A 114,371-nucleotide genomic window follows, 5' to 3' on the forward strand; every position below is an offset into this window, starting at 1 on the left:
ACTAGAACAGTGTATGAAAAGTGAATTGAAGTCCATTTCTGTCATTGGGATGGTCCACTTCAAAGTATTGGGCAAGAAAACCTGAGTGCATTGATAAGGAAACCATGAGGACACTAGCTGTATTATTAGTTCAACGTCAATCTGATTCCGGTCGCCTAACCAGGCACAGCAAAAAGAACAGAAGGCTCAGAACAAACTAATGAAGGCCGTCCTAAATCATGGCCGAGGAACGCATATTAACCCAAACGGATGAGAGACACAGATGAAACTTGACATGGTTTTGTAAGGTCTATGTCAACATGTTTTGTATTATGTTCAGAACTGTCATGGCCTAAAAACAACAGCTTGCTAACAGTAACCTTGACATTTCTACAAATGTGTAATATTGATATTTGTAGTGTATGAATAGGATGATATCATATTCACGTCCCTCCTCCTCAGCCGGCGACTTTTATCTTCATGACAATGAAACCTCGGGGAGTTCACTAACGCTTTTACGACTTCAAATAAATCACGGAAACCATTATTTGAGGTTGACAGGCCGTCTCCTCACTACAAAGACTTCCAGACTAGGGAGTATTATCAAGTCTGAAAAAAACGGCTTCTATGAAATGTTCCTTTTTTCTCTGAATTTGAACAGTTGAAGCATTTGTATTGTGTACACACACCAGTTATTATAGGTACTTTAACAATTGGTCAAATTGAATGAATATAAATGAATTCATATGAGCTTAATATGTAAATGATATATCTTTATTAGACCAAAGAATAGCTACAGTCGGTGCCTGATGTGCAGGGGGGGGGGGAGGAGAGGTGAGACTGGCAACATTTCAAACTTCTCGTTATATCATCATAAATCCTCTGCATAAAGAGCATGAGCTACCCGCTGAGGTCACTAACAATGTACCAAAGCTGCTTCCCCTTAGTCAGCAGATGCTAATTGATGGGCAAAGGGCAGCCAATGTGACACAGTCAGAATTTAACGCATGGGCCTGCAGCAAATTGCCATCTAAAGTTTGTAAAATATCTATAAAATAAGTTAATGCCCACTCATCACAATTAGGAGACATTTATGTCTGTATTTTAATCTCGTCCCTTGTTTTTTCGTCGACTTGTCCAATATGCAAATGTGAATGTGAATAACCCCTACAGTGTTCCCCTGCAGGTGATAAGCGGGAGCAGTGACTCTTTCAGGTCATCCTGAATGCCACAAAATTGCACACTTAAATATACAGTAGAATGTTGTTTTTAATTTGTGATGTAGCAGGAATGACAACGATGTCTTAACTTTGAGCGGGCATATTCTCCCCGTACGGGTTATGCAATATTTGTTAAAGGTTCAAGGTTTTGAGAAATACGCTTATTCTCTTTCTTGCCAAGCATTAGATGAGAAGATCCATGCGACTCAGTAAGAAGCTGGAGTCACAAGCGGGTTAGCTTTATGTGACGTAATGACTGTAATTGGGGAAAGTTATTTAAATCCACCTACCAGCACCTCTAAAGCTCACCAATTAACATATTATATCTTTGAGAATGGCAGTTTGACATTTGACAGGATTTATCCTCCACTCCTATTGCACTGCACGTTAACCAGCTGCTGTCTCTAGTTAGCCTCATATTTAACCAAGTGGTAAGTGAGTGTTTCAATCTTCTCATCTATTCTTCGCCAGATATTGAATAAGCTTTATTTCCCAAAATGTCAAACCTCCCTTCACGAAATGATTTGTGAAAACTAATTAAATTAATCAATACTGTACATGTTATCAGACAACCTGTCAGAGGTTAAACATCCTGCACCAGCTCAAGATGCACAACCTCCCTCAGGAGCTGTCAGGATCAGTCAGGCGGGACCTCCATAGCACTATTACCACTATCTGCTTTACACCCAAATATATATAGATACATACTTTTTAATATACATTTATATTTATATTGTATAGTTGTTAAATACTTCTATTGATTCGGTGGTTGTTTATTCTTATGCTCTACTTATATTCCTTTTTCTTGATTCATTTTGTATATTCCTTGTTATTGTATGTACTCTTTTTTGTAATAGAAAGTACATTTAACAGGAGTCAAAATCCATGAGTGCATAAGCAGAGGGTGAAAAAAGTAGATTCTGATTCATATTTTCAAACAACCTCAATACAATGCTTGTTATAGCTGACATGACAGTATGCATGTGCCAATATCATATGCTTCACTTTGGTAAATGCATATTATTATGCAATTCCAGCAGGTATTCCATGTATAAGCTAGCAATGAATGAATTTATGTTTTTAAAACGAACGAGTACCCATAACTGTGATTTCACAGGTAATGAGTATTCTTTATCTATATTTCTTCTATATTTCTTCTATATCTGAGTATTTCCAGTTGGTCGGAGCAGAGGATTCAGGAAGCAGGGTTGCAGCAGATCTATCTGCAATCTTCACTGTCTATTTTCCCACATGGGAGAAAAAGACAAAAAAAACTGGAGAGTTAGACTGATCCCTAGAATAATCAGGGCACAGAACGCAGGATTGGTATAATTTAGATTACATGACTCTTTGAAGTCGTAATTAGACACGTAGGGGAGCAGAGGATGGTATGTGGGTACAGAATTAGAGAAATACTCAAATTGAGCATTCCTCAAAGTTGCATTAAATGGAATGAAAGTTACACCGATATTTCCTATTTAATTTGCCCTTTCTTTCCATTCAGGACTTCCACCACAGGCTGGTTTTTGTGACATATAGGGAGCGGTTTCAGGTCCCGAGCCGTGCCGTTGGGCCGTGAGCCATTCTTGACTTTGCAACAGCGTCCATTTACCCGTCTCTCCAGGGAACGCCTCCACAGGGAGGACACATTTTTCTCTACTTGGTGAAAGGCAGCCACTTAATTAACGGTAACAGTAAATACTATTGATTACCATTACCAAAGTTTTATTGAATATTTGGGTTTCATCTGCCAGTTTCTTAAACAATATTGAACCCCGGCTGTTAGAAAGACACTAAGCCTGAAAGTCTGTTTTCTAAAGTCCACCGTGTGACATTTCTCCTTTCGTTCTTCTAACTGTGACGCTGTGCCTAGTTTTGCAGCTAGAGTGTCAAGTTCCCTACAAATGATAACAAAGAGGAATCAGCATTAAAAGCTTATTGCAGAGTGGGCTGCTTTCAGTTGAAATATTGATATAGACATAAACCGCGGCAATTACTTCACAATTAAAAAGATCATGACAACTAGCACACATTTTTAAGAATTCAAACAAAGTTAGACGAAGCTCCCTCCATTGGTTATCAGTGGCTTCCCGCATCTGTTTCAAAACATGCGCACCGTGCAGCCAACAGATCAGGTGCAGTCTCTACCTACACCTGGACTAGGAAGCACTTTATTAGAGCTTATGCTGCCACTTACCTGTAGTGCTTTGTAGTTTGCCTTCATGGAGCAATTACACTGTTGAATGTGGGCTGAATGCACATATTGTAAGTCGCTTTGGACTAAAGCTTCAGCTAAATGAAAAATGTTAAATGAAAAAACAAAAATCAAACAAATCCCAAAATACAGTTGAAACAAATTGAAACAAACAACTTTACCAAACTGCCTTTTGGCTTATTAGATAAGGTATAATTTGTTTGTTCAGCTGTTGGGACTCACTCACTCAGCTCACTGCAGTAAACTAACAAATCATTCATCCTTAGTTCTTTTATTAATTCATTTTGTATTTTTTCATATTCATCACGTATTTCATTTAATTTGGCATTGAGTCATGATAGAGCTGTACTATGCCTGATAATGTCTTTTTGTGATAAATCTGCTCATGTGTGATGATCTTGTTAATTGTGTGGTTTTGAGGGACACACACTGTAGTTTTACACTCAGTTTGGTTGCCTACACAATTAGCCGGACCCCTCAACATCAAAGGCAATTAGTTAAAGCTTTTGACTGTTGCTCTTAGGACACAAGGGGATCAATTAGAGGTAAAGGGAGAAAATTTGCTGAAAAACAAAACTGGTAGAATATCCATTATTCTTTCTTTACTGAAACTCATTGTTTTGCAACACGCAAATTCAGGAAATGCTAAATGACCATTTTGAATCCCTTTGCACTCATTTGATTTTCAGAAATGAATCATTTCAAGACCTTCCGCTTGGTGTACCTTGGCCAACTAAACCCAATTTCCCAGCGCAGTCTGGGAGCAATTAGGCTCACGTTTCATGTGCACTCCCTGCTAAACATCGGAGGCTGAAAATAGCAAACATGACAGGGTAGGTTGATTAACACAGGGGATGCTTCAATCAGAACCAAATCAGCTTTACTCCTGACCCGAGGCGGCCACATCAAAGTCTCCTTTTTCAGCTGCACAGCTCCCCTGAAGCTGTCCATGTAGGATAATAATAATAATAATAATAATAATCCTATGGTTCTAAACGAATACCTTAGAACAGATGTGTTCACCCATGTTAGCTATGCTTCACCTGTTTGGATATTCAACGCTGCACTACACCCATTTTTTGACTGTGAAGTACTGTGTGTGTGGGGGGGGGGGGGGGGGGGGGGGGCGGGGAGGGGGTTTAGTTATTTGCTGACACAACATTCATTCTGTTATCAGCAGTTGTCCTAAAGCTCTACCACAGCAAAGTCACCTTGTGGAACAATAACTCCTCGCCCGTGATGGCCGAACTGTTCCTACTTTAGATTTGTGTTCACCCATTTTGAGTTAATCATTAAATTATGGAGATGCCATTCCCCAGGGCAGAGAGATATCTCATCCAATAGTTATTTATAGAACTTTCAGGGATGATTGTTTCCAATAAAAAAAACATCAGGATCTAAGAAAAATAATTCCCCGAGTGTTTTTGTGTGTGTGCTGTAAAAGTATTTTTTTCCAGTGTACCTTTTAGGGAAGCGAGGTGCTGACATGCCATGTGAACATGCAGGTCTGCTGAATGAGTAGCAGCTACTCGGCAGCATTAAGCTTTTATAAGAGGAGGGCGAGCGGGTCCAGAACCACTTATCTTCCCATCAAGAGGCTATCATTTTTAATTCAGCACCTCTCCGCCCACCCCCCCAACGCTGATGTTTCGGTCCACCGTGCTGCGAAAGTCGTCCCTCTGCTTCATTCACGTGAAGAAGGGCGTGTTAATGCATGTTGTGTTTGCACGTGTACACACAGCTTCGGTTAAAAGGCGAGTAGTGGCTTCGCAAAGAACTAGCCTGCTCAGCTTTTTTCCACCACGGTGTGATAAGATGCTCGTTCCGTCTTAAAAGTGAGCAGAGAGTCGTCCCCCCCCCCCCCCCCCCCCCCCCCCCCCGACAGCCTCTCCTCTGTCACTGCCGCCGATTTAAATGAAAAGACGGGCAGCTCTTTGGGGAGGCCTCTGCTTTGACAAGGCTCGAGCACCAAGGGGACAACTAGCAGCTGCACGTACACACACACACACACACACACACACAAACACAGACACGCACACACACACACACACACACACACACAAAAGCTACATAGGAACACAAAAAGAACGAGCGTGCTGCAGAGCTGTTTGTGCAGTAATCAAAGGTAGCTGAGGGGGGCTGGTTGGTGGGCAGCGGTGATGAAGGCTTAGCAATAAGCTGCAGCTCTCCCTGCCTGTCACCTGCTGTCATAGCATCCGGATGCCGGCAGATAATTGCTTTTTTCTCTCTTTTTTTCTCCAATTCCTCTTTCCCTCTCCCTTATTTTGTTCCATCAATCATCCTCTGTCCTCCATGTTGTCTTTCCTCTCCTGCTCCTGCTCCTCCCTCTTCCACCATCCAATGTTATCTCGTCAGAGCGAAAGCCGTGTAACCGTGCCCGGCTCTTGGTTTTGTTTTTGTATTCCCTCATTCTGCCTCTAGGTACTGTGCATGATGGAAATATCTGCGATAATTGCATCGCTGGAGATGAACATGAGCCACGATTTAAATATGTGTTTTCACTTTGGGGCACGTTCGGTCATTGCAAACAGTCTGGGTTCAATTGGTTGTTGATGTGTGTGAAAGCTAAATAAGCCACACTGTGAGAATGTTACTTCCACTCAGGCTTTGATGTTCCTCAGAAATGAGGTACTTCGGCTGCCAATTAGTAATCACGTCCCCGCTCACTGGCGTTCAAGCTCGGGCAGAGACGGATTAAAAGCTCTGTGATGCGGTCTGCATTGAGCGGGACCACAAGCCTGATGGGATGGCTAATCTTGTGAAAATTCAACACATTTGTTTTTTATTTTTTTATTTTGGAAGATAGATTTCCTAGAAGGAGCCAGTGCTTTGATTGATTCCGCATTTAGTCTTCCCTCTCTTGGTTTGTGTTTGATGGAGTGAAATTTCTAAGGAAGTGTAGTGTTTTTTGTTGGTAAGTAACAAAAGATCCTTCATCGTTTCTTGTCCTTATTGTTAGCATGCCACCAGCAAGACTAAGAGCCTCCTGGAGGGGTTGGATCTCCCTGGTCTTCCTGCCTCTGCCTACCTGCACCAGCCCTGTGACACGAGAAGAAAATAGGCAAAGAAGTTGAGCAACCATAAAAGTATTCAACTAAACACAACTAAAGTCAGGCCATTAGATAAATTGAATTAATGCAAACAAACAAACAAAGCAAACAAAAACAAAAGATCACTAAGAGGAACATATGGCTGCTCAGATTAGACCTTCTGCCATGAACCTGCTATCTTTGCATCTTTGACCCCAGATGTTATGTCCCGGCCCCTATATTTGCTGCCTATCCTCAATAACACCATGTTCTTGTTTATTGAAACGCCTCCAGCGGGAATTTCAGTCCTCAAAAACTTTTGCTCTGTCAAACCAGAGTTAAGATTCTAATTGTCATCATCCTGCATTCCATAGCACTTGGTTATTGTAAATCATTTTTGTTTAGATATGTGATTAATGGCACGGCCTCATGCTTGTGTTGGCCAGAGACGAGTTCCGTAAAGTACAACAATCCCGGTGTAGTATTCATTGGGCCCGTTGAATGGCGCAGTTTGCAAATGAGAAAAGGAATCGCCAAAGCCCCTTTGATTCAATTTTTCATATGGTAGGGGAAATGATGAACCACAGAAATGGAGAAGAGGACCCTGGTGAGTATTCACAATTCACTCCGTTATATTGTATCCAAAAACAATAAAAAGTTCCCCGTGACTTGCTGGAAATGGGCCTTTATTTGAAAATGTGACCGCTGCGAGTACACAAACATAAATGATCTCAGGAAATGCAGTGACTTTCCTGCAGCCCGTGTGATTTGAATGTAAACAAACATTCGCTTAGTTTACATGAGCCCTCGTTCATTGCTGGCTTTATACAAAACTTTGTTTTGCATGTTGTTTTTGCGGCTTCTTGTTGCTCATTGTGCCATTGCTGGAAGCGTGCACACTTTGTGCCTCCTTGTTACCACCACAGAAACTTATTAAGAGTTCTATTTCATTCTTTTGAAGCTTTAAACACTCTTTGATTTCCTATTTACCTTACATCTGCTGCAATGAACGTTTCATATTTATTTAAGCCTGAAAAATTTCAAATTACTGCAACGCTCCTTGGCAGCAAAATATGGTCTGTTGTTGTGGATGCCAGTTTTCCAGAATATTTTGAGAGTCATTTTAATCTCCCTGCAAGGCTCCTTTTTGATTCAGATTCACTCTTTCAAAGCTGGACTTTGCAGCGCGTCCTAGACTCGTCCAGGAGTCTCTCCTCTGTTGCCCGCATTTGGCCCGAGACTCCCGGGGGAGCAGAAGCGTTTTGTGCCATATGTATACTGTATATGTATGTACTGTAGTCGGTGCACGTCCATGCAACAACACCTTTAGGTCATTGGCCTAATTAAATCGTTTAATTAACCTAACCTAGCTATGTTTTATATTTGAGTTTTGTTTTGTCCGTTTCAAAGATGTCTACCATTTAAAACCCATGCAATGTTTTGCGATCAACCGATTCAGCCTTCTTTGACGACTGCTTGATGACGTTGGCGTTGTTCAGTCGAAATAGACATTACTGCTGAGGGCCAAAGACTTTGCCTCTGACTTTCATCCCTCTTGCTAATGAGTTTCTCTGTGTGCAGTTGAGCAATGCACACACTAGCAAATGAAGGATAAGGTGAAGACTGTTTCAATGAGATCTTCATGAAACAATGTCATCGGGAGCTGTTAAGCCGGAGCCTGGCTAGCTTTCTACGCTGCGGTCTTTTCTCACTCAACCATGTCTATATCGCCATTAAACATAGGCGTAACCAGGCATCCATTGAGGGGGTTGTGTCTCCCCCCCCAATATTGAGAAAGTACCAATTTGTCACCCCAAACATACAGCAGAAAATATGTAACTTATATGTTCTTCTTATATGAACCCCGTCAATGGATCGGTCTCTTGGCTCGTTGGTTCTCGCACACCACTGTCGGGCATCTTTCTCCCCAACGCGCGCTCACTGTGCAACAAACTGGACCAACTTCAGCTGCTGGTGAGAAGAGACAGAGACTTTTCTACATCCTCCGTTTGTGCTTCACGGAGACCTGGCTCTGTGGATCGCTACTGGACTCTGCACTCCAGCTGGCGGGCCTCCAGCTGCTCAGAGCGGACCGTGACACAGAGCTCACCGCCAAGACGAAGGGGGGAAGAATCTGCTTCTACTTCAACAACGGCTGGTGCAACAACGTAAAAGTGATCCAACAACACCGTTATCCTGGTGTGGAATCGTTCATCATTCACTGTAAACCCTTTTACTCCCCCGTGAGTTCGCTTCATTCATTCTGGTCGGTGTTTACATGCCACCGGTGGGCAACGTGCAGGAGGCACAGTGGACACTCGCCGACCAGATACGGCGTGTGGAGCGGACCAACCCGGACTGCTTGGTTATTGTCCTCGGGGACTTTAACAAAGAAAAACCTCGGCCATGAATGGCTTAAGTACAAACAGTCTATGTAATGCCCACGCTGGATCACTGTTACACCACACCTGCCCACACTACCCCAAAACCCGCTTTAAAAATAAATGATGGGAAAGGGTATGCCCTTGCCCATTAAAAGTCATTGAATTATGAATTATGATGGTCAAACAAACTCAACATCTTGCCAGTAGTGTTGTCACATTCAATTCTAATGAGCTTTTTTGAAAACATTTGAGAAGGTTGTTTAAAACAGGACCATGATACATTTCAGCATTGCTCTTCAGGCTCTCTGAAGTTCAGAGTTAGTAGCTCCCTGCACACTTCTGTTGCCTAGATACGCAAATTGTAAAGGTTCAAGATGTTCAGTCCAGCACAGTAGTTCTTTTTCCATCATGTCTTCAATCAACCTCACAATGGCTTTGGCTCGGGGGTGGTCATCTCCCAATTGAAAGATAGGCAGTTTGATCCCAGTTGGAGCCGGGCGGCTCCTACAGTCCGGTGTGTGAATGGGTATGGACGGTTGAATGACGAGTTGGCAGACGAGAGAAGGAGCTTTAGAAATGCAGGTCTATTCACCACAACTAATGAGGTTGGAGCCCCTTGGTGGCTGGTGTGGATAAATGAAGGAAACTGCTGATTAAAAATGTAACGAAAATTAAAAATGTAATGAAAATTAAAGCCTATTGATCAGCCCAGTGGATCAGCAAATGGCTGGACGTGTTGGTGAGGAGAGGGCTCTAGACTTACCATGCTTAAAGATCTTCACAGCGGAGAGAAAAATGCAGCAGAATGCTTTAAAGAGGCAGTTTCTTCAAAGAATATCTTGCACATCAAAATTTTGAATGAAATTGTGACTCAGTCACCTTCTATTCATTGCTTGTCCTTAAAGGGGTTGCGAGGGGGGGTGGAGTCAATCCCAGCAACCAGCAACAATTTGAGATGTTGGTTTTCCCAAGGTTTGCTGTTGGGGTTGATCTCTACAAACGAGTCTAGGTAAGATGCAGAGAGAGAGAGAGAGAGAGAGAGAGAGAGAAAGAGGGAGACATGCAGAATCAGAAAGAGTGCAAAAAAGATAAGACACAGGAAAAAAGCAATATGGGGTGTTACAATGTTCCCATATCCCCAAAGGGGCCCCGACAGAAAAGGTTTGGTAACCACTCTGCTATACGGTAATTGATATCAATCTCAAAATAAAAGCGGATTGTTTGCTGCTGTTCTTAGACCTTCCTTGTTTCTCTTTGGGGTGGTTTTCACCTTCAACTCCTTCCCCCATTCCTCCAGGGAGAGCTCGGCACTTACAAGGCCAACCTCAAAGCGATTCGCTGCCTCCCGCTGCTGGCCAGAGCCCTGCAGGAGCGCAGAAGCCAGGCTATGGGGGGACCACCGGCTGGTCCTTTCACACAGCTGCAACCAGTGGTGTGTTCATATGTGTCTGTGTCTCCTGTGTCTCTGCATATCCCTCTTGACTGGTATCTCTTATCCGCTACTGGTGCACACCCTACCTTTGGCTTTTCAGCTTTGTTTCCCTCCTCTAGACACTGCACCGAATAAGGATAATAACTTCAAGTGCCCTGTCTGAACAATCTAAGGTGTTAATTAATGCAAAAAGGGGTTATTGTTCCTCTCTGAGCGAGCAGAATAGTAGCTTGTTCGAGAGTATGATGGGTGTTTTAAAAAACAGGGTGCAAGGACACTAGTCGCTTCATGCTATGCTAGGAGATCAGATTTGAGTTGTGTTTCGGATTTGCTGTTTAAACGTAAATCCAGTCCGACTCACCAGTTGCGGGTCACTGGGCTAGGCTCTTTTTGCCTCTGGAACTTGCCTGACATGTTTCGACACCCCACACGACCTGTTTTATTTTTTTGGCAGTGTCTCCTCCAGTCAAGTCAGCCAGGTTCCCTTGGCAGAGGGGGAGAGGGGAGAGAGTGCAGGGACGGCAGAACAAACTGCATGCCGGTCCCAACACAAACTTTGCGAAGAGATCCGAGGGAAATGCAACAGTCGACTCATGCATAAACCCAACCATATAGGCACACACAGACACAAACACACACAGGTATAAACAGTTGTGTGTTTCTGTGTGTGTGTATTTGTTTTGTGTATAGAATGAAGTCAACTTCCACATTGTTTACCACACGTTTAAGTTGAACTTCCATTAAACTTCCCCTTACACTATGAAGCTCCCACTAACATAGATTATGAATGCTTTCAAAACCAATCAATTTGTCTTTCTCTGTGAGAAAATATGCATGCACAGTGTGTCCATGCCTGCCTGCTTTATACCCTTAACTAGAATCACCCATTATTCTTCTTCTTATCTTTCTGTGGCTCAGGAGGGTGAAATATGGCCCTGCTGCCGAGGACTGCTCCACATCGTCTTCAAGCCAGAGGAGGCCTAAACGCCACTAACAAACCATCTATTATGATAACACAGGTCAGTACCTATGTGTGGAAAACACATACAGCACAGTGTTGCAGGTACCCCTCGGATACAGCTTGTGCGCCAGCTACTGAGCCTTTAGGGAAGTGCAGCCCAGATTGAACTTTGCATTTGTTGTAACCCATTGACATAAAGTGTGACATCACACAGCCCCAGTGAACGTCAGACAATTAAACTGACCATGTACTGAATACATTAATAACATTACCAAACCTGTGAAATCAGAACAGCCCCCCAGTAACTTTGGAGATGCAAGTATAATTAATATCTCTATTGAACTAAATTCAATTTCAACATTGGTTATCGTTCCAATGGTAAAATTAAGATAGATGTAGTGCTGGTTGGTTTGTGTATGAGGGGCGGGGGCATCGTTATTTTGGATCAAATTGAACAATGCCTCACATTACACAAAAGTGTCTTGTTGCCTAAACTAATATCCTCCCTCCTTTGTGGTTCAACTTCTTGTAATTGATGTTTTAACAACTTTATTAAGTCGACTGTACACTCCATCAAAAAATTCTCCTCCCCTTGGTGGGCTGGTTCAGACAAAGGTCAGACAGACAAGGCTGGGTATCAAACCATGTCTGTATACTAAATAGTTTCAGTGAACAACTAGGGTCTCATTTTGTTTCTTTTTTCTTCAGCGTGTGACATTTGCACCACAAATTAACCAATAAATCGCCAAAACGCTTTTCCCAATGAATGATGTGTTGTTACTTCATCTCATTTTTATTTTAGACCACACAGTCATTAGGCCCAAATATATCAAATATGTGCATCTCGACCCAGTGGTAGGAAAAGGTTGTTAGGAAATTTGAATGTGGCCATCACGTGTGCATTCTGAGCCGGAGGACACATTTACATTCATTTCCATGTTTCCTGAGGCAGTTGAGGACCTAATTAGCGTAGGCAAATGACAGCTGAACTGGAGACCACCGCACCCTAATTCCTCAATTTGCAAGGAGCTTCAGAAGCTCAGTTAGCAGAACTTTCCCATTTCTCCTCAATAAAATCCAAACATGTGTCTGTCTTCGACTTTGTTGTAAATGGAAACGTATTAGGCCATATTGCTGTGTAGTAGGAAAGGTCAAGACAAAGCAAACTGTTTCCCTTTCAGTAAATTGTCAGTCATGGACCGCTAATGTAATGAGCTTCAACAAAAAGCATGTACTATAATATTTGGAAAAATCAGAAGAATCTATAATACAGTCTTTTTTAAGTATTGGCCAATAACTATGAATAATCTACCAAAGTTATGTTTGCTGTTGATTACATCCTCATTGGGGGTCTGTTAGGGCAATACAAACACTACACAAAAACAACTCACAAACCCTTCTCCTTTTAGTGCTGTAATAAAGTCTGCAAATATTTCCGGCAAAATGTTTTATTAGGCTCCTAGAGTACTCTTATCTTTCTATTAAAGCTGACTGGAATGGGGTCTCTAATAAACTTGGGATTTGATTATTTCACATAAATGCATGTCTATAACTAAATGATTGACGTGGAGGCTCTTACAAAAGAAGACGTGGCTGGAGTGTTGAATCCTTAAATTCTCCTCTTTGTCCAGTTGCAGGTTGACAACAGTTGGCTGATGGATGCTTCAGTCTGACAAGCTCTGACTCCATGTTCAACCCCTATTTCTCTTTCAGTCCCGAGGAAGGTTTTATTTCCCCTGGGGCCTTCCAGAGTTTTGAATTCACCTTGAGCAGTCCCATCTTGGGCTCTTTCTCTGAGGACTTGCTGCCAACTGTCACAGGGCGGCCGAAACCATTTACCTTGACTTCGAGGAAAACTTGTGCAGCAATGAGCGATAGTGACAGAACAATCATAAGTATGCAAGCTAATATATGAAGTTGAAAGTGATGGCAAAGCGTGGCTCATGTTTAGTCTTCTTTTTTCGCAGATGTGCAGAAAAACATTCTTTCTCTCACATTCTTTGCTGAGTTATTCATTTCTTTATTTCTACATGTATATTAACAATGAGAATTGGAGGATCCCGAGAAAAAGTCCTCCCCTTCAGCCTTCTCTTTATGTTCCCTTTTTTTCCCCATCTTTCTCCGTGGGAAGGTCTCCCACTGACAGTATCATTTAGTAAAAAAGTTGCACTGCGGGTCCTGGGACACGGGTTGGTTTATCCTCGTCTTATCTTTGTATTTTCCTGCCTCTTGTGTCCCTGGATTGACTTCACTTCCTCCCTTGGTGTATTCTTCCCTGCCTTGTGATTGTGTGGCTTGACCCTAATTGTTCCCTCCTGTGTCCAATCACCTGCACGGCCCCAGTATACTTAAACCATATCTTCCTTGTCTTGTTGTTGTTTTGTCTGTGAACCTTAGTGTACCCTGTGATCTTGATTCTTTATGATTCTCTGTGCTCTGTGTTACTGTCATTCTCTAAAATACCTTTTCTTTATTGGGGGGGGGGGGGGGGGGTCATATAAGAGGAAATGAAAAGAAGGAGCATGTGAATACAATTTCAAAATCACAATCATAAATTTATGTTAAAAAAATTCCCTCTTTTCATGGTTTATAAATTGTTTTTTGAATGGGTCCCATGAAAAAAGTTCCTGAAACACTAGCAGTGGTTCTCAAATGGGGGTAGATGTACCGCCGGGGGTTCGTTATGGCACTCCAGGGTGTACGTGAGCTCAAACAAAGGGGTCGTAGTTGAAGCTTGGCAGCAGAAAACACGACAACAAGATGCCACTCACCCAAAGTTTTAGTGTCAACAATTTAAGCAATCAGACTCTGATGGCACAGCGCTGTGTATTACATATTCTTTTCAACGAAAAATAATAATAATATTATGCACTGCTTAGGGGTACTTGGATGAAAGAAATATTTTATAGGGGGTACATTACTGAGAAGAGGTTGATAACCACTTGCATACAGTATCAATAGTGAATGTTAGAGAAGGTTTGGGGTTTGAGTTACATAGCACACATGTAAATTGTTCCATATGGTATCTTAAGGATGTACCTTACGGCTCATTCAGGCCCAAAACAGAGTATTGGGCCACTGGTCTAGTAAATGATAAAAAACGAATGAATGAGAATGAATAACCATCGGTCTGTTCTAGTAAGATGGAATATCATCTCCTCTTTCAAAATCAGTGAGCCATGAAATCAAACAGCAGAGTTTCAAATTGCCTCATCCAAACTCTCCCGGCATCCGTTCTTTTGAAGTAAGGTGCCTTTCCTTGTGGCAGTAACCTCTGCGGTGTTGCTGGTTCTCGCCGATGCCGTGACAAGCTGTGAATGTGGTCCGATGACTCTATCTAGATGTCGACAAGTCAGTGTCAATGGAGAGGTCAGTGGAGAGGATGTGTTAGATTTAAAGAGCCTCATTTGCATAACACTATGTCCCAATGTCCCCTCCACAATCACTCAGGACAATGGTAAAGTGATTTGCTCACAGCAGTCTCTCCATGATTGTAAATGTTTCAACCAGTTCTAATTGATGGGCTGCAGATTGGGCATGATGTAATGCGTCAGATGTGTCTTGAGAGACTTCAGAGATATATTCCTCTGATGGGGACAGGGCTTTCCTTGTAAAGCAGCGGATATCTTTCAACATTTGCTGTTGCGAATTATGGATCCTCTCACTGTGTATATATATATTTGTTTATAAGGGTGTTGTTCCTGATATTTTGGTGAAGAATCCAGTGTTGAATTTTCAAAAGTGTTTCATGGCCTAGCTCCATGAAACTGTGACATGGTGAAGGGAGAATATATGACTTCCAAGATTTATATTTATATTTTTAATTTATATCTACACTAGTATGGAATGCCGTTTTATTAAAAATTAAATGAATGAATAAATACATAAATAAATGAAATATGCATTTGAAATGCATCGTGAAATAAATAAATGAGGCAATAATTTCATAAATATTAAATAAATGTAATAATTTCATGGTACTTTTATTTAATAATGGCACTTATATTTCATAATGCCACTTTATTTGATAATGCCACTTCATTTCATTTCACGTTCTTAGATGCAAATCAGGGGGCGTGGCTATCTCTCACATTCAGAACAGACAACAGAGCCGTGTGCAAAAAAAAGGCTGGCAGTGAAAGGGCTAGAAATAGGCTAGGTTAGTTGTAGCCTTCTTATTTAGCTACTGGCTATGGTTGTAGTAGCAGATAAGGTACTGGTAGTTCACGTTCACAGACAAATGCTTGACTTTTAACGGACATTACCAAAGCCCCACAGCTCTCAATCCCAGTGTTTAGCACTGGCTTTAGCTTTACGTGTCAAGCCTTCTGTCTGTCTTCAGGTTAACAGGTTCAACGGTTAGCTCTTGAAATAATTAGTTACCAAATCCATTTTCGCACTAGCTCAGTAGAATAAGGGATTTAGCTAATAGATGGTGTTAAATAGGGAAGCTGATTTAACAATGATCAAACTGGATGGCCTTGTTATTTCTAATGTTTGCAACTTTCTATGTACGAAATAGTCATTTCTCGGATGTAGTTGAATCTAGCGGTGTAATGGAGCACTGAAACCAAATTAATTTTTTTGCATTATGCAACCTTGCATTTGGGCTACAGCCAAGGAAATGATGCCAAAGTTACTGCTGCATTGACTGTGCAAGAGGAAATGGTCGCACTGCATTCTGGTCCACACATACTCTGCTCCATGAGCCGGAGAAATCAGCCTCTCCGTTAATATAGGTACACAGAATAAACATTCACACACACAAAGGGAATACATTTGCTCTTTCAGATGCAAAGGGTTCTGTTCTGCTTAATTTTCTAGAAAGCGTAAGTGAAAATTTCCAGGGACTCAAGACCTACAGTTCATCTTCTGAAAGCACTTCCTCTCACGATGCATTGCCTTATCACTGGGATTGGAGCAATGACTGCAGTTGTATGACCCTGTCTTCTCCTCTAAAGCTGTGTAGGATGCACCCTCCACCCCCCTCTCCTCCCCTCCTTCTCCCCCTGCCCTCTCAAAAATCAATCGATGCAGATTCTCCTTCAACTACATTACATTTCGCTCCGTGGGCTGGTTGTGATCTACACAAATAGACCGGATGACTGAGGATTGGGGGGATATTACGGAAGGCATTACCGTCCGTGTGAAATTTCCACGGCTCCATCCCTTACTCAACCTAGGCTATTATTGATTATTTTATGCGATGGCTCAAAAGAGCCAACCCTTTACGTCCAATGGTATCCAATTTTCCTCCACTTTCCTCTCTGTTGTTAGAAACAGACATACACAGTTGGAAATGAAAACTGCATGATGCATAAATAAACTACATTGAAAGTGAATACCGTGCGCCATTGTCTGCACTATTTTTTTCAAAAGAGATCAGTTGAAATATTCAGATGAATATCTGTCTGTTTTTTGTCTGGCAACCAGAAACATGAGCCGCACGAAATTATGCTACATTGCTACATATCCAGTGATGTTACATTGATTTTGTTGCGCTGTATAAAGTTTGTCCGGAGAATTGGCTGCAGTAACTCACTCCAGCACCTTGTGCCGCATTCACAAGCAATCAATGCTAATCAAGCTGTGGGATGCAGCAGGTTTTGAAGTGATTATTGAGATTCCAGTCATCTGGCTTTTCTCTCTCCGCGGAGTCAACCCCTTGCTCTTTCTCCTCTTCTGACACTGCCCACCCCTACACTGGGATCGCCCTTGTATCGACCCACACTGTTTGCTTTCACCGACCGAATCATACCAATGCTGAGAAAGTGATCCATGACTCCTAAAGTCACTCTCAGACAGAGGTGGTGTCTGAGTCTGTTCTTTTTTTGATCTCTCGAGTATATTTGAACAGAGACGTCAAACTGAAGATTGATATTCCTTTTGTCTAATGTTATCTTTAGTACAGTCTCTGCATCAGGCAACACACAGTCTAGCAATGCCAATTGCAATATTGGACTGAAGACATTCGTCTCGGACAAGGAACTATCGTGTTGTCGTATCGGCATAGAAAGTGCCCAAGCTTCACTTCAATCTTCAGTAAGCTCATACTCAACATCCCAATTAAAAGTTTATATTCCAGCCATCCATCACCATAGTCGATGTCTAAAACATTGATTTTGATCACAACCACTGTTTGTTCACACAGTACAGTGAGCACAGTGGAGGGTTTATTGAAGGAATGGAGATGAACATTAGATTTACATCTTTTTTTATTTTTATTACGCTAGTCCGTACTCATAAATACAATCGAACAATCCACAGAGCTGGGAAATATGCTTAAGGGGTATTTTGCCAAGGGAGTTGAACTTAGTGAGGGGAAAGTCCCACAGGAGAGCCAGCTGGAGGTGAGCGGCGTGGTACACCTGAAGGACGCGCATCCAGGCCACAAGTGTCCAGTGTCTAATCATTGGGAGCCTCAAGTGTGCAGCCCGATGCACACTGGGCAGCTGTCTGCCAGAGCCACTGGCACCTCAATTGTCAGTGAAGACCAAAATCTATTTCAGCAGGATATTTTTAAAAAATTTTACCTAAAAGTAGTGATGCCAGTGTTCAGCCACGCGTGCAGCACACTCCAGGTGGGTATAAATGCAAGCTCTGAATATATTTATTTGCGCTGTCAATAGATTTTAAAAAATGTATCAAATTATCGCACATTTTGAAATTCATTAATCTTGATAAATGGCAATGTTATGCTGTTGTTGTTGTTGTTACAATGTTGTTTTTTTCTAATAACTAAATCACTTTAGAAAGCATTTTAGATTAGTATTGTATTTTAGACATTTAGACAATTAGACATTTAATTTAATAAACACAAATCAACACACATTTTTCCTTGTGCACTTTGCTCCCAACTCTCCATAATTTAACGGCTGAATCTCCCCACATTTAGCAGGACGTTTTCAAACCACGGTCTTTTAGGGACACAGTGGTGGTTCCCTGCATACTGTGTGCCACGCAGGCTGACGTTAGATGTTGAGGTGGAAGTTAGCTTAGCAGCTAGCTTAGCCTAGCATCGAGCTTAGCATAGCAGTGCTTTAAGTGGTCCGTATGCCACTCACCCCACTTCTATTTGACAGTTGGAGTAATTCCTCGGCACAGTTCTTCGCTGTATGTCGCGCCTCTGTTCTGTTTTACTTCCAATGCAAAAAGCTCTCTCCACCTTGATGTAACTGACTGCAGCTAGCGACCAATTCATTCCCGCTTCACAAACGTATACGGTAACTACGTTAAAATAGTTTGTTGCGTTATTTCGGCCACATTAATCACATAGATTAATGCGTTTATGTTGACAGCAGTAATATTTCAGTCAGTTTTTTTCTTTACCAAGGAGCGCCTGATGGGCCGAGGCATTGTGGGTGGGTATGAGTTCATAGAAACGTGGATGTTACCTGTCATTTTGTGGCTGTCATGCTCAGCATTTTCTCGAGGCAACTGAAATTCCACCAGAAGGTTTGTCAAGAGCTTATCTCTTTAGCATACAGATGAAAAAATATATTATCATGTTAGTAATTAGTTCTACATCTATAACTGTAATGCTGTAAGCAGGTTCTATTTTTAAGCCCATTGAAGGATTTTTGTGCTATTTTGGACTGTAAAACTAAAGGAATCACCATGGTTCAGTGTGCAGAAACTGTAATATCCTAAATAAACAAGTTTCACGTAAAAGGGCACCATCCTTTAGTTTGAAACTTTCCATTGAGATGAGTTAGTAGAGCGGCTGTACATTTAACCCCTGCATTGAAAGCTAAATCCATAAAAAAAATCTCTGGGGGAGAAAAATCGACTGATTGTGTACTCAACGTTACATTGGGCCTTTCCTCTGGCCCCCCTTCCTTGAAATGCACAGTGAATACTATAGCAGTCTTTCTGTCCGTGGCCTCGTACCAACTAACTGCAAAAACTCCACAAGATTTATTACCCGACACCATCTCCCCCCCCCCCCTTTCATCTATTGCTACTCCTCCTTTTAGCTCCCCTCATCTCAGGCTATTACATTGCCAATTTATCTTTCTTTTATTATTATTATTTTTTTCCTACTTCCTCTCCTCCCGCTCCCTTGTCTCTTCTGACTGTGTTTCTGCTCACTACCAAATCCTTATCATCCTTCTCTTTCCTCAACCCCCTTCGAGTTGGATTTTGACCTCCCTTGACAATCCGCCTCATAGGCCGGCGTGCTAATTAAATGGAGACCTCACACTGCGTTCACACACTCGCTCTCTAAAGTCTCATTCGCAAAACCTGCACTATCTCACCATGTTCAACTAATTACATCCCTATCAGTAATTACACCTTTGGAGAAGGGGATTTCAATAGAGCAAACTTGTCATTCATCCCAGTGATGGATAGAGGCAGTACATTAGATTGTAGATATTGTAATGCCTCTTGGTCTTTAGGAATCCCTATTTGCACTGTACCTACTTGTAGGCGTGACGGATTAGATCAGTGAAGCACAGAGTTACAGAGTCATCACTCACAGGCAGGACGCTGAGTTTAAGCCCAGGTGGACTAATGCAATGGTTTCGTTGCCCCATTGCATTAGATCCTGACCATGTCCTCAAGTTAAGTCTGTGAAACCTGAAATAATATATTTCTTCGGTCAAAAACTGTCTTGATTTTCCGGTTTTAGAAATTGTAATGTTACCGTGTGCATCATGGTACAAGAATGAACCTGTGTATATTCTCTCTGCTCCGATCTTCTCTGCACCATCCAATGTTATTAATGTACGCATCTTCTCAGAGAGAAGCAACGAGTTATCGTGGTTACATCTTTTTTTTCCCATCCAATTAGATTAGACGATGTTAGTTACTGTCATGGCACACAGTACAGGGACAACGGAACGCAGTGTCACATCAAACAAGATGGGGCTGCAAACAAAGGTAATGAAAAGCTAATGAACGATATGACTAATAAACCAAAGACGGCATGTAAGTAATGTGTAGAAAATAAACAATAAATGGAGTAAAACACTGAAGGGTGAATACATACTAAAACAAAGAATAGAGGACCCTCATTTTGTAACCAAGGCGCCACCTCTGACCGTGACACTAATGTGAATAGGCAATCGTTCGATCTTAGGATGTATTTAGGTACTCTGAACCATTGGGAATAAGGCCGGAATTCTTCTTGCATAAACTTAATGGCACATCCTTGCTGGAGCTTTTTCTTTGTTAAGAATATGTCCTAAACTGGAGGCGGGAAACCGTTGAAGGGATGAAACTAACGGCTTGTATTTGTGCTGTCAGCTGTGAATACATAAACATTTAATAATAATGTTAACCAGCGTTAGAGAAGCGTTTCATCCTCTTTCTCTCCTTCTCCAACTCTGTGTCTTTGGAGAGAGAGAGTGAGAGAGAGAGAGAGAGAGAGAGAGAGAGAGAGACATGAGAATGTCAAAGTATGCTATTTCTGTCTTGAGCCTCTTGCAGAGTCATCATCTGCTGTCTCACCATCTGTTCGTCTGTCCGCACCAGTGGGTTTTAAAACTCTTTCCCCAAAAAACTTTTATTTCCTTTTTTTCGGCGTTATCTACCCAAATTGCACCCTCTTATTCAAGAATTTGACCTGCAGTGTTCGTTGACTCCGAGGTCTTACATTGCTGGATGTACTCATCTGTGATCCCCCTGCGGCCAGGCGTCAGGCCAGGTCGTCACAGACTGACCATACAACAGCGCCCCCTGCTGGTTGTTCTGCTCCATCCTCATTACAAGTGCACATGTCAAAGCTCAGGTATTCAGCGGAACTTTATCGATGTGTGTGCAGACTTAAATGATGCGCGCTCTAAAGCCCCCCACAAACGTGCACGTACACCGTGGCAATGACGTGTCAGATGTTTGGTGATTTAATAGAGAACTTGTGGAGCTCATCTTTGAGATGGCTTCACTCACTAAATCTCTTTCATTCTCTTCCATGTTTATTCTGCAGTCTATCTTGACCTGTTTCCTTCTATTTGCATATTAAAATTCCTCTTAGAACACTCAACACTCAAAACAACTCGACGGATGCACCCAGTCTGATAAACACATTCTGAAATACATGTGTTGAATGTACATTTATTCTCTTTGCTGCCCCGAGTAAGACCCAAATGAAGGACATGCGCCTGAGTAGAGTTGGTAAGAAAGAGTTTGCACTTGGAGGAGGATCAGGGAGGAGGATGGCAGGGATCCAGCTGCAGGGGCAGTGGTGTTAGTGCTGGAGTATGGCTGGCATGAGATGGAGTAACAAGGGAAGCACGGAGAGGATTTTTCATTTTATTTATATACATTTTATTTGATAAGTACGTCAAAGCGGCATAGAATTGTGACATGCAGAAGAACTAGATGCACTGTGTTTAGTGTTTGTAGCCATTTAAAACACCTGTCTCCTGTCAACACCAGTTTATTTTTAAAGGAAAAATAAAAAACTAGAACAAGAAGACACATTCACAAATACATTGACATATACATACACACAATGTATTTCCAGGTGTGTTAGGTCAGGGAGCAATGTTGCTTCTCTTTTAACCATGATTTCATACATCATTACACACAGCGTTGCATTTTCAATTCTGTTGCTGTTTTCTTCTTGGAAAGAGAAGACTGATTGTTCAGATGAGGCCTTGCGCAGAGCAATACGGCCGTTGCCATTGTGGGTTGTAGAGTTGTTTGTGCCCAGCAGGGGCGTGGTAGTGGGGGGAAAAGAGGACCTGACTACCCAGGGTCCCGTCTGGGGACCGGTACCGTACAATGGCAAGTGTTAGGGGGCCCACTGACATTGAGAGTATACAGGGCCCATAATTTGGTGCTACGCCGCTGGTGCCCAGGTAGTTATGCAGTATGATAGGTGTGAGAATATCATGGCTTGAATGTAGCGCTGAGCTGTGCTGGACAGCATGTACCTTCTGATGAATCTGAAGCAGCTTTTTTGTTGATATTACGCACAAGTTTATCAAGACTTAGATGGGAGTCTAAGATGATTCCACAGTATGTCACATTGTCAACCTCACTGATGACCACATTCTTTATTTTGACCATGAATCTTGGGTTTTTGTGTTGAATAGGTACAGAAAAACAAGTTGAGACATTTACAAGCCAGACTCTGGCCAGTCAGCAAGCTGATCAGTGGCCTTGCTAGAGGTCTTGGCTAATGCAAAATGAACTGATCATGCAATAGGTGTTTGATACCTTGCCGATTTTCGATCAGCTGCAACACGGGGGGCAGCAACACGTAGGAGATCCAACTCAGAGGAGAGGCATCTGTAATCCACTGCACCTGACCTGAGGCATGTTGACTCTGCAGGTACGTAGACGCACTTAAAATCTGCTCAGAGTGTTAACCCAACAAGCCATATCTGTTCAAAAGTAATGTTTCAGTATTTGTTAATATATAACATATACTGTTTAGCTTTCCTTTTTATATCCATTACAAAAACCAAATTTTGAATGTCACTGCATAGTTTTTCCCACTTTGCCCTTTTGCGACATGCCCTGCAGACCAGTTATCATTGATAGTCAAAACAAGGGCGTATTGATCTCTGATTTAGTTGAAATGAGCGATTCAGCAAAACAGTTCTATGACCTTCTTGTCTGTTCAGCACAACTCTTCCACTTATCTTTTCTCTCATGCTGCCTCTCTCTCTCTCACGCTCTCTCGCTTTCTCTCTCGTTGCTTTGACGATTTGGACAACATTTATGAATCAGTCCCAAAATGTTATTACTGCAGTAACAATTACTACAGCAGCATCTTGGTTTCATTAATATGATATTTCAATGATAGTTGTCAAGAGGATCAAACGTAACATAGTTTTCTTTGTAGTGTGTCAGGGTTCCCTTGATCCCAATGCGGAGCTACGTGTTGATGAGCTCTCCCTTCAAGGCATCCCCGAGGTGTTTGAGAAGCAGCTCCAGCTAACTGGAGAGGGAGTGTTCCCAAGGATCGGCACTGAACTTGTCAAAAAACCTGAGTATGCAAAGACATGCTTTCATACACACAGACGTGACCACATCGTCCCTCAACAAGGTAACTAGGATGAACATTTGCATTATGCTTGTGCTTTGAGCCCAAAACTGGAATTCCCACCTTGTGTGCACAACACATGGACCATGTTGAACTAGCCTACTGTCCTCGTGCACTTTGCTCTCAACTCTCCATCATTTGACAGCTGTGTTTGAAGTGTCAACAATCTCCCGACATTAGCCAGGTTAGCTTAGCCTAGCAGAAACCTGAAGATAACCCAAAGTGGAAGGTTTCTTCTGCAGTACAAGTGTTATTTTGCCTGGTCACAAATGATCATTTACATTTCATTTATTCGATTCTGCTTGAAAGCCTTTTAAAATCATAAACTGTGCCGCAGTCTGCTGTTCATTGTTTCAAAATAAAAACTGATATTGACCAATATGGGTTAGCAGTGGCGGCCGGTGGATTTTTTTTTTTGGTAGGACGATCTGTTTCAGTAAACATCCCAGTCTGATTCAATGCAAAACACAGTGATGTCAGTAGCAATTCGTTTTACTTTTGTGTTGATCATTTTATTAATGTGAAACAGAACGGAGTCTGGGAAATAAGAATGCAATTCAACACTGATTTCAGATCTATTCTTAATAAAAATCATTTATTTAACCTTCCCCTGCTGATGACACAGGGATTTACTGGAGCATATCTGATATTAAGCATACAGTTTGTACAAAGACATCCCATTGGACAGGTGGCCTTCAGTGTTGCAGCTGAACTTCAGGGACCAGAACACCAGGCTGACGATGACCACACAGTCCAGTCCAGTCAACTCAAACCTTCATGTGGACCTGCAGTTAAAAGGGATTCAGGTTAAAGGGTCTCTTCAGCCAAATGTGATGTTTAAGTTCTTATGGTCAAAATTCAAAATTCTAATTATACTAAAAATGTACAGGCTTCTCTGTTAGTTACATTATGCTTCTGATATGTGCACTTTGAAATGAACCTTCCCGAACCTTAAAAACTTAGTGTGATGTGAGATATGGTGAGGTTCATGTTGACATTGTCCCATGTAGGAAAGAAAGTAAGGTCATTGTAAAAACAAAATGACTGAATTAATTTACACCTGTACTGGGTCCTGCTGTGCCTCGTGTTCATGGAGACTCCACAGTTGTGGGGTGGACTGGTTTCCCTCGGTACGTAGTCGCAGCAGGTCCATCCTGGATAACCTGAAGGTGTTTTTGTACGTGGGGAACAAAGCACCAGTGCAGCATAGAGATGAGTTTTGTTGTCAGGTTGAGAAGGGCTTCTCCCTCAAGCTAAAGATGGAGTAGAAGAGATCAAGTATGGCGTTATAAACGTCTCTCCAGACCCTTTCTATCCAGATGGGGAAATATTGTAGTCTGCTTACAATCTGTGTTAATCTCTTAAAAAGGATAAAATGACTGGCTGCCACTTACAATCTACTTCACAATAGAAATAGAAGGTATAGAGTTAGCATTGTTGGTATCTCATCTGATCAGAATCTGTGTACAAGTAAATATACCAAACAGATAATGACTACTGTCACTTACCTTGTGTACGTGTGTGTGGTGCATTCAAATACCCAACTACCATCCGGTATCCAGTGTTGGGATGTTGCTGCCTAAATATATTTGGCCATATCCATTTTACATGCAATTTATATTTTAAGTTAAACATACTTCACTTGTTGAGTTTCTGAATGCAGCACTATCATAACTATCAAACTGATGCAAGTGTGCTTGATTAAAAAGGTGCAAAATCGGACCACATTCAACTTTATTTAATCAAGTAATGGGGTTGCAAATTATCTGATGTACTGAAGAGTTTATTCCATGGCAACCATGTAAAAAGTTCATCAAAGTTACCATCAGTAAATATTACGTACATTTGCAAAACATTATACAGCTACTTTTAAAAGCTAGTAAATATAACCAGAAAAAACACAGTGCACACACAGTGCACACACATCAGTGCTTGTGTGGGTTTTGTTTGTGTTCTGATTGGGGAGTTACAGGAGATTAGAAGTGAGAGAAGTGGCTCGTGATGGACAGACCAGAAATGATTTTCCTTGCTTTCAATGTGCAGATTAAAAAGGCGTTTAATCAGCAATCACTTCACAGGAACAGCTCAGTAGTCAACAATAAAAGACCGTGATTACAGTACTAAACAGCATTCCGCTTGTAATCAGGCTTTTTTACTCTTCCATAGTCCGACAGGACACAACTGCAGAAGTGCATAGTGTCCCAAACATTGGGAAATGAAGACTAAAGTAAATCTGCTTTTTGCCCAGAACACAGACTGAGGACCAGAAACAGTTCTATAAGACTCAGAACCAGCTCCACCTTCAGATCAAGCTTCATGAGTCCTGTGTGGTCAAACCGGCTTCCGTGGAAATCACTCCACGGCTGCTCAGGGGGACTGAAAACACAGACTTTGCCCTTTGCCTGATATATTTTCTCTGCTCATCTGTTGTTGTTTTGTGTCATGTGTAATCGACATCCCAACCCGCACACTCCGCTCTGCATCTGCCAAGCTGCTTGTTCCTCCCTCTCTGATAGAAAAGCACTCGACAGGATCACGACTCGTTGCTGTCTTTGCTTTGCTTTTTTTCTCGGGATATGTTTAATTCCACCCTAGCTGGAGCTCAAGGACCCTAAGCAGCAGAGAGTTCAGCTGGGATGTTGTGTCAGATGGTGAATAACATATCGCAGCCCTTTACCCTTCACCAAAACACAGCCGGATCCCAGGGTCTGTAGCACACACACACACACACACACACGCTCATTAAGGGTAGTCCCCACAAACAAAACTCAATGTTGTCCTCTGCCGGCTCGCCTATAGGAGCTGTCAGACAGTCCAGCGGGTAATGTTGAGATATTGTTCTTCCTCTCAGCATAAGCTGCAGGTTGGGACTGTTACACCCCCTGCTGACCATTCGAGGCTCCTGCCCGTTTAGGCTGTGAGGTGAATCTTTGATTTTGAATTACTCTGTACTGTAATTTGCATGAAGCCACGTCAATGACTGACTGTGGAGGTCCTGCTGGTTCAGGACCACCGTTTGGGGCCGTTGTCCAGGGATGAAGCCGGGAAGAGGATTGTCAGGATGAACGCTGGGGAATTCTGTGCTAGATAAGGTTAAATATTTAAATTCTGTTTCAGCAAGATAAAAAACCTCACACACACAAACACATTGTATTAGAGTCTACAATTGTATTTTCACATATTTGGTCAAATTTCTTTTGACTTGCTCTGACAACATGATTATTTTAGAAGTTTGCTTTTGGGACTCAAGTCATATTCTGGTTGGATTTCTATCCTGTTGTTTGTCGTGTGGAACTGATTAATAACGTAAGATATGAGGACCTGTCTGGCTGTGTGGAGGGCTCCACCTCACCCGTTACCCTCTCTCCAACATGCTCCTGCATTGCAGCACTCGCAAAGAGGTTTGATTGATGACACTTTATACACAATGTTTAATAACAAGGTGATTGACATGTTCCCTATTAAGAGCAGACATCTTCAGTCTCAGTCAGATCCCCATGTTGCTATTTTTAGCTTGATCCACATTTGAAGATAATTATTTAAAAGTTACTATGGGGAATTTTGAACTAGATATGAAACCAGTTTAATCTGCTAGAAGATTGGCTAATTGACACAGGGCTGCAAGATGGGAACCAGAACCAGGATTGCAGATTGTCAGACCCCTGCTAACCGATAACCTCCTCCACCGCTCAGGGTTTGGTGCTTGGTCCTCTTCTGTTCATCCTCTACCTGCTCCCTCTTGGTCATATGATACGTCAACATGGTCTCCTCTTTCACTGTTACACCGATGCTGTCCAGCTCTATGTTTCAACAAAGACCATTACCACTGCTACTCACTCCACTCTGACCGACTGCCTCACTAACATTAAATTATGGATGCAAACCAATTTTCTCAAACTCAACTGTAAAAAAATCCAACATGATCATCGGTCCGAATTTACTCACTAAAACCAGTCAAAACCTCTGCCTCACCATCGACAACTCCACTCCGTCCCCCTCCCCACACATCCGCAACCTCGGAGTCATGTTTGACAGCAACCTCTCCTTCGAAAACCATGTCAAATATCCACCTGCTAAACATAGCACGTCTCCGCCGATCACTCTCCACATCTGCTGCTAAGAACCCTGATCCATGCCTTCATCACCTCTAGAATAGATGACTGCAATAAGCATTCTTTGTGGCACAGCATCCAAGATCCTGAATAAACTCCAGTACATCCAGAACCCCGCTGCTTGACTGCTCTCCCACTCCTGCTCCCGTGACTACATCACCCCTGTTCTCCGGAAACTCCACTGGCTCCCCATCCCACGTCGGATGCAATCCAAAATCCTTCTCCTCACTCACAAAGCCCTCCTTAATCAGGCCCCCTGCTACCTCACAGACCTGCTCCACCATCACCTTCCATCCCGTCGGCTCCGTTCCTCTGATGCCAACCTCCTATCCAACACCCACAGGACCAAGCACCGGACTTGGGGTGACAGCCTTCTCCATAGCTGCCCCCTCCCTGTGGAACGCTCTCTCCAAACCCACCCGAGACTGCATCGACCTCTCCACATTCAAAAGACAAATCAAAATGTATGACTGTGTATTATGTGTGTTTGCCATTTGCTTGGTTTTATTTATTTATTGCTTGGCTGTTAGGGTATTTCAAATGTTTTATGCAAAGTGACTGAGCATTTGGAAAAGCTAAACATTACTGTCCCATATAAATTAAATGTATTATTATGACTATTATTATGAATAGAGATAAAATAACCCACATAACGTGTAGACTTTATCAAAGGTCTGAAGTCTGTAAGGCGGCCTCATTAAAACATATTGTTTGAAATACAATTAAAGTGTGTGCTGCTGTTGTTTGGTAATCCCCGCCATCAAAACCGGGCATAAATTTGCCACCCACCTGCAAATATACCTATCATTATCTTTACCTCAAAAGAGGTATCTTTACCTCAAAAGAGGTAAAGATAATGGGCGGATATTAACGAGGGAAATAACTAGATTGAAGCGGAGAATTAAAGCTTTCCAACATGATATTTTCAAAGGAGCACTGGTATCGCTGACAATGGAAGTGATCCATTAATACAAAAGCCAATTAAAGTGTTGAAATCCAAGGAAAAAAAGGTCACTGTTGGCAGTGAAGCAAGCTTTTTCAAATTGAGCCTGGAACGGTTGCATTAAAGAGTTTCACACTCAGACCACCAGCTTCTATTAAAGCCTTCAATTGAAATAAGGTCTTGAACATTATAATATATCTGCGATGGATTTCCCATTATTTGCCCTGTTTGGACAATCCTGGTCTCACAGTGAAAGAGGTGGATGTCGTTCTCTCCGGATGAGTCCAAAACCCTCTTGATGTCCTTCGAGGCCCCTCGAGGAGGAGGTTTGGCAGGTGGACCGCCCTCCAATACATGCAGCCTCTAATTTGTAATCGTTTCATGATGCTCCAGCTGAATGTGTTGACAAATGATTCGTTCAATTCTTGAACTCCAATGTCTGTGTCAGAAATAGTTAGAATTGCGCTGTGTGCATTTATTTGCATATAAAAATTATTTCCAACTTGTGTTCCTAAATACTGATGATGAATGATATATACACAGTATAACCTGCTGAGGACAATGCATGTCATAGTACACTCCGTCCACATGGGGGCAATCACGTCAAGTGAGTACACCAAATCTAGTGATTGAATCCATGACACATCGTAATCTTTATTCATTTTGTGTATCTTTTTCCCATCCTCGTAATCTGCATGTTAAGTGTGTCAACTTTCTACGTGAAGGTAATTTTTTCTAATCGCTCTGTCATCTGGTAGACAATAGGCACACCGCAGGCATGACTAAATGATCTGCTGAAAGGGCACGAGCTGGAAGAGACGCTCATTACCAAAGGTTAGATATGTCGACCCCCCCCCCCCACAAACCTAAACCTATAATGAGCTGAACTGACAGTTCAATAGACTCTCCTCTTATGACAAAGTGAGGCCACAGTACACACACCGAGAGGTCTCCGTGAGGTATTCCCCCTTATACTTTAGCCTGTAGACACCTAGTATCCAATATGACAAACAATAAATACCAGTTTCTGCATCAAAGTCACTGTTCTCCAACCATGATAAAATGGCAAGAAGGAACTGTGCGATGAGTGGGTGGGTTTGTGGAGTTGGGTGCTGTGATGTAACTGGGAGCTTGTTGGGGTGGCCCCCCCCCCCCCGCCCCCCATAGAGCGCAGCATGAGCGCTCCGCAGCAAAAAGGATGTGTGAGCAGGCAGCGCGCTACTGTAGGGACGGAGTCCACAAACTGCTCAACAAAGAACAAGCCAAACTTCGAGCCCAGGAAAGCCGCGAGCAGCCGAACCCCGTAGCCGGTCAGGACAGCGAGTCCGCGACGGCAGCGCAGTCCGGAAACAGCGGAGCCCAGCCCGGTGGAATCGACGGGCTCGTCCGCTGGATCGTCACCAAAATGAGCGACAACAAGAACATCTCCAGCCGCGAGTACGCCTCCAGCAAGGAGGACGTGGCCGTGGCGCAGGAGCAGTTCTTCGCCCCCGAGCCGCGGAGAGGCATCTCCGTGATTTTGGATGTGAGTATCGGGGGGCTGCGGTAAGCCTCGCGGGGTTAGGTGGCAGGGTCGTCGCGTGGCCACGAAGACGTCCAGCGAGTTGCGCCTACGGGCACCGGCGCTGCGCGCACTTACGCACGGAAACGGTCTCCCAACGTAGGATAGTGCCGACTGCCTTGGAGCTGGAGCCAATCCGTGCGCTTTCAGATCGTTCTCCTTGTCGCCCCGTCCAAAACAAACATGTGTGTTACAGTTGCTCCTTGAAACAACCCGCCACTTAAACTTGGCCCAAAGCGCGCGCTCCTTTCCCGCACCGGAACCGAAGTCAACGTTAATCCAGAACCGCGCAGCGTATCTCTGCTTTAGGTTTGTAGGTTCACCGGGAAGAAAGTCCGAAGCGCACCTCTGCGCTCAGCGAAAGGACAAAGAAGCAGCATCGCAGAGTCGTTTTTTAAATGATTTATGAAAACTTCTTACTGTGGTGTATATGTTATCGATCGCGTTGTAGCCTAACAGAAACCCGGCCGAGCTTTAGTCGACAGATAGATCTCAAAAGGTGCAGCTATCCTGTGTTAGAAGTGGACAATTACGCAGCGCCATGTCGATTGGGGTCACTTCGAATATCATGTGGTTCTTTTCTCCCACCGCCCAGCGACATCTGCTCTATGAAGATTGAACTGATTTCTCTTTTAATGCTTCTGACCACGACCGAAATTGTTTGACAAAGAAGGGCTACACGGGAAAGTCATTATTAACGAGGCCAGAGGGCCGATGCATCCTTGTACCCAAATGTGTGAGCGTGAAAAGAGGCTGCGTGTGAGAGAGGGGGGGGGGGTAACCTAGTTTTCTTCTGATACCTCCCCAGAGGCAGACGCAACATACAAAAAAGGGTTCCTTAATGTTTGAGTAGGGATCCAAAATGACCTGTTTCTGATGTGTCACACATTACTCAGTTATATCATGGCTTGCAGTTCGGTCACAGGCAGACAGGAGATGGCAGACTTATTTTTAGTTCATCAACATGCTTTGGTTAACATTAAAAATTGGATTTCAGGACAAGTTTCAATTGAAACAATTAACGGGAGATTTGGACAGGGGCGTTTTGTTATCCACTGTGTTGCATTTTAACTGAAGCATTCAGTATGACATTTAAAGCTAAACACCCACTGACACACAACGCAGGCCGCGCCTTTGTGGCATTTCCTCTCCGGCACACTTCCTGCTGTAAACGTTGAAATTGAAATTTTCTCTCTGATATTAATGACCCCAGCATTATTATCACTTGGAGAAATCTGCACCAAAGGGATTAAATGATGGCTGCAGGTGTGGGTGCGTTTGTGTGTGTGTGTGTGTGCGCGCGTGTGTGAAGGTGTGTGTGTGTCATTAGACCCTCTCCACTTGCTTGTTTCTAATCACATCCTGCTTCCTTCATCTTAAGCCCGATGCACCTTTCTTTCCATTCTTTAAGCTCCTTTCATCCGTTGCCCTCTCCCCCCTTCCCCCCTTCCCTCCTTGCCTCCTTTTCTTCTCGGGCATCACATCTCCCTCCACTCCTCAACCAGGCCAAGAAAACATCCATTCTTAATAAGGTTAGGAGATGGATGCAACAATCTCCACCCCTCTGTCACTGTTTGCTGCTTATCTCTCTCTCTCTCTCTCTCTCTCTCTCTCTCTCAGACACACACACACACACTGCCTCCTCACCGCAACATTTTCCCTCCTCCCAGCCGAGCTTGTCTCTCTCCAGCAGCTCCAGAGTTGGCTCTTTTGCTTGAGTACACCCCGGGGTGCAGCAGGAGAGCAGAACAATGCAGAGGGGCTTGTCATTTGAAAGGCAGTTAAACATTTTATTTTTGTTCTCTTGCTTCGGCCTAGTCGGACGGCTGCAGTTGCCGCCTGAAGGCACCAATAATCAATCAATAAAAGGTGTAGAGTAAAAGAATCGCTTTGCATTCTGAAGATTTTTCTGAACTACAGTCACGAGTGTTCCTTCAATTATAGAAATGTTTGCCGATTAGTTTTCTCTTCATCGTTAAGTTCCTGCCTAGCTTGATGTGAGAGTCAGAGATTGTTAAATTAAACAATAAAACACATCTAACCCTAACAAAAAAAACAACTTAAAACCAGTTATTTGCATTCAGCCAATATCATTTTGCATAACAAGTAGAAGAAGGGTTGCATGTTTTTATTTCCTGGAGACTACAATGCTCTTGGATTATAAAATCCAACCCCTGCGGTTGGGTGCAGAGTGTATATTTATTTTGGATTGATGCGACTTAAGCATTCACGAAATTGTCGATTACTTTTTTTCCCCGTCTTCCCCAGTTGGTTCACAATTGACCAAATTGCTCATTAGCATAAAACAAAAACATCAGATAAAGTGATCAATACAGGTGGGATGAAGGTTTTAAACCAACCAGAAGCTTTCCCTCAAATTTCCCCTCCTTCTCCTTTTGGAGAAGGATGTATTCATGTATTCCTCCGCCCAAGGCTGTTGGGCCGAATTGTTAGGAACGCTTTGATTGCCTCCATTAAATTGATGGACTTTGATCCTTTTACACATTACTTTTAAAAATATATATATTTTATATAATGGGAAGTTACTTAAAAACGTAATGTGGTTCTTCAGCCCAAGACCTATAACCCTCATCCTCCGACCTTTAAGTGACAGACAACTGAGGCTAAAACACAAAAAAAGTCAAAGTTGAATTGGATTGAGCATTCTCAAGGAATCAACGGTAGCTACATGATAACAACTTACCTTGAATACTTGGTTTGGAATATCATGGTTTGCGGAACCTGAAATGAATGCTTCATACTCACCTCTGTGGACCAAAAAGTTTGATAAACTTACTTTGGGAACAGTCTGTTTTTTTTCATAAGGGAACGGTCTGTTTTTTTAATAAAGGTTTTCCGACACCTTTTTTTTAAGGAAAAAGCTTTTTGCACTGTATTCTGAAAGATGACGAAAAGTCAAAAGTGAATGAAATGAAATGCCGCCCCGTGGCGCACGCATCCACGACGAGTAGTCATGACTCGGTTTGCTGATCAGCGGCTTAGCTTCTTGTCCACGCGTACATAATTTGTTTTATCTGCCAATACGCCAATAAACCCTCTCAGTCCTGTAGCTTCTGACAAGTCTTAACACGCGGTGCACTTTATCTGGCTCAGACACCCTGCATGTATTTCAGTGCGTGATTTAGTGTTTATTTAGATTTAGAGCGAGAGAACAAACTGAAAGGAAGAGCAAGGTTTTTTTTTTCGTTTAAAGAAAACAAGTGTACACACGCAATACGTCACTTCAGCTGTAATGTGAAGGAAATGTCCCGCTACATGTTGTGATGTCAATTTATGAATGTCATGATCCGCTTCAGTCTCAGCAGGCACAATGCCGAATCGATACTTAAGACATCTGAAGAATCTTCTTTCTTTCATTTTAACTTTTTTGCCGTAAATTAACGGTAACTTACTGGCCATTAAATTGTAGGATAACTGTTTTTGAGTGATAATGTAACGTTATTGCCAGCATATTAGCATTTATTTACAAAAGGGTAATCCAAACCAATACTTTTTCATTTCATTCCCTCCAAAAATTAAAGACGAGAAAATGAATTTATTACATATGTAGGAGCCATTCGTTATGTTTGTGTACAACATGGTATCAGGAGCCAATCTTAGGCTTAGTCATCTTAGTCATGACAATTGTTACAGCAATTCATTAGAGTTCGGAAGCGAGCTTTTAGTTTTCAATAACTCAGTCCTTATGCTACTGTGCTTACCAGGTAATTCAACAATGTGATACGTTAACGTTGGAAAAAACATTGAAACAACGTGCAGTAGAGCCAGCAAAATGGGTTGTAAACTATGGGTTGCCATTGACAAAGATGTGCAGTTTTCCACCCTTTGTTTAGCTATTTATGAATGAATTAAAAAACGATGCAATAAATACTACCCTTCTTTTAAGGATCTTTTTTTCTACACTCTTCCTGTTCATACGTCCTTCAGCTGTTGGCCAATACCTCCAATGACACTGATTACACTTTCTTGCGTTCTATTCACAGATATTCAGAAGAGCTGACAAGGATGGTGAGTGAACTAATTCTCTTCATATTCTGTCATTTTCATTTTTCAGGGTGTGTCTACCTTGATTGCTCAGTTATGATATGGAAAAGCCTTAAAGTGGTTTATGTCTCACTTGATATTTTGCCTCGTCTTCAGGTTTGTTTTGATGGAGATTTGTATAGAGATTTTAAAAAATCCCAAATGCTTTCCTGAAGCCATCCATACTATTCACACAGAGATGCCCCTTATGAATACAACAATTCTGGCTGCTTCCAACTCTGTTGTGATGAGTTGGCCCAGTGCTTCTTTAGCAGTCCAAATGTCTGCTTTAACAAAAGGTTTTCAGTAAAAGCCTCGTAGGACTTGGCAGGTGCTCTCTCATTTTTCATTACTGGTTTTATACCATTTGCACCTGTAGTTTTTGCTTCCAACATCCTCAAAAAGGGAATCTAACAAAACAACTTGTTTGGCAATCCTTCAGCCTCATCGGGTAGTTTTCACAGACAGGTGGTTCACTGTTTTTAAAGCCATTTGCAGAGGGTAAAACTAGTGAGCGTTCAGCGCTGTGTGTCTGCTGTGTGAGCTGCTGCATAGTGCTACATTTTGGGCGTTTTGTCTTTCAAAAGGGGAAAGTTTAGATCACTGTGTATCTCTGCCAGTGAGTAATTTGTTTATACTTTTTGGCATCGCATGAACTGCTTCTCTCTCAACACTTTCTACTCCCTTTTACATGTTGTCCTGCTCTTTCCCTCTTTCCCTCTCACTCATCCTTTCCCTCCTCTCCTCCTTTTATCCCCCATCACTGTCGTTGGCTAAAAATAATTTAACTAATGAGGAAACGGGATGAAAAGCTGCATTTTCATAGCAGCCAGATGGCCATTTGCTCTTCCATTGCTTCCACTTGTGTGTGTGTGTGTGTGTGTGTGTGTGTGTGTGCATTTTTCTTTTCTCTTTGACGCCTCTTAAGCTCTGTCTTCAAGGAAAGCATATACCGAACGTTAGTGCATGTTGATTTAATGCTGATTTTATTAAGATGTGGCAATTCTCCTGCAGGTCACTGTAATGTTGAACAAAAACTGTTTTGGTGCCATCTGTTTGTTCTATTGTCTTAAAGTATTTAACACACTGAAACAGCAACCCTCTAAAAGTTCTGTTGTTAAGGATGAAAATGTCATGTTCCATGTCCATGTTCCCTTAAACATTGTGAGTGAAAGAACCTGAAACTACTCAGCGCCAATCTTTGCGTTTAATTTAGAAATGATTTATTTTACTTTTTTTAACCGTTAGGTAACTGTTACCTGAAACTGAAATTATGTGATACATTGCATTGAAATAGTATTGAGCGATGTTCATTTCTCCCTATGTTCACCCTTCTACAGGCGTTACCTGATTTCAATCAGCCACCAAATATTCATGCATTGCCGCTTGATACAGTGCACGTAGTTTCAGTTGAGGGTATGAATCATGCTATTCTGGACCTGGATGAAAGGTTTCTGTCTACTCCACTATCTATTTAGATATTGAGATGGTTGATAATAACCTTTTGGTACCTTGATCTGCGCCATGGTTTTCGACGACTTTGCCAAAGGGAAACATTAGAGAATGGCTTTTCTCCCCTTCAAATAGGCTGAAATGCTCTCTCTCTCTCTCTCTCTCCACCCATGTCTATCGGCTTAACGTGTGCACATTGCTGATTGTACTTTGCATGCCGTGCATTAAGCTTCCCACTACGGTGGTCGTTATGTTTTGATGTTGCACAAAAAATCAACACCATAGACTAACTGTCTATGGTGTTGATTTTTTGTGAGTCTGACGGCCTACTGAGTTTGTGTCCGTTTTTCGGTCATGTGTTTTATAGTGAAAATTTTGCCTAGTTTTAAACATACGTGTAGTATGTGTATTTTAATCATGTCACGTGTTTGGTGCATGTAGCTTCCTAACTCTCGGGCTCGAATGCGAACGCGACATCTGAAACGTTTCCTAGTTGAGCTTGGGAATGACTTCCCGTCGAACTGTTTGTGTACACATTTTAAGGGCATTTTAAAAAGGCAGGAGAAGCATTGAACAAGAGAAAGCAGCAAGGAGTCAGCGAGGAACAAAGAGAGAAGAAGAAGAAACGCTGGTTATTATGAGGAAACAGTTATTTGATGTATGGAACGCAGGCGTGAAAGACAGAAGCAGTGAAGAGAAGCTGAAGAAGAAGTTATTTTTATCCTCCTCCTCTCTCCTGAGAGACTACTGGGAACTGTTTTAATGAGTGAGAGAGGGAGCATGGGGCGCTTACTGGGAGAGAATTTGTTAAGATTCAAGAAGGTGGAGGGAGGTGGGAGAGACTGACAGAACGTGAGGCAGGAGGTGGCACAGTCTAAAAAAGGGGTGGAGGCTGATGGAGAGAAAGAGATGGAGGAGCTGGGTGAACAGACAAAAAAGGAGCAAAGAAGAAGAGTGACAACTCGTCAGTTATTTGGGTTTAATTGGCCGAGTTCAGCCTCTGCATTCATAGCGCTGATTTCAGGGCTGGCCTTTCTGTCTCCAGGCTGCGGAAACGGCAAGCCAGGGTATGTGTGTGTGTGTGTGTGTGTGTGTGTGTGTGTGTGTGTGCGTGCACATTATACATTCGTCTTGACTTAAAATAAAAGTTGCATGCATCAGTTTACTTTGGGCTAATCCGTGGTGTGCTTCAGGGGGGTGGTGTAAGGCCTTTTAAACAAGGGGGGTTTGGGTTATCGATGTCTTTCTAAAGTACTGCTACTGTTAAGATGTGATATTTTGTCATGGCCTTCTAGTATTTGTATACCATACAGCTATACTCTGTGGTCATGCAAACTGAGATAACAACCCCCTTGCTACCGCCCTGGTATGCTAGTGTGTATATATCAGTATGCCTGACCTTGTATTTATATGTGCAAGTATAAGTACATGTTTAAAAGTGATTTTTACAATGGATTGAAAGACAATTCAGCGGCCAATAATTCAATGAAACAGTTGCGTCATTGGACATCACTTGTTGCTGTTGGCGCATTGTTTGCTGTTTTGCACTGAGGCACTAATATGACAAAGAGTTTTAACAAAATCTTTGCAGGGAGAATTGTTGTGAAATAATGACATTTTTTATTTGAATTGTATTGCCAAATGCCTAATGAATTAAAATTGTATTTGCATTTTAATTGCACTTGGATAAACGACCTCAAACAACATCGGATCTTGAATCCCTGGATGCAAATGCAAAATGAACTGATTTCACATTTTGTAACTCATTAATCGTGATTTCTCGCGATTAAAGTTGTAGACTAAATATTGTAGACAGCATTGTTTAAGTGTATTAAACACGGGTGAAACATGTTGAACGAGCCACTCTTCCTGTTGTCCTCGTGCACTTTGCTGAGCTCTCAACTTTCCCCGATTTGACGACTGTGTGCCAACAATCCTTTAAAAACAAATAATCTCGGCCACAATAACTTTCTTGTGTTCATACTTTTCCCTTTTTGTTTAAAAAGGTCACCAAACCTAATGTCCCCATGAGTTTGCAGTATGATAATGCAACAGCCCTTTTTTCAATGGACAAGATGCTGAATTTGAATCTTTTCAGAGAGTGAGTCGTGTGTGTGTGTGTGTGTGTGTGTGTGTGTGTGTGTGTGTGTGTGTGCGTGTGTGTGTGCGTGCCAACCATAGTTTCCTGATGACATCTTTGACTATTGACAACTTGACACTGATACAACCAGGGACAAAGGAATGTGATCTGTTTTCTCATCAGTTAGCGGGGTGGCTTTTATTTATTTATTTAGCTTCATGGCGCGTGAGTCATTAGCCATCTGCTAATTATCGTCACAGTGTTTGACATAAAGAAAGAAAGCAGACGGAGTTTAGGGAGGCTTGTTTATCCATGCTGTCGCGACTAGAAATAACTACAACCGTACAGCTAAAAAGCAAATAAGAGGGTGCAGCTGCTTCTCCTCAGTCTTGCCAAACCGCTCATCACTGTTTCAACAATGAAAGTGACTTTCGGTTATTTGGTGTCCGAATGCTCTCCTCTTCCGCCTATCGGAGCAGCCGCTGATCTGTCACGTCTTTCCTGGATCGTCTCATCCCGGTTCTCTGGTCCTTCTCTTATTCTGCCACAGGTGCAAAGCTCATGCTTGTCTGTTTTTTCTCTTGTCCGAAAGCCATTGACAAGAAATTGAGAAGAGAGATGTCAACGTGGGGGATATAGAATGAGCTGTTTATTTCCCTTGTCTTTCCTCACAGACACAACATTTACTTAACATTTACCTTTATGACAGCTAAAGACATATGTTGTAAATATGTTGACAGGAATAGGAGGAAACCATCTACATTTCTCATGATACTACAATAGCACATGATGGGATGTGTTGTCAATTTATTTTCTCTACTGTGATCATAAGACTTCTGTTCATTATAGCAGAACCCTACACAGCAAATTTCAGAGGGTTAAATTGACTCTGTGAGATTCCATTTTAACTCTAAGCTGGTGTTTATATTGCCCCAATCTTGTCAGTGTTAAATCAACACTCAACGAAGTGTTAACAATTTAACACGGAATAAGTGTCAAACTATATCTGCTCAGTGTTGAATACAACGCCATTTAGCTGATTCTTGTATCAAAAGCAACTTATGTTGCATTTTTAACATATGGAGTTTACATGTTAGCAATTCAGGGTTAGGTGTTTTGCTCAGGAACACTTTGGCATGGAACATGGGTAAGCCAGGATCCAAACCAACAACCTTGTGGTTCCTGGCGCACCCTCTACAATCCATGCACCACATTACCTGGAGTTAAGCCTGATACCAAGAAGTGTGACACTCTACAGTTACATTTCAATCCTATCAAAAAGTTAATTTAACTCTACTAAGTGTTGCAAATGAATCTAAACTTGACAATAGATAATGACTCCAGCTCTTTCGTACAATTGACTCTGTAAGAGTTGAATCTTTTTTCAAGTGTGATTTCAACTCTGCACTTTAACACTTTTGCCCAACACCGGAAAATTAACTCTAAAGGATATTGCTGTGTAACCCATCAAAAATGGTATTGTCTGTTCTGTCATTTTTGGCTGAAAGGATCTTGAACGCATCGTAATAAAAGTCAATTGAACCTCCGTTATTGTTTCTTGTGTGCGACTGTTCTGTCAACAGACGTTGCACTTTTTCTCCAGACACGGACGAAATGAAGCATCGTCATAGAAAAATATACACTACGGTGGGAAGAATGATGGTGACTTTTAGATTTTACATGGTACCAAAGTATTGTTCTCATGACCTCTGTTAGAACTGTGAAGATGAAGGAGAGCACCTAACAACCCTTAAGTAATGTACTTGGCTTGCCAGAGGAACTCCTTTTTTTCCGCACTATATTATGTAACTTCATCACTTCCAGAAGTCGGTTCATTGATGGTGTGTGTGTGTGTGTGTGTGTGTGTGTCAAAGTAGCAGGATCATAAATATAGGAGGTGAGGGGGGATGAAAAAAAACAGAAAGGAAGGAGAGAAAAGCCGACTTGAGGGAGAGAGATCAGGCAGTGCAGACAAACGGCACGAAGGCCCGTAAGGGAGCATTTACTTCATGGTTAATTCAACAGGAGCCAGCTGATCCACTGATGCGCAGGTCTTAAAAAGAGGACGAGATTAACATTTTCCTAAAACCTGTTTTTAAGGTTCACTTCTCATTGAAGTTGAACTTAAATGCATAAGTGAAGTAATATGTACTTAATTAACGCCGCAAAGAATGCCACCCTGTCAAGGATGCAACGCAACGAGGCAGGAACGTAACGGCAGCTGTATGCCAGGCTCATATGCCAGGCTCATGGCGCCCGAGATGCCCGCTCACCCTCTCGCAGCCTCCCCAACTGCTCGGCGTAACCTCTGGCACCAGAACGCCAGAGCTTTACGCCTCCCAGTCGCACCATTCAAGGCTGTAGGTTGGTGATATTTGCGTTCAAAGTGAGTTATTGCAGAGAAAGTCAGAGCTGGTGGAAAGTTTTCACTCAGCATCTCAGGTGTTGTGACAGAGTTGTGGACGGGTGGCTAGGTGTTCAGAGAAGACTTAATTAAAACGGTGTTGAAATTGTAATTGGCTTATTAGCGTTTCAGCACACTACAGAGACAAACGGGAACAAATAGAAAGTCTGTTTCTTTTCATTCCAGCTCAACCAGCTCTACAGGCGGTGGCTTTTGCCCCTCAAAGTGTGCATCTGGTGTGTGAGGCATTGAGAGGTAACCCTGAGATTAAACAAGTGTGTGGGCTCGACCTGCTCACTAGAAGGCAAACGAATGCATATGTGATGGGCTATCTAAAAGTGTATAATTTAATAACACAAACCACCAAAATCACTAGCCATATCATTCTTGGCTCACATAATAGCATCCTAGCATCATATTCCTCTTTCACTACGGATGTCCAGTGCAAATAATAATAATCAGTGCTCTTGATATGATAATGAGAATATTTTTGAGTATTTATAATCCATTATTACGTAAGTAAAAAATAAATACTTTAATATCATCACTGCTTGAAAATCTGGAAAGACTTGGATTTAATACATACATCAGGATTCTGACACAAAATCCATAATATGGGGAGGACAGAATAAATGAATTAACAATTCCTTCAACAATACCTGCAAATCCTCTACATGAGGATGAAGATGAGGAATTGATATGAATTACCCCTGAATTAGAGTTCTATGCATGTGTCCTCATTTACTTTCTTGCCCATTGATGGATGAGAAGATAAAAAAGCCTCTTTGTGTCTTTTGGGTGAGTGTGATTGGCATTTGCCAAACTGAACCAAAAATACATACCACAGAGAGCTTGTAAACGGATACTAATACAGGATGCTAATCAGTGAGCCTCTGCTCCCAATCCTTAAGCTAAACTCAACGTCAAGACTTGGCGCAAATGTCAAACTCTTCCTTTCTGCAGTATAACAAGCGGTCGGTCAACAAAAGGGGTTTTCGGTGGCAATCGCAGTGAGCGCACACGACAGCACGGTGTGTAGGAGTTACTGCAGGAGGGATGGGATGTGAAGGAAATGAGGAGTAAAAGGATTGGGTGCAGGTTCCCTGCAGAAGAAAGAGCGAGGGAGGAGACCTGAGAGGATTGTGCTCTCTTTGTTCACTTGCCTTGGTTGTCTGGATTTGGATCAAAGGCCGAGAGTTAAGACGCCCTTTGAAGACGTCTGCCTCACCTGCTGCTTCTCTTTCCTCCACTTGGTCCTTCCTCTTTTCGTTTCACTAACTCAATGTATTTGGACACCATAGAAATTGCAGAAATGAAAGTATAGAAGAAGGGGGGTGGATACGGGATGTATTTTATCTGTTGATTTTAATGATTCCAAATATCTGAACTTTGCAAGGTCGTGGCAAATTTGGCACCGCTGTTGAAGCAAAGCTGTGGGTATGTGCCACCTATACCATTCTCTCTCTCCTCTGTGCATTCCGTCTCCTCCCAACATATTCATCAAGCTTCCTGTTCCCCTGGTTCCCTCGCGGTGTATCTCCTCCCATTTCCATCCGTGTTTTTTGGAACACAGCCTAAACTCGCTCTCCTCCCGCCATTCGTTCCTATTGGCGACTGATCCTAAGCACATAAAGCTCTCACGGGCAACATCAGGACAGGATTGCTGTGGCTTCTGCGTCCTCTAAACCTGCACAAATTAGACACAAAGAAACGGTGTGAATAACAAAGCCTCCCTCAACAGTGATATCCTCCACCGACTGCGCTGCTAAGCCAACGGTACAATGGTCCTCCTGCGCTATCTGCGTGATTTTAAATGAGGCAACGTGCACATCTTCTCCTTTTTTTGTAAATGTGCCTCGTTGCAAAAACGTTCATGAAGAAATGAATTCAAGTTCAAAATGGCCTGTGTTGTAGACAAGCATAGAAAAATAAATAATATGCAGCATGTATTGTTTGTGGAGTAAACAAACCTGTGAACGCAGGAGAAAAGAAAATATTGAAATCTAACAACAAAAGATTTTTTCAGGGACATAGCCTGAAGTGCAGAGTCTGATTAGGCCAATCAGACTCTGCACTTGAGTGCCGGAAGTACGTCGGGCAATCATTGCTTTACCGATGTGACCTGTTCAACCACTCTCACACACACACACACAAAGATCTCCTTCAAACGCAGACAAAAACAAAGTGATGAGATCAGAGCATCACAGGCAGTTGACACACAGTGGCTTTTGTGCATAGCAAGAAGCAGCGAGGTGGTTCCTTATTCAAACAGATGTACAAAATACATTCTGAATGTGGCAGATGTATATTCTTTTGAATGTATTTATTTGGATTGCAGATAATGCTGTTAATTGGTAGCATGGACAATACGTTGAAAACGGAAGAGAATGAAATCTCTGTGTTTTTTTCTACTCCGCTTTTCATCCTCAAGGTATATTTTAACCATAGCTTGATGCTGCGGTAGCGGGGAGTGGAGAAAAGTAATGAAGATTGTTACATCTGACGACGCACGCGGCTATTATCTCACTATGAAATTTGCTTGCCGCTGAATTGCAGCGCTATTAGCGCTGTGAGTACCCGCCGCAGCTTTTGAAAAGTGAGGCGCCTCAGCATCAGGAAGCTGTGGGGTTACCATGGCGAACGCAGCAGCCGCAGATGATTGGCAGCACTGATGATTGTTTGCGAGGCTGCTCAGTGTTTGTTCTTCTTCGAGCTTCATATTGGGAGAGAATCTAGCAGCCGTTTGCTGATTCCTGACTTTTTCACTCTTAATGAGCTGCCAATCAAGAGAAGAATGGGGGCGGGGGTCTTCTGTTATGAGCCTGAAAGCACCAGGGGTATTTTAGACATGACATTTACAAGCCTAATAATTAACACGGTGCCCTGGCCAGGTGTGACTGCGCGTGTGTGTGTGTCTTGTGTTAGGGAAGTGGTGGTGTTCGGACCCCAAAGCAGACACGGAGGAGCAGGTAGTGACAAAGGGAGGTTTATTAGTCGGAAACGTAGTTGGCAGGCTGAAGTGGCCGGGTGCAGGCTGGCTGGAGGTTCCGCGGTGAGGCGAGGAAGACAGCCGAGCGAAAGGGCACAGGGAGATTCACGCTCTCACGGAGCACGACGGAGTACTCTGGCGCCAGTTGTAGAGCGGGCCAGATCCTTATAGTGGTGTGATTGGTGATGGAATGCAGGTGTGCCTGCAAGGGGAAAACGGGAAGGGGAGGTGGAGAGACAAGACAGTAACGCAGAACCACCCAAATCCTCACAGTACCCCCCCCTCAAGGGACACCTCCTGGCGGCCTGCCCGGTTTATCCGGAAACCGGGCGTAAAAGTCTTTGAGGATGGAGGGATCGAGGATCAAAGACCGGGAAACCCATTGTCTCTCCTCAGGCTCGTATCCCTTCCAATCCACCAGGTATTGGAACCCTCGGCCTCGCCGACGTACGTCCAAAATCCTGTTCACCGTGTAAGCCGGGTGGTCGTCAATGTTCAGGGTGGGAGGAGGGGGCTCTGCTGGAGGGCACAGAGGACTTGAGGACACTGGCTTGAGGAGGGAAACGTGGAAAGTAGGATGAATCTTCAGGGACGGGGGCAGCTTTAGTCTTACTGCGCAAGGATTAATGATCCGATCGATCTCATATGGTCCAATGAATCTGGAGGTCAATTTACGGGACTCTGTCTGAAGAGGCAGATCCCGGGAAGACAACCAAACCCTTTGCCCTGGCCGGTAATCCGGGGCCGGTGTTCGATGACGGTCGGCGATCCGTTGGTTGCAGGCAGAGGTCCGGATGAGCGCTGCCCGGGCCTCGCGCCAGACCCGCCGAGCGCGTTGAAGATGCTCCTTGACCGAAGGTACTGCCACGTCAGTCTCCTGAGAAGGGAAAAGCGGAGGCTGATACCCATTAATAACCATGAATGGGGACATACCTGTGGCGGAGCAGATCAGGGAGTTGTGAGCATATTCAATCCAGGGAAGGTGTGTGGACCAGGAAGCCGGGTGTCTTCCCGTAACGCAGCGTAGGGCTGCTCCCAGATCCTGGTTAGCCCGTTCCGTCTGACCATTTGTCTGCGGGTGGTACCCTGAGGAAAGGCTGGCAGATGCCCCCAAGGCCTGGCAGAACGCCTTCCAAGTCCTGGCGACGAACTGCGGACCCCTGTCAGAGACAATGTCAACAGGAATTCCATGAAGGCGGAACACGTGCATAACCAGAAGATTGGCGGTCTCGAGGGCGGACGGTAATTTCTCAAGAGAAATGAAATGAGCCGCCTTTGAAAAACGGTCCACAATGGTGAGGACCACTGTCTTGCCCTCGGAGGGGGGAAGGCCAGTGACAAAATCCACAGCGATGTGCGACCAAGGGCGGTGCGGGATGGGTAGGGGGCGCAGCAACCCCGCAGGAGCCTGGTGCGAAGCCTTGCTTCTGGCGCAGACCGAACAGGCTGCGACGAAGTCCCTTGTATCAGCGGCCATGGACGGCCACCAAAAGCGTTGTTGAAGGAGTCCCAGGGTCCGACGACAACCAGGATGGCAGGCGATCCGGGAAGAGTGCCCCCACTGAAGAACTGGGGACCTGACCGCCTGGGGGACAAACAGCCGATTCGGTGGACATCCTGGTGGAGCTGGCTGATCCCTCAGGGCCCCCTGGACCACACCTTCGATGTCCCATCCTGCTGCTCCCACCACACAGGCGGATGGCAAAATGGTGCTCCCGGAGGTGTCCTCCACAGGAGCAGCAAACTGGCGAGACAGTGCGTCCGGCTTAATGTTCTTCGACCCCGGTCGGAAGGTAAGTGTGAAGTTGAACCGCCCCAGGAACAACGCCCATCGAGCTTGGCGTGAGTTGAGTCTGCGGGCAGTACGGAGGTAAGACAGGTTCTTGTGATCAGACCAAACTAAGAATGGGTGAGTGGAACCTTCCAGCCAGTGTCTCCATTCCTGTAGCGCCAGCACCACCGCCAGCAGCTCCCGATTACCCACGTCATAGTTCTTCTCTGCAGGGGAGAGCTGGCGGGAGAAGAAGGCGCAGGGGTGCATCCTCTGGTCAGAGACTGTGCGTTGGGAGAGCACAGCCCCTACCCCAGAATCGGAGGCATCCACCTCTACAACAAACTGGAGAGCAGGGTTAGGATGAATCAACACAGGTGCAGAGGAGAACAAAAACTTGAGACGGGCGAATGCCCCCTCAGCTGCCGGTGACCATATAAACGGCATCTTAACCGACGTCAGCTGGGTGAGCGGTGTGGCAACTCTGCTATAGTCCCGGATAAACCTGCGGTAAAAATTGGCAAACCCGAGAAATCTCTGAAGTTGCTTTCTTGATGTCGGAGTGGGCCATTCGGCCACTGCCTTAACCTTGGCAGGGTCGGCTTTGATCTGCCCCTTCTCCACAATAAACCCCAGAAAACTAACAGAAGCCACATGAAAATCACATTTCTCCGCCTTAACATACAGTCTATTCTCCAGGAGTCTCTTCAAGACAATGTTAACATGTTGTACATGCTCCTGGAGGTCACGGGAAAAAATCAAAATATCATCCAGATAAACGAACACAAAACGATTTAACATGTCTCTTAACACATCATTTATAAGTGTTTGGAACACCGCTGGGGCATTTGTGAGGCCAAAAGGCATGACCATATATTCAAAGTGACCCAGGGGAGTGTTAAAACCTGTCTTCCACTCGTCCCCCTCCTTTATCCTCACCAAATGATATGCGTTGCGAAGGTCCAATTTGGTAAACATAGTAGCTTCGTGGAGGGGACCAAACGCGGAGTCAATGAGTGGGAGGGGGTATTTGTTCCTTACAGTAATGTCATTAAGGCCCCTAAAATCGATGCAGGGGCGAAGAGACTTGTCTTTCTTCTCCACAAAAAAAAATCCTGCCCCCAAAGGAGAAGAGGAGGGGCGAATGAGTCCAGTGGCCAAAGAGTCAGTGATGTATTTCTCCATGGCCTCTCTTTCAGGCTTGGACAAGTTGTACAGTTTACTGGATGGGTAGGGGGAGCCAGGGATCAAGTCAATGCCGCAGTCATACGGTCTGTGGGGTGGAAGGGATAGCGCTCTATCCTTACTGAATACCTCCCGGAGGTGGTGATAAACAGACGGGACGGGACTTAGATCCACTGGTTTAGGAGGAGATGGAGTGGTGGCTAACGTGGAGGGAATGGCAGAATGTAAGCAGTGTGAGTGACAGAATAAACTCCAATTAGTGACTGAGACGGTAGCCCAGTCTATGTGAGGATTATGCAGCTTTAACCAGGGGAGACCTAACACAACTGGGGCATTTGGAGAAGGGATCAAAAAAAATGACATAGCCTCATGGTGGTTACCGGAAAGTTGCAAAGAAACGGAAATGGTGCGGTGAGTGACATGGGCGAGGATCCTACCATCCAGTGCAAACACCTTCCTAGGGTGGGGAAGGAGCTGAGAGGGGATTCCTGACTGGGCAGCAAAATCAGAGTCCATGAAACTATCGTCCGCCCCAGAGTCAACTAAAATAGAAATAGGCAGGGAGGCCTGAGCCCAAGATATAGTACCCTTAAGGATCAGGCGGGGAGGAGAAGAAACAACCGCTGAGTGGCTCACCAACGCTCCTCCCGTGGTTGATGAGCCTCCCCTTTTGGTAGAGAAGGGCAGTGTGTCAGCAGGTGTCCGTCCTGCCCGCAGTAGACACAAAGTCCGCTGAGGCGCCGCCGTTGGCGTTCTCTAGGTGTGAGTCTCGTCCTCCCCAGCTGCATGGGTTCCTCCGTGTTTGTGGGGGGAGGGTCGATCCGCGGCAGAATCCTGCTGGAGCCTGGCTGAGGCAACGGAGAGGGCGCAAACCCCTGAGAAACGGGGTACATTGTCCGAGTCACGGGGGGGGGCGTGGCCAAGCCTCCCGGATCTCTCCCTGCGCCGCTCGTGAAGGCGATTATCTAAGCGTATTGATAAAGAAATAAGATCGTCCAGCGAGGAGGTCTCATCACGAGCGGCTAATTCATCCCTCACCTCATCTCTGAGTCCCCTGATAAAAACCCCCCTGAAGTGCTTTCTCGTCCCACCCGCTCTCTATAGCGAGGATACGGAAGTCTACCGAGTGCGCTGCCACGGAGTTATTCCCCTGGCGAAGAGACAGGAGCCGGCTGCTGGCCTCCCTGCTGCGCAGCGGGTGGTCAAAAGTCTTAAGGAACTCCTCAGTGAAGGAGGAAAAAGAAAAACACGCTGGAGAACTGCTATGAGCGATGGCAACAGCCCAAGCCGCGGCTTTCTCCGACAGGAGACTCATGCAAAAGGCGATCCGCGACTTGTCCGTGGAGTAGGTGAACGGCTGCTGATCGAAAACAAGATTACACTGATAAATAAATTCTCTGCCGGAACCTGACTGTCCCGAAAACCTGGCGGGCGTGGGGATGAATGGCTCCCGCGGCTGGATGGGGAGAGCGCCCGAGGACGCAGCAGGTGGAGGTGTTGTAGCGGGATCCGGAGCCGGAGCGGGAGCTGGGACTGCAAGCGTGGTGAGGTGAGTCGTCAGCTGTTCCATGCGGGCCCCGATCTGCGCCACGTTGGAGGTGAGGGTTTGGAGGGTTTCCATCACCTCGTGTAGAGCCTTCTCATGGATTCCCACACGGGTTCCTTGGGACGAGAGGGCCTGTCGGAATTTCTCCGCGTCTGCGGGGTCCATCTTCTTGGCCAGAGTATTCTGTTAGGGAAGTGGTGGTGTTCGGACCCCAAAGCAGACACGGAGGAGCAGGTAGTGACAAAGGGAGGTTTATTAGTCGGAAACGTAGTTGGCAGGCTGAAGTGGCCGGGTGCAGGCTGGCTGGAGGTTCCGCGGTGAGGCGAGGAAGACAGCCGAGCGAAAGGGCACAGGGAGATTCACGCTCTCACGGAGCACGACGGAGTACTCTGGCGCCGGTTGTAGAGCGGGCCAGATCCTTATAGTGGTGTGATTGGTGATGGAATGCAGGTGTGCCTGCAAGGGGAAAACGGGAAGGGGAGGTGGAGAGACAAGACAGTAACGCAGAACCACCCAAATCCTCACATCTTGTGCCTAATCACTTCCACATCACAACCACATCATTTCCAAACTTTTAGAAACACATCTGTGCTTTTTTTTGAGACTAGTAAACGTCCTTAACTGCTCATCGCTGTGACTACACATCTTACAATGCACATACACTTCGATCATATTTACCAGCCAACTTATGATTGAGCCTGTAGCGATAATTCATCCAAACACAGCCGAGGAGGGCTGCACGTGAAGGAGGAAATGAGATGATCTGAGTAGTTCACCTCTGCTCAGATCAATGCAACAGTAGCCCTAGTTACCACCCTGTTGCCCCTGGTTACACTATCCATCTGTGTTCCCCCCCATGAGGCCTTATGGGCCGCTGTTGCCATGACACCAAAGTTACCCCCCCCCAACCCCAAAATAAATTCCTCCAAGACTAGCACACTTTGTTGAAGACTTTTTTTTTCTCACAAACTGAGGGCAGATGTTGGTCTTCATTACGTTATCTGCTTTCAGGTATTTCCCACTCGATGTGTTCTTTTAGATTTCCAGCTAGGTTTAATCTGAAGCACTATATCAACGTCGCTTATGGACTATTTTGATAATTCAGGAACATTTTCTTGTTCAGGCATGGTAGCAGCATGTATTAACTGTATCAGATGAAAACTGCTCCCATATCATCGACACACTTCACTGATTTACTGTCGAGTTAGATTTTCGATTCACATCGCAGCTGGCACCGAGTCACAACATCTGTTACACGCCCGCGTCACATCGCAGAGAGAGAGGTTTTCAAAAATTCTAATTGTAGCTCGGCTCAGCTGTTTTGCGGCGTCGCCTCTCAGCGAGAACGACCTGGGTTTAAATCACCGATCGGGTCCTCTCTGTATGCAGCCGGCATGTGTTTACTCAGGGTTTGTTTTTTCATCACAGAGATGTCAAATTTTCAATGAGCTTTTCTCCCCCCATTGTTTGAAAAATGAGAAGCAACCCATTGTGCCCTGTGAAAAAACCAATGCATTTTGGGTTATCATCCGGTCCCCGGTGACCCTGAACGGTAATAGGCACATGAGGAAAGGTGACACATTTAAATTTCTCACATTGTTTATACGCTGTTCTTGTGCTCCCTCCAACCACGGATGAGATGCTACAGATCAGCATGTCAGCCTTTTTTCTTCTGCCAGGATGAGCGGACGAAGAACAGCTAATGGCCACAAATTGTATTTTCAAATGACCAACCCGGGCCGCGCTTATAAGAGAATAGAGAATATTAGCTGTCAAAATAAAGGATTGTACATCTGAATGAGCTTGAAGCGTATCCACGCTCTTGGGAGTGTGTTTGCACGGTGAGAGAAAATGAATAATGGAAAGAGAGAGAAATTTAAACATTTTCCCGATGGAAATTAAAAGGATTTTTTATATTAGAAGATCCTGTGTAAGGAAGGAGGGAGTGTATATTTGCACAGGGAAGAAAGTTGGAGGGAGGGAAGAAAGGCTTTGGGAGGCCCACAGACTTCATCCATCCATTTGTCCCTCACATTGAGTCGAGTCTCTCACTTTTAGCATTTCTTTTATTTCTTCCTGTCCAACGTTTTTGACACCTCTATTAATCATCACGCGCCGCATGCTATGACAACAGGCACTGAGCATGTGAACCGCTCTGTGAACCAAGGGCCTTTCCGAGCCTCAAACATCTGGTTGGATTTTGCTGAAATGTCAGCGTGAGCGACAAGCGGCAGCTGGTAATGAGAAGCGCGGTGGGTGCCAATGTCTTGGGCTTTGGGCTCTACTTGGATTGACTCAGCAGGTGATTAATGCCTTTGCTCACAATAACATCCTAACCTACGTGGCAGTGAGATACTTTATTGATGTATATTTATTACATTTTGATCCCTAAGTATAATCTCTCCAGGGCTTTTGAGAAAACTGTCAAGCAATGAAGTGAAAAGAGCTGAAAATATGAGACTTCTTTCATGAAACCGTCATGCTGCAAGTAATGATGAACTTTTTCTGCGTAACAACAGACAATGCAGTTATACACAATTCATCCCCGAAGCCAGCTAAACAGAAAGAAAATATATGTTTCTTATATTCTAATAAAAATTTATTTTTTGTGCGTAAAAAACAAACAGTAAAACATAACAATATAGGGGAGAGGGAAACATGTGAATCCTTTGTCGTCACAGGCAAGAACCCATTTTCCCATCTCCTGGCGTACAAAGCGCTAGCTTTAAAATGATACTATAAAGTTAGAGCTGATTGGCAGAGCCACTGGGCCACCGCTGCTGTTGAGCACAAAGAGGGCCGGCAATGATGGCGCACTGGCGCTCCATTATCTGCCATTAACAACCAACACGCTCCAAAGGCAGGTACCTGAATGCATCATCCTCACAACCCCGACACGCTGCTATTATCTGCCATCAACTAGGATCCCTCATCATTAGGATAGGGACACACACACACAGATATACACATCTTCTCGGCGCCCATTGTGTTGTGCGTGGCCTCACTGCTCTAATAATAACATTATCATGTTCAGCCAGCAGATTGATGATGATTACGTATCATTCTACTCTCCGGTGAGACAGAAAATTGATCCGTGTGAATGATGATCATCCACTGTGGCTCGTCTCTTCGTGCAGACAGACAGACGTGGTAGTGTTTACCCCAGGGAGCCATCCGTCTCTGAGGAGACGCAGGGAGCATCATCTCCTCCTCATTAAGAAGAGTCATGAACCACTTCTATGTGGGGTTTTTTACAAATTGGGGGGGCGGCGATGCAACTTTGGATTTCACACATGCTTCATATTCATGTTTACCTACATATTTCAACCAACGTTCACCCTGTTGGACGTGACAGATGTCAGCGGCGGCTGTGAATAAAGCTCTTTAAATCCTCGTTTCGGGAAAAAACTAAAATGATCCCAAAGATGATAGACAAGCACCTTGGAACAGAGAAACTCTAAAGGTGTGTTATTGAGCTCTTGTTAGCGACCCAAAATGTGTCAACAGCATATTTTCTGCACTGTAGACCTTCTTCGCAGCTTTTATATTTTTATAGGTTTCGTTTTGGTAAAATATTGACATTTTAAGAAACTTGAAGTCTTTTTATGGACAATCCTATCAATCCTAATTAAAAGAAAATGCATTGATTTTATTTGACTTCATAAACAGGAACCTTTTTTATGCACGAACCAGCTAGATTCCCATGATCCTTTTCAAGCGGTTGAATTGACATTCTTGTCAATGCATTGTTCTTTCAGCAGACAGTTCTAAAGGCTTCGGTCCTTCTGCGTCTGTCTCTCCCTCAGTTTGCCGCTCTCTCTACATTGAACACCAATTGTCAGTAAAAGATCACTGATTCATTTCAGCTTGGGACCTTTGAAACTAAAATGTACATGTGTTCACTTGTAGGTAGATGTTGTAGATACAACTGCTTTTGTGTGTGTGTTTTTTTTTTAGACTTTTTGACTTCAAATAATGTGTTGGCTCCTTTTACTGTAATAAAGTCCACGAGCCAGTTTAAGTAATGGAATCATCTATTTTACAAATCAACACGGGCCAAGGCCAAGCCATTAAACTTTTTTTTAAACCAGACACCAATTCAAAATGAGTCCTTTTCTGTCAGGCACAGTAAACTAGGGTCCTATAATGATGCATATGCAATGACCATTTTTTGTTTTTTGTTAGTGCCCCAAATAAGTCAAGGTTGGTAATATGTGGTTGGTAATCTGTGCCATCGGGGGTTGAAATAAAAAGGTGATTGAATTTCTAGCACTGAATATTTATGCATTGAAATTATGTACCTGAATGTTTTTCAACATTAAAACACCGCAAAAAAAATATGGTAAGGTCCACTTTTTTGACTTAAGGTCATTTTTGTGGCCAACAGCACATCCAGCTTAGACTGAAATAATGAGGGCATTTGCAAATGGAAAGGTAGTGCAAAATACTGGCAGCAAAGAAGATCTTGGGTAGATCATAACAACAATAAAGAGGAAAAAATGTAAATCATACCCTTTGAACTAAAAACGCATTCTGGTTTAGTTTTAAATGAAAAAATGATATAGTGTTGACTGTACTCAGTTGTAAAGGTTTTGGTATCCCTTCATTTGTCGGTGTTAACCAGAAATACCTAGCAGCTCAGTGCGTCACTGTGGACGAGCACCGGTTTGTACTGGCCGTGGAATCAGACGGCAAAGACACCAGTCCTTGCTCAAGGACACTTCAGCTGAGTCCTCAAGACGGTCCTCTCAAAGTAGAATAAGTTGATTAGTTTAAAAGTCTTTTTCTCTGTACAATGCTCCTTGAGGGGGTACTTAGTGAACTGCCAATCCTTATGTGTGTGTGTGTGTGTGTGTGTGTGTGTGTGTGTGTGTGTGTGTGTGTGTGTGTGTGTGTGTGTGTGTGTGTGTGTGTGTGTGTGTGTGTGTGTTCCAGGTGGGCTGGAGTGATGGATAGTGAGAAATGACTAGAACTGACAGCTCAGTGAGAATCACTCCTGTTCCTCATATATCAGATGAACTAGCTCACTGGCAGCTAAACACACACACACAGACACACGCTTTTGCCTCCCTATCGGCTGCTTCGACGAATTATTAGAAAGATAATTTCAACAAAGAGGGAATTACAAGCTTGTAGAACCAATCTTTTTCTCTCATTGACAAAGCAGGTGATTGTGATTGTGGAGATAGTAGATAGAGGGACAGAAAAGGACCAGAAATACTTGAAAAATATTAGAAGTTGTTATGATAGCAGAAGAGGAAGAGAACTAAGTTGGAGAGAAATGACTGAGAGAATAGGGGGAAACCAAGAAACAGAAAATGTGTGTGTGTGTGTGTGTGTGTGTGTGCTAATGGTGTAAACGGGGAGAACGAGATGGCATAATGCTGAGCCAAAAAGGAGGGTCATTTCTCCTCTTCTTGTTGCTATAACAACCCATCATGTAAGCACCCCAAAATTAATGATAAACAGCAAAACGAATGCTGAGAAGGGACTGGAGAGGGAGAAGCAAGAGCAAATGACTTCTTTAGAAATAAAGATGATTGTTATATGTATGTGTGTGTGTGTGTGTGTGTGTGTCAGACATGTAGGCAAGGCGATGTTTTTCTTCCTCTTCAGAGCGGTGTGCGGGATGTGGAGCCCAGCAGGAAGAAGGAAGCGCTAATTGCTTCTCATCAGCCTGCACTGAGAAAAGATAAAGCAGTTAGCGCAGTTGGTCCACCGCTCTGACCGTACCCTCACTCTGACTCTCTTCCTTTCTCTTTCACACACACACACACACACACTGACAACAAGCAGTCAAGTTCTCTATTAGTGAATATCTTGTGTTAATCCTGACGTCTCGACACAAGTGTGTTCACCCTGCAACCCTTTCCGTACCGTCCTGATGGTCCAGAAGACTTGACCTCCCTCTGCGCTTGTCGAACAGAGGCGCCACTCGCTGGTGTAGGGATGCTGGCATTATTCCCGGAGCAGGGATTAGTCTCTCCTCACAGCAAAGGGAGGGGGTTTGGACGAAATTGAGATCAAAGTAGCTGCTGCGAGGCGTGCAAAACCAGAAAATGGCGTTATCACATGGAGTGCCCTCTTACACGCCTCTGGATGTATGTAAATTGTATGTGATCACGTGATTGCCTCAAATAGTTCACTGATAAAAACACAATTTGCATGTCGTAGGAATATACAAATAAAGACAATTAAATGACACGCTTCGTCATTTCGGAAATTTAAGCAGCACACAGCGCCAGTTTCACTGCAACGAGGATAAACTACGCCTTGGACAGGAACAGAGATGTTTATGATAGTGTGAGCGCGTTGCGATCGACCCATTGAAGACGCAGCTGAGCCCAATGTGAATAATATAATGAGTCAGCAAGAAAGACTAGACCCTCAAAACACAAACAAACTCCAAACAGAAGAAGAAAACCCGAGCAGCAGCACGGTGCCACATCGATGGACAAGCGGCTTCACACTTTGTGTTTAATAGCCTTTTTGTCTAGCAACAAGGCCACTAGTCTGAAGCATTCTCCATGTCGCATCCTGTCCTGTGCATTGGCCAAACCAGTCCTCTGACGTCCCGTTACAATCATTTTATTTTATCCAGAACATTGGCACCATGATGCTAATAGCTCATCTAACACTACAACCACCTCCAAGTCAATGCAGTGTAGCTAAGTTGCATCACGCTGACTAACCATAATTGTTACCACGGCATCAGTCATTTCCTCCTCCGTCTCAATGGCCAATGTGAATGCGGTTCAACTCTTTTTGCTGAAAGGCTCTTTTCCTGTTGGCTCTATAGGCGAACTGTAGGGGGTCCAGGAGGGGGTCGGTGAGGTTCTCCAGGTGGAACAGGACTATCCGTTTCAGATTCTGGAGGATTCTGTCTTTTAAAGAGCCGGTTAACTCACCGTTGGAGGGTAATACAGAGGTGTGAGCCCCTGATGGGTCGGGGGAGGGGGGGTGGTGGAGCTGTGGGGGATGGAGTCAGGACATTGTCTTTCAAATCTGCAGTAGAACTCATTCAGCTTGTTTGCCAGGAGGAGGTTATTCATGGAGTGGGGGGGGGTATGGCTTGTAGTACGTGAGGTGTTTATAGCCTCACCAAACTGAAGCAGAGTCACTTGCTGAGAACTGTTGTTGAAGTTTCTCAGAGTACAGTTGTCTGGCTTTTCTCACCGCCTGAGAAAATCTGTATTGTGACTCTGTGTACAAGTATTTGACCCCACTCATAAATGCCTGATCCTTCTGCAGTCGTAGTTCTCCGAGTTCTGCTGTAAACCAGGGTTTATAACTCACCCTGGTGCATGGTGGTACACGGCTGTCCTCACAGAAGCCGATGTAGGAAGTTACAGCCTCTGTGAACTCATCCAAAATGTCAGTAGCAGTCCTGAAAACATCGCAGTCTGTGCTGTCCAAACATGCCCGAAGATCCTTTAGCGCCTTACTGGTCCACTTCTTAGATTCCCTCACCACAGGTTTGCAGAGCTTTAGTTTCTGCCTGTATGCAGGAATTTGGTGGACCAGCCCTGCTTACTGTGGTGTAGCAGTTATCCAGCGTGAACTCAGGAAGTTCATGGCTGAGATTTCTTTTTGTTAAGGACCATAACCAAGGAGTCCAGGTTGGTCCGCTCCACATGCCGTATCATCCGTAACATCCGCTGTGCCTCCTGCACGTTGCCCGGCGGCGACATGTAAACACCAACCAGGATGAATGAAGCGAACTCACGGGGGAGTAAAAGGGTTTGCAATTGACGGATGGTATTGGAGTAGAAGCAGATTCCTCCGCCCTTCGTCGTGCCGTAGAGCTCCGTGTCGCTGGATCCCCGCCAGCTGGAGCGCAGAGTCCGATGTCGATCCACAAAGCCAGGTCCTTGTGAAGCACCAAACGGAGGACGTAGAAAAGTCTCTCCTCACCAGCAGCGGAAGTTTGTCCAGTTTGTTGCTCAGTGAGCGCACGTTGGAGAGAAAATGCCTGGCAGCGGTGTGCGAGAACCATGCCTGCGGAGTCGCACTACCGGCCTGCTTTCCTCTCCTCCGGCGTCTCACCACGTAAGTAAAGGTGAGCAAATCTTTGACTAAAATGTTCATCTCTGGACAACAGGAAACAGGAAACAAAAAGCACCAAAGCCTTCTGGCAGCCATCGTCGGTGCCATCTTGAAGGAAGCAATCATTTTTTCATATTTGCAAAAATTCCATATGTAAATATAAATCTATTCTCATAGACAAATCAGTAAACAAAGTGGTCAAAGCAAAGACCACTACATTCTTTTTTATTAATTGTGACTCTCATTTTTTCTCAAAGGAAAATCAAGTCCTGAATTGCTCTTAAATCAATTGAACCGGAAAAACAGACTGCACGTACAGGCAGTTGTTATGGGCGACCCCATTTATGTAGACATGCCTTTCTCCCTGATTGGCTGAACAAGGAGGATTTTAGTCGCTTGATTTCCTGGGCCATCGAAAAAATTAAGAACTTTGATGAACAAAACAAGGTCTGAAAATGCCATGCTGTTTATGACTCCTTCTCTGCGCCATTTATTGACAGAAGGAGATGAAGCAGGCTTTTGATCAATCTGCAGGTTATTCAGCACAGATTTCATTATGCTTCTTTTACAACCACAAATCCACCGCCCTGTGAGGTCTGCAGTCGTTTTGTATTCGCTGATTTATAATTTAATCAGACAATCCCCGGCTGACGAGGGCCTGTGAATTAATTGGAGCACTGATTTGCATGAATGTATTACGTTGTACGCAAAGCAACGCAGCCGGCTGCCTAACAATCCGCTGTCTTTAAAGCGGGTAAATGTGACAACGAGCAGCAGAGACAGCCAACAGCTTCTCTACCTGAGCCCTTCAGTACAGAGTACCCTCCGTCCATGCAGGTCTACGTGAATGTGGCAGATTTTCATAATTTGATCGTGGTATTGCATTTTCTTTTCGGAACTTTGTGTTAGCACAGAATAAAGAAGACACTGGGAATGGGAATGGGATTTCACTCAAGGATGCTACGCAGTTTCAGTGACTATTGACTTGACTCTTGTAATGTTGCACACATTACTACATACACACATCCAAATGATACCTCTCCAAAATCTTATCTCCTCCCAATTCTTAGAAATCTGCGGGATATAAGTAATTTGTGGATAAGTATCTTTATTTATACTTTATTGAAAAGTTTCTACCAGCTGCCAGCTCTCTTACCACAAACGGCTAGCTGTAATTGCTAAATGTATTGTAGAGCAGGACAACACAACAAATATATTGACAATTGCCGATTGGTTGGTTGGACTATTTTTAAAATTCCCCCCAACTCCATGTTATAGTTTACCATCACCGTGTAACTGTGGCCTCTGACGTCATTGACTTCTAGCTGGCTACAGAGCAGTTTTATTAATTTCTGTTATTAATTATATTAAAAATACATTTTACAATTAGTCAATAATCATGTTTTGTTCTATATTTGTAAATTAAGATACCTGCGCATAATATATGCTTTTCCTGCCCATCCTCTCTGCTCGTCTCAGCTGGGCTCGGGCCGGGTTCCAAATCGGCGGGTGTAAGAAGCAGTTAGCCAACCACTGATGAAGATAATTATCGACAATTTTAGCGTCCTAAAATACTTAAGATTAGCTACATGCTAACGCCGTATACTCCCACACCATGCACATGACGTTGCCATGTTAAAGTTAACATCACAACCCAGCTGCGAGGGCTGTTTGAATAAATGTTTAACTGCAAAGTAATAATGCCTGTTGGTATGGAAGTAAATCTGTGTCATCGGATTTTGACAGAAAAAGGTGATTGAATTTCTAGCACTGAATATTAATGCATTAAAATGATGTATCTGAATGTTTTTCAAGGTTAAAATACTGCAAAAAATTCAACTGCAAATAATTCAACCGCAAATAATTCAACCGCAAATAATTCAACTGTAAAAAATTCAACTGCAAAAAATTCAACCACAACATCCAGAACCTCAAGAAAGAGCAATCGATTCTAGACACTCGCGGGCTGACGGAGGGGGAGTTTTTCGCGCGTCATTGACTTAGGAAGCTGTGATTGGAAATTGGGACTGGAGCTGTCCCGGCCGGAACAAATGAAAATTGCCCATAATTCGGGATGTCCCGGGAAATACGGGACGGTTGGCAACCCTATCTACAAGTACATTTAGCAGTTACAGCTAGCAGTTTTTGTGGTAAGCTAGCTGGCAGCTGGTGGAAACTTTTCAATAAAGTATAAAAAAGGATACTTATCCACAGATTACTTAAAAAACGTTTGTGGCCATCTCTTCTCTCAAGTGTGTGATTTCCATTGCATTAAAATGATTTCTCTCCGTGGCACATTTTGAACTCTAAAATAATGGCAATTTCAGCCAACACAGCCAATCTGCAGCAGTTAATTCTCAAGGGAACAGGATGCTCTCGCCTTTTGCATTGCCTCCTCTTTTGCCAATTTATGAGGGTCAGCGAGCAGAGCTGTTGTCAGGGTCATTGTTGTTTCATTTATAATGGAGTTGCAGGGGTGAATCCACAACTTAAGGACCGGCGATAATGGGTTGCGGCCATCTATGCTCACCATTAGCTGACTATGATGCCTGGTACTTGTTTCCCAAGGTAGGGCAAGCAAGTAGCAGAACACAAACACATGTGCCTGTAAGAAGCCATCAGTGACAAAAAACAACACATTAAACCATTAGAGTGGGATTATCAAAGCTGTAGCTTTTCGTTGCCAGTCTCTCTGTGTGTGTTTGTGTTTTTGTGTGTCTCTGCATTGATGGTGTGTTACTAGAGAATACCTCAGAGGGGTCTAACCAGGCTAGCTGGCTGCATGGAGTAAATTGGGTCACTGCTGAATTAAACACCAGTGCCTCTGCCTGCTGACTCTGTGCTGCGCCAGGGGGAAGCAGGTTAGAAACAGTTGTGACCGCAGTTATGATTAACAGCAGAGTTGGGCGGACAGGCAGATTGGGGGCCGGTGCTGAGAACAACACAAGAAAAAGCCCCCCCACCCCACACACACAGCGGGCCCTCCGGTTGGGGGAAAGGTTATGCCAAGCGTCCATTTCCTTTACCTGGCATCACAACAGAAAAACAGACACTGGAGTGTCCTCTAACAAGGAGCTAGAAGACAGCGGGGGGATATAAGATGCAGGGTGACGCGCGTGACGCGAGCCAGCATTGACAGCCCAAAAATAAAAAAGTTTGGCTGTCTGTGGTTGTGGAGTTTTTTCAAGTTGCGTGACAGTTTGCTTTTCTCCTTTAGTGGTCCCGAAACTCCAGCCAACCCACAGAGCTCTTTCTCATGTCAGATGCATTAAGAGACATTTTCAGCAGAAAAAAGATGAAAGGAGCGATAGAAAATGGACACATTCTTGTTAATGAAATAATAACAGACAAACATAAGCTGGCCCTCAAATAGAGTAACAGGGAACCAGCAACGCCGATGCCGTCTCAAGAGCAGCTTATTTGAATGCCACCCTTTGTTTTTGTACGGCTGCAGATGTCTTGCCCCTGTTGTGTCCTGGCGCTCTGCAGTGGTGCCTCAGCTCAACCTGCTGCATCCAGTCAGCAACGCTGAAGGACAAACGCACTTTGAGGGAAAGGAATAAATATTTGATATCTAGCTTTGCATCATGTGGTGAGACAGACAGTCAGGTGTTCTAGCAAGCAGAAACAAGCAGGATGGAGTATGACGCCAAGGAGAGCCACTACCCACTGCAGGGCCCCCACCCTACAAAAGGACAGCTTTCCCTGCTTTTGGTTAGTAGGTTGTTTGGATTGACTATGAAGGACTGCCGCAGGCAGCAACTAACTACATTACATTACATGTCATTTAGCCGACGCTTTTATCCAAAGCGACGTACAATAAGTGCATTTCCACATAGAGATACAATCTCAGAAGAACAAGTAACAAGAAATTACAATTTTCATCAAATAAGCAGTTTCAAAACATGTTATAGAAAAGTGCCGTTAAAAGTACAATTTAAGTGCTACCATTTGTTAGTGCTACGATTGGCTAAAGAGGTGTGTCTTGAGTTTTCGACGGAAGATGTAGAGGCTCTCTGCGGTCCTGATGTCATCAGAGAGCTCATTCCACCATCTGGGAGCCAGGACAGCGAAGAGTCGCAATCTCGCCGAGTGCTTTTCTCTCCGTGAGGGAGGAAGAAACAGCTTGGCAGATGCAGATCGGAGTGTGCGGGTTGGGATGTAGGGTTTCACCATGTCCTGGATGTAGACTGGTCCCGATCCATTCACAGCATGGTACGTCAGTACCAATGTTTTGAACTGGATGCGGGCAGCCACTAGTAACCAATGAAGAGAACGGAGAAGTGGTGTAGTGTGGGAGTATTTTGGAAGGTTGAAGACCAGTCGGATTCTGGATGAGCTGCAGTGGTCGAATGGCGGTACCTGGGAGACCTGCTAGGAGAGAGTTACAGTAGTCAAGGTGGGAGATGACAAGAGCCTGAATCAGTACCTGTGCCGCCTTCTGAGTGAGAAGGGGTCGTATTCTCCTGATGTTGTAGAGCGTGTATCTACAGGATTGTGTCGTCGCTGACTAACTAACACCAAAGCAATCCAGACTGACAAGTAGCCTTACAACTAGTGCAGTAGCCATTTGTACTACAAATCCTTAAATCAAAAGTCCACTGCTGGACCTAGTTTGTTTTCTTTCTCGCAGTAAGAAAGCGTATTGTCCAGGCGATCTTTTCTTGTGGTTTCTCATATATTATATATATATATATATATATATATATATATATATATATATATATATATATATATATATATATATATATATAATATATGAGAAACCACAAGAAAAGATCGCCTGGACAATACAACCAAAATCCACCAAAACACATACAATAAACTTTGCTGCTTTCCTATGCAGTGCTCTGTCTCAATGTCTGGTAAAAGATATGTCACCCATAGGGTTGGGTATCGAGAATCGATTGGAATCGGAACTAACTTTGCGATTAACCCGGTATCGTTCAAAAGTTTAAAATTCGATTCCTAGTTTCGATTCTCAGTCCGCCGGCGCCGACCGGAAATAGAAACCGCTGAACACCAACGAAGAAGCGTCCACCGGAAGTGTTGGCGTAACAGCGCGATCGAACATGTATAGCGTGCGTCGGCGTTCCGAAGTGTGGTTCCATTCTCGAAACAAACCGAAAACTCGGCAAATAAAAACTCCCGGTTGTTGTGAATTTGTGACGCATCAGACCAGTGTGCGCGCGGGTGCCGGGTGGTCAGAGCGGAGCTGTCCTATCTGTTAAAATGAGCAGTGAGGCTGGCGCTGCAAAGAAAGAAAAAAAGATTGTGCTAGCCCTCCCCGCGTCGACCGCCAGCAGCCCCCCGTCAGCGAAAGTGTCCCTGATTTGAGGTTGGGAGAGTTGCGCGCCCCCCCTCCGTGTGCCCCGTGTTTGACGCGCTGCCTCCTCCTCTGATTCCAAGGGTTCGTCCATCAGTGGGAGCAAGGTAACGTTTAGCTCCTACAACTAGTATGATGAAATGACCCCTTTGTGTTTTGTATGTAAGTGTTGGAGGAGATCAAATGTGCGAACACAGTACTGTCAAGCAGAGAGTTTGAGGCATCAACTTCTTTCTTATCGTCCTGAAGTCCAAACATTTTACGGCTTTGGAGTCTTTAGGACGCAGAAATCAATACACCAGAGATGGACTTTCTTTTACCACATTGAGGGAGTGAAGCAGCCTGGGAACACGGGCTTGCAGCGCTGCAGACGACATAACAGGAGCATGAATCCAGCATTATTCTGAGAGCTTGTTGGTTATTGATGCTTCTCCCGAAGGCCTTGGAACATTATCTGCATTGTGTGCTAAGCAGAGTGCAGAGACAGACAGACAGCAGGGGTACGGCTAAAGGTTCGCAGCAGACTGCCGCGCATGCCGGATTGATTTCACAGCAGCTTGAGACAGCGGCGAAAGCTGGGATCCCACTGAGCGTTTGTGCATGTGTGTGTGTGTCTCAGAACGTGGTACAGCAAAGCCAACATGTAGTAAATATCAAGATGAAATGAGAACAAAAAAACATCACTACAAACCCAACTCTACTACAGAAAAGATGGATTTCTTTTAAATACAGAAGAGTGATAGATCACAATAGGAACAACCAGGAAAACAAATCTGAGAATCTGAGGTATGCGACTCATTCAATAAAAGGGTAGATGGTATGTGATGCAGATCAATACCCAGCCCACACAAGCTTAGAGAATTCTCATATGTAAAGACTTGAAATAGATTAAATAGCAGGTGAGAAGAAGTATTGCATCATGTGTTCTCACAGGCATGTTGTGAATGGAAAGCTGAGAAGAAAGACAATCAATATTGACTAATCTGACGTTTTTTGGCAAGCAGAGAATGTTGCTTCCTACTGTATTGTTTTTCACAATTATTTGTGTGTGTGTTTGTGTGTGTGTGTGTGCGTGTCTCACTCTCCGGCAGATGATGGGAAGCTTTCTCTGGATGAGTTCCAGGCTTTCTTCTCCGATGGCACCCTGAACGAGGAGGAACTGGAGAAGCTGTTTCACACCATCGACTCTGATAACACCAGGTCAGCACTCCTACGCCACTTCTGTGTGTGTTTGTGTGAGTGCGGTCGCATGGCTGCGTAAAGCCGCACGAAATAAATCGGCGTACTGTACGTGCACCTTTGGTGTTTTAGGTGCTCACTCCACCGTAATTTCGCTTTTGATCACATCTTCCTTTTAATAATAAAAAAAGAGGAGAGACCCGCTGCACACTCTCAGTAGTGTGTGTGTGTGTGTGTGTGTGTGTGTGTGTGTGTGTGTCAAATTTACCTAATTTGTCCTGCAGCTAGTAAATGTCACATTCTGTGCTCAAAGCTCTTTTTGCCAGGGCCAAGGTTCTCTACATTAGCTGACCCTTATGTTAGGAAACTGACATGTTCTGAAAAAAAAAGGCTCCAAGGAGAGAATATATCATCGTTAAGACAAGTGAAAACGGATCTTTCATCTGCTCTTCCTTTCTCTCACCATCTGCTGACGCACCAGTCATCCCGATTCTCCCGTCCTGTCATATGTACAACTGCTCCTCCGGATACTGCAGTTTTGATTGTCTTCCATTACATCGATTTATTGGCCCCTTTTTATAATCAGCCACCAAGCCTGCAATCGGGAGAAGTGTGCTGACACAGTGGGACCTGATAATAAAAAGCGTGACTCTGTTCCCACCTCGGGCAACCCACAGCAACTGGAAATGCAAATGAAACCGAGCAGGACAACAGCTGACGGTTTCATGCATACATTCTTACAGCATGCTTCCAATGGACATTTGTCATTTTTTTTAAATTGGCAAAGCAACTTGCTCGTCATCTAGCAGATGGTTGTGCTCATTCTGCTTTACAGCGGGGCCTCGGCGCTATCATGTGGCAGCAGATAAGGTTATTGATCGGGCAGAGAAAAAGATGAAGTGACAGCGTAAGCGTTTCCTGTTGAAGCGGGAGGCTGATGGATGGATGGATGGAGAGGAGGGCCGGGGCGGGCAGAGACGAAGCGCTGTCCTGCTTCCAGCCTTTAGTCCATCTGTCTCTGTCACTCCCTGGTTTTCTTGCCGTCTGCAGCTCCGTCTCCGTTTGCGGGGACTTCTCCTCTCTCTCTTCTTCGTTTCTACCCTCAACACTTCTCTCTGCCCCCCTTACCTCATGCTGTCTTTATCCCTTTGTGGCTTCAAATCCTCCCTTTACGTCCGTATTCTCATAAAATGTTTCAACCCTTCCACAAGTTTGTTCCATTTTTGACCCCAGGATTGCTTCTTAATGTGTAAATGATGGGCCTTTTATGTGTGAAATTCTCAAAACGATTTGAGGGATCTTCAATCTGACCGGTTACCCAATGAGGACTCGTATCTCAACAAAGGCTCGTTTTCTTTTGTCAGAGTGGTGCCAGAATAACTCTGCGGGTGAAGTTGAGAAATAAAGGTTAAATATAGGTTTTCCAGCAAAGCAGTAGGGGGCTAGGGAAAGGGCAAGGAACCCCCCCACCCCTCACTCCAGGTTGATCTGGCTTTGTGGCAGGGTTTAAAAATTACTGGTTTGCTTACATTGTCAAAATGCAACACCTGGAACCACCATTTGGATAATAAAAATGCATGCAAAAAGCTTTCCCTCTGTTTCTGACCCAGCTCTTCTCTGCCCTTTTCCTCACTTCCTACTTTCCTTCCTTCCCCATCTGTCTTTCTCTCCGTCTGCTGCTCCTCTGCTGGACTGTGATAGTAATGTTGACACGAAGGAACTCTGTGGTAAGTGGACACACACAAACACACACTTCACAGCCGCTGCCCACAATTTCAGACTCATCTATTGTTCGTAGTACTTATCAGTCAAATGCAATTATTGTTTTTGTAAATAATAATTTACACATATCAGGCAAACCAGTGCAAGCCATTTTGGGGACATGAAAAGTCACACACTTGCAAAAATCTTGAATTTGTGCGTCTATGTGTGTGCACAGACTACTTTGCCAAGCACATGGGGGACTATGAGGGAGTCCTGGCCTCGCTGGAAACTCTCAACCTTTCCATCCTCAAAGCCATGGACTTCACCAAAAAGGTAAGAGTGTGTGTGATAGATGGCTGGTGTCAAAATACCATTTTTCACTTACTCAAGCACACCTTCTACAAAGTTCATGTTCTGGGGACAAATCATTATTCCATGTCCAGTTTCGTGGAAGTCTGATGGCAGATGTCTGTCTGACCAAATGTGCTCATAAACCGTCGTCACTGTTTTATGCTTGAGTCACTTTTCCTTTTTATTTTATTAGTTTTTATTCCTCCTAAGATGAACGTTGTGCTTGCGGCTATAACCGGTGATGCGCTAGTGCTCCACCACCGACAAGCCTGCAGAGGATCATCATGTGAATCTGCAGCTCCCCTAATCGCTCTGAAGCTTTCTAGTGACTTTCAGCTCTTTGTTGAGCGGTGGGGCCCCCACTGTTTAATGCATCGGTTCCCTCTCGTACCATTTATCATCACCGTTGTCAGTGACAGAGCTATAAGTCACTCATTATACTTTGCCAGGCGGCCTGCAACTTGCTGGTGAACATAGTGGAGCAGATAGCAGAAGCATGATGCAGCATGTTTTTGGAGACTGTTGATATTTGCTTTTGTCTTTTGTTATAGTTTTCTTAAAATGCCATTTAATCTTACTGAGCAGTACCACGTCTTCTTGCAAACCCTTTTCTGTTATTCTAGTTTTCCACATGTGCTATATACAACAGCTGGTCCACACAGCAACTCTCCCATATCCATGCCCATGCTGCAAGTCTGTTGCTTATGTGTGTGTGTCGCCGTCTGACTGCTGCGTGTGTCTCTATATCTCTATCCAACAGCTTTGTCTTTATCTCTCTTTTAGCTGCTGCTGGCCAAACAGTACACACACACACACACACACACACACACACACACACACACAAACTCATGAGTATATCTCTAATGATCAGCTGTTCAATCTGTCGAGTCTCTTCTGTTATAGTGCGGTTTCTACATCATTGTCTTCTTCTTACACTCATTCGTGATGTCCTTTTCTTGGTAACACACACACACACTGTGCTGCCTTTGGGGCTTTGGTATCATTACATTGTCTGTTGCGTGCAGTGTGGCGCAGGGTGTGGACAAGTGTAGAAAACAGCAACTGATCACAGACACTGCTGACAAGTCAAATATCGATGAAGGTGTTTCACATTTCACCGCTACGAAAGATTTTACTGCAAAGAGAGAGTAGGGGCATGGGGGAGGGGGGCGGAGGGAGAGAGAGAGAGAGAGAGAGAACTAAGCTAAAATGTCTTTGTTTCAAAATTTAAAAAAATGTTTTCACTCACAAAAACAGTTTAGAGCTTTTATTCATTGTAACAACAGCTTTCTATTAGATGCTCACTTTTTGTCTCCATCCTTGCCGTTGTGTCATTGTGATCGATAGGAAAGCCATGTGGTAACTATCACACCGATTTTCAGGAAAAACGATGATGCTGGGCATCTGTGAAATATATGTAGATCAATGTAGTCTCAACCAAGATGGCAAACCCTCTATTGCCCTCACAATGTCAACGGCAGCACACTACAACCTCCATCCTTTCACAGACCACATGCTCTTTCACTATAAAAGCCCTCACTGCTTAGCAGAAGAGAATGTAATTTCCTCAGAGACTTATGCTAAGAGGCAACTCAACACAATAGCTTATATCATGAACAACATGAGTGATTAGCCTTTGGTTTAAATCTAAAATTGCCAAATAGGAACTTTTTCTTTGAGCTTTGACACTAAGCCCAGCTTGTCAACTAACTGTTTTGACAAAGTATTTATGGCACTTTTTTACAAATCAGTTTATTTTATTTTACAAATGCTTATGTGATTTCCCTGATATATAAAATGGACCAAATGGGGTTCATTTGTATACTACCTCCGACTAGCACTGTGGAGCCTGCTCTGCAGTAGTGACTCTGACACCCACCACTGGAGCTGTCAATGTGCTAAGTAGATCTGCTGTAGCTCTGCATGGAGAAACCTAATTTCTTTCCAATGGAGACAGTCTCTCGGTGAGTGAGGATACCACTGCAATCTTATGTAGCACGGCTCTGTGTCAGCCAATCAAATAAAGGCAAGCACACCATGATAAAATGCTTTGTAGTGTGAACACTCTCATTTATAATGGTCACCTCCTGAAAGATATAGAATGCTCAAAACAAGTTTCAGAATCATTTCCTGATAAGCCTTTAAACCAGGTAGTGTCAAACCCACATTCTGCCCACTTTGATCTCAAGTGTCTTTCTGTCTTACACTAGCAAAGTCATCCGGCAGGCCAAGCGGGACCTACCTACTGCTTATCTTTATCTTTTTCCTCCTGCACTCTTCTTTCGGACGGCTGGTCTCGTTATTGGACCCCGAGCCTTATATAATGCAGCCCTCCCCCTTCCTGTCTCTTATCATCTCCCCCATCCTGCCCCATTCAAATAAGGGAATTAAACCCATATTCTGTACAACAAGATATAGAAAGATAATCAGAATTCCCACAGGTGTGAGGAGGCGTAGTGGGCTGAGCCAAAAGACAGAGCGTGATATTAGCTTGAGCAGAAGGCTGGAGCCGGAGCTGTGGCCTTTCAGAGCCCAGTGAGAATTGATTAGCTCCCCTTTCATTTAAATGGATACACAGAGAGGAAGACTGATTGGGATAGGTGGGCAGACTTTGTACTGTGCTCTTGACTAACGTACTGCAAAAAAGTGTGTGTGTCTGAGTGGGTGAGGGGTTGCTCTTTAAAGCTTGGCTGGTACCCAGGAGCAAGGATGAAATGGGTCTCCACATAATTACCATTCAATTTATACGCCAGCAGTACTGGCTCTGTCAGGGTTCGGAAGCCTGCCCACAACCTTTTCAGGATTTATATACAATTAGAGACTCTACTGGATTGTAACATATTATCTAATGCAATACCTGTACAATCTATTGGCTACAACCAAAAAACAGAGCGATGCTGATACTCCCTCTCTGAGCTCCCAGAGGGGCAACCAACAAACTAATAATTCAAGTGAATCAGACATTTTCCATTCACTTCATGCAGTATTCATTATTTTGACTCTAAAAGATCAGTTAGTGCACGTTGTCGTCGACTGCCCATCTTAAGAGGCTCATTAGATTCACTAAGCCAGCTGTTCATGAAGTAATTAAATCACCTCTGACCTCGCATCAGATTAGCAAAAGCATTAATTGTAATCATCCTGTCAATAATTAGAGTAAGCCATGAGATATTACAAACGCATAATTACCTTTGGATTTAAGGATTGCTGCAGCAATGGAAACACAGTACAATCTGCTTTGTGTCTGTTACTTCTGCTATTGCCTTTCGATTCCCTTTTTACAGTCCTAAAACCGTTGACGAAAAACCCTCTCATTCTTTACCGTCAATAGGGTTTACAATCTGAAAAGAAAAACAATTACTACTTTGTAATTGTAGTAAATAAAATATGTAATCAATAACGGTGACTATGGATGTACTACATTGTGAGCCATCAAACGGCCCTGGTAAAAAGTCACTTCTCTAGCTCCAACGAGTCTGAAAGATTCCTGAGGACATTGAGTCTTTGGCCGTGATTCACGGAAAAGTGTTAAAGTGCTGCTAAGTTGTGTTCTTTAGTTTCTTTAGTTAGATTCAGGAGTCTGGATTCAGCACCACGCGTCTATGGACAGCGTTGAATGGTAAACAGAGCCCTCCAAATCAGTGAACACAAATGAAACTAATCAAAGATAATTCTCGGGCGGTACTGATTAGTTTGACTCTACAAAGCTTCATTCATAACCTTGACAATCAACCTTCAGCTTTTTGTGGGAACATGTTTTTGTTTTTTGTTTTTTTGCACAGACGCACTTTTTAGAATAAGATTTCAGTGATGACTGCTTAGGAATGTTAGATTTGCGTCGTCCAAACATTTCCAATAACTCTATTTTTTTTCCTTCTTCAGAAAGTTATTCATTCTTTGTAATTAACAAAAGAAGGATATTCGCTGCAGAAAACCACTCACTTCTGCACGGCCAAATCCGGCAGTGATGTACCTGGTGAAGGCGTAAACAATGAACCTGCCTGTACTTAATAAAAGGCTCAATATAGACCTGCCGGCCCTTGCTCTGCCCTAGACGTGTCGTGGTTCATGTGTTTTAATGTGCTTGCAATTTAATTGTACTGAATTATATGAAAAGGAACCACAAAGCGTAAACTCCACTATATAGAAAACCAAGATGTTTGTGAGACCGACATTTATTGCAAAATGCGAGGCGTCATCTTTTTTACGATGTGAGATATAGTGAAATTGTACGTTTGAGTACTTTAAAATTGAATGGCAATAAGTATAAGTTAACTTTTATGTTGGACAGAAACAAATACAAAGATAATTTGAAAGAAAGTTTGTTGCCTTGCCCTGAACTCCTTTACTTCCTCAATGGAAACAACGTTAAAACCGTAGCTCTCTCTGTTGCATCCCACTTCAGCTCATTTCAGCAGACATTCCCTCAAGAGTCTTCCTGGTTACGACGATGACAGGAGGCAAGAGGTTTTGGGGACAGTTGCCTTGGAGACGGTTGAGTTGATGTCGGTCTACCTTGAACCAGCTTGTTAAGACGTCGCTCAGCTCTCTATCAACTGTTTGCAAGCAGGTGCCGCAGCTCCGCAATATACTGCAAGTTCTTTTGGCATCAAGGCCTGATTTTGTGAACCAGATCAAAGATGACGGCCATCAACAGTTACGCGTCACAAGGAAAAGTTTAAGAGACAACTTCAGTGAACCAAACACCTTGACGGTTTCTTAGGCTTTTTTGAGAAATTCCCCCTGAATGTCACGATTGATACGTAATGCATGGTGTGCATGTGCATGAGCTTTTATGGCACTATTGGAATCAGAAGGGTTTCCAGAAAACAATTTTAATTGGCTCTCCAGCAGGTGGAGAGAATTAATGTCCGCTCCCAGGAGGAGAGTGTGTATGTGTGTGTGTGTGTGTGTGTGTGTGTGTGTGTGTGTGTGTGTGTGTGTGTGTGTGTGTGTATAAATTGTTGGGGATGAGAATTGAAGCAAGTGACAGAAAGAGAAGACGGAGGATTCATTAAATCTCTTGTCCTGTCTTCTGTGTATGAATGCGACATGTAATGAGCCGCTCTCATTCGCACTTCTGCGGGCCTTCGCCGAGCGAGCCGACACACACTCGCTGACAATTGTACAAGCGCACACACACTAACACACAGTCTCGCACTCTTGTTAATCTTGTCTTTTTTCCTGAAATCTTTTCAGGAAATTGTTTCGCGCCGGTGACTGACCCTCCATGAGCTCTTTAGCTGCTTCCCATCCAACTCCTCCCCCCATTCTCCCATCTCGGCTCTCCTTTCTCTCATCATCTCTGCTTTCATCTCCGCTCTATTGTCTACACAAGCCTCAAGCCTCCTCACCTTCTCTTCATGAAGATTAAGAGGAAGCGGATGACAGGGGAGGGAAGGTGATTTTGGTTTCCGTAACACAAAAAGCTGTGGACAAAGATTGATGGGCTAGATTGGAGAAAAGAAGAAAGGGAAGGAAGAGGGAGAGGAAGGGAAGGGAGGTTTGGGTTGGAGAGAAAAATAATAGAAGGGGAAACAGAAATCACAGAATGAGTAAAGCAGCCGACGTTAAGCATTAGGAGAGGCGATATGTTAGGGCAGAGTGGAGGCACGGGAAAGAGGTCAGGGAGGTTGATAACACAGCTCCACATTTGTCTCAGGTTCATTAAATACTTTCATTTCCATCAGTTAAACTGTTGTGAAACCAGCCTGTTTAGTGCTTTGACCTCAATACCCTTCTCAGGATTGCATACAAGGGTGCGTTGTACTTACACAATTCCTCCCTGTTTAGCTGCAAGACAATGCGTTCAAAGCGCAGTTTGACTTTGTGAGCTTCCAATCCAGCATGTATGCAACTGACTGTCTGACTGCTTCCTCGGCGTCTCCTACAACTGTTAATGTTGTGGACATTTATAATTTGCGCGCAAGTGTGTATTTGGCGGTGTGAAAAGAAAAAGAACTGGCAGTGTGTGTTGTGTTGTCAACTGTGTTGACTGAGGAGGTAACACCCAAAGCATGAATAATGCAGAGGACTGTAGGAGAGAGGGAGAGCTCACTGTTTCTCTTCAACTCCCAGCCCCACCATCCTCCTTGCCTCTCTTGCCATTTGCTGTGTCTCTTCAGGCCAATAAGGCTGGCATGATATCTGAAGAGAGTGTATGTTTGTGAATACGGTTAATGGGCTCACTTTCTGTTGCCAAACAAACTGGGGCCCTCTGCCAGCTTCTAACCAGTTCCACCACTCAAATCTCCAATCAACCTGGAAGTGTCGCATTCGCCTGTTTCGTGCTGTTTTCAATCCAGACCTCAAACACGAATATCCCATATGATGGCAAGCTACCGCTGCTATTCCTGTCACGGTTTCAGCCGTACTTGGCTCACTTAAGCCTGGTTTTTGCAGCATGGTGCTGCTCTGTTCGACTCTGTGGAGGCGAGATTCTCAGCAGCTTGTTACATGACTTTTGCTGTCGCTAGCAAGCTTAGGCAAAAAACATTTTTTTCATCAAATAGGATAAAAACGCTGCTCAGAATATATTGTTGAAGTCAATTGTACCAACGAATTACTGCAATTGTAAGCTTGACACACCAAACGCCATCTTTGGAAATGACTTATGTTGATGGAGTTTAAACTTCCCTCAACCCAAAAAACAGGACACAGCTGCTAACGTCAGCTTCCGATAGCATCCAGCGACTTATAATTCAATCCGATCTTGCTCCGAACTGCAGCGGTCATTGGACATCTTCAGAACGAGTATGCAGCAGAGCATGTGCAGTCAAGATAAATAATACATACACAAACCGCCGAGTGGTCGGTGGTACATTACATGTAATTTAGCTGACACTTTTATCCAAAGCGACTTACATTGCATTATTACCCATGCGTTACATTTTTTTGCCTGGGAGCAATTAGGGGTTAGGTGTCTTGCTCAGGGACACTTCAACATGGCACATGGGGCAGGCGGGATTCAAACCACCAACCTTGCAGCTCCCAGCGCATCACACTACTCCTTGTGCCACTATTGCCACAATAGGTTGGTAGGTTCCTCTGTCAGAGCGGCAGGTCCGGTGTCGGTGGGAGGTTGCAGTGGAACCTTCCACCGACCGCTTTTCGCACTCTGCACTACTGAAACCGTCAGTGTGTACATGTGGCTGAACTCTATATCATTAGTGAGTGTTGGAGCTGGGATGGCTTCATCTTAAGAGGATGCAACTGTAAAAGGTTAGGGAATACAAGAATACGAGAATAATATCCAAAGGAAACCAGATGAGTCTTGTGTGGGTGTTTATCGGGGTGTGTGTGTGTGTGTGTCTGTGCATCCTTACACAGACTTGCTATGAGACTATAAGAGTGTGTGGTTACAGACGGATACCCAGGCAGGGGGGGAAGAGAGAAAATCCATTAAACAGCAATATCTCTTTCTGTGTGAGAGGTCTGCCGCTCAGATATCTTTTCCTGCATACTGCTAAAATGGCGTTGCTTGGAGACATATTGGGGTTGCTAGGATACCATTTTAATTGGTTGTCTGAAGCTGAAGCAGGGTTGTGGGGGTTTTCAGAGGTAGCGGGCCAGCCAGGGAGCTGCACATCAAACCTCAGTTATCCCAGCAGATAGAGTCCTGCTGGAGTGAAACAAGGCCAGCTCTGAAGAGACCTGCAAAATTAAAGCCGATACTTTGCAAGGTGAGATAAACAAGGAAACACCACTGTTTAAAACAAACACAGCTTCTTACAGACCACAATTGCTGCATCACTAAAATACTTTGAATCGGTTGCCATGGTGAATAAAAGATCAAACCAATGGAACTCAATAAAAAAACTCAAAGAATACGCAGCTCAGGAAACCACCAGAGAGAACAGCTTACAAGGCTGAAATGTGGCCGTTGTTCTGCTTGATGCTGACTGAAGACCAGTTGAAAGAAAGTGCATAAGCAGAAGACTGCTCACAGGCTGCAAACTACATGAGGCGCATTCTTCTTCTTCTCCTCCTCCTCACTTCCATGTCAGGACACGTTGACTATTGGTCTGACTATGATATCAGATATCTGCAGCTTCTCATTTGAATAGGTCAAGACTTCCTAAAACATGTCTAACGGTCCGTTTAAAAAGCTTGGACCAGAGAATGGAGTTAAGGGACAATATCTAGGAAAGATTATACATTATATATATATATATTTAGATGCAGATATCTCTTCTGAGATGAAAAATTCTTGTCATGCGATGCAATTTTTTACTCCCCACACTTCACCTGCATGTGATCAAAGCCTGCATGAATGCGATTGGTCTTTAGGACTCACACTATAAACAGACAAACTATCTTCCGCAAGTCAAGTTTACTTCCTGTTTTATTTTGTAGTTTCACGCCTCTTGTGTCCATGGGTTAACTTCACTTCCTGCCTTGTCCTGTCATCCCCTGTGATTGTCTGCAGTGTCCATGATCGTTTCTGCCTGTGTTGTCTTGTGCCCCTTGTTGCGTCAATGTATTTTCGGTATGAATATTTGTTCCTGGTCCCTGTCTGCATTTTGTCCCCCTTGGCATTTTGGATTTTGAAGTTGACTATTTTTGTTCGCACTCTGCGTTTGAGTCCTGCCTCTGCTGATGCCGTTCCTGCATACTTGCCAACCGTGAGACCTCAGAATTCGGGAGATATTCAAAAGGAACCGGGGGGTGCTAGCGGTTGACTTCAAGGTGTAACCCTTTATTATTGTTAGGTATGAAACGGTGCGCCCAGTGACGGATGGTGTAGCAATATTGTTGTCCGGGTGGAAATCGGGAGAAATTTGGGTGAAAAGTCGGCCCGGGAGATTTTCGGGAGGGGCTTTGAAATTCGGGAGTCTCCCGGAAAAATCGGGAGGTTTGGCATGTCTACTTTATCTCCATAGGAGACACTCAAGATGGAACAATTTCCCCTTAACTGGAAAAACCTCTAATCACTGATTACCACCTACAACTCCCTGTAATCAGCCACCACTATCGTAAGACAGGAAACCGTGTGTCCGTGTGGGTTGCAGGGGAACACTTTACTGTACACTTTTGCAGATCAAAAGGTGGAGGATAATGAGGGCAATTGTTGTTCATCTTTGGAAAAGCACGACATCCGAAACAAATGCCACCAATCCGCACACACACTCACAGGCTTAGTAGCCGTGCTGCATGCATGTCAACCACTCCTACCGGAACTAATAGCTCATGTATCATCATCTCATCACCTCCATTCTGTTTTGTCTGTTTGCACTGTTTAAAAACAAAGGCTATGGTGAAACTCTTGTGAACTATACAGATGGACAACATTCAACCTTGTACTGGATGTGCTAAAAGTTCCAGAGAGCCATCTCCTCAATCTTCACACATAAACCATTAACCATCAACACACACACACACACGTACACACACACGTACACACACACGTTCCTCCTTCCTCGAACTCTTCAAACAATCTGTCAGTAAGGCACACTGTAGCTAATCACCAGACTGTGTTCAGGGAGCCAGCAGAGAAAGAGAGACGGTGCTTCCCCTCCCAGGTCACTGATCTGTGTGAATTATAGATCAGAGCTTTTTCTATAGCAGGTTTTGTAGCCGGGCCCATGGGGCACGCCGGGCAGAGCGAGAGAGTTATGGGCACATACAGGAAGGACGGAGAGGAAGAACGACAACTGTGGAGCACATTTCCACAAAAGAATCATTTCAACTCAACGTGATTTTTTTTTTTTGTAGAAGGCTAAAATACCCAAACTGCACTTTTTAGTCTGTGTAATGCGGCGTGACTGCGTCGTCCCCAACTGCCCGACAAACCACTTCAGTACAGCATCAGTTGATAAAGTGTCGGGTGATACTTTATTACTGGATTTTGTGGCCTCGTATGATGGACGATCCTTCTGTAGACATTGAAAATATTTAAAGTATTTTTTCTTTGTTTTTCTTTGTTTTCCTTTCCTAAATGTCGTTGATTGGATTTTGACAAGCATAATACTGGCCTCATGTGTTGCGTGGTGTGGAACTATGTTACGGCCCCAAACTGGACAACAGCACTTCTTTTTCAAGTGTGTATTCATCTGCCTTATTTACCTTTTAGTCAGTCATGCACCAATATGTTTAAAAGGCTCCCTTCTACCATTGTGTTTTAATGAAGAAGTTTGAGGGACCAACCAAATTTTAAATTGCACAGGGAGGGCAAGCTAATCTAGTTTAGATTGCACACAAATACATTTGTTGTTTGTGTATTTCTTCAATGCACATCTCAGAATTACACCAGTGGCATAATTCTCATTTGATATTAAAATCAAATCAAAGTAATCTAATCTGAGCCAAGGAGCATAAGCAGTCACACATTAATCAGTTGGCCAGCAATCATGCACACACAGGCAGGCACAATCACATACATGTACTGTATTCTCCCGTTTAAATCAGCAGGGTTTCACAGAGATCTGAGTACCGCAGTGTGGCGCTAAACCGCACTTTAAATATATATTGCCACTCACACATTGCGGTGACACCAGCTCTGATGAGCCTCTTCTATAAAAGGTTGCTTGTTTGTTTGGGGGTTTGAGGGCTTGCGTGCTGGCATTCACGTGTTCCCGCATGTAGAAGGTGACGTTGGAAGTTGATTGGTGCCCGTGTGATGCTGCGTCTCGTAGGAGCGTTTCTCCTTGATCGGTGCTGCCGAGAACGGCTGAGCGCACAGGAACCTTAATTGTCACAGCACTGTCACCTTCCGCTGTAAAGCTGACATGGATGACTGACTCGGCTCTCTGGAGTGCATTTGGTCAATCATGGACTGGGCCTGATAGTCAGGTCTCTCTGTGTCTCTGGGGATGCACTTGTGTGAGCAACACGTGACACTTGAAGGTTCAGTTTGTCGTTGCAATCGCCAGTTGTGGAGCAATAAAGTAGACCTTCAAAGATCATTTAAAAACTCTTGTTACACCTCCACTCTTTCCATTCTCAAACAGCACACAAATCACAATGACAAAGTTGGCAGATTTACCACTGGAAATACCCCACAAACGTGTGTCTATGAGGGGGGAAACCAGAGAATGCTTTTCTGATGACGGTGCAGTGTGTACATCCTTTTAAGCTCTAACTGCCAAATGAGAGCCGTGATAGTAAGCGGCCTCGTGCACTAACATGTACTGGGGGGCTCTGGGAATGCAACCCGGACAGAGGGAGAGTGGACCTTACTCCACCAAGTCTTTATATAGCAAATGGTTGTTGAAAAATGAATACTTTGTCTATCTCATAGAGTGCCTTTAAAGGCAGTGGGGCCATTCCGCCATATCATTTTGCCCGTGTTTCTCATTTTGGAAAGGCAGCCACTCCTATCTGACAAAGCTTGTATTTTTGACCAGGAGAAATGCGAAGCTCTACAGGCCTGCTGTGCGAATTTTTGCGGTTGCTAAGCTGCGATGGGAAAGCCCGTGATCAGGGGAAGGTGTTCAGCAACCAGTCAAATCCCTGAATAATTAAAAAGGTGGCGGCGATAAGGTCATAAGAGTAAAAGCGAAAAGCTCCGGTCTTATTTTGAATCTGCCGGCTCCTCTGACAGCTCAACGTGTTCACACTCTCTTGGTGGAATGTCCTCTCATTTTCCTTTTTTCATGCCACTCTTTGAGAAAGTGCTCAGGTTGACAAATTTCAAATAGATTTCCTCTCATGTTTTCAATGCAGCAGTTGTGCCAAGTTTAAACGGGTCCATTGCAGTGATTGATCACCTATGGGTCAATACGCTTTGAGCTGAATGCTGGATTCACTTGGTCTTTGCCAGTCAGTGTGCAGCAGTGATTGAGGCCGACAACTAAAGAGTTCATTGATTTCTAGTTTGTAATCTGTTCTTATTATGCTGTTGCTTCCGATATGAGAGGGTGAGATGATTTAGGCCTGACAACACAGAATTATTTACTTCTTGTTTTTTCAAACAATTAAAGCGATTTTCCTTTCTTTTTGTCAAAGGTTTACGAGAAAGGAAGCAACGTGGAGCAGTTTGTGACCCGTTTCCTTCTGAAGGAGTCATCCAATCAGATCCAGTCTCTCCTGAGCTCCGTGGAGAGTGCCGTGGACGCTATTGACGAGCAGCACACCCAATCACGGTGAGCCAATGAGGGTTAACGGTGTGAAAAGATATGTGTGTGTATGTCATTATGTGTGAAACCAGGCAGTGTTTCAAGAACCAGTCTTATGAGACTAACATTTTTCTCTCGCGCACGTCATTCTTCCCCCACACAGGGTTTCTCATCATCTAATTCTCTATTTTTCTATTTCTTCATTTCTCTCCCTGTCAGTCTACCTGCCAAGGTGAGTCCACGGATGTCCGAGAGGCGCAACGAGAACGCCGTTCCCGACTATCCCCCCAACAACAGAGTTAGCGCCGGAACCATCAACACTGCCTCAGGTGACAAACACACAAGAGACACACACACACACACACTGCAGCGGCGCTTCTTACTCCGTGGTTTGGGGGCCACCCGTCGTGCGCTTGTCCTGTACAATACTCACAATCTCTCGTGCCGGGGACATCACTCACACCCACACACACCCACGTGTACATACTCATCCCTACATCATTTACTCTCCAACAGCCACGTGCACAGGTTTGATGCAGGTGTCCTACGGCGGACAAATCGGTGCAGATAAGGGGGCTTGGGGGGGAGGCAGAGAGCGGGTGTCGGTAAATGGAGTGAAGGCTGAGAAAGATTAACGGAGAAGGTCAAACCTTTAAGGATGTGCATGAGTCCAGTCAGCACTTAACACTCACATTTTCTGCAATGTAATGCTGATTTTTAATGGAGTGTGTGTGTGTGTGTGTGGGGGGGGGGGGTGTGTAACAGTAACTAAAAGAGACCCAAATTGGTTTAGGCTGGCTGGTGTGAAGGACCCTCATTACTCTTGCTCTTTATATTTTTTCCTCTTTTGCTGGTAGTCATCCTCTCGCTCCCTCGCTCTCCATCCCTGCCCCCCTGCCCCCCCCCCCCCCCCCCTCTCGCTTTCAAGCTGCCACAGACGTCCTCGCTCCACCAGCTGGTGGTTCACTCTGTAGCGCACGCTCGCCTTGACACTTTGACACTCGCCCACTCGAACAAATCGGCCGCTGAAGAATTGACACTTTGAAAGTTGTCAGGACATGAAATCACCAAAATGCAACACAAACTTCACATGGTTAATCGAGAAGCAAAATAATCCAGTTGACTCAAAGCATTAGTACGGGGAAGCATTTAAGTGGGGAGAGCGTTTCTAACAGCTACCTTGGTTTTTACAAATCGTCTCAAGATGACACACACACACACACAAAGAAAAGATTTTAACGTTGGTGTCAGACAGGTTCGGGCATGGCAGTGATGGCTTTTTATACCCACACCCGCACGCTTCCACAGAACAGTTTACTCTTAATCCTGTACATCCAAATAGGTCGTCGTTCATAAGACACACTGACAAAAGATTTGCTTGACAAAAGTGTTTTTACCCCCCTGATACAGCCTGCTCATGTTGGTAGAAATGAGGTGTTCAACTGACTCAATTGAGAAATACACGGCGCAGAGATAGAAAATGTGTTAAAAAAAATCATTTCTTGATATAGTGCTTATAAAAACTATAACTATATTTTATCACTCACTTATTAACGTACCACTATCAAGGCGCTAAATATGTTTTTAGTTCATGAACGTTTTGCTAAAATCAACCTGGGGAGGCGCAAAAAATATTTTTTTTTTAAGTAAGCAGGGTGAGAAACATTGTCCCTCTGTATGTGGATCTGTGCTTGTGTCAGTATTGTGCACAGTGCCACAGACAATCATAGCGCTGTCCAAGGTCCTGAATCAAGAGCTGAGCCATAGTACCATGTTTCTCGGCCAATAATAGACTCATTAAGCTTAAACAGACAAGGGATCAACGAGAGACAAAGAGGACATGATTAGAAAATCAGTCAGCAATATAAATCCTGACTGTATAAATCCTTAGTCGGGATGCCCCTTGCAGGAATAAATAGTAATAGAAGAAATAAACACTGAATTTCAGCAGAAATATATATATATTTTTTTAATTTTATTTTCATTTGTCGAGTGTATTTTTGAGTTTTAAACCATAACTTCATGTGGAAATCAAAAACAAGCTTTTATTCTACTTCATTTTGGATGTTAAGAAGATCAACATCATTGTCTTGTGTACTTAAAATATGAAACTAAGACCCTATCCACTGGGTTGACTTTAGGAACATTAGGAGCCTGCCTCTACAAGTCCGCCTGCAAACACACTTGCAGTTCACTTTGTTTGCATGTATTTCTTCAATGCACATAACGGCATTACGCTAGTGGCATAATACTCATTAAAATGAATTCAAAGCAATCTTTGTACAGTTGCACTTTAAGTGTGATTGATTTGTAACTGTTTATTAGTTTACTAATGTCATATATAAATACACTATATCTTTAAGGGACAGTCCTTGATAGTTGCTTTAGACCCTTAAGCGTTTTGTTCCTGCTTAATTATTGAGTAACCTGTCTTTGGGAATGATTAAAGAAAATACATTTTCCTTGTAGTCCGGTAGTCTCCACTTTTTAAATTGCTCTCTCAAGGATATATGGCCACGACCCTGATTCAGATCCAGGAACGTTGATATAGAGATATGAGCACGAGATAACAAAGGCCCCTGACAGTGACGAAGCAGTCCAATAAAACTAGACTACAGTGCCGCTGTGTAATAATGTATCCCCCAGTAAAAAAAACAGACTACTGTATGTAATCATAGAATACACTGACAGTCAGTCAGTAAACATATTCTTATTCTTATTTCAAACCTTTCCAAAAGCAGCTTCGCACCTGCACCTTAATGGTCAAATAAAATAATTTCACATAAACCAAATAACTGTAGAGAAAAGCTAGAGTTGTTGCTGTGACCATAAGCCCATTTAATTTAAATGACAAAGCTTTTGCTTTATTGTTAAAAAAAGAGGGTGAAAAATAGATAGAAAGAGCGACCTTGTTGATGAAGGGAGTGGATTTGCCTGCTTTTGATTTTAATTTGATTCACATATAATGTGAATGCTTAACGCCTCATGTCTTATACTGTACGACAATTTCAATACACATAACATTTCAAAAAAGTTGGTGCACAGAGGTAATGTGGCTCAGCACAAACATATTGCACTGTTTGTGCTAAGCATTGAGAAACTCATCATGAACTAATTCTTGCAAGATATTTACCTTTCATTGCATAAACTATTTTAAAGCAAATGTTGCACAAAAACAACGAATTATTGCACCCCAGCTTCTATTCATTTTTTTTTTCCTGCACGCCCGTAGGCATCAAAATGTAAAAGATTGGGTTAACGCGCAAAAAGAACTCTTTGAAGCGCCGTTCAAAGACGACTGCTCCAACAGACACTCGGTTCTTCCTCTTTCAGTCCGGTCGCCCGTGACGCGGGAAACGCAGCGAGCTCACAGCGTGTCAGAGACGGCCTCTGAGCGACGCACTGCAGCCGCTGGCTTGGAAATATTTATGCTGCCATGTGTTTCCAAGCACGAGTTCCCCACATTTACAGTCTCACACCCACTCTTCCTGAAGGGAGAAGCGGCGCCTGATCTCAGAACTCTTCGACGCTGGTTTCCGGTCCCTGAGCAGCCTCCGTTGAACCAAACCGGTGGGGGCAGGTTCAATTCTGCAAATAAAGATTTTTTTTCTATTAAAGGGGACTGCTCGATTCACTGCACTTTAGGCTTTAGTTTACTCACATGCAACCATTCAGAATAGAAGATGAAGTTGTTCTGGTAACTCAATCAGCCCAAAATAGAGATATGGGTTTATTAATGTCTGTGTAGAACTCTGATATCACGTCTTCTCAATTTACTATTGATCCGCCCACAGATTAATCACTCTGTCCTTAGTATCGACTGTGGGAAATATCTTTCCGTATTTCCCCCGGCATCTCGGATGAAGCGTTCTAAAACCCGATCCCCCCCCCCCCTCTGCTGTGACTACTGTAGCCTGCAGGAGACCATGATGTCGGCTGCGCTTTGCCTCGAGTCGGGACAAGTCGATTGATGGATGACTCTCAAACCTCGTCTCCCTGTCTTAGGCCCTAACCTCCTCCGATACACATCAATAACTCCTGCACTCCTGAGGCATTGTTTCACTCCCTCATGGTCCTCCCCCAATCATCTCGCTACATACATGCGGCGGAGTCTGCCATGAACGTTTGTTATTTCTGCATGTCATGTTTGTTTTCACTGTGAATTGATCGGAGTCTTTGCAGGGAGACAGGCGGGGAGGCGGGGGGGGGGTTTCAGAGGAGAAAAAGCAGTGAATGGGATGCGGCTAAAAGGGTACGAAACAAAAGAGTGAAGGGGAGGGGAATACAGTAGCTAAAAATATCCTCCACCACCTCGAAGTCGGGCAGCCAACGCCATGTTGTATGCTGTGTGCAGCTTCAGTGCACCACTCCTGCAAGCGACACTCGGCTGAAGAGTTTTAAACGTAAATGATCTGCAGTTTTTTGTCTAGTGCTCTCTCAGGCGCAGATGCACCCACATGCACAAGCCAGTGTGTTTGTCCAAGTGCGTGTGAGATCATGTTCATACGTACACCCAGAGTGGGTGTGTCCTTACTTGTGGGAAAGGTGGATTTAGATTCTCTGAAGGTGTTTGAACGTTTTCCTTTTACGTTTCGCAGGTATATCAATGCAAGCACAAATTGCGGAATTTTTCCACAAATAGTATCTGCGTTTGCACGATCAGCTCGACCTGACATTATGTGACTGAGATGAAGTCAACATATGCTGTCGTGATTCTGTCAGCTAAATGACATGTAATTTAATGCAAACTCAAACCCATGAACTGGCAGAACATTGATATTTATAGATGCTACAAAGCTTTGATAGCGTGATAATAAAGATATACAACACAGCAATCCTGTTTGTCTGAATAAATCTCAATATGTGACATATTACAGACCGACATGCCAACATCTGCTCCCTTACTTTGTCATGCAGCACAAAGCACCCACCTTTGGCCATAAACTTTGTCATTTCAAGTAACTGCATGTTCCATCTTGTCAAAAAAGATACTTTGCAAAGAATTATCTAATATTATTGTATTCTACAATATCTTGAAAAATATGTAGTTTAGACGCCATTTAAGATATACACTTTTTGATTTTGCCATTAAGTTGGTGGTGAATTCACAAAAGGTTAGCATGGCTTTTGCAGCCATATAATCATTTGCAAATTAAACGTAATTAAACAAAATCAAACTGTTTCCACCTCAAAGGGTGAAATGCTGCTCTGCCGAGCAAATGCCATTTAAGATAAGATAATCCTTTGTTAGTCCTGCAGCGCAGAAATTCAGAGCATTACATCAGCAAACAGACTAAAACAAGATCCGAATCTATTATAAATAGGCAGTGATAAAATGACAAGAATGCACAATAATTGTGGAATGAAATATTATAAAAATTTATAAAGGGTTTATATAGCACAGTGTTGATATTGGTGCTCCTGCGCTATTTGCACATATTTAAAATCAGATAATATGCATTTGGCAGAATTTTCTACACCAAGTAGCTGTTTTTTCTTTTCTTGAACAGAGAAACAACCATATTTATGTAAATAATTCATGTTACGCTGCCGTGCCATCTGTGTCAATGCGCTCAACGTCGGTCATAATGTGAAGATGCAGGTACTCCGTAAACTCCACATCTCAAAAAGAGGAGAGGTTAGATGAGCCCGACCTGTGCACCGTGTACTCAGCCTTCATACTGGCTCCTGTACTTTCAAAGAGTACAATATATTTTGTAAATCGGATCTTGAGAGGGTACCAGAGATGAAATGGTGCTGCCGTTTGGTCTTCAGCGTGCAGCAACTTGTGCTGATCCAACTTAAAAACCACAACAGACGAAAGCAAGGCAGAAAAAACATTTGTGAACTTTAGCGCGTTAGTGTAATGATTCATGTGAACACATTTTAATACCGACGCACACTCAACGGGAAGTTAAATTGGGTGAATGTTGATTAACTCAAATCTAATTGAGGAGAAAGCCTATAGAGACCCCCCCCCTCTCCCCGGCGCACCACCCCCAGTCCCCTCACCTCGTTGCTGTAATTCCTCACACACTCCTATAATTGAACTAGACACTTAACTTTCTAACTCCGTCTGAATGACCACTGGGCTTTTATCTCCAACTGTCTCCATGGTTACAGGGGAGGGTTTAGTTGGTGCGAGTGGGTGCAATTATTTGGGGTGGAAGGAGGTAGCTCCTAATTGACTCGCTGTTAAAGCTTTTAATGAAGAGTGGTGCAGCCAACGCTCCAATTAGCCGTGAGGGCGGCCATCAGGGGGGTGAAAGAGGATGGCAACCCAGGAGCGAGGTACAAGAAGGTGAAGAGAGAGGCGTTAACAACATGGTGGCAACGCGGTTTCAATTTTAAACTTTCAGACTTTGAATTAAAACAAGCCCTATGACATTCAATCTTCCGTTCAATTTATTTTGACTGAAATCCTAGTTCTTTAGAATGAATAAGTAATATGTTGTGTTTATGAAATTCTGTTTTGAACGGTTTTAAAACAGCTTGATTTTATCCTGCTTATATATCTCATTTATGCATAATAAAGTATTAAAAAGCATCAATACAAATGACCTGATTGGTGGCTTTTATTTGCCACAAAGTAAACACTTTCTGTCTGCCGAAATGAAATATCGCTAAAAGACCAGAGATAATTACAAACAGCCCAATGGAATAAGAGAGCACCTCAAAGAAGCTGGCTTCCCATTCATCTATTTCTTTATTATCTTTGAACAGTTCAAGTTCCTTTCGAATAAACACATATAATTGTCTATTTATCAGCCTCCCACTTTACATGAAATATTCATGATGTAAAACAAAAAAAAATGAAATCAGTGGTGAGTGGGGAAGAGGACAGAGCATCATGTGGTATTATTATTCATGTGCACGGTACCTGCTCTGTGCCAGCTGTACTTTTGCACCCTCTGTTGTGGGCCCTTTGTCGACTGTAAGAGAAAGATAACGCCACCACTCTCATGTCTGAGGAAATGTAATCACCACGCAGAAACTGCCCATGCCACTTAATGCACTGGTTGGCTCCGTGTGTTTGTTTGTGTGCTGCAGGTGCAGTAGAGGTGAGGAAAGAGGGTCTGGACACTCAGATCAACCGGCTGGCTGAACTGATTGGACGACTGGAGAACAAGGTAAGAACACACGCGAGCACACTTGTGCTGGTTTTGTTCGCTTATTGGGGACTTTTTGTTGACTAACATTGATTCCCTGAAGCTCTACCTAACGATAAGCACTACATTCCCAACAGCAACTGTAATCAAAGCCCAGGTCTCTTTAGGATTAGGCTTGCAATCGATCATTTGTTATCTTCCCAAAACAATAAAAACACATTAGTGAGAGACAACCAGAGACTGGTTCCTTCATTGCCAGTGAGACACACTGTGGTTTATTCGCAGCTGCACGCAGCGTCCTGAGCTGTAAATGATCATCTCTTGCTCATGATTAAACCGAAGTGGTAGAAATTATCAAGCAATATTTTTCCCATTTGAAGAAATTAATTGTCAGTCAGAGCAAGCCAATGTCTATGTTAACGTATCACCTATAACGTATGAAATAGTCTTAAAAGTCAAATGAAATCTGGAGAACACTTCAAGCAAGCATTGCTCTTTTACCAGATTCTTTACATTTTAGAGGCCTTGAAAGCCATTTATGTCCATTTAAAAGAAAAATAGGAATACTACTGGAAAGTATTAAGACAGACTAAAACATGGCTGGTTTGTTGAGACTAAGCAAAATACCAGAACCTCTGCCATATTCTTCAAATCAATTGCTCTGGGGGACCATTTTTATTCCCACAAAATGATTGTTACAAGTCCGCTGACATCAATGTTTTAATACTGCAAATTAAACAAAGTTATTGTTCCGAAAATAAAATTCATCAATGCTGAAACAATGGAAAAAAAAACTCTGTTGCACTTATGGTTTTTGTAATTTTTGGCTGTGCTCATCCTATCGGCTGCACGGCTCCATCAACTACAATCAGCACCACACTAATCGTAATAGGTTTTTTTTCGCGAAATGATCAGCATGTTGAGGATTTGTACATCTGAGATGTTAAATTGTCCAATTGGACAATGCCACAGCAGCAGAGTGAATTTCAAGGAGAGTAAAGAAGCAGGGGATTGAGAGGAAAGGGTAGAGGTAGGGCAGTAATGAAAAAATAGACAGGAGGCAATTAAAGACTAAACTATTGCGCTTGTCGTTTTCTAATACTTGCTCCTCTTTGGAAGTTCTCGTGGCATGTGCCTCCTCATCCTCTTCCCCCCCGTTCCACCATGTTTACATCTATCCCCTCATCCCTCCCCTGTTCTGCCTCTCCTCATCCCGTTTCTCTGTTTAGTTATCTCTCCATCCCAACCCAGTCTCCAAAAAAAGCGTGAAATGGCTACGTTGGTCCACCGTGATAAACGTAGTCATGTCACATTTTCCCCCAAAATAACGTTACTATGTTACGTTTCTTTTGGCCCATTCATTTACATTGCTTTGCAAATAGGTCACGTGACTATCAAGTTTCCCGGTAGCGAAAAAAAAAGCATGGCGGACGGTCAGCATAATCTCCGTGAAAAACACAATATTTTAAGAAAGCATCAGCATTTGTATGCATTTCGATGGCATTTCTAGCGAGAAGTATGCGTTATTCTTTCATAATCTTCTATCAGAGACTGTAGAAGACCTTCCGTTTATTCGTTTCTGCGAAGATTTGAGTGTCTCTTTGGGAAAGCGTGGCTACGCAACGCCTTTAACGGCGCATTATTAAAAAAACACTTCCAGTGGGGGCGTTACCGTAAAGAGGCGTTCAGCCTTAAAGCCACTAATCGCCAAACAAAACAAACTCAAAGCACACGAATCACATTATGACTTTTTAAACATAAATTCCCTTATTTTTATGAGTTTTCAATGAAAGAATACATAATTTCCGGGTGTAGGCAAGCACGGGGCATCCCGAATTATGGGCAATTTTGATTTGTCCAGCTTTTTGACAGCTCCAGTCCCGACTTCCAATCACAGCCTCCTAAGTCAATGACGCGCCTTAAACTCTCGGTTGTTGTGAAGTTGTGTGAGTGCAACTCCCCCCCCCCCCGAACATTACGTCTTGTTTACATGGAAAAGGGGGGCGGGGCTTCGCCTTCAGAGCGGAGCGTCATTTCTCGCTCCACACGTCTCCTCTTTTTACTGGCCAGGAAAACGGGCGATCTATCCCACGTGGGTCTGGCTCCATTCCATTGGCTCTGACGAATCCATGGAGAGGCGGGACTTATAATTTTCCCGGCAAACGGAGCTGCATTGCTTGCCCTGTGCGTGAAGTGGCCGTGAGGCCTCCACTAAAGTCTCTATTTGTTCTGCTTTACTCAATAAAAGTAAAACCTTTACAGATATACTGTACACACACTAGGCTAACATAACGGAGATTCCAGGCTTCGTCCTTTATGTTTTATGGGGATAAAGCCTCTGTAAGTAGTTTTTTCCCAAGCAAATCTGAGTTTCTTCTGTTTTTTGTGTGTCCCATACAAATATCAAAATATATATACTGATTTTCACATCTAAACACACTCACTTATGTTCCCTTTTATCATGACAACAAGAAATTTCAAGATAAACCTTTTGCTTTCATAAATATGACAGTTTTAGTGTGTAAAGGCCCAGCAGTGTACGGTCCGAGGGCCCCTATCGGGCCACTTGTTAGATGGGTTTGATGGGTTACTGACTAAAATATATGCCCCCACCCCCTAACTTGATTTAGGTCTGTTGCCTCAGGGCAACTTGTAAATATAATAGGTCAAACAAGCAATGTAAGCATTAAGAAAGTAGTGCATTTTGAGCACATTAACCACAAATGGATTCAAACATAAATTCAAAAATATTAAACAAAGAAATTAAATGACCAACACTGTATGTACAAAATCCACATACAAAACATGTAAACTTAAAGGGCTTGTTTGTGTCAAATTGTATGGCATACACATTCAACTGGCCTACAATAACCTGAAGAATGTCTTACCCTAACCCTAACCCTGGGCATACATTTTAGTCAGTAACCCATCCAACCCATCTTGAAACTCAGTCGAAGGAGTCTAACGCCGGAGTCACAGGGTGCAACAAAACTCTGTAGTGAAAAAAGTGAAGGCCGAGGCATGCTGGGTGAAGTGCGATCCCGGCCCTTTCGGGACAGTGTTGTGCCTGAACGCGTTCATTGAACGATAGTTCATGAACTCGTTGATATTTTGGGCGAACGTGAATTGAACGTACTGTATTAATGCCTGATGAACGTTACTGTGAACTCGTTCATTCTGGTTTCTACGGCACGTTCTTTCAGGTTAATGTCGTTCAATGGGGTGCCAGATTTCTATAAAAAACACACCGTAAACGCGCATTAATAAGTGTAGCAGAGGCGGCGTATAATAATTTTAAAGAGTTTTATGAAGTTACTGACAAGGTCGGTGAGGATGGGAGGAATCTGACCTTTCTTTGCAAACATTTGCACCTTAATGATTACTGTCCTGTTTTTCTTTTTATAATACCTTATTTAAAAAAGACCATTCAAGCAGCATGTGTTTGAGAATGTAGTGTAGGGGTGAACTCTGCAACTGCTGCTAGTGTGGAGTGAATGACAGCAACATTAAAGCAACAAAGGGGAAATGCTGTCCCCTCAATGCTAATGTAAACCCTGGTTGGATAAGGATTCAAAATTGGATATGAAGATTAAATCTGATGCATAGCTTCAGTGTTAAAACTGATCAAATAATTGCTGTCTGTGGTTCTGGGCTGTGGCAATATTAAAATAAAAAAATAGCTCGCAGCAACGTATGGAAAAAAAGAACTAAACTAGTTCATTTTTTGGAACCGTGAACTTATTTCAAATATTTTGAACTATGAACTGAACTAGTTTATTTTTAAAATGTGTGAACTAAACTTTGAACTAGTTAATGTAGAAAGTAAACTTTCCCAACACTGGCTATAGGACCCCGGAAGATGATGAACTATGCCTGGGAAGGGCCTAAAGCCATGCCGGTACGAGCATGATGTGCAAATTAGTCATCAGATCAAAGTATAGTAGTGATAGACTAATCGAACCATCTAACAAGTGGCCCGATAGGGGCCCCCGGACTGTATACTGCTGGGCATTTACACACTAAAACTGTCATATTTATGAAAGCAAAAGGTTTATCTTGAAATTTCTTGTTGTCATGATAAAAGGGAACATAAGTGAGTGTGTTTGGATGTGAAAATCAGTATATATATTTTGATATTTGTATGGGACACACAAAAAACAGAAGAAACTCAGATTTGCTTGGGAAAAAACTACTTACAGAGGCTTTATCCCCATAAAACATAAAGGAAGAAGCCTGGAATCTCCGTTATGTTAGCCTAGTGTGTGGACAGTATATCTGTAAAGGTTTTACTTTTATTGAGTAAAGCAGAACAAATAGAGAGAGACTTTAGTGGAGGCCTCACGGCCACTTCACGCACAGGGCAACCAATGCAGCTCCGTTTGCCGGGAAAATGATAAGTCCCGCCTCTCCATGGATTCGTCAGAGCCAATGGAATGGAGCCAGACCCACGTGGGATAGATCGCCCGTTTTCCTGGCCAGTAAAAAGAGGAGACGTGTGGAGCGAGAAATGACGCTCCGCTCCGAAGGCGAAGCCCCGCCCCCCTTTCCCATGTAAACAAGACGTAATGTTCGGGGGGGGGGGAGTTGCACTCACACAACTTCACAACAACCGAGAGTTTAAGGCGCGTCATTGACTTAGGAGGCTGTGATTGGAAGTCGGGACTGGAGCTGTCAAAAAGCTGGACAAATCAAAATTGCCCATAATTCGGGATGTCCCGGGCTTGCCTACACCCGGAAATTATGCATTCTTTCATTGAAAACTCATAAAAATAAGGGAATTTATGTTTAAAAAGTCATAATGTGATTCGTGTGCTTTGAGTTTGTTTTGTTTGGCGATTAGTGGCTTTAAGGCTGAACGCCTCTTTACGGTAACGCCCCCACTGGAAGTGTTTTTTTAAAAATGCGCCGTTAAAGGCGTTGCGTAGCCACGCTTTCCCAAAGAGACACTCAAATCTTCGCAGAAACGAATAAACGGAAGGTCTTCTACAGTCTCTGATAGAAGATTATGAAAGAATAACGCATACTTCTCGCTAGAAATGCCATCGAAATGCATACAAATGCTGATGCTTTCTTAAAATATTGTGTTTTTCACGGAGATTATGCTGACCGTCCGCCATGTTTTTCTTTTTGCTACCGGGAAACTTGATAGTCACGTGACCTATTTGCAAAGCAATGTAAATGAATGGGCCAAAAGAAACGTAACATAGTAACGTTATTTTGGGGAAAAACGTGACATGACTACGTTTATCACGGTGGACCAACGTAGCCATTTCACGCTTTTTTTGGAGACTGGGTTGCTCCATCCCCCTGCATTGCCTGTGTCCTGTCCAGTACTGAACATTTTGAGGCTAATGGAGCCCCAGCAGACTTGGCTGTCCTCGGGTATAAAGCTGGGCCACTTCAGCAGAAAGAGCTAAGAATAACTAAAGCCAATGAACGGCCAGGGGAGAGGGGGAGAGGGAAGGGAAATCACTGAAAGGAAATACAGTATGAGAAAAAGAATGAAATGGAAGGGCGGGGCTAATGTTTGATTAGGTTGTCTATATTGCCTGTTTAGAATCGACCTCTTGCCCTAAAGATGCTAATGTGATATTCTTCTCACAAAGGGTTGAGGTTTAAGCAGAATTGCTTCACTCAGTCGAATGACCTTCGTGGTAGAGGAGGTGATTGAAACGCCTTCCACCAAAGAATTGTTCAATAATCACCTGTGACCCTGAAGCCCTCCTGGGATTGAATTACTCTGCCCACAGTGACTGTGACACAAAAGGCCCTCTGTCTGTGTGATCTTTACCTGTTTAGACAGGAACTGAAGAGACGATCTCCACAGGGATTATTTATTTAAGTTGTTTGTTTGTTTTTTAAGATGGAGAACTAGCCAGTAATAAATTGGGTGCTTGAAATTTGTGCAAAGGGGAAAGCAGAGACGACAATGGGGTTGCTTTAATTTCTCCATTCTTTTTCTATCTTATAAAGGAGCCAAATCCAAAGTGACAAGTCAGCTATTGTCAAGTCAGCTTCCAACATTTTCCAAATAACCACAAAAAACATTGCATACTTTTATTAATGAGTAACAATAAAACAAGAATCTGTGCGAGTTAAAGGAAAGATGATCGGACCTGATGTCAGAACGTGAACTCATTTAATTCAATTCACTTTATTTTCCAGAGTCAAATTACAAATTGGCCTCAGAGGGCTTTACAGTCTGTACACATGTGAAATCCCCTGTCCTGAAACCCTCAGACCAACACAAAAAACGGCTCTCCCGGGATAGAAAGAACATTCAAGGAGGACAGATACACAGTCCAACTTCTGAAGCCTTAATGGAGAGGGATAGTCACGCTGCCATGAGTTGGCAGTACACCAGATTTCCAGGAGAAGAAAGAAAAGCAACATGTTCTATAGGGGTTTGACCTTATAGTGTGTGATGGCCATTCTCCTAAAAACGTGATGTTTTGGTTTCCGTGGTAACTCAGCTCCCCAAATTCTCCTAGACATCCACGTCCCTGTTTTTCTTTTTCAGATGTGCTAGCGAGGTCTATTTCCTTACGCTAAGCTAAGATAACTGGCTGTTGGCTGTGTCTTTATATTCAACATACGGACATCAACGTGGTGTCATTCCTTTGAAGTATCGCTTAGCACGAGAGAAAGTTTTAGCATTTCTGAAAGCGTATCTTAATCGAGTGTTTCGTCTTTCAAGGGGTAGGGTTATGGTTAACTTAAAATATCCCTCACTTCTCTTCAGGGTAGACTAAAAACATTCTTATTCAATTACAGTTGTGTAATGTAGTATCTTACCATCCAGCATCCTTCATGCTGTGTATGGGCCTAAATGAACATTTCGCTCATAAATGCTTATTTCTTTTCCAAACTTAATTTGCATCCGAGAAGGAAAGGCAGTGATGCGACTTGGCTTTTTTCATTACCCTGTCACGCTTGGAGTTTGATGATTTTCTTTCTGAAAATTGCTCTCAAAATGACCCGTCCAGTGACAACACAGAAAAGCACAAACACAGTTCACATTGCGAAGGAGGTCCGTAAACTTTTATTTTGGAGAGTTGTTGTTTATTTCAGAATAATCAGCTGAACAAAAAACCCAAAATGAATGGACATTTCCCACTGGATTGCATCTTCAGAAGGCCAGACAACGGCAGGAATCATATCAAAACCAAATATGTCTTTGAGGAGGCATATTGAACGTGGCTTTGCCTCTCTGTTTGGCCTCATGACTACATGCACGGATGTCAGGATTAAGGCTGTAGGCGAGTCTGGTCGAGGAAATGATACTATCTCACACAGCGTCAGGGTGAATCACGCCACGCGGTACGGTGAAGACATTCAATGCCTTGTGTTTGGACCACTGCTCTGCGATAGCACACTGCTAGATCCCGCTCCCTGCAAAACCATCCTCAAAGTGGCAAATTCATGTTGCTTTCGGTCGGACGTTTTGATTCACCCACGTCGTCTCCCCCCTCCCTCCCCGGGGAGTATTGTTTCTTCTCTCGGTTTACAGAATATCACAATTTATTGCTCTCTGCGTGCCACAGATGAGAAAAAAGTGTTCTTCACCTCAACAAAGCTTTCTCGGGATGATAGAATTTGATTGTAGCTGCTCATCGGGTGTTTGCGATACTGAGACAAGGAGTGAAATAGTCTTTCATAATTTGAACTACACTGCAAACCGCAGAGCTTTTTCTCCACTCTTTTTAACGGGAGTTTCCCGTCTCTTATTTTTCACAGAGCAATACACAAAACATTGTGATGAAAACTCTCTTTAGTAGCCGCTGTCACAGGTTAAACCAACAGGCGCCGGCAGAACAGAGGGGAGGGGGGTGATGAACAGACATTCTTTTAAAATGATCTAAATTCATGCAGATTAAAAACCTTTTAGCAAGGACCTGAATGGCACGCCAAAATTAAATGTGGATGTTTGGTTTGGTTTAAAAGGTCAAAAGAGCATCCATCCACTGCTGTCGTGTTTCTGCAGTCTACAAAACTGCACCAGAGGGGAGGACACCTGGAATGGCCTTTCGTCATTTTGCATGCTTATCAGCATTATAGTCTGGACTATTTGCGTCAAGAAATATAATGATATTCAATTTGTTGTTGAATCAACATGAACCAACATACAAATGTTGTCTTTTTTGACATATATAGTGAAACAAACCAGAGTCTGTACGAATCGATTGCGATTAAATGACTACTTAATGGGACGTGGGTCATTTGCAGTAACGCACCGAGCATGTTAGCGCTTTGCAGCTTTCCTGTTTCCCGTTCTACGGACAATACGTTTCCTTTTGGGATTCCCTGACATCACAGTGATTCCCAGCTGTTGCCAGGGAAGTTCTCCTCCACAGCACCGAACCACAGACCATGTTAGCAGCGAGCTAGCAAACATGGCGGCGTATTCAGCAGCTAGAGCTAGGCATTTTTGTGTTGGCGTGGAGTGAATACTGAACTTAAATGTCATCAAGTGGAAAAGGAACACTGCTTCAATGAATGCCAAAGTTGCTTTGCACACATATATATGTATCCTGCTCATTCATGTATGCTAACATATTAGCCAGAACATGTGGATAGAGTGTTGACAGCTGATCAGTGAATGGAGGTTCAAAAGGATGCATCCATCACTAATATGAGTTACCCGCGTACATTTTCTATTGAGTGAACTGAGCTGTGCCAAAAATAGTTTCAGTGTAGGTTGTGCACACAGCAGCTTCCATTTCACTTCAATTGCAGCCAGTCTGTGTTGCATTCAACAAAAATAGTTTTATCCCAGATCCTGGTATTTTTTACATGAAGAGTGTGCATGTGTGTGTTTGTTTCCCTTACCTGCTATGTCCGACTCCTTTGCATTCAGCTCTCCTTGCTGCTGCATTGGGTATTACTGGGATTTATTCGAGCCCCTTTATCTTACTGTGGAGGAGACAACGACGACACAATGCTTCATCATCTTCAAAATCCCAGTGTACCATTGGCCTACTTTGTTTTAGTGTCAACGTTCAATTACAAAAGACATCAGTAAAGCCATCTCTCCCCCAAAATATGCAGGTGTATGGAGATAAAATGAATTATTAATTTGTGAAGTTGTATTTTAACCATTTTAAAAACCAAGGAATGGTTTAAATGTTGTTCTGTTTAATTTCAGTCTTCCCTTATTTCCATGCATCCGCCACCTCTCCGTTCCCTCCTCCCACATTGCCTGCTGAACTTTTCATTTAATCTTCAACAGATATCACGCCCTCCTCTCATGCCTTCTTTCTGTCCCTTCTTGCTGTGAATGACTACCGTCTGCTCCGAGCTTTGGCTGCAGTGGTTGATGTCGCTGGTCTTGTTGATTGACACGTTGCTGCTGTTGTTGTTGTTGTGCTTCTCGTTGCAGACGGTCTGGCTTGATCTGCACCAGAGGCTAACAGACACTGATGGTACCACCAGCGCAGTAAGTAGACACTGAAGGCACAAGCATTGTACGTCACACTGCCACGCACAGGCCCAGGTGCATCACTTAGTGCTGCCCTACGAATGCCAACAACTAGTGGAGCAGAAGCTCAGGCTGTGTTACGAGGCTGGGACTTAGTGGTATAATTAACACCGGCGCAAACCTAGAACGGTCTAAAAATAATCTAGGTCTCACCGCCTGTCCCATGGGCTGTGATCTTCTGAATGATTTCCCCGGGTAGGTGCTTGTTTGGTTTTGCTGTCTAGACCTGTTTTATCGTCCACAGCAACAGTTTATAGAAATTGGGTATTCTGTGGAAGAACGAATCTTCACATCATCCGATATCCAACACCCACAGAGAAAACAGCATATTATCAGCTTTGGAAACATGCTGCATATTTTGCTTGTGTGATATTTTCCAAGATAACGATCAAGGAATCATAATAATAGCCGTGGGTAGTACGTGGGCTTTTTCTTTTTGGGTTGTTTTTGAATTGAGTGATAAATCAGACTATTTTCACTCGCAGAGAGGCTCAACTATTTGACACCGTTTTCCAATATTGTTTCACCCGAGACCGCTATCACACACAGAACACCTGCCTGCAGTGAAGCAGAGATATGAGAGTGGCAGCAAGATGTTATCTTACCGATCTAAACGCCTGTAACGTAAAGATAAAATACTGATCCATCACGTTCACATGCACTTTACACAAAACCCTTCTCCAACGCAAAGAAGTGATTTGAGAAAGGTAACTGCATTACAAATAAGTGTGGGGCGTTTTATTTATGAGAGTTGTCGGCATAATCATAATAATCACTACCAACGAACCACTTTTCACACTCGGCGCTACTGAAAAAAGTATTGTGACTTTGTTAGAATATATTTAGTCACAGTTTTTATTTTCAAAGATCCGTTTTCGTCACGTCTTACTCTTGGGAAAAAGGTTGTTAACGAACATTTTTCATCATCGTTTTTGTCAAAACGACAACAACACTAATTTACAAAATTAACACTAATTTACACCAACTAACAAACGTATCATTTGAAAATAAATTCCATGTCTTCTCGTTATTCCAAACATGCATAGGCATCATATCCCTCAGAATGGTCGAGCCGGGTATGCATGATTTGTTTTTGTAAATCTCAATCATTAAGGAGCCAATTTGCCTACTACTACTACTACTACTGCGGTCAGCCATTAAATATATAAAGGCAAGCTCTAAGTTAAAATCCCCATTAGGCCAAGTTGTTAGGTAAACAACAAAGAATACTTAGGTTCTCCTGCAATTTCACAGCAGCTTTTACTACAAGGGACCATTACACTTGGCTGTGGATAGTGCTGGCTCACCTTTCTTTTATTCATCATTATATGTACCTGCGGCCTGCATGTTGGAAGGATAATCACTCACTCATGACGATGCTAATAGACGTTGCCTATTATATTCACCATCTTAGTTTAGTCTGGGTAACAAATAGTGGACCAACCGGCCAACATTCTCTCCCCTCGAAAATGACATCCGGCCCAAGATCTGTATCACAAGGAGTTAAGAATCTGATCTTCTTCTGCCTGCAGGAGACGAGTATAATAATAATCCATTGGAGATTTTTTCACAGCAGTCGGGCCACTTATGGCTCCCCATTAGTGGCATGCAGTGAGAGAGAGGCTTGACAAAATGACACAGACCGACACAGAAAGGTTTTCATAAGAGGCCGCTTACGTGCACTGACAGTCAGAGAAGTTATGATTTTTCTAAAACAGCATGTCAAAGCTACCCCATAACCACCCAAAAAGGGTTGTGTCTGAAAGCAAGAAGGCGAGGAGGAGGCAATTTAAAAAAACGTAAAAAAAACGTAAAATGAATAAAAGAAACCAATAAAAATAATGGACTTTAAAGTGCTTTTAAATGTGATCCATAGCCATGGCGTCCTTTTTATTATTACATCAGCTCGTCCTAAAACAGTGGCGCCATGAGGGCTGCCACCTCCCCATGATGTTCTAAACTACACCAATGTCACAGCTTTTGGCAGCTCACAGGGTTCAAGTTTTAGCTCATGACATTTCAACATGCATTGAATCGTCAATCTCTCAGGCGCAGCCGCCTCACTGCAGAAGAGAAGCCCTTAAGTGTAGGCGGGACTTTGAGCTGATGGCTGTAGCTGCCGAGACATGATCTCTTTGTTAATTGTACGTTGCAGTGCAGTTTTTCTTTAAAAACTAGGTTGAGTGCTCCCTAATTAGCTCTTTCAGGAAGCTGTTGGACCCCTTGTATCTTGTCAGCCTGTAAACTATATATCATCCAATAAGAAAGTCCTTTAAAATGATCTTTTTTTTAAATTACGCAGAAACTACCAGAAAAAACTGCCTCTTGTAAATGATGTGCCCTTTAATTCTCAAGCGTGGAGCGTGTGATGTTTTATGTATTTGCATTTATTGAAGGCACACCTCAGTGATTAATCCCAGACTGTGCTTCTAAGCTGTTGTGCCATATGTTGGAACAATATGTTTTTGAAACCAAGGGAAAAGGGTTATTATGTAATCCTAATGTCAAACGAATTAAAACAAAATACAAAACTACTAAGAATGTGCTTCAAATTTCATCCACCTGTCACGGTTCCTTGATGCACTTCCCATTCCCCCTGAGCTGTTACTGTTCCTCAGTAAACTCCCTCTCCTGCTTCTAAACACAGATTACTTTTAACAAGGTCATGCTTCTCTTCACCTTTACATTGTTTTAGCCTTCCAACGGCCCAATTCATCTGCCCTGACCCTCCTTTCTACACTAGAATAATGTGATTCTCCATCATCTCCCTTTAAGTCCTCCGTTAAAGTAATAATCCCTAGTCTCTACACAAAGACGCCTTGGTGAGTCACTAATGGGATAAAAATGATAATAATATAATATGGTACATAAGAGATACTATAAAACTGCAGTGGTTGCGCTGAATTACCGGGTGCGCTTCATTAGTGGTTGACACTTGACGCAGGTAAATCAATCACATACTCTGTATCTTATCAGTCTTTTGATCCTATGGAGGCATAGCAGATAAAGGGAGAAGAGCAATGAAATAAGCATACGAGAAAAAAAAGGCCAGAGGTGAGTAGGATAGATTCAGGGTAATAAAAGTGAGATGAAAGAAATGAAGACAAGGAATGAGAAAAGGCCAAAGGGACACAAGCATATTTCAATTTCTTAGAAGAAAGGTTCTGACTTTTTTCTCAGCAGCAGAAAGCTGTCAGATACTGTGTTATTTCCTTGGGTTTTCATCACGACACATAGCATCACTACACAACTGTTTGTCTAAATGAAATACCAAATTAAGTAGAAGGCACTCAGCACAGAGAACGAACCCATGCCTACACTCAACTATTTCCCCATTTGCAAAGCTGCAGCCACTGAACTATCTTTGTCTCCCGGGTTTTATCTTCCAAGAGAGATCACATGATTGCACTGATGTTCAAAAGCTGACCTACATATTGTAGACTTCCACACCAGCACATGTATTCCAGACTGAGGGGCTAGAGCCAACATAGCAGTTTAGTGAGGCTGTACTTGCTCCCCCTCAAGGTCTCAGTTGTTTGATGTCCCAAACTCGCCCTTGAAATCCGGAGAGCAGAAACTCTTGACCTCTTCTTTTGCTGAAGACTGAAGACTCATCTGTTCAGTCTCCCCCCTGCTCGAGTGGAAGGAATAAGTCAATCAAAACGGTTCCTCCATCTGCCATTGTCTCTAAGAGGTTTTGCATTGCTTGAGCTCAACGCTAATCCCAGCCTCCCAGACATGCTGATGTTTAGCAGGTACAACCTGTACTGTCATGCTACAATTTGGTGAATATCACTTTGACACAAAGTACAAGTGAGGCTATTGGCAGTGAGGTTGGCTCTGCGGGTATTTGAACCTGCCTCATAGTGGCTCTAAAGGAAGGTTTAAAGTCATTCAGATACCACCACTCAGGAGCAATGTCCCATCTACTGTACCAGATACTGAGAAACATGGGCATGGACATCGTGATTAGGCTTCATCCTATCACGTCAGATCAATGCGATCTTTCCAATCGCTGCTGAAAAAGGACAGCTTGGTCTAATCTGGTTGGCCAAACAACCAACCATGCTTTGCTTAAAATATTGTGGGTCTACAGAACATTAATCCTCGGGGCGAAATTTTGTGTAACACTCCCTTTGACACTTTAAGACATCGTGCCAAACAGAAAAAGAGGATTCTTTCCAAAACCATCAGCAGGACAGACCAATAAAAAGACTAACAGATGAATAAAAGGCAATGTGATGGGAAAGGTGACAATGTCTAGAGGGAAAATAATGTGCGGTTAATGAGTAAGAGCTCCTGCATATGGATGGAATATTTGCTATATGCTCCGATAAGCTGTAGATAAACACAGAGTTGGGTCAGAGGAGTAGGGGAGGTTCACTTTGAGAGAAGGGATGCTCTAAAGAACCTCGTGAAAAATAAATCAAAAGACTATAAATATGGATATTACCGTATCAGCAGGTCACAGCAGCTCCTGCTCAGGTGTGCAGGCTCTTTGATCTATCCATCATTCTAAAGCACCAATGCTGACTCAGACAACGTGTGAATCTATGATACATGCCTTCTTACACTAACGGTACATTTCATCCAGCAAAGTGCTCATTCTGTCATTTGGAATTATAATATAAAGATTATTATTTGATTATAATTTTAGCCCCTAATTTTGTAGGGAGAAAAATCAACACATGAATTTTGCTATTCCCCCCCCCTCCCCCCTCGCCCAAAAAATATGTATTGTCAAATTTTGAAAGGATTTTGTTGGTGTTTGTTTACAGTAAACACAGCATGCAACTTGCGTGTCTGTGTGTCAAAAACACAGTTTCCCTCTACTTAAATCGACTTCAAAGGAATGTCTATTCCCTCTCGTCGTAAAGATTGATTCCACTATGTATGTCAAGAAATATTAAACCAAAGCCGTGAGTCAGATAGCAGAGCTCAAAGGAACCGGAAGACACTCCTTCTGCCAACTGTAAAAATGTAATTAAAGGTTTCCTCTCCTCATGCTACGTGTGTAGTGTGCAGACATGAGAGCAGACATGAGGGGGGTATCTCAACTACATCTTGGCAAGAAATCACAAAAGGGCATTTTCTAAAATGTCTATTTTTCCTACAAGTTGAAGCGGGGAAATGGTTGTTTTATCTGTCAAATGTGAAAACAAAATATGACATTTATATGGCGCTCTATTATTTAACCAATAAGTGTAGTTTTCTTTCATTATGCTCTTTTCTTGATGTCTCTTGTATTTGATTATATTTTGGCAATGTGTCAACATGTTACATGGTATCCAAAACCCCAATTCCCTTTACATCCAATCCTCTCAAATCACATTATGATTAAGAAAGATATAGAATAAAACATGTGCACAGGCAAAAAGTTTTACAACTGTGATACTAGGGATATCGCATCTAAAGATATCCATTTATATTTCAGAATTGTAATGAATAAACCTCTAGCTGAAGCTCATATAATCCTGCAACACTTTATTATTAGAAAACCTACAGCAATCAGGAACATTTGTGAGGATGGTCCTTCAAAACAAACCTGTTGTATTGTTCCGGAGGGAGGATATGTCCCCCCTCCCCCCCACTGAGAGGTTAGAGCCTGCCTCCTTTACCTTTGATATGGTTTGAAATGCAGGAATTACTGTTCCCCTGAATATTTAAAGTATTCCTCTGCAGGGGCCTAACCTGTCTCATTGATGCTTTGGCAATAATGGCCGTACTGTGACACATATGTAGACTCAAATGCGACCAAAGCTTCAATCTCTGCAATATGAAACATTCAGTGTGTTCTTTGCTATTGAAACATCCGTCTGAATTTAGAGGAATCATTTCACCAACTGCTTCACAAAGATTGACAGTGATGCATATTTACACTTAAACCCCTGCTGGCACCAGTGTGCCTGTTATCTGCTGCTGAGAGTCGTCCCCAAACAAATGCTTTTTCCTCTTGGAATCACTTGGAAGTTGCTGACAATGAGAAAAAAATAGAAAGATGCAAATAGTACAGTGCAGATGTCCACCAGGTGTTTCTGCATGACCACATCTGTTTTGTGTAAGTGTTGGTTAGAAGAGATCTGGATCTTTTCAGGGCCTCTTGTCTCGGTGTCTGGATGGTGGCACGTGGTCCCTAAATGGCCCCAATCCCCTGGTGACTGTTTGAGTTCTTGGTGCTGGATATTGCCTCCGTAAATTCAATAATTGCTTTGGTGAGCTTTAATCAACCACAACCCCCTCCCTCTGTTACTGCAGATGTGTGCAGGTTTATGAGCGTGTCTGTTTGTGTGTGTGTGGGGGGAGGGAGGCTCTCTTTATTTATTCTATATATTTGTAGTGTTTTAACTAAGCCTTTATGGCCTTCCCTCTGTGTTCAAGTGACTTCATTGACCGTCGTGTTGCAGACTCGTATCCAACTGACCACCTAATGTCTTTTTTATTTATTTTTTCCAATTAAAGCCCAGTTGGTTTTCTTCCTGCAGCAACAACCTTTATGCTATGATCAATATTGATTAATAAAGCAAAACAGTAGGCTCCCTTTGAACAACCAACAAGACTTCTTTTAGTGAATGCAGCAGAAGGTCAGAGGTAATAAAAGGACAGGAGTGGTCCAGAGGAGGAAGAGAAGGGATCAAAGCTCGGACACGCACCAAACACATGAACACAGCACAGAGTCGGCTATTTTTGGTGAAGTTGGTGCCTTTAATCATCCAATGGAATCACAGCACACCACAGCGAGGCATTGTTTGTCTTGAACATCAGTCCAAACTCCTACCAAACAACTGCACTACAGCTTTCTCACATAAGAACTAACACCTGGTCTGGTTTGCACGTTTTGATTATCTGTGTGTGGTGGTTAATCAAGTGTCGCGGATGCGGTTTTATTTGTTTACCTCGTGTTTTTAATAAGTGAGTGTGGTGTGTCTCATTAGGATCAACAGGTGCGGATATACCCACGATTCCTTTGTCCTTTGTCCTGGCCAAATCTCGTGTCCTTTATAATTTGTTTTTTTTTAAATAGAGGTAATTCAGTAATTTTAGGACATTGTTTTTAATTGTAGTATGTGATTCAGAGTGGAATACGCTGTGTTATAAATTCATCTGAGTTCTCTGCTACTGTGGCGCACACACACACCACCTCACTGAGGAACCACCCTTTGGTTACACACACACTTGCAATCAAAGACATTTGGCCTGAAAGAATAGAGAGTGGGTTATGAAGCAAGAGTGGGCCAGAGAGAGCTTCACACAGCAGAGTAGCTCTGGTGAGCAGCTGTACGGGCAGGTTGCATCAGTGGATCAGATATCCTGTATGTGTGTCAGAGTGTGAGGAAGAGAGGGTACCATAGGGGTGAAGACACACTTGCAGCATGTAGAGAGAATGTGTTAGTGAGGCAGAGAGGGATAAAGGATTGAGTGAAAGTAAAGGGGTGATATTTCTGCTGGTATTGTATTATCATGACATCAGTGGCAGCTGCCAAGTAAGATCTGTGTTCTTTATGACGTTTCCATAGTAAGACACCGATGTGTACCCGCTAATGAGAAATTATTAACATCCAAGAATACATGAATATGCAGGCTGCAAGATCTGAGTGGCACATTACGTATTGATTTACGACTTTCAAGAAGCTTTTTGGAAGTTACTTATTTGTGCAGGTAGAGAATTCCCCTCTGTAACTTCCCCATAAATAGCATTGTGTCTAAAGACATTTGTTGTTGTTCTAAAAATGAATGAGCAATCCTGCAGTCCCTCAGCGCGGTAGTACATTATGAAACCACAAAGTGTTCAAAGCAGACGTTCACACTAATTTCACCAGGCAATTTGGCCCATTTCACTTGCGGCAATAGCTCAGAGATTGAATTTGAATACTCATCTGAGCGCTGCACGCTACAACCACCGTCTGGCTCCATTAACTAATGCTGTAACTTGTTTTGTTGTTTATTTTGTGTCTAGGTTTTCGACGTTAAGAGGTGATTGCGGTGCCTGCCTGCCACTTGTTAGAGGACTGTCATTCCCATAGATCCAACAGAAGCCAATACCCACTGCATAACATTAAGGATTCAGCTTGTGAACATAGTAGGACTGTCAATAGATTAAAACAAATTAATCACATATTTTGACACTCATTAATGGCGATCAATGAATGTTGTTGTTGTTTGTTAATGAATTTTATTTCTAAGGACTAAATCTTAAAAGTAATGAGTAATCACTTTAGAAAGCATGTATACACTGTTGTTTAATTGTTAATGTTATTTTAAACACAAAACTACACACATGTGATCATCTTGGAGAGAGAATTCCACCGGGTGGAACATGTTGAACTAGAGGCTCTTCCTGCCGTCCTCGTGCACTTTGCTCTCAACTCTTCATCGTTTAAAGTGCCAAACATCTCCCCACATTTAGCCCGGGGTCTTTTAGGGCCTCAGTGGTGGTCCTCTGCAGACTGTGTGCCGCGCAGGGTGACGTTAGAGATGGATGTTGATGTTGAGCAGCGCTTCGTTTCCGCGGTCAAATTCCGGTTTAGACCGGAAGTAAACAAAGTTACGTTAACTACGCTAAAATGTTTTGTCGCATTAATCTCGGCCATTTTATTCGCATAGATTAACGCGTTCATGTTGACAGCCTTGGGCACTGTAGTGGCATTTAGCATCCAAAGTACCACACATTCCTTTTGCGCTGGTGAAAACCAAAGCAGAATTTAAACAAGGATTTGCGGCCATTTACAGCCAATTGTTTTCCAACATGTTGGGAACAACTCTTTAGAATCCATTTCTAAGAGGATTTTAAGTATACACATTTCTTTGAACATACTTACTACTTCGAGCCGATTTAAAAATAGTCCCTGGTCCTTTTCGTAATCAAATCAATTAACCTAAAAATAAAAGGACATCTTAGCTTGTCATGGTGCTGCAGGCCACCGTTGTTCTGTAAGTGTGCAGCTTATGTTTGTCATAAGGTATTTATTCCTCTCCCACTGCTGCAGAGAGCAGGTCGGGGTAATGTGAACCTACTGTAGTCAGCCATCTGGTATTGCAGCCCAAGGGGGAATATGCAAATTCTCTATAAATAATGATGGATTTTTTTTGCTTTTGCTATTTGAATAAATGAGGGAATCCTTGAGCGCAGTGGGAAAAGTAGGAAGAAGGAGTAGTGAGGAAATCACATGGGGGGGATAGAGCTAGATTTTAGAAGGAAAGAAAAAGCAAAGGGAGGAGAGGAGCAGTGGGTGAGGAAGGCTCAGGAAAACACCCAATCAGGAGGTGTGTGGGGAAATGCAGGGTTCGATAATGAGAGAAGGTGTGAAAAGAAGACCCAAATGTGGTATTTCCTTGTTCCCATGGTAACGCTAAACTGGTACCCCCTCCCGTCTCTCTCAGCAACACGCGTTCACATATATTTCTATTTCATACCCAATGGGATAACACTCCACACTAAAGTATGCTAAACACACACACACACACACCCATGTTTCACACATATAGAACAGTACATGTGTCCTTGATAGATGGAGATAATCTCTGAATTCTTCATAGTAGTACTTTAGTTGTCAGTGCAAAGGCCCACTGATGTGTTCGAGGGGGAGAAAGAAATAGAGGATGACATACATTTGTAAATTGTCCAATTTGACAAACTTTTATATCATTTACATTTTCCAGTATGTGTCCTCGATAGCACATAAGGATTTGGTGGATTGTCCCACATAGTGGAATATTTCTAACCTTGGTGCCTGCAATGACGATTTTAAAAAATGTTCTGTGTCAGACAGTGTTTAATTATTTACTATCCCCACTTAGTCACCGTGTACTGCGTTCCATCTGCATACAACTATGCCTTTGAATCCATGACTTTGACTTAGAGTACGGATTTGAGTATGTGACAACCTTATTGGAGATACTGAGCCTCTCCCGTATAAATTAGTGTCCCTTCTGACTGTTCAGCGGTGTCCTGCAAGGAAAATGGTTTAAATAGTTTACAGCTGGAGGAAATTATATTACATATAAAAGCAGCAGCAGATTTTATTTAAGATGATGTGTAATAACTTCACTTTAAATTAAAATATAAAGGTATTAAATTGAGTGGAAGAGAAATGATAACAGGAAGTAAGCTATGACTTGCATGTCATGATCAACATAATGATGTGATGCAGAGAACACAGTGCTGGAGAACACAGTGCTGGAGGTAATTCATTTAGTAGGCATAATGCAGTACACATCGATTAAGTATGTAGTTTGCAGTGTGTTAGTGTGCAATTTAGAACGCAGCCATGTATTTACCTGTGCATGTTCATTATGTCATCTATTGTGAAAGCTCAATGTAGAGCTTAAACTTTATGAAGCGTCTGACCGGAGCGTGTGCGTATCTCCAAACAGACGTTTCAGTTCATCGAAACTGCAAGCAATATTTATTTAATCTCAAATGTCCTGCATTTTGGAGAATTTCACGGAGGGGGCTTACACAGTGTGGCTTTCAGCCTGTTATGGGAAAAAACTTTTTTGATTTCATTGTACAGAAACCAAGACCTTGACGTCTGTCAGACGAGGCGTTATCCTTCAAATCCCACTAGCGCACCAAATCAAGACTGTTCATTACCACTTAAGTTTTTCTGTCACAAGTCATTGCACAAAAGGTTCATAATCTTTATTCATCTATTTTATGGTTGATACATAGTCTACGTTCAATGTCCAGTTGTATCCTTCTGATTGTCAGAAGAAAATAAAGGTTTGTCAGGACAGTCAGTTTTGTGTTGGGAAAATAAAGGACCAGTGTGTAAGAAAAGGTCAACACGTGGTTAGCAATGTGAGGCACACAGAGCCAGAGAGCCGTCACCTCTGCAGGGCCACAGGGACAGGGGGGAGCAGATGTAATCGCACTGATTCGGTCAGGGAGGCCGCATGGTTAATGGAGTGCGAGCGATTAGATTAGCAGAGGCTGCTGGGCAATGTAGTGTTTCTAATTGAGTTGATAGGATGTCTGCGTGTAAGGTGTGTGCGTTCATGTCTGCACAGCAGTCATAAGGCTGTCAGGTGCTATCCTTTTAATACGCCCCTCTGCAATCACGGCAATCACGTATCGCTGTAGACAAGCAACCAGGTGTTTGCAGCTAAATGTTGCAGTATCTTTTTTTGCCTCGTGTCACAAATTAGAGTAAATGGCAGCAGATGAACTGCGATGTCAAGAGATAAATGCCAATAAAACAGACAATCAATGTGACAGATGCACCCTTATGCACAAGTGGATGCAGATGTGATGAATATATGGGAACAACCTGCATGATCTGGAGATAATATTTTGCTAAATATAGCTCTTTTTTACAACAAGCTATTTACAGTTAGACAGCAGCTGCACCACTGATGTATACTATCTGTCCCTATGATATCTGTAGTCACAATACTTTGTAATATTTGAGGACACGGGTTAAAACAAAACAAGACCCTGGTGAGAAAAACAGCGTCCAGCCCGGGTCACCAACAGAGTAACCACAGAAGGAGCAGCAGTGATTTCTATCCACATAAATAGGATTCCAATCATATTTGTATTCTAGAGGAAAACCAGGATATTTGACTTAAAGGAGGATTAATGTTGAGTAGAAAGGGCTAGGTGAGGTGAAAATAAAGTAAGAAGAGAGGAAGACAAGCCAAAGTTAATGGATTAACATATAGTTTGGTGGCTGGATACTAAATACCGTCTCAGGGAGAATGGAAAAAGACAACAACCTTCGGCTCAGCTGTCAACAATTGTTAGTGATTTCTGCTCAAGTGTAGTGCTGCTTATGACTTTAGTTCATCCCTAAACAGTCCAATGAGGCTCAACTATTGGCGCCATTTCATTCCATTTGTATCCGATAGCCCTTGGGCCTAACATGGTTAATCTTAAGGATTGATCAAAATAACTACCCCGATGGCTTCTGAAACTGAATACTGATAAGTTCCGCGGAGTAACTTGACCGGTGTACGGATCACATTTCAATCGGTAATCAGGAGACTTACATTTCCTCTCTCCTGGAATTCTGCAGCTCATTGTGTTCTTGTCTAATTGTCTGTCTACAAAGTCTTCAGATTTCAACAGTAAAAATAGATGATTATTGTTATTTCCATTAAGTTATGATTCTGTTGAGTGCTCTCTGTAGTTCATCTCAAATAACATTAACATTTGACAAAAAATGTGTGTGTGTGTGTGTGTGTGTGTGTGTGTGTGTGTGTGTGTGTGTGTGTACTGTATTGCACTGTATACAGTAACAATCAACACCAATGCAGCTGCATGTCATTTCTTTCCTCATGTTTTGAATTGGATTCATACAAATAGTCACGAACGATCCTCCGGACCCTAGCTGCATACCACCTCAACACACGCACGCTCACACCTTTCACACACTGACGTTTTGGTTACATACTACTGGGTCACTGGGAAGGAGCTCCTGGACTTCACATTGAGTTAAGATCATTTTTTCTCTTCACACAGACAAACACAAAGGTCACCGGAGATGTTACATTATACAGTATGTGTGATAGACCAGTGGCTCTCCAGGAAGTGTCCATTCAAACATTACCATAGGCTCTGTGAGATCATGAACATTTGCTTTTTTCTGCACAGGAAAACGTAGCTTCAGGGGGTGCACGGCTTTTGCACCGCAGGTGAATAAAGGATCTGCAGTTGAATCACAAAGCTTCTGGTACTTGCACATGCTATCATAAAGCCAGTGCGGAAAGTAGATAACAGCGGAAAGTCTGGGATCACCAAGGCCAGAGGATTCACATAGGAAACCGGGAATTAGTTCCAATCAGCTGGTTTTAAGCAAACACACTTGGCTGCAGCATAATTTGGTCCGCACTACAGTTGTAGAGAAAAAGAAGAATTCAAAATGGGAGAGAAGCTGACTTTGGTCCTTTGGTCCTAGTCGAGTCTATTAGGCCATTATTTCATGTTTTGTCATGCAGAATAACTGCTAATGAGTTTCCCAGAAACCCCTAAGTTCACATCTCTGGAAAACACAATATTTAGCGTGTGGCTTTTGCACAGTTACAACATTTCTTTGATCAAGAACAACCCAACCGTACCCTAGAAACATAAAGAGTTTTTCCTGTGCCGATGTGAGGGTTTCGGGACAGAGGATGTTGCATGTGTACAGACTGTAAAGCCCTCTGAGGCAAATTTGTAATTTGCGATTTTAGGCTATACAAAATAAATGAATTGTTTAGGTACAGGTTTAATCATTTAAAATAATAAAGTAAATTAAAAAGTCAAGTAAACCTTTATACAGAACGTATGAACATTTCTCTTTGTATGAATTTTGCTTACACCTATTTACTTCCATGAATTCTCAACATGAAATTGACTCTGCCTTCTCCCGCTCTTCCTCTGCAGTCCTTGCTCCTCATTCGTCACGAGATGGTGGTTTCCCAGAAGAAGCTCAGCGACTTCTGTGACGCTCTGAAGCAATATCTGAAGAATGTCTCCGCTCAGAGAGACTGCTTCCAGTAAGTCTGCACATCGCTGGGCCACAGCGCAGCACCATAATCATACTCTTCTTTTTAAATATTTAATGTGCTCCATTTTTTGTGTCAGGGCCTTTCTGTTTTTCTCACGTTGACTTCCACCTCAAATATGATCTCCTCTGTTCTTTGATGTTTGAACATGGACTGTATAGCATTTTTGTGGCTAGTTCCTCTTCATCCTTCCTCAATCTGAGGTCAAACCGCATTAACTCTCAAGTGGTCTGGATCGGTGATCTATTAATAGCATAACCAATGCGTATAATAGTGTACCCTTTATTTAGTCTGATATACTCAGAACTTGCGTATTATAACGTTACTTTACCTACAACTCTGAGCTTCAGGGTGCTGTGGATCAGTCTTAATATCCAGGAAGATTTCTTTCTGTGTGCATACTCCAGAGACATATTGTGCATGTAAGACCTTGGCAAGACTCAGAAGATGTAGCTCTGCTGCAACTCACAGTTTCTCCCTTACAGTTACTGGAGTAGACTTTGGAATACAGGGTCTGCAAGAGGGGCAGCGAAAAAAAGGCCTGACCACTCCATATTTCACATAGATTTGTTACAATGTTTAACAAAAAAAATACTCCAAATACTCTGAATGAAGAGTCAGCAGGCAGCATAAAATGGGCTTACTAAAGGTAGTCAGAACAACCACAAGAGGTCCTTGAGCAGGCAGCCATAACTGGCCATCCAAAACGGTGTGCAGTTTGCTCAGGGCGGAGTACGAGAATAGCCTTGGACGGACAGACACTTACTCGTGTACTCTGGGACTCACAGGAATGAGTTTAAAACCACTTAAATGTCCTTTAGGGGCAAAGCCCACACGTCGTTTCAGTCCAGAATCCCAAGTGTGACTTCAAGATCCACGATGCTCATGCAGCCTGACCGAGAGAGAGCACGTTTCCACAATGTGGGGGACAGCTGCCAGTGTTCACAAAAGAAAAAATGAATTGCTGCAACAGCTGCCAAAACCGCCTCTACTAAATATAGTCTTCACCGAGTCTTTGGTGCTTTGTAATCAAGGTGCATGTTCCCCAAGCAGCACCAAGATAGATGAACGGTGGATGAGGATGAGAATGAGAGATTGATTAGTTGATTTAGAGCTTCATTTGTTAGAAACATGCTATTTATCTTTTTGGTTACACGGTGCTGTGTAGTGCTCTCACGTCCCATCTTTAAACATCTGTTGTTAACTGCTGCTCCTGTGAATTTCAGCAACTGATCCCAGCATTGTCTTTGAAGCGTTTAAAGCATTGACCTTTATCAAATTGTCTGATTGTATTTCTGTGATGTAAGTTGACATCTGTCTGCTTACAGCTCACCGTAATCAGAATATTGAGACAGCACCAGATTCAAGACCAGAGAGAACTTTCCCAGTATCTACACAACCACAGTTACATTCTGTCCAATATTTTGGTTCATAACATGCAAAACATGGTAAACAGTTTATAAACCTGATAAACCACCACCTTCTATATAGATGTCCACCTCGTTGATGATACATTTAGTCAATTAAAGTCATAACCTCCAGGAAAGCAGGGCCTCAATGTAACAGGATGCATCAGGCATCATCCATTGTTATCCATCCATTGTCAAACACCCTTTTCTGTAATTACAAAAACCTTCAGGGAAGTTCAAGGTCTGGTTGCTAACAGATAGAAAGCAGTAAGTAACACTTGCTTCTCTCCTGGGGGTTAAACAGGGGTGAGTGATTCAGCCGGGGTCAGTAAATAGCACACAGAGGTGCAAGAGGACTTCAGATGACTAACATTATTCTGAGGATGCCGTTTGATTTTAGTGCCCTCTTTTTCAGTGGCATTTTGGTATGTGTCACTTACTTGGTTGATCGATTAATGTGGTGGCACCACGGTGCCTTTAGGTAAGGGAAATAAATGATGAGGAAAAGGAAGATTTGTTGATCGAGAAAGTCCGCTCATTTCCTCTGAACGGACGTTTCTTTTTTTTTGTTTGCCATGTACATTTCCTTTTTTTAATATTGCACAAACAAACCAGAATAGAGTTTATTTAGCCTCTGCCGCCCCTGATCATTATCTTTTTGGTTGAATTTCTGATTACATGCACAAGCACATCATCACATCCTCCAGCGGAGCTCACACAGCTCCAGTTATTTCTTTCAGTCATTTTCACAGAGAGCAGCAGTCTGCCCCTCCAGTGCCCTCCCCAGGTTCAGAGAAGAACTACCTTTTAGACGAGTGATGGGGAGTATTTCTGTTTGACATGTTATTGCTCGTAGTCATCTGCACACTGGGCCCGGCTGTCCGTTTGGATCATTTAGATATTTCTGCGATTCAGTAAATTTTTTACTGCTTCCGCAATGAAAATCAGAATATGAATTGTTGTCTGTTTTAATTGTTGAGCATCCATTTACGGGATTCAGCTGCTCCAACGCTCTCGCTGTGATGTCGAATAAAAATGAAATCCCACCCTGTTCAGGCAGCATCTGCTTCTACTGGCACCGGACTAGAGGCCTTTTAGATTTGGCACAAACTCTGAACATTGCCGTACAATGATTCATATGGCTTCAATAGTCCACAATAATCTTGTAACAAATCTTTTAAGACAGATGTTAAGACATTTAAAAGAGACGACAGTTAAGTGTCGCTTCGACGTCAGCGCGAGAACCAGACGCACACAGGACGGTCAGCGGCACGGACTGTACAAAGTGAACAAATATCTACAAAATATCCATAAAAATCTATAAAACGGGTAGATGAAATCAAGCACTATGGTTGTTGTGTATTGAGCCATAATATACTGTCCAGTCCACCTGTTTACATTTAGCTGAGCGTTCCATATCAGTGCGCACTCAAAAACAGCTAGCTTCTCTCCAACCGTTAGTCGTCATTTCAAGCTTGACAGTTACCAAACATGCTTTGTGTAAAGTTTGATATTTTAGGGGAATGATTTTTCATAGTTAGCCAAAGAGGACAATTGTTTTTTCTGACGGCGCACAAATGAATGTCGCTCTCCTAGCTAATCATCAACAAGCTAAGCTAACACGCGTGATGTTGCGGTGTGTTTGTTTCATAGCAACAGCCACACGCACAGGGACTTTTGTCCAGGCTACTGAGATGCGATGCGCGTCATTCGGTGCCTACAACTATTTTGTGCTGAAAGGCAACTTACTGTTTTTTAATGTCACCAGCAACCGTATTGTATAAGCAATAAGTTTCTCGAGGCACTACTTTATGGTCAATAATGTTACAGCGCAGGACCGGCATACACTTCAACAATTTATTATTGATGATACAGTACGGCCTCGAGTGCCTTATTGCTTAAGTAAAGAATGGATGAAGTGACAATAGGTAATGTGAAAATCGTAAAGACAACCGGTGGAAATTTACGGTGTGAAACATCACTGTTCTGCTTGAGGCGAAATGGAGCACTTGCTCATTATAGCGAAATGTGTTTTCTAAAGTGCTTCGTAGAAGTGACCAATAACAGCAAGCCTCCCCCATCCGCACTGACCGGGTCACACATTGTTCCATCGGATTATTATGGCCTCATCTTTAAAAATGGGAATGCAATCTTCGAGCCCTCATCATTGTGTCAAGCGCTGTGGCATCAATATTCACCATCTTTCTCTCTTTAAACCCAAGCTGTTATTATGTGCCCCCATATCCTCAACATCCTCCATCTTTCTTCCCTTATATGCACTTTCTCCACCTATCTCTTCTTTGGTCTTTCTCCCACCACCCACCTACCGTATGCCTGTATCTCTTCTCCCTCCTTCCTTGATCTACTTACCATTCTGTCGTAACTCTCTCTTCTTCACCCGTCATCTTCCCTACTATTATAACCCACTCATTGCCATTCTCCTCTGTCTCCGCTCCAGTGTGACTGCGGTGCGCCTGCCGGACGGTTTATCCTTTGTCGTCTATGAGTTTTGGGAAGGAGAGGAGGAGTGGAAGAGGTGAGTTTTCCTTCATGCCCTGGCGTCGGTCCGTCACTCATGGCAGTGTTGAGGGCTTTTTGAATTCCTTCAACCTGTTTAAACGAGCTAAAACAAGGGAGTAGAAGTCTTGCTGTGCTATTTAAAATGAGAAAAAAAAACAGGCAGAGTGACACCTCTGTAAATGTTGAGAATGTTGGCCCAATTTTTTAATTCCTAATGCACCTTGAAGGTATAAAAACAACATGAATGAGTGTGGACAATTATTCTTTTTGAAAACGCTTGCTAGTAAGCACTCTGGCTCCTTGAGAAGTCTTTCTCCAGCTGAGCATGCCATTTCTTCCTGCCATTGTTTTTATTGATTGGCGATGGCCAAATAAAGAGAGCACACTTTCTTCCAATACTTTCATGTGCTTGTTGGGAAAATTCCCCGAGCCTCATTTAATTAGCATTCTTCAGTCATTCACTCACTCCAAAGTTGCTGAGGCACTTGAGTTGCGTCAGGTCAAAATGATTGAGTAATGGCAGTGGGCTCCAGGAGAGGCTGCTTCTGCTCCACTGCTCCCAGGATCCAACTGTCATAAATATTTGAACTCCTACAGTAAAGGCTGGAGGCCGTGCCCAGCGGTTTAAAGCCAAGTGGGCATTGAGGTGTGGCCTTGCAGATGCGTTTGCTCGTAGACACACATGTGGTGTGAGTAACTATATATCTATATCTATCTGTGTGTGCTCTCTCACCCTCCCTTCTGATTCCAGGCACCTCCAGTCGGCCTCCAACAAAGCCTTTCAGCATGTGAAGGTGGATACACTGTGCCAGCCGGAAGCAATGTCCTCAGTAGCCGTGCCAGGTCAGTTAAGAAATACTACTTTTTACTAGTAGTCAAAGAAGCTGTCCAATGATTTTAGTTGGGTTCAGTCTCCTGGTCATGGGGATGATTTGCATGAGAACCTTTTGAGTTACATACATTCATAGAGCATTGTGGTTGCATTGTGTCAGGGTTGGAATCAGTGTATTGTAGAGGACGATCCTCTCGGGGGGGGGGGGGGGGGGGGGGCACGTTCCGAGGCGAATTCCGGACTAGACACCGGGAGTAGTCAAATTACACACTGCATCTCAGGTAGCTGCAAACAGTGCAGCCAGGGCAGACGTGGTTCATCGCACCACTCACTCAAACAAAAGGCTCAGTGACGCTCAGTTGTGTGTTGTTCTTGCATTTCCAAATACTGTGCAACGTGAATTAAACTGTATAGTATTACAGTTACATGTAGATGGCAGTAAAACACACAATTGTTTGAGGGGCAAATATATCAAAGCAAACAAATAGAATTGCCTGCTGTTGAAGTGCTATAAAAGAGCCACAACTTGATATAATTTTGAATGGTTTCTGTCCAATAAAAATGGTTAGGGAATGACACATTCACAATAATCAGTAATAGGAGGATACAATATTCAAAATCCATGTTAGTCCCACTGTTTGTATTAAGGAAAAACCATCCTTGGGTTCTGCTATTGTGTTAATAATATTGAGCCTGAATCCACAATGTAATACTAATTAAATGTACATTTTCAATTGGCTAATTTCTTTTACTGAGGATTAATTGTTTGGTAATAATATTTTCTTTGATATTTTACAACTAGAGACCAAAATCTTTTCTTAAAACAGTCAAAACCACAAGTTATTGAATATAAGAAATATTTAAAGCTGAGACACATTTGAGAAGCTGCGAAACAGGAGAAAATTGTTCAGCCAACACGACTTGATGCTCAAAGGCATTCTCGACAATGAAAGCAGCCCGGCACCAGCTGGCATGCATCCACGCTGTGCCGGTGACTTGAGAGGACGCCTGCACTTTCTTTCCTAGTCCAACTAATCTCTTCCTCCGTCTCGCCTCACCATGGCCTCTCTCTCTCTCTCTCTCTCTCGTCGACTAATTTCTTTTTCTGCCTCGCCAAATTCCTCCTCGTCTCTTTTCAATCGGTTTCCTCTCATCTCTCTCTCCCTGCCCCCCCCCCCACCCCTCTCCCTCTCTCTCCCTCTCTCTCTCGGTCTCTCTCCAGCCGCCTGGTGCAGTGTGAACAGGGACTGAGCATGAAGACATTCAACGCCACGCCACGACTCCGGAACACGCGCCTCTCCTTGTTTAACTGACCCTAAAACCTTCCCCAGTCCCCCCGCATTTCACCCCCAACCCCCACCCCTCTCCACCCTTCCATCGTTCAACTCTTTTTGTATGTACATGTTTACACAGTGCAAATGAATGGTGTCAACTGCAGTGAAAATTGAACAAACAGTGCATTCTACAGTGTGAGATTACTAATTTTGCTGGCTCAAGATATTGGATTGTGTAACGTTCATGTTTCAAGTAGCTTTGGGCCACTGTAAAGTGGAGTTTGTCATGTAGCAAGGACCCTGGCGTTGAGTTATTCATGTAGCAGTAGCGGTTTTTGGGTAGAGCATTTTGGAAGCTGGCTTTTTTTTTTCCCACGCCTGTTTGAGGTGACCACAGGTAGCACATCTAGTTAGCCGTAGCTGCTCATTCCACATTCGCTCACACACAGTGTTCCAATGATGACACATTTGTTTTCTAAGTGATCCAATGCGTCTGACGTTATTCTCACATCAGCCCTTCTGCACTAAATGAGGAACACACCTCGTTTGCTCCCGATCTCAGGAAAACTGAATGCTTGATTTAGCTTGAAGTGAGTTAACTGGCTAGCAGCTAGCTAGAGAGTTAGCCTACCTTCTCTAAGTCTCTACGTACAAAATCTGTAGTTTGCAATTGCCTCTGCACAGTAGTATCGCAAATCTACTTCGCCCAATAACGTTCATTCATACAATGTAGTAATAAATACAATACCCATGAACATAATGTCACTTTGACAGCTCTCCAATGGGACGTGAGGACAGCACCATCGTTACACTTTGTCTTTAATTGGGACTAGTACAGCCAAACCCTATTTTTGAAAAAAACTCTGTTTTGGGGTTTTTCATTTTAAACCAAATCACATTTTAACCTACTTATACAGAGAACCAGGGTTACAATCATAACTTTAGATTTGAAATGCTTACTGAACAATTTCAGCTTGTTCCCATCAGGTAGGCTGCATTTATGTACAATGGCTGCTGTGGGATTAATGTCTTTTATAATCATGTGTAAATACAGCACATGTGTTTAACAAGCAAAAGAAAACACTGAACCCAAATCTTTGTGAATCCACATAGTACCATATCAAGTAAGTCTTCACAAATATTTGGGTGTATAGATGATTCTGAAGAGAGACATAGTTAGCTATTTATATTTCTTCATGTAGCTTTTATCGCATTACTTTAGTGTTGACCCTCTGAACAGGATGATGGAAGAGAGGTGAGATGAAATGATCGTTCTGCTGTCAAGGAATAAGTTGGGACTTAGACAAGAGTCTGCTGCTGCCATGAGACAGAAGGGACTAAGTAGAGTGATGTATTGGCAGCACCTCACTGTTCTTCATGCAGCTAAAGTTTGTTTTATTCCTGCCTTCTGTTTGTGTATTTCGTGTCTGAATTGGCAGTGTAAATCTAGTAGAAATTGTGTGTATGACAATGTTGTTCTATTATAATTCTATTTGTATGTATTGACAACTTTTCATGCTCTGGTGCAAAGTTTACCTTAGCGGAGGTGGCAGTAGCTCTCTAGACGCTGTGGCTTCTCGTAATGATTGTTTTGAATCTGATACGTTCCATCAGACAATTAAACCCACCTGAATATGAATATGAAGCCTTAAACATCACAACATGTTAAAGTAACTTGTAAGGGTTTATAAAAGGTGACTTTCTTATTTTTTTGGAGGAACGTAAACTCCCAAGAAGCAGGTAAATGCCCACTAGTGGTCTTAAATTGTGGACCTCTCTGCATCAGACTACGCATCACTACTTTTGTGTTGCATTGGTGTATTGCTGATACAAAGAGTTTCTCCATTGCATTCTACGTCTGTACATGAAACGTTTTCAGTTTACAACATATCACTGGAAAAATTCACACATTGCTCGGAATACTGTAGCTGATAGCATCAACATCAATAACTAACACAATGATCATGTATATTTCCACTATCACCCGCAACTATAGGTCAAAAAGGGTCTCAACAACTACGGCTGTAATGGGGGTCATAACAGAAAGGCACAGGACAAGACACAGGGCATCATAACCAAATGCTCGATGGGTCTATAAGATAAAGTCTGAAAATACCAATATTGTTCAACTTTGAGGGTAAATTGGCTCACAGTGTAACAGACGGCCAAAGTCAATTAAATACAGTAGATTGATGGCTACTAGCTGGTTGATTGAGCAGCATTTATCTCCTTCAGTCCAAAGAACTGTAACCAGGTAACCAAAGCAAGACGGTTTT

At 43.2% G+C, this 114,371-nt stretch overlaps 1 protein-coding gene across 2 annotated transcripts; it reads left to right on the plus strand.

Annotated features, from left to right (window-relative positions):
- Window positions 1–29,454: 29,454 nt before the first annotated feature.
- Window positions 29,455–112,696, plus strand: necab2 (N-terminal EF-hand calcium binding protein 2). 2 transcript variants are annotated; one of them, XM_037451120.2, is made up of 13 exons: window positions 29,455–29,819; window positions 33,860–33,884; window positions 61,790–61,898; window positions 63,579–63,604; window positions 63,817–63,914; window positions 75,879–76,015; window positions 76,208–76,317; window positions 83,039–83,118; window positions 92,477–92,533; window positions 105,939–106,051; window positions 109,928–110,005; window positions 110,741–110,832; window positions 112,044–112,696. In XM_037451120.2, exons 1-13 carry the CDS (start codon window positions 29,493–29,495, stop codon window positions 112,070–112,072), a joined length of 1,281 nt encoding a protein of 426 aa, XP_037307017.1. In that variant the 5' UTR covers window positions 29,455–29,492; the 3' UTR covers window positions 112,073–112,696. The 2 variants fall into 2 exon arrangements, with proteins under 2 accessions (XP_037307017.1, XP_037307018.1); XM_037451121.2 differs by lacking the exon at window positions 92,477–92,533.
- Window positions 112,697–114,371: the final 1,675 nt, after the last annotated feature.

The sequence above is a fragment of the Pungitius pungitius genome, chromosome 6 (genome assembly GCF_949316345.1).
Source record: "Pungitius pungitius chromosome 6, fPunPun2.1, whole genome shotgun sequence".
NCBI lineage: Eukaryota > Metazoa > Chordata > Actinopteri > Perciformes > Gasterosteidae > Pungitius > Pungitius pungitius.

What these genes read in the sequence shown, in the direction of transcription:
- necab2 (XM_037451120.2), top strand. Translation starts at nt 29,493, where the DNA reads ATGTGTGAGCAGGCAGCGCGCTACTGTAGGGACGGAGTCCACAAACTG. An exon ending in GGAGAGGAGGAGTGGAAGAG is followed by an intron (nt 110,006 to 110,740) that starts GTGAGTTTTCCT and finishes TTCTGATTCCAG; the next exon opens with GCACCTCCAGTCGGCCTCCA. An exon ending in GTCCTCAGTAGCCGTGCCAG is followed by an intron (nt 110,833 to 112,043) that starts GTCAGTTAAGAA and finishes GTCTCTCTCCAG; the next exon opens with CCGCCTGGTGCAGTGTGAAC.